Genomic DNA, 144179 nt, shown 5'->3' on the forward strand with positions numbered 1-144179 from the left:
TTTCGAAGGTTTTCTTACTGACGTATTTCACACTACGAAGAAAATTCTTATTCATTCCGATTCCTGCTGTAAAATTAGCGTAGGTGTTGTAATTGAAGATGTCTAAAACCGTTGAAAAATGGAATTTTCTCGTTTTCAGCACCAAACGGATGTGGTAACCAACAATACTGTTAATAAAAGTAATGGGTTATTTCAAATAGTCCTCCATGTCCACATTGTCACTCTTATGTTGTTGAGGTTCAAGATTCAAGCTTGATGTTGTAAAATCTGTTCTTGATGCTGAAGAGCTGAAGACCTCAATGTCCACAACACCACCAACAGGGTTGACGAGGCAAGGTTTCCAACCCACACAGAAGCCACCAAAACATTCGTCCCTGGATACAAAAGCACAGTCAGTTACAGTGTGCAGTCTCTAGCTGCCATTCCAGTCTGTGCCGTTTGAGGAATGAGAGGTAAACAGCTGTTATATTCGACTCTATGAGCACTCTTGTTCAGAGACTGAAAATCCGATTTGACTTGTGAGATTTTGCGGGTTATGTTAAACCTGTTATGTTAAGGTAAGTGTCATATCAAAGTGTCTGATGTGTTTCAAAGATAGATGCAGAGTGAGTGAGTGAGTGAGTGGCTATATGGCGGTCTGTGATGAATCGAGTCTGGACAAGACAAACCCGTGATCAACAGCATGAACATCGATCTACGCAAATGAAGTACGATGACATGTGTCAACCATGTCAAGCCTGACCACCCGATCCTGTTAAGCGCCTATTAAGACAAGCATCACAGGTTAGATCAATTCGGCCCTGGATCTTCTTTCTATTATTTCAATTTCTCCATAGCAAAATATACATACAGACAGGCTAATGGTTTCGAGGCCTCTGTCTGCAAAGTATGGTATCTTCTTTCTAGAGTAAAGAAACAGCAAATTCCAAATACCTGAAGGTAAGAACAGACTGAAGAGTTCTTACAAGGCTGAAAGGTTCAGACATGCATAACTCACTCCTAGGGCTGTTCAGTAGCAAACAGTATCTCGCGATACCACTGTCGCTATATGGTTCAGATCTTGCAATATATTGGGTCATCCACAGTTAGCTCCCTTTGAATTTTCTGTCCTTGATTTTCATACCAGCAAAATGTGCTGTAAAGTGCTTTTAAATATTCTTTTATTTCTTTGCTTTCATGTTGCATTTTAAAAGTGGAAGTTTAACAGTGGAAGTGGCTCCGAAAGTGTCAGCCACTCTACCATTCGTTTTGGCTTTGTGGGTTTGAATGGTTTCATATGTTTGGGAGGAGTTAAGTGGCTTCAGTTGGACCAGTCTTTTAAGAAATGCAAGATTAATTGATATCAACCTTTTTCTTGTGAATATCACGAAGTATGGGAGTGTATGATTGTACTTTCATTAGGTCATGAAATATATGTAGTGGGTCACTGTACACGCAAGTCTTTGATTGTCAAGTTTGTCTCAAATAAAGTTCTGTTTGGTCCGGTTTTTGTCTCTCTGTTCATAGATGGATTCGCTGTTATGATATTACCAGGGTGTAGGGGTGGAATGCAGCTGTACCCAGATATATACGATCAGTTGTTGTTTGCTGACGAAGTGATCCTAATGTTAGACAGGGTCAACGATCTCCAGCAAAAGCTCAATGTTCTGTCTACACTGTAAAACATAGGGCTATCGGTTAAAGAACTCATAAACTCACATTTTCGGTACAGTAACTCTTTTTACCACTGCATACGAAAGACTTCTGGTTAGTCATAAACTGAATACCACTTTTTTTAAAAAAAAAAAACAACAACTTGTGGTTAATTAATTCCAAGCGCTTAAAAATTGCTAATAAGCCGTCTGCTTCTTTCTCGCCCGCAAACGAAACCACAGACAGGTTACGTAACTCTGTCGCCAGAGCCCTACAGTGACGTCATAGAAGGAACGATTTTCATATTTTCAGTTAGTTGTACAGAAAATGTGTGGAAACCTCATTTTGCTGATTTCTCGACGTAACCAAAGACATGCCGAATTGTTGTGTTGCCGTCAATTGCTCCTTGGGATCGGGTGATGATGTCACTATGCACATATGGATTGTTTGAGTGTGCGAAGCGAGCGTTGTGGAAGCCTGTGGTATATACTAAATCGGATGGTTCGTCCCCCTACCGCGCTTCCAGGATAGAAAATGGAGTTCAAGTTTCATCGAGTTTATAAAATCAAGACTGCTTACTACACACTGCTGACCAAAAGGATTTTGCATGAATATATCGCCCTCTTCCTCGGACGCGAGGTTGTGGTCGAAGTGACAATATTATCGTAAGTAATATTATATTGACCCCCGCCTCGCGTCCAAGAGTGAAATTGTTATGTTATAAGCAATGTTATGTAAAATCCTAATGTCCATCAATAAAATACATATTTACTACCAGTGGAAAGTAATTTTGATTTTGTAAATAGCATTCATCCTCAGGCAGGGCACCGCCATTTTTGAAAATCGTGAAGTCACGGACTAATGTCCATTTGAATTAATGAGATTATGGTTTGTTTTCATCAAGTTAGAAAAAAAACTACTTTCTGCTAGTAGTTACGTGTGTATTTGAATCATGACCAAAAGGAGTTTGCATGACATTGCTTGTAACATAACGACTTCTTCCACTGAAGCAAGGTGGGGTCTAAGTGACATTTATATTGCCAGTAATATTATAGTGACCTCCACCTCGCGTCCAAGAGTGAAATTGTTATATTACAAGCAATGTCATGCAAACTCCTGTTGTCCATCAATAAAATACATATTTCACTATCAGTAGAAAGTAATTTTGATTTTGTAAGTCGGTGAAAACAAACTTAAATATCATTCATCCTCAGACAGGGCGCCGTCATTTTTGAAAATCGTGAAGTCCATTTGAATTAATGAAATTATGGTTTACTTTCATCAACTTAGAAAATCAAAACTACTTTCTATCGGTAGTTACATATGTATTTGAATCATGACCAAAAGGTGTTTGCATGGCACGACCTGTAACATAACATAAGCGAGGTCGAGGTCGAAGTGAAAAAAACTGCGCGGTAAATTTCTTCACTTGCTAAATTTACTTGGTTTGTAAACGTTCACTCACCAGTATGTAGACAATTCTCAATATACGCCTTTAAACTTGGTCTCATAATCTTAATTACTTTATAATCATACTTGTATGCATTTTGAAACGCAATATAAAGAAGCGATCTGCGAATGTATAACAGGAATGTAATATCTAGACATATTATAGTTTGCCTATGTGAATCATAATTCGCACGCTCGCCCTTGTGTATGTCGTCTGTATCATTACACTCCACGACGAAAACAATGGTTCTGTTGAAAGCTACGAGAAGTTAATAAAAGCCAATTGCAAATATTGGAATTAAAACAAAGTAAAGTTATAGGAGCAATGCCAGACTATTACCTTGTTCCAGGAATGTATCCATCAATATCCATTAAAACGAGTGATACATAATTTATCTGCAGATTTCCCAAGTGATGTGTCTTTTAACAGTCTAATATACGAAAAAGTGATGCATCGTTTCATGTTTTTCATAGAGTTGTATAGACACATTGGTCACCTGGCAACTAATTGCATGATGTCCGTCATTTTCTAAAAAAAAGTAATTTAGTTAGACAACAATGAGCAATCAGTCAATGTATTGGCGGTTAATCCTTTCAAAGAAGGGTGTTGTTCTTACACAGGCACGACAGAGTGAAATCAGTTTAGAATAGTAAATGCACATACATAAACACTGACATTGGACAATCCGCATTTATATCCGCAGTTAATCAATCAGCGTGTTATCGGTTAATCCCAGACAAAGAAATGCCAAATGGGGGCCTTTGTCGGGTAATCCAAGTGGTGTTACCACTAATTATACCTGTTATACATTGATTAACTGGGCATCAAGTGAATGATGACAAATAACGTGTAGGTTTATACCACCTTACACGGATTACAACCTAGCGACACCAAGTGATTTTGACAGAATCGTCTATAAAAGCAAGGGTTGTAACTAGGAAACTAGGCAAAGCAGGAGACAAAACTAAATGATAGTAGATTGTGAGAACATATAGCTTTCATTTTTCACAATAGCTGTCGCGATTTTAGGTTTGTACAAACTTGTAACCGAAATAGTTTACCCCTGAAATGTAGATGAATAATTATACGTAGGCCATCATATCTTACCTCGTATTACGTCACGGAGACGCGCCCCTCTGATTGGTTGAAATTTCGTTCGCGACTGAGAATTGTTCACTGTTGTCAAAAAGGTCGATTTAAAGTAGTTAAAGATCGAAATGAGTAGTTTAAATGACGAACTTATGACGATGCTAATGAGTGGTTTATATATTTGCACCCCCTTGAGTATACGTGATCTTTAACGTACAGAAGACAACGATATTCGCCGTTAGAAAAGCGGCGATCCTTAGACGTTGCAACTATGAAAAATGGTTTTGCAAAAGTAAAGAGGTCGAATCTGTGTCAAGCTTTAAATGCCTTTCGGCATTACTAACGACAAACGCTCCTTCGGGGCTACCGTACGTATAATGTGGATAGATGGAAAGTTACCATTCAAGACCTATTTCAAAACATTCGGCACCATGATAAAACGTATTCTGTTATACGGAAGTGAAACATGGTATACAAATAGTTGGGAATATTCCTCTGACGTCTCTTACAGAAAGAATAGGGACGGTACAACTAGCCCAGTGGTTCAGGTGTTGTCTCGTCACGACGTAGGGTTTGATTCCCCGCATGGGTCCAGTGTGTGACGTTCTTTTCTGCCGTCCTCGCGGTGATACTACTGGAATGTTGCTAAACGCGGCGTACTCGCTCATTCATAACAACTAGTACAGGATGCAGTGAGCTTGTTCTACCCCGGAATCCCCACTGGATGACGCTGCACAGTACAGAAGTATGCTCATAACCTTGACCTTTGTGTATAATGTAGGCTGTAGGTTCTGACAGGCATTTCCGGACACAGAGTCATCACAGGTAACCCTCCACGGAGCAAATAATATTTTTGGATGCGGTCATCAAGAAACGTTTTGACACGTTGTTTTTTTAAGTTGTTTTTGTTGTTGTTGTTTGTAAATATAACCTAACGTCAGAAAACTACCACATCAGTCATACAGCTGTTGGGTCGTTTTTGAACCTGGTCCATTGTTTCGACCGTAATGGACAGGTGCACATACCCACAGGTATGTAGTGTACTTCGTCACACTGCTTGAAACTTGCGGCAATGGAACATTGCGTCAAGAGAAAGGCTAGTGTCAGTTATACCAATTGCGTACATGCAGATAACAGCTGATATGTATAATAACGTCCTACTTCAGACTGTACATAGCGTTGCGTCATCCTGTTCAAACGGGTACAGCGCTACAACGTGAACCTTCACGCTCCATTGGCGAAGACGTACCCTTCTTGTATACGTGGATTTAAAGTCAGTCACATTGAGGTTTTTGCACTTGAATTGAAACAGGCGAACATGCATGCGTAGGTAAGTGAGTGCTTGTGCTGAGGTTGGGTGGGGTAGGGGTTATGTTTGGTCATATCTCCGGAGAGTGGGTGAGTTAAGTTTACAGCCGCTATTGAGCAGTAAGTTAGTTTGCTTAGTATTTTGACCGGATGTCAGAATATATAATAATTCACAGCTAGGGTCTGCTCATATGGTGATTAACTAAATGCCATTTGTTGCAGCATAAAAACTATTCTTAATGACCTGAAAACACAACGTATGGTCGGAGTTCCGAACTCTGTGAGTACATGAACGAGCTCTCACGGGTTATCTTATATGCCCTTGTTGACGTAAGATGATGCAGACATTTTGCACCCGAATACCGTAAGTTTCATTCAACGCTATATACTATCCCAACAAAACACACCGCATGGGCGATTTGTATTATCTAATCATTGCTTATTGTGTTCAAACAATCGTCAAACTATATAACAAAGGCGTTGATAACACGATTTTACACAACTGCACAGGTAAACTTTTACCTGAAAATGTGATCTTGATGCGAGTTCTTACAAGACTAAAGAAGGCATCGCCAAAACGCAACAGAAACCACCCTCCACTTGAAGTTGTGCGGCAAAGTGTATGCACTTCGTTTTGCAGGAGTTTCAAGGTCAAATCACTACGTCACGTCTTGACTCTACAACATAGAACCTCGCCATTGAAAGGATGCATGCTTAACATTACCATCTTCTGCTGCCAGGTGTTGGAATGATAGTCTGAGCAAGATAACATTGCAACTCGTTGCAACCAAACAGGTATCAGAAATGACCGTCCGCGTACGGGCAGAACTTGAGTTACATCCGGGTACTATATTTCCATGATCGTACTGCCACGGGTGAGCACAGCAGGGAGGGTGTCTTGACTTAGGAGGATATCCGGTCAAACCGCACGGAGCAGGTTGAAAGAAATCGGTCTGAGAGCCGATGTCTGGCCCGTGCTACGTCGTCACCATCGCGCTCAACGCCTCCGTTATGAAACACCATCCACTTGGTTGTACAGACACAACCTTCTTCTAAACCGGTATAGAAATTCATGCACCAAAGCCTATAGTCAATCCACAATATCAAATTGCACATTTTGAAACTAGAGGTGTTGTCAATGACTCTTCCAGAGACCTCAAGCAAATACTCAATCTTTCAAGGGCATTTAGAAGTGATACACATAAAGACATGAGTTTTTTTATATGAAAGACAACTTCTTTGTTGTGAAGAGTCGCGACGTTTCGAAGTAGATTCTTACTTCTTCATCAGGTGAATGTTTGAACACACGTCTTGTCATGCTCCCACGGGTCATTAGACTTATTCGCGATCGCTCCTCAGTTCCCTAGATATCTGCTTGTGTTCAAAAGTTGCGTCGGCGTCGCAGACGGAATGAAGAGAAGTGTAGAAAGAGTCATCTTCCAGACATTTTTATCAACGAAAGGCGAACTACTAAAATTTCTAATTGCAAGGTAGTACGACATCAGCAACAAAATCACAGTGTGTCACCAAAGCAGTTCCTCTCAGTCAAGAACGAATAACTCTCCAACATCTGATCTTCGATAGTCATTCTGTGATTATTTTTTCGGATAAAGAATGTCGGATACGGGAAGACCTTGACTCATTTTCATCCAACGAACCAACGTTGTCAAGACATGTGTTCAAACTTCGAACTATGTAGTTTCGGAGAGAACAGTTCGCGAAATTATTTTGCAGTCGCCTAACAAAGGTTGAAGTCTAGGCCGAATTCCAACCTCTATCACCAAGCAATATTGCTGAATTTGGCTCATGTGATAACTGCTTGCTTGTTTGACATCGTAACGGTATTCGAATATGACAACGTGGTGATTATTACCTATTAGTTTCAAGAAGAAGAAGAAAACAAGACGTATTCAAGTGTCTAGCGATACATGGTTGACATGCATACATGCACATCGCCCGACCAATTTGGGTCTGTTAGACACCACTGCCATGAAATTCAACATATGGTAAAAGCATTTAGAGTGCTAAAATGAAATGTAAAAAAATCCACTAGACATACATTCTTGAAATATCAAATGAAAACGGGTTCGATCCCACTCGGTATTCCCCTCCAGTACACAAGGCCCAGAGCATCCTGATGCAGTTTGGCATGCGTTAGTGGAACCATACGTGGGTAGTAGTCGGTGACTTGTGATGCTTTCACCTCGGGTATTGTGCATCATCTCCAGATTGTCTCCCCTCAGATGTATTTTGAAACACGTCATCTCAATCAATAACAATGTGATTATGTGTTGTTGCTTGACTAGGTTCAGTGTACTTTTGTCCCGCCGATTTAAGCAACCTATTTCTAAAACTTACACTTAGAAAGGTGCTAGGTCCTTCGTTGTGTTGGCAGTAGTTACCCAAGGCCCCGATCATCACAGCAAACGTAAAGCCACGACTGCCGTAAGTCTTTGTAAAAGTATGGGGGGAGATACGATCACCTCAGCATTACGACTGTCGCAAGTCTATGTAAAAGTTTGGGAGGAGATACGATCACCTCAGCGATACGACTGTCGCAAGTCTATGTAAAAGTATGGGGGGAGATGTGGTCACCTCAGCGTTACGACTGTCGCAAGTCTATGTAAAAGTTTGGGAGGAGATACGATCACCTCAGTAATACGACTGGGTTCGATTCCCACATGGTACAATGTGTGAAAAGAGTTTCTGGTGTCCGTGATATTGCTGAAACTTTGCTAAAGGTAGCGTAAAACTAAATTCACTCACTTTTTCCTGAAGAACAGCTGACAACAATATTTACAGCAGGTGCGTCCGTTTGGTCAGGAAGTATTTTTAAACAAGTTACTGTAGTAAACGTATGGTGTCTGCATACAACATCCTCACATGTTAGCACAACATACTCCATCACTTCATAGTAAACCTCGAGAATAGCTTTCAGCCAGAAAGAATCTCAGGGTCAAGTACAAGAATGATCAATACCTTTATCCAGTGGTCGGGCCATTGGAAGTGGATGACCATTTAGATGTCAGCATCTACTGTTCCTTCGTCAAATTTCCAGTGAAAATTGTTACGAGTGTGTATTTTCTGTATATTTTGTTATCACTTCACTAACTATTATTATTTGGCCACAACATTTAGTGTTTTGAATATTAAATATGATGTGTCACCTTTCGTTTTAATAGCTGGTCAACACTTTTAGGATTCTGGTTTTCCGGAATTTATCTGCTCCTGGTTTTCTATGTGTGTACTTCCGGGAGACTTATTCGAGGGCATTCTACAGCGTTGACGATAGTCGTGTATGCCCGAACTTTCGGGAAATCACTTAGAATATATAAAAAGGCTGGTTGCCGTGTTGGGGGCGACACTCATTCATATTTGCTGGTGTTACATCACTGCCAACGCTTGATCATCAAAACCCGTCAACGCCTGAATTTACACTGATCTGCTGTCACACTGATCGCTGTGTTTACATTCTGCATAGCTGTTCTCTCTCACACCAAGACTTTGGTGAGTTTGCTATATTGTATGTTGTGACCCATTGACTTAGATTTTGTGTCTCTTGAATTGTACTAGAAATCAGCATTGTGAAATTGACTTGTGACTTTGTATCACGTTGCATAATAATACAATTTGAACGTTTATGACTTGTCTTTGTTCTGTTTTGCTGGTTCACTGGGGATTTCTTACATCGTTTGTCACGGTAAATTCTTAACCGTAACAAAATACACAACGGTGTCACACCACGTCTCACTCAACACGTGAAATTTGGGGTTATGCTTTACACGTTAGTAGATAGATTTCACGGTATCTTTTGTCCCCTTTTTCGCACATTTCGGAGAAAGCTGGACTGACGTTTCATCAGAAAAAAACAGTATCCTATTCTTGATTTTTGTGAACCCAACTCCAGTTAAAGGTATTTTTGAGCACCTTTCATCAATAGTGAGGTAATTCGGTGATTTTCACCCGATTACGTCTATGTAATTGTTGTCTAAGGGTTTCATTACGTTCCTTGGGACACCCTCTATTAGTCATCGTATTTTTCATATTCTCATTGCTTTTTAAAATTCCCCCTACTCACAGTCTCACCATGCTGCCGGCGACCATTTGTATTGAGTTTCTAATGGCTCCCTGCCCGTCTTGTGCTCAATGCCTCCATCCCAACTCCTGACTGAATATCCTTCAAAGTGCTGCACAGTGTACACAGGGGAACGTCATATCTAATGGCTAAGTCAGTTGCATTAGTCAAATCCCTTTCAAACACATCTAGAAACAGCTTCATCTTCAACATGTCAACAGAAAAAAAGGAAACTGTCCGCTACGCTAGGGGAAATAACTCCTGATGTAGTAAGTTCTAAATGTAGTTCTAAAGCTACACGACTTGCCTCCCATATTGAGCACTATACTACACAGTGTAACGCCTGTTTTAAAATTTTATCATCAGTATTGGGGAACATTGACTTTCTCAATAATTTCTGGGGATTGTGCACCAAGATTTATCCAATAGTTGTGATTGCATGTTTGTGCATTTGTAGCAGACATGAAATAGTGGTGATATTCTTTACCATCAGCCACAGACTTTGGGTCGTGAGGTCAGTACCGTTTATTCTACGTAGTAGCTGTAGCGAACACTCTGTAAATACAATAATTATACAATGTATATGTATGTGTACGTTAACACATATGTGATGTACACATGACTTCATGCATCTGATTATGGTTTCATATATGTATAACAGAATAAAACATGTCTTCATAAAGGCTCAGATAAACAATTTACATTGCAAATAGTGTATAATCGCCCGCAGGTAATGAGCAAAATAACATACACACACACACACACAGACACACACACACACACACACACACACACACACACATATACATATGCATATATATATATATATATATGTGTGTGTGTGTGTGTGTGTGTGTGTGTGTATATATATATATATATATACACACACACATACATACATACATACATACACACACACACACACACACACACACACACACACACACACACACACACACACACACACACACACACACACACACATATATATATATATATATATATATATATATATATATATATATATATATATATATATATATATATATATATATATATATTATTACTACAAGTGACATTTCATTCGACATATCAGACTATTTATCAAGAAACCTACCATGTCTGTGACACGAGGGCGTGTTAAAGCACCTAGCAGTCCAGCAGCAGCAGGTGAACTGACAACTAATTGTAAAAATGTAATGTATAAAAAAGTCATATGTTGGGCCAATCAGATGAAATATTTTAAAACTAATTAGTTATTTATTCATGTACACAGTATACAATTCCCAGAATTCATCCTGGGACACATTTGTCCCGGATATGGCCGCAATACTCAGGTAATTTTTTATGCATTGGGTCTACGGTTCTTTGATCTTTAAAACTACGAATTCATTTGGCTAATCTCAGGAGCGATATCGGCCATATGATCGCAGAAAGAGCACTCACTTTGTAGACAAACCTCAAATGTTTGTGGTGAATGGCTCTTTAACTAGTAAAAGCAACGAGTCTATCATTGGTGCACCCATGCAGAATACCTTCTTTGTGTATTGGCCCATTAAAGACCGACCAGTGCTACAGTAGCCGTCAGAATTTCCGTCATCAAACTTGAAGGTTGAACCTGCATTCTCTGCATCGGTAAACTCTTATTATCAGTCACGTTGCCTACTAACCACTTCAAGCTTGATAGACCGTATATTACGCCTACCTAATGATGGAGTGTATCATTTGTGGATTAAGAACGTGGGTGTTTTAAAGCTGCTTTATTTACGCTGTACACTCGGGTTCATACTCATCTACTTTGATGACCTTATGGTTAATTCTTTCATAACCGAAGGATGTTGGTGTTCTGCGCTTTCATATTTGATTCTTGCATACGGTACGACAGTTTTCTTCTTAATTCCTTTAATATACACGACATGACATTAATTTTCTTTGCTCGCTATATCCATCCATCCATCCATCTATCCATCCATCCACCCATCTATAGATATAGATACAACATAATTCTGGACCAATCATACTTATACTGAACTGCAAATGTTTCGATGAAATGAAATCTCATGAAAGTAGGCATCCGCGTTTATGTCGTCTATTTAACAAACAAAAAATGAAAACAGAGATGCTTTTCTTTTTCTGTTGGGTGTATATAAACAACACATTGGTGACTGATGAGCCATATTTGAATAATACACAACTACATCCAGCATTGGTACAGATTTTTTATACAACTATGGACTGAAATGTCTAAAACAAATGAAGGAGTATATATAATGAGATGGTTATGCATAATGGTTTTTGTTTGTTCAACAACACTTATAAATTCTTTGAATGTCATTTAGAAGATGAAGGAGTAAGCATTAACTCCGAAACGTTGTGTTCTCACATAAAGAAGTTGATATCCATAAAAATCTTCATTCTTAACACTTATAAACATATTATCGTTTCTTAAGTTTTCTGGAAGGATTCAAAAGAAAAAAATGAAACTTTGGTCTTATTACTATTGCACACTGTATGTATATAACTTAAAATTTGGTAAAGAGATCTGGTGTCTGGGCAGAGTCACATAGAGTGAGAATACAGACGACTCTTATGTTGATTACGTTTAATAATGGTAGACGGCATGGCATTCTCCGTTGTAATAGAATATGTATATGCTGTGCGTTATGTTGTGTAGCAGATGAATGTCTCCATTTCACATACATTTTCATCTGTCGTCATAATGATAGTTTGTATTATTTTGTAAATGGGCCGTTGGCCGTACTCTGAATAATAATATTTAATTAAAATAGCTTCTGAAGATGCTGTTGTCTTTCAAACAAAGCAGTTTAACTCCATGATGCAATAATGTCACAGCATTAGAGCTGTTCTAATAACAAAACAGTTTAACTCCATGATGCAATAACGTCACAGCATTAGAGCTGTCCTAATAACAAAACAGTTTAACTCCATGATGCAATAACGTCTCATCAGCATTAGGACTGTCCTAATAACAAAACAGTTTAACTCCATGATGCAATAACGTCACAGCATTAGAACTGTCCTAATAACAAAACAGTTTAACTCCATGATGCAATAACGTCACAGCATTAGAACTGTCCTAATAACAAAACAGTTTAACTCCATGATGCAATAACGTCACAGCATTAGAGCTGTCCTAATAACAAAACAGTTTAACTCCATGATGCAATAACGTCTCAGCATTAGAACTGTCCTAATACCAAAACAGTTTAACTTCAAAATGCAATAACGTCACAGCATTAGAGTAAATAACAAAACAGTCTTGATTAGACCATGGCATGCTGCTTGTAAAAGCACAACATCACTAGTTCTGAGAGAAAACACTCGTTGTGTGAGAAACAAACCTCACATGCCGAATAAAAAGCATCTAGTCTCGATCAAATAACTCGATAATAGCATAAAGTCTTAAGAAAGCAGTTTCAATTAGACTGTTACAATATGCTTGTACGAGAAAGACATCTCTAATCCACCTTCAGTATATTGCAAGACAAATATCTCTTCTGAACACAAGACTGTGCCAAATTAGTTAAATCCAGGTGTCAGGGAAAGCTGTTAGATATAACTCCGACATCGCCTGTGGGCCTGGATATAATGCGCCCGGACATTCCTTTGTAATCGACAGGACTGTCTTTCTATTCATTCATGGTTCGGTGATCTGCGCTAACCGGTTCTCGACTTCTGAGGTGAAGGGGTAACAAACTGGGTGATCACACGGTTGTGACATCTACATGCAGCATACAGCGCCGTGGGGCGGGTGTGTGGTGGACGGGTGTCGGCAAGTGGAGTACTGGGCACGGAGTATTACTTTTAGTACTTTGACGTGAACAAGATGTATCCAGGCCTTTTTCCAGGTAAGATGCTGTGTCATGTTGTATGGTTTTTGTATGGCTGTGTGGAGAATCATTTTGCATGGTGAAAAATTCGCTAGTGAAAATCTAGGCCACGTCGAAAATGCTGCACCCTGCCGTTTATTTCGGACATTCAGTTTGTAAAGAATCACTACTGTTCAAATTATACATCCCATGAGGTTTAATATTATGCTGAACATATCACTGGCCTTATCTGGATGTAAGTATTGACTATTCCACGTTTTACGTGAACGATTGCTTAGAGATACATTCACACACGTTCACAAATGAGTCCAAATGTGTTTTAATGTAGGCAAAGTGACTAAAGTCAACACACAAATTAACACGATAGTATCATGTGCAAATCATTGCCCCTACTGTTAACGTAATCTTCTGGCTGGTTTCTAACTTATTCTGATAGAAACAAATAAGGGGAAACATGAAAGTACAAGTGTTGTTTTCTATATGTCCAGAATTTCACTCACAGTGCAATACATATCTTGTAAAGAAAACTAGAAAACGATAAAGCAGCCCGTGGACTTTCATGTGTTCACTTATTCGTTTCCATGCGGATGTTTCTCATCTGACGATATTCCCTCATAATCCCCTTCGCCTGAACGCTCAGTTCTATTGGACGGTTGGGAATAGCTTTGTGTCTGTCTAAAGAAAACCCGTGTAGCGTAAAGGACATGGCTGACCAGGAGAGAAACATTTTCACTGGCTAACAGAGCGTTTGCACACATCGGTTTAGGCGTCCTGCTACTTTGAGAGTTTGACGACCCGACTTGGCACAACAAAGGGTCATACATACAATTACACATCATCACAATCACACAAGTAGGACCTGTATGTCTGTGTCCAATACGTGAACAATGTCCGACCAATGCCCGGAGACACGATGTTGATGTCTGATCACTGTATGATGGTGAACCACATCACTCACCATGACACATTCGAGTGAGTGAGTCTGGTTTTACTTCGCTTTTAGCAATATTCCAGCGACACCAGAAATGGGTTTCACACATTGTACTCATGTGAGGAAGACACATTCGATCACCAGATGCTTCATTGCAATTTATTTCAACCCAAAAATAAATGATAAAAAAACACTTCACGCCACATATATCCGTAAAGGGAGACATTTCTTTTAAAGTAAATTCATGTTAACCTTCTATCATTGAACATTACAAATTTATTATTGACTAAATGCTCATAATGTATGAAAGCCGTGATGTATAACGTGATTATTCATTTCCAAGAATCATCATTTGTGATGATAACGAAAATATTTTTTTACTTTTTATCGTGGTTTTAAGACCTAATGAGAGGTCCTTTCCTAGGTCCCAGCATTGTGAGTCTGCAGTTTGGTTTAGCTCTAACCAGAGCATGACGTACTTTTCTTGCATCCGATGTTTATGAATATTTAGTGTCGAACTCACAAAAGAGCTACTTGCGTTAATAACAGATAAATATGAGTTTGTTTACCTGTCGTATGCTCTACTGCAAAATAACACAAGCCTGTTGTCACCAAATGCCGTATCCATCTCTCTTGGTTACGAGGCAAACAATCTATCAATGTAATAAGTAGACCACAAACACACACGCACGCACGCACGCACGCACACACACATACATACATACATACATAAATACATACACACACATATATATATGTATGTATATATGTATATAGTTCCTAGTACGACTACACATTAGTATTTTGCACACTGCGATGTACATCGACAGCATGGCGCACAGTTGTTCTTAGGATGACATACAGCTCAACGTCGGGCATAATCTAACAAATATCTGACACTAAGTGTTACACATTTTAGAATATATAAGAACATAGCCAGTCATACACCATAAAATGTAGCAAATATAGCCAGCCATACACCATATAGTATAACACATATTCCCAGTCATACACTATATAGTATAACACATATTGTCAGTCATACACTATATAGTACAACACATATTGTCAGTCATACACTATATAGTACAACACATATTGTCAGTCATACACTATATAGTACAACACATATTGTCAGTCATACACTATATAGTACAACACATATTGTCAGTCATACACTATATAGTACAACACATATTGTCAGTCATACACTATATAGTACAACACATATTGTCAGTCATACATGATTTGTATAGCACATATAGCCAGTCATACATCGTATAGCAATAATAACTCCTGTATACGTCAGTTTAGGCAAGTACAAAAACGATATTATGAGACAATATTGACGTATGAACAGCCATGACCTAGCATGTTTATTTCAAGTGAATTACAGCTCGTATGACAATCCCCTGACACACAAACAAAAGTGCCCGTCATCCACAACGTTGTCGTCAATCCATCATCACAGCTTGTCCCGTGGCCTATGTTTACACCCCTACAGTGTTCCCGCCTGTATGTCCCTTTGCTTCCGTACATGTCAATCAGCCATTGTGCATATTTGCAGGGAAATATATCGTAGCATATGTACAGACAATCAGACGGAAACAGTATTAGGTTATAATCCAACGGACAGAAATAGAGTACATGAGTTTAGTTTTACGACGCACACAACAACAATCATGTTGTATGGCGGCAGTCTGTAAATAATCGAGTCTGCACCAGACACTCGAGTGATCAACAACATAAACATCGATCTACACAACTGGGATACGATGGCATGTGTCAACCAAGTCAGCGAGCCTGACCAGCCGATCCCGTTAGTTGCCTTTTACGACAACCATGGGTTAGTTAAGATCAGGTCTTACCCAAATCTTTCCGGGTTATAGAAATAGAAGTATTTACTATCGTCCTGATAATTTGGTTTGGGAGTTGATCAATATTTGAGATACCCCGTGCGTATTGAGGTGGTAGGTTAATAGCGGTGGTGAATTCAACATGGTCACTTCGCAATGTTAACTGGTTCGTATCCCGGATTCATCTAGCGGATTCTATCACGATTAAGGGGCGTAACTATGCAGGGCGAGATGTTGCGCCAAGGAACACTCTGTCATATGATGACGTTATTACCCAATGATTCCGTCGCGATCCATTCAAAGTTTTCGAACACGTAGTAGTCATAACTTAACACCTCCGTCACGACCCGTGAAGGTTCTGGGGTAGAATAGGCCCTCAGCAAACCATCCTTGCCATAAAAGGCGACTAACGGGATCGGGTGGTCAGGCTTGCTGACTTGGTTGACTCATGTCATCGGTTCCCAATTGCGCAGATCGATGCTCATGTTGTTGGTCACTGGATTGTCTGGTCCAGACTCGATAATTTACAGACCTCCGCCATATAGCTGGAACATTGCTGAGTGGGGCGTAAAACGAAACTCACTCACACACCCAACCATTACAATACTGAGGTCCTAAGGCCTATCGTCATGTCCGGGAAAATTCAGTCTTTATTTGTTGAACAATATCTTTCATTCATCATTATTATAGCAAATTTTAGGTTTGGTACATGTCCACACAGCATCTTGTCACAAATTGAAACAGATCCGACATGTTAGCAGATGACCGATATGGACGTTTCTGAAATCGAAGTCACCAAGTACGATGTCTTAACTGTAAACCAGTCAATAGTGGAGTGTTGCGCTCCCCATAACAACAGGTCCACATAGACAGGACAGATCATCTGCTGTAATGTAAAATAATTGTGTGTACTTTAACCTATTGTGAGATTCTCGGGAGGCATTTAGAAGTTGGTGAATGCATAAGACGATAATATGGGTGGCAACTTCTTTATTGTACAAGACGAGAGGACGTTCAGTGCTACTTCTTGCCCCTTCTTCAGGTGATGAAGAAGGGACAAGTAGTACCCCAGAAACGTGTTATACAGACATTGCCATCCATATCCTCGTCTTATATTTAACTTATTGTGATCAGCACACGTTAACAGTATTTTACACAGGTCATGGTACAAAATATTGCAAAACTGAACTCATAACATTTTGTAATATATCAAGTACAGTGATAAAACCTGACCTCAACGAAACACGTCAGTGTCGCTGTTGGTGGTGCACTGTAAACACCTTTGATGATGTGGCCGCTACATTGCAGCCTCCCTGGGGGACTGACGTCTGAGTCCCACTGCTCCCTCCCTCGGGATCAGCGTCACGTGATGTGTGCTGACGGCCAGTTTCCGTTGCATTGTCTGGTGTCCGCCTTCACGTGTTTTTGTAATCAGTTTTTTGCAATGTTTTCAGTCAGATGTCGATATGTTAATCCATGTTTTGAAATATTTGTTGGTTAGGAAATTTGCAGGTTACACTAGTTTGATCATAAAGTATGATGACACAAGACGACTGGGACAGAGTCAGGGAAATCTGAATTGAAATTGCGGATGATTGAGGAAAATATACAGTGGGAATGGGGTGTAACGAGGTCCGTTTCAGGGCTAATTCAACAACGTTCACTGTATCTAGCCCATTAAAGGTATGCACATATTTCAAGCCAATAGCTTTACCTACAAATATGAGGCATGCCGCCCAAAGACGAAGTAGTACTTTGGGAGCTAGGGTCTTCGGAAGATCGAAAATAACGGCAACTCACCTATTGTCTTGTTTATTTCACAGTATACACAAACACCATGGTCCAAAATATGTTGTATTTGATGGCAACTGTCAGCGCGCTAATCGACATTCTTTCGGGTACACTTACACCTTAGTGTCCTTAAGAGTTTACGTACATTTATTAATCGCAAAACGGATTGTGCCGTGCCCGGTCGCCATTGACGACCTTAGTCTTGAGTGAGTGAGTTAACATTTAACGTCACCTCGCCAATACGTTGGTCGTCACCTGCCTCGCACAGAAAACAGTCAGCGATGTGATGGGGCATATTTTACTTATAGCCAATGAGCTCCCTGGTTCCTTTTACTGCGGGGCAGGTCAAGGTTAAGGTCGTTCATTGCTCTTTTTTCGGGGGAGGGAGTGGGGAGCTTTTCGTTAACCGTTAGATGTGGGGGCAGGGTGATGCATTGTATGGATGGCTGATGATGTGGGGGCAGGGTGATGCATTGTATGGATGACTGATGATGTGGGGGCAGGGTGATGCATTGTATGGATGACTGATGATGTGGGGGCAGGGTGATGCATTGTATGTGTGTATGGCTGATGATGTGGGGGAAGGGCGTTGCATTGTATGGATGGCTGATGATGTGGGCGCAGGGTGATGCATTGTATGCATGGCTGATGATGTGGGGGCAGGGTGATGCATTGTATGCATGGCTGATGATGTGGGGACAGGGTGATGCATTGTATGCATGGCTGATGATGTGGGGGCAGGGTGATGCATTGTATGCATGGCTGATGATGTGGGGACAGGGTGATGCATTGTAAGCATGGCTGATGATGTGGGGACAGGGTGATGCATTGTATGGATGGCTGATGATGTGGGCGCAGGGTGATGCATTGTATGTGTGTATGGCTGATGATGTGGGGGAAGGGTGATGCATTGTATGGATGGCTGATGATGTGGGGACAGGGTGATGCGTTGTATGGGAGGCTGATGATGTAGGGGCAGGATAATGCATTGTGTGGATGACTGATGATGTCAGAAGATGGAGTGTAGTTGGCTAGGGTGCACTTGGCGGGTGGATCTTTCCTGATGTCGGAATATGCGGCAGGGGATTTTGGGAGAGTGATTTTGTTATGTTGATAATGTTGGGAGATAGGGGTATAGAGGCACGAATAAACAAGGCACATGTTTGGTGAGTGTTGAAAATGGTCTGAATGGATGGCTACGTTTGACGATTGTTTATGACGTCAGAGTACGGATGGTTGATATGCATGTTACTCACATCACCGGATTATCATGACACCGGATGTATGATATGTTTGCTAGGACGCATGAGTTGGAGCTTTAACTGACTTATGTTGGGTACCAAGGACGAGCCACCGGTCATGTTATACATAATTCAAGCACATACATGTACAAGGTTATGCAACATTTGAACTCTATAGCGTAGACATGATCGAAGGTTTTAGTGCCCAGCGGGTACACTCCGCCATTACCCGTGACCGCTACTGGTATCTGTGCACTTAGGGTTGGTTTGTGGGGGCATCAGAGCGTTGACTACCGCGGGTATAAGTGTCAGGATATTATCTGAAGCAGTCAACCGTTGGCTGTCATTATCTGGCTACAGAGGACGACAGGACTGAAAGCAATTACTGCATCTCAAATATGCGCATTTGATTACTATAGTGTGGGCACACACGAGGATTCAAATACTCCCAAACATCACGTTCATCGTGATAATGGATTAGAAGTCAAGGAAAGTTCAGGGATTCTATATAGTAGTTATACAGACCACATTAACCTCATGCTAACCATGAGCTGATTGGTGTTTTCTACTGTCCACTTGTGTATTTAGTCCAAACCATACTCAGTTTACTTCATCTGTCCCAAGTCTCTTCCTTTCGCAGTTTGGTATGTCGGTTGCGGTTTGGTATGTCACGGGTTTTTTGTCTGAGAAGTCTAGATCGGAGAATGCAATTATATTATTCATTATTGCAATCTCTTGTATACAGTCTATTGTGCTTCTGTGTCCTCGCTTGAGATCATTTTTGTCGTGTTGTCGTGTTGTGTTGTCAGCGAAGTCAAGGAGGATGCACAATAATATCACGCCTGTATACTTGCCCTCTGTATTACAGACATGACAACAGGTGTTGTAGCCTAGTGGTTAAAGTGTTCGCTCGTCAAGCCGAAGACCCAGGTTCGATTCCCTACTTGGGTAAATATGTGAAGCTCACTTCTGGTGTCCCCTGTAGTGATATCGCGGGAATATTGCTAAAAGTGGCGTAAACTCTCTCACCCATTAACTCCATATTTGACATGAAAATGCCAACTGTAAAACAATGATTCAATACTTTTATAACAAATGTTGAGGTGACAAGAAGTGGACATCGTATTTAGTACTGAATTTAAGCGTTCAAGCTTGTAGTTATTAAACACACACAAACCCATAAATAAGAATACAGACATGTGTTCTATATCACCAAGGGCATATATCCACTGAGTATCGGCTGTAACTTCCAGGTATATGATTCATACTAATATAATGACACGAGGAATGCTCTCCAGTACTCATGTATAAATCATAGAACAAGTCGTATAAAACGTGAGAAAGTAGTACTTAGTCTGAACAAGCAACATTCTATGACTACTGAATATTAGTATTACATATAAAATGTCCGACTGAGGAAAACGTGATGAATAGTTAGCGACAGCCTATTTTCAATACGCCATAATCTTGCCATCTCTTGAATTTAGGCTTCCGTTATTTTTACACATGGTCTACTATTTTCAACACGTGCCGACAATATATATGTAACCTATGTTTCTAGAATTAATGAAGCAAGATCCAATCCTTCAGATATGTACGATTTTGAATAATGGAAAGGATTTAAATCTGGGATGATCGGATTACCGCATGTTGTTTCCAAGTGACTCCATCTTTCACTCTTTTGCCTCGACGCTGTTATTAAATATATATATTAGCAGTAACATGAATAAGCGCAGCTTGATCCGGGGAAGAATTCATTGTCCATCTTGTATTACATGGGTTGTAGTCACCCTCGATGTTAATGTAAGTACCGTCAGTCTTCCAGGACCTCTGGGCTCCATGTACCCTCTATGCTAGCATAACAATAAAGTGTCGCTTCTGGCATGTCATAAGATGCCACATAGAACAATGAACGGATTTATGGATAACACCTTTCATTGGGTCAGTGAGACGTTTCGATCCAGACTCTTGTACCATTGTCTGTCAGGAATGGTAACATGGAGAAGAGAGGATGTATATGTACAGAATGCAGCAAACATAACGACATAATTAACATAGCTGGCTCGGCAGTAAGTTCAGCAAAGGGTAACAACTGGAAGCCAGAGGTGTACAAATAAAGGGGTAGTTACTCTGCTGGTACCTGTGCACTTAGGCATTGTAGTCTGTGGATATCAGAGCGATGTATACGACAGGCATAAGTACCGGGGTATTACCTCAGTCAGTCAACGTTGACTGACGTTACTGAAGTTCACTGTTTCGGTTCACGTTACCCCCAGGATAAAATAGTCTTCATGGATATCTAGGCTCAATGTGCCCTCAGTGGTAAAATAGTATTCTGTTTTAATGTATCTTCTATGTTCATCAGTGTTCTCGGACCTCTAGTGTTGATGTACCCTCTTTGTTAAAATAATGTCCCCGGATTTCTGTACTTAATGTTCTCTCTGTGATGATAATGATGGTTCTCGGATATACAGACTTGTTGTATTCTGCCATGCAGACCCTGAAACTAACCTGTCCAAGAAAGCCATGCGACTCTACAATAGACAACTTCAGTTCTACTTTGGAAGCTGTTAAGATTGTCTGTTAATCAGTGTGCCATGGTTGAAGTAGCGTCCGCGTCAGTGTATGCTCTCCGATCTCCAGCGCGGAGGAGACCAGAAAATAACATACAATGCTCATCAACCCTCGTTCTCCTCAAGGCCCACGGGCATCTTGCCACACCCCCTGTGAATGAGAGAAAGACTCGTGACGTGTGTATAAGTAATGGCGCACATGGTTATTCATCGTGCCTCTTGTATGCACGTCACGTTTTCCTTATATGAAAAATCAACGAGGAAATGGGCAAACAAATCCGAACACTCGCTACCACACTCTTACCCAAACTGCATTACTTCGTGATGTTTTCATGACCTGCACATAGGTGTACATCACACTCTGAATACTGAGTGTCCCTGACGCTGTAGGCGACAGTTTGTTTCGCTTCCACACAACATGGCTGTTGCGTAAAGAAGTGTACGGTGACTGGATGTTAGGTAGAGCTACTGACACACCAACGTTGAATTAACGTCAGACTTATGCTCGGTACGCCAGTGGTATAACATGAAGTCAGCAACAAGAATTGTGCAGTTATCTACTGTAACATAGTTCTAAAGTATAGAGTGTTGATTGTCAATATCAAGTGTGGTGTCAGAGAACAAGGAGACGTTATCCTTCGAAATGCATTGCATGAGATGTGAAGGAACATTTATGATCAACGTTATATACATGTTGTATAACAAGTGTCGCAACATTCCATATTTTCTTCATAGTTTCATTATGTTACCAGAGCTCCAGCTACTTTTTCAAGGAATTGAGTATTTACTCCCATGTCTGTTCGTCTATTGGTAATTGCATTTCTTGGGGAGTAACTAGCAGTTTATATTCCCACTTGTTTAAAGAATTGAGTACTTTTACATAGAGCGTCTGTTCCTAATTGGGTAATAAACATATCTAAACCTAAGTTTTTAGTAATTCTTATATTCCCAAGTAGCATTTTTTGAAGAGGCATCATGGAAGTCAAGTGACTACTACAGTCAACTCCAGATAGTGGCTACGGATATAATTATAGTATTCATGTATGTATAATATGTGGTAGGTGATAATCTAAAAGACAGTTATAATATAAGACAATATATTATATATGTATAATATACTTAACATTTCCTAACGCTGTTGTAGAGTTTGGCTCCACGATTACGTATCGTAGCAAGCCAATTTAGTTCATTGAGGAAAGTACGAGGAGCATTATAGACCTATTGGATTTTTGGTAATTTTTATGCGATTTCTTTTTGTACTCCTAGATTTGTAATTGAGTAAATGTTATTTTTATTGAGTAAACTACGCAAATACGCGCCTCACATGGAGCTCAGTGTTACCAGTAACCGGAGCCAAGGAATTATCCAAGTTCCTATCTAACTTACTACCTGGATAAAGTGATATTCATGGGATAATTAAATAACAAATTAAAGACAACGCGAACGAAAGAATGAGGGTTTGTCAATAGAGCAGCCATGGTTAATAAATGCACGTTTTATAAGACCGATGCCTACGACCGTATGACTATAACAACCCGGTCATTTTCAAGACTTAGAGAAATTAAGTAAGAATCAGTAAAAGAACACGTTGCCAATATCAGGTGTGACTTCTACTAACTGCTATATCATGCCTGACCCTCCCAGTCATTGACTGTGTATGAATCTGACGTTGAGGTATTATTTTTGATTGAGGGCGTGTTCCAGTTCATGAGAGGGTTGTACTAGATGATCCCTCTGGCCTATTTTGCCGACCATACTGCTCTAGACAAGCTAAATGAGACTGAGATCTGGATTGATGTGGATGTAAGTTAGAGTTGCTGATGAGTTTCATGGAGAAACGTGCTCTCTGCATTGGTTTGCTGGCTGATGGCTGATTTGTGACAGCCAACATCTCTTGTAATAGTCATCAATGACAGCATTTCCGCATACACAATTCCTTTGGCACATGTCGGTTGAGGAGGCCCATATTTGCTTTTTAAAAACGAAACCAACTACTGTTTTCCTAGTTGTCGATCCTCAGGATCCGATTACTTAAACTTTATGTTTGCTTTGTGACGGGTATACGTATTCGAATTGATGCTTGACATGCGCATATCAACCATCTAAAGTGCATGGAGCGCCCGAAGAGTCAGAACAAATGACTACCCGGCGATTGAAAATCATGGTTGACACAATACCCTTTTGAATATGTTTATACATTAACTGGTCTAAGAGGATACGTATTCATTCATTGTTGCATGTTCCGTGTTTCAGGGCAGTTGCTGGCGACGTCGTTGATGCTGCTGGTGGCAGAGGGTGTTCCCACTGTTCGCATCACCAACGGAAACGGAACGCGTTTTGTAGCTGCCGTGGGAAAATCCGTGGAGCTGGAATGTACAGTAACCGGAATATCTGACAGCAAAGATGTACAGGTAATATCACACGTTACATGTACACAAAGTTACAGGCAGAGAAAGTGAGTGAGTTGAGCTTCATGCTGCTTGTGGCAATGTACCAGCAACGTTACTAAGAATATGTGTTGTTTTAAAGTATAACTTCTTTTGACTCCAGTCGCCAATGACTCAAGGGATGATGTAAATCCAGTTAGCGCCCATGCAGGTAGCAAAGGTACTGATCCCTAGTATGAGGATCTAGCTTCAGTTGTTGGTGATCTCTTGCCATTTATATTTTGTGTTGTCTATATCGATTAAATTACCAGTTCTGAATTTATATATCTGTGACACTGTAGAATGTTTAGTGTCCTTCGATGACAGGTTTGTATTCATGGTGGCTAATGCATTTTAGAAATTTGGAAACGCCGGCTTTCGGCGTGACGACAGAAACGCTTTAATCATAATGCTACCGAACCGCCCCAGCAACAGACTGAAATGTGTGCTTCATGAACGTCTTTGGTAGTTTCACAACCGTTCCCATTTTCTGTTACAGTTGAACACTATTATGTCGAACCAGTGTTGCAAACTCCCGCTTACCCTACTATCCGAGACGGTCTGTTTGGCGATCGGATGGTCAGTTTTAAAAAGTTGCACAGCCAATGGTGTTGGACGAATCTGACCCTGAGTGTAATGACACAAAGTTTGATTGAAACAGAATCGAAAACATAACTCTATTTCCCTACTCGTGTTTACCTTCTTATTATTTTTCTTAATCCGGAAAATTCTGGACTTTCCATCCGGTCTGGTGACTTTTGAGAGTTACCAGACAAGTTGTCGGGCTGAAATTTTCGGGAGTTTACAACACTGGTCGAATATACGGTTGTCTCGCAGAAGGTATTCCTTTTTTATCCATTTTCGGTTGTATCGAACCTCACGAAAGGCGAACGCTTTCCTTGCTTATGAGATGGTGAGACCATTCCGGCTGATTGCTCTTGAGTTAGGCTATAAGGTCCGTCCACTGTTGAGAATGGACACAACGATGCTAACCTCGACGGTTTGTTTGTGCAGTTGCGCTGGCAGTATGTGGGTGACTTCAGCATCGACCCCGTCATCCTCGGCTCCACCGGTTACTACTCCGTCACCCAGGTGGTGCAGAGCCGAAACATGAGAGTGATCACGCTACAGACGGCAGACGTGAGATATGAATACGAAGGATACTACTACTGCCATCTACAGACGGCCGAGGGGAACTATACCGACTATGTGGAACTACGAGTGGAAGGTACAGAAGAGTCTGTGGTTGGTTGGGTGGGTGGGGATGTGGGTGTAGGAGAGAGGGTGAGGGAGAAACGGAGGAGATTGGGGCGTCTGGGGTTTTGGTATGTTGGTAGCGGTATAAACGAATGCATAACCATTGTTGAAACATAGAAGCCCCACCATAAATTTTGGTACGAAATGTAACTGATAATACGAAAGGGCACAGATATGCCAACCGTACGCACTGCTGGGATAGACTGGAGACCCGCTGATTATAGTTTCGAGTTTCGAATCTTCGGAATTTTCGTTATGTAGTAGTACATATAGAAGCATTCACACATTCAAGTGTACAGAACTACAGATGCAGGTCGCGTACAGACTGTCATTTAGAACTTATCTTGTAACAGGTGTGCCGGTGTTTGATTTGAATCAGACGACACCCCCAGGGGAACTAGCGTCCACCCTACAAGACACCCTGGACATCGTGTGTACCGTCAATGCAAGGCCAGGTGCTGCAATGCAGTGGTTCATGAACGGGACGCTGCTGTACAGTTCAGCTCGGGGGTACGTTTACGACTGGAGACACCAACATAAACAAAGATATGTTACCTGTTGTTACCCTGCCTGGTGTTTGGAATTAGATAGATACCGAAACAAGGACTGGTCAGGGCCGATCCGGAGTAGGCATCCTTGTCGAAAGTCGCAGGCGAGGACGGATAATTGAGTGCATGAAGCCATACACATGCGTACATGCATGTCGCTGTATTAGATGCATAGGTGTTAACTCTGTCCTCAGTTCATCTGATGCCACACTGGACTGGCAGATATTAGGAGCGTAAAGTAGAGGGACTCGCATTTTCACTTTGCACCCGAGGAACAGAACCCGCACCTATGACGAGGGATACACTACAACAGGGATAGGTCACTCGCTTGATTTCTTTACCATTTGTACTAATTAACGTGTGCCTCGTCATGCTCCAACGCACACAATGATTTGGCTCGTTCCCATCGCAACTTCAGTTGTGTTTAACAGAACGTCAGCCAGTTTATTGTATAAGTCGGAATATTACAATGAATGAGGTAATAAATTATAGTAAGAATTAAGAGCAGGAATTATGTGACTGAATGAACGAAATAAAAGGACTAAAAGAAGAAATACATGTGATTGAATGAAAGAATAAATGATACACCGCGGCCATCCCTCCCAAAGAAAGAACACAAAAGTTTCACGCGAACACGTGTTAACATCAGCTGTCTTTTTAAAAAATCTACTTTGAGACATTTTTGTTTACATCAATAATTAATTGAGATATCCTACTGCATGTGGGGAATGGCATGGACATTAACAAAATGTTAACTGACACTGTCACACACTCCTCAAAAACAGACAGTGTAAAACTATCACACAGCGTTGTAAGCACCTTTGCAGTTTTGTCAAATAATAAGATCAACAAGAAAGAAAGAAGTTATGGAACTATAACCCTCAAGCATCAATGGCGAATCAGATCAGATCGGCAATATGTCATATTTTCAACACACCTCAAATACACCCTAACATTTTGTTTTAAATTATGAAACTATCACTATTACTTGCAAACTTATTGATAGTATGTTCCCCTCTTAAGAATTAAAGGTGTATGTGAAAGATGCTTTTGAAATAATAACTAGAAACACTCACACAAAGGCGTGTAGTATTTCAGTGACGGATCAGAGCAGTTCGGCGATATGTTACATTTTTCACACACCTTAAATACACCCTAACATTCCTTTTTAGATTATGAAACTATCACTATTACTTGCAAACACATTTCATCTGATAGTATATTCCCCTCATATGAATTAAGGGTGTGTGTGAAAGATGTTTTTGAGGACGTAATTAGGAATACTCAAACAATGATGTGTAGCACTTCAATGGCGGATCAGAACAGATGGGTGAAATGTCATATTTTCCACACACCTCAATTACACCCTAACAGTTAACAAAAAATCATAAAACCGTCACTGTTACTTGCAAATACCTTTCAACTACAGGTACTTTTTCCTTCTAAAAATTAAACGAGTGTGTGAAAGGAGTTTTTATCGGCACAATTTAGTCTGTCTTCGCGGTGAATCGAGAACAGAAGCCAGTGAGCTATAACATATCGACTTGAAACTGTACTACAAATCTACTGTTCTAATACGGACACTAACACCAGTTATTTGACTTCAACTGAAGTGACAAAATAGTTAACCTATCTTGTACATGTAGGATTTCAGTTGTTACAACACTCAGCGAACTTAATCAACTGTTGAAGATAAAGCAGGCTCAATCTTAAATACTACTCTGCCACCATATTGGCTACACTGGTTACGTAACGACCTGAGACATACGTTCAGGAGCTTTTCGAGGAGTTTCTTCTCCCCCTCTATATAGGCTCCCTGCGACGACGTAACATGCTAAACCTTTCATCACAAGAATACGATGCCACCCCATTACGTCATAAGTGTACAGTACGATCCACGTTTTATTCTTTTAGTTTTAGGTACTGTAACACGCTCTACTCGGGATAGTCCAGCACATTTCTCCATGCACATTTACACTTCACAGGTACACTTGAGAATGTCAAGCTGCCAGGGTACACTAATCATGTCAATCTGCGCAGGTACAACAGTCCATGAAAATCTGCACTTGTACACTAATCCAGATCATGTCAATCCGTCCAGGTACACCATCAGCACCACGGAGCCTTTACTTGGTACTGTTACCAGCAGTACATTATCCGTATTCCCTCTGACTCGGGAACAGCTGGGGAACTACTCATGTGTTGCCAAAAACATCAGGGGCCAGGCCAGGACGGAGTGGTGGGTGACAGGTTGGTGGTACCTTCCCTTCTTTCTTTGTGAACGGGTTCGACAAGTGTCCTGACAAACCTGAATCAATAATATGATAATTATTTTCATTTTTCTCTAATTTTGTGCATCACACTTTTTGATGTACTGCCATAGTTATGTTCACCCTCAGTTGGTGTCCTAATTGCTCTGATACATGCCAGCCGTTGGGATGCAGACCAGATACGTGGTCCCGATCAACAAAGCGTTCGTAATGTTAGGACCTATCGTAACCCGATACTATATCACAGGCCGACGAATGACCTAGTGCTGAGCTCGTTTTGTGGACTGAGTCCCAGGTACTTAATAAACAATGCTTGTCGTAAGGGGTGACTAAACGGTTGAAATGATCAAACTTCGTTGACTCATTTCTTCGTATCATACTTGCGTAGATCGGTGCGTAAACGATTGGTTTGCCTAAGCTGGACTCGAATATTTACAGACACCGTATAGATGGAACAAACAAAACAGGAATCGGGTCATTGTGTTTGTTTGGCGGTAGATCGGATGGCGGTAGATCGTCCCGTGTGCAGTGTGTCGTTGCCCATGACATAAAACACTCGTTTGTCTGGCCCAAAGGTACTGTCGTATAGATTTAACAGTCGCACTGACAGCATGTTCTCACTCCCTCACTTGCCCATTTTATGCAAGTTCCCGAGAGACTAAATAATCAAGAAATGCATTCATGGACATATGAGGCCGAATGGTTAAATGGCCACTTCCAGTCATGAACCAATTGGTACACTATTTGAAATACGACTAACAGTGTATGTATTATGCTGACTGTTTCCAGCCGTTCCCCGCCTGACTGTAGTAAGTCCAGAGACTAATGGGTCACGTGTTAACTTGGGTGATGAGCTGACTGTTCAGTGTAAGGGCGTCAACTTGGGAAATGGCGGCAAGGTAAGAAAACCACCACCGATTGACCAGCTACCCGTCTCATGTTTAAATATATGTATTCGTCGTTTGTGTTTTATCATCCGTTCAGACTAAAGAAACGCAATCCCAAGACATCTTTGCAAGTAACCACAATAATCTGGTTCTGCACAAGTACCTATGCGGTGGGAATCGAACACGGGTCTTCGGCGTGACGATCGAATGCTTTAACCACTAGGCTACCCCAGCACCCCACACTAGTCTAAGCATAACCTAAACATTTTTAATGAAGTAACTTGTTGTAAGTATGTTAAACCACTGTCCCTCAAGGTCTGAAAACATACTATCTGAAATTTGTAAGGCATCTCCGTAGTAGCCCTACACCAAATATCTTGGTTCGAATACCAAAACACAGGTGTTCAACTTCTTGAATATCCTCTGGGTCTGTACCCCAAAACCTAGGGTACAATAACTTTTCTCCATCAACAGCAGGCTGGTCTAATGTTCTTGGCTCCGAGACACATGTTTTCTTCATAACCTAGGTGATATGATGTATCCGAAAATATTGTGTTTTGTTAGATCACGTGGTCCTTTAGCTCCAACGGGGCAGCGTGGACGACACTGACTGGTGGCAACATCGTCGCATGGACGGATACAATGGGAGCCATCAACTCCCAACTCTCAGTGACCTACAGTCACTACAGCAGTCAAGGCATCTACCGGTGTTCCTGGAACACGATGTTCCAGTCTGTGTTCATCCGTATTGTAGGTGAGTTAGTGTTGTTATACGCCAGTGTCCATCAAGGCATCTACCGGTGCTTGTGGTACACGCGTGGTACACGATCTCTCAGTCTGTGTTCATCCGTCTTGTAGGTGAGTTAGTGTTGTTATGGTCCGTTGTTATACGCCAGTTTCCATCAAAGTATCAACTGGTGTTGTTGGCAGGTAAGTTGTGTCAGAGATTCCCCTGTTTCCACATCAGGACAATGTGCTATGTAGAACGAACCGTCCCAACCTGTGGGCATTTGTGATGTAGGTAGACGAACGTTATTAGCCAGTTTCAAGCGACTCAGTCATGTCGAATGTGTTTAAGTGAACAGTGAGCATTCTTCACGTTACTGCATCTCACACTTGCATGTAGCGGTAGGTTGGACGGATTGCCCCTTGGTTGCACTATTTAATTCCGAAGATTATGCAGTTCCATCGTCAAATCGAAAAGGGGAACCAGACTCACAATTCCTATCGCTTTTATAGCCTGATTTCGGAAACGTAAACCCTCAACATTCCGTGTGGTTCTTTTTCAAAATCTAGGACCGCCGGTCGTGACGTTAAGTACGACGACTGTAACTGCACTCCCAGGAGACGCCGTGACTTTGACTTGTCGGGTCAATGCCAATCCACGACCCACGACACTGGGCTGGTTTTACAGAAATCAGGAACTGGGAAACTCAACGTAAGTGAACAGAGATCTCTTTGTATGAAAATTAGATCACTGCATTGTTGCTTGAATATAGTTAGAGGACATGAATTGTTGGTCAACTGAAGGGATAATCATATATTGTTATTAAATGTGCACGTGGCGCTTTATGAGAAACGGTACTGTGTCATGTTAGTATGAGTGAGTGAATGAGTGTGGTTTTATACCTCTCTTAGTTATACTCCAGCAATATCACAGAGGGGGCAACAGATATGAGCTTCGCAAATTGTACACGTATGGGGAACCGAAACGGTTTTGGTGTTGCGAGCGAACGCTACCCTGCCAACACATTACGACAGATATGACTGGAGTAGACAAGTACTATATTACTCAGATGTATAATTAACATCATTATAGAGGAGGTTATATTTGATTTGTTCTGCGGGGAAAGTGATTGGCCAATCTATATTAGTCGCAGCTATATGCAACACACCGTATATTTACTGAGCACTGTCCACTTAGCACAATATTTTGGCGAGTAATCAAACTATTCATTTTCACCTCACCGAGCACAAATACAATACACACTATCACCACATACAAAGGAAATAAAGTGGATGATGAGTTGCTCCTGAATTTGTGCTATCCAATGTGCACATAGCAAACGCCATGTAACCCATTCTTAATGTTTGTTTTGTTCGCAGGAAGTACACTGTTTACCGCACTTACATCACCGGCGACCTCTACAGTCAGACAACGTTGACTATCGACCCAATGGAGGAAACTGACTACGGCAACAAATACAAATGTGTTGCCAACAACGTTCAGGGTCGCGACACCGAAAACGTCACACTGAGAGGTGAGCCTCAGACATCTTAATATGTCATAAATCTCTGTTTTTCTTTGTCTCTGTGTCTCCCTTTGTCTGTGCGCGGGTGCTGTATGTTCTGGTGTGTCGGCGTTGTGTTGTTTCTATTTATTAAGGGGTGTGTGGGTTTAAGGGAGGATGTTGTTTTTGTCGTTGTGTCTTTCTATTGTAAGACTGGGGTCCCAGTTAAGGAGACATAAGATTCCATGTAATTTTGTTCTTTTGTGACATGGATACCCACAATGTGATTTCTACGAATGGCCACAATGTACCGACAGCTTGTTGTGCCGAATGGCTGTCCTCACACGTGTTCATGGCGTGTTTCTTCGTTGCAGATGTGAACGAGTGTGTGACGGGCGAGGCCACGTGCGAGTGGGACCAGCACGAGATCTGTGTGGATACCCTAGGGTCCTATGAGTGTCACTGTGGCACTGGTTTTGACAGGAGGGACGGGATATGTACGGGTAAGTTCAACAATGACTCTCATCTTCAAGAAACCTATAACTTGTTCTTTGGAACTGAAGAAAATTATTCTCCCTTTTCAAGCAAATTCTGAAATCTTAATTGCTCCGATCGCATGGAAACACGAAAAATTCCATATATAATCGATCGCCCCTAGACTTCTAGTTACCAAGGGCTTATTACATATAACTGTTGTACAATGTTATCATTTACTTTGTGACATTGTTAAAATGTAACGGTACTTGTTGAGACAGGGCCTCGTTTCACGCTATGGCCGTGAGGTATGACTGCCAGTTGTAATATATGATAGCCGGACAATAACCTCAGGTCATTGAGCAGCCTCGGGGAACTGTGATATCAACCAAACAACCCTTCTTTTGCCTGTCAGCTCTAATGTACCGTATGTACCAGATTGTGTAACTGATCCTGGTGGTTCCAGGGTGTAGAGCCCGGGTACCATGACAACACCGTTCCATCGCCATTTGCTTGTGGAACTGGGCCCTATCTACTATAGATCAGCTCCATCCAAAATTGGTCACTTTAAAGTGATGGGATTGCAACATAATGTTATACAGTAATTCTTTCTTTCGAAAATATACCAGCACATATAACATTTGGTGTCGTGCGCTTTAACAGCCTTACTCTAGACTAGTCTGACAAGCTGTCACCGTAATTCTAATCCACCGTAATTCTAAACCTACTCCACTCATTCATTATATAGAAGATTGGCGGGATAGCCAAATGGTGAAAGTGTCCACTCGTCACTCCGATGACACGAGTTCAATTTCTAGCTTTGGTACGCTCTGTGAAGTCCATTCCTGGTTTCATTGATTAGAATACTCTAACACAGAGCAGTCGCTATAGATTAAAGGTGGCAAGGTACTATAATTAACCATGTATAGTTATTTGCATGACACGTTAACACTGCACGTTGGAATATACCTAGCACTTTCTAGACTATGACAAGTCGTTAGGACCGTACTTTCTCGAAATATTATGGATTAACAGAATGTCAGGATTAAAAGTTGAGTCTTGGACACTTGTGTAGATTTTTGTAGACCATGAATATATGACATCTCCGTTCTTTATCTCTCTGTTCAGACCTACTTCTTGTGCCTCCTTCACCTGACCTTTCAGACGTAGTTCTTACTAGTTCCTGCATCTGACGTTTCAGAGATAATTCTTGTCCCTTCCTTCACGTTGTGGCCTTCTCATTCACTTCATGTTGATTCATTAAAGCGCTTTGAAGACATCTGTCAAATTTATGTCCACCCAACGGATTTTTTCACGATACTCTATACAACATGCATCACTTTTCATCCCATATAAAGCAGAAGCGAAATTATGCAGCTGTACCAGTGACGAAAGCATCTTCAAACTCGTGATCACACATTCAGTCCCGCACATGTATGACAGGCGATAACTGCATACTGGTGTACTTCTGTAACTGTACACCATATAACTTGCGACTATTGCACGAAGCTCAGCCGTAACAAGAGCAACAGGTGACACTCGTGGACTCCTACACTGACCCTGACCCCTGACAGTTGAGCCTGACCCCTGACATACATCTTCCCAACCTGACCACGTTGTACCACAGTGTAACCATCAAGATTAGGTCCAGTGTCGTAGTTTTACAGTAGATGCAGGCACAGACAACTGACAGATGAGAGGATACTATATCACTAATTGTTGTCACCACCAGATAGATTGGTCGTTCTGAGATGTTCATATGTCAATCAGAAATCATTCAAAAGGGGCACGGCTTGCTTTATTGCAAGATCAAAATGCAACGGTAGTTTTGCAGTCCTATGCCAACAGCATGCTAATAAGACGTTCAGAGAGACGGAAGGGCATTAAAAGAACATGAACGAATTCAGACATAACGCCGGGCACGTAAACCAATCTTGCAGAAAAGTTGAACAGTTACGAAATTGCTTTGTTAGGGTGTGGTTAGGGCGTGGTTGGGGTGTATTAAGGCCGTCACAGTTTGGTTAGGGCGAGGTTTGAGGTGTGTTAAGGCCGTTAGAGTCTGGTTAGGGCGTGGTTAAGACGTGGTTAGGGTGCGGTTAGGGTCCTCGAGTGACGCCAAGACACCTGTTTACTCTAGCGACCACTGCCGCCCCAGTAGATGTCAACCAGTGCAAAGTTGACCACCAGTGTGATCAGACATGCGTCAACTATTTTGGCTCCTTCCGGTGCGAATGCATGGCGGACTTTCTCCTGCAGGCAGACATGGTCACGTGTCTTCCGGTTTCAAGCTTTATGGGTAAGAAATCGATCCCACGTGGATTAAGAAAAATGTCCACTGCAACACACATATAAGTTTATTTGTTACGTTTACAATCATTACAAACTGCACACATGTCACATAATACTGTCGATGAATCAACAACATCATAACATCACATTTTCAGGCTTAAGTAGGGGATCAAGAAGTATTACTGGCGTAACAAAAAGAACGACCACATTTTACGAAAGACCAAATCAGAATTTAAAAGATCATTTCCGAAAAATCGTGTATGTTAGATACATCTAGCTCTGTGATTTGCAGACTTCAGGAGAGTTTTATGCAGAAACAAAATGCTAATGGTCGACTCGCACAGGAAGCCGTGGATCAACAACGTCCATGGTCGAAATTCCGTCGAGCCCAAACAGCCAATCAAATTTAATGTCCACTTGCCAGGACGCTGTCCAGAAAACCAGAAATCAAAATCAGAAAATCAGAACCATGAAGATAATGTGATTGTTCGGCAACCACGTGTTGCGGGTCTAACTCCAAATGTTGCATGACATGGGACCGATTCCCGCCATTTGCACTCTAGGCGTGTTCATGTTTGTCGTACAAGCCGACAACGTTCACGCCCTTGGTGCATGTGTCGCAACCACCTTTAGCCTATCATCAGAATGCATCTGACAGCTTACCTCACCTTTACCTCCAAAGTGAATATGACACATGGTCAGGAGACAACATCCGTTAACTGGGGTAGGCGCTGCAGGAGGAGTGAAGAAAACTCGCTCAATTTGATATTGGGATGTCGACTCAGATGCCAGACTGACTATCATGACAAGGAGGTCGTTTTATTTCACTTCATGACTTTTGTTTTGCGCACTCCCTTTGTCTGGCTCTCTTGCATACACACAGTATACCACCAGCAAGTTTGTTGGTTGTCAAGTTACTCTCACTTCGTTTCTCTTGTCCACCAGTTCCCATCACACGCCTTTTTATTTCTTGATTCCCGTCTTTGTTTGAGTTTGACTGTGTGATACAGTCAAATGGCCTTTTCCACAATGCTTGTAATACTTGACGGAAAAAAATGTTACTAAGCTTGGTAAATACGATATGAGTCCATAATGTGACAACAGCAGATCTTATAGCGCACAACTCTTTGTGGTACCGTCCTTATCCTGCACTTACTGTCTTAGTACTTCACTCTTTACATGTGTGGGAGATACACGCTGTAGCAACAGATGCTGAGTGAGTATGGGTAGACAGTGCCACCTAGTTCAATATGTAGGTTGCGCCTTTACTGTAGCTTCAGCGCATTGTACCAAGTAAACCACGTTACGTTATGACATGTGAATAAGATCGGTTTACCGCCGCTTATGGCAGTTAAATCTCAGCTTGGGAGCTTGTGTAGACATACATTAGCTTCTAGTTGATAGCATTATTAAGGTATGGGACACACGATATGGACTTTACATAGAGCACCATCTGGAGAGTGGAACAGTTGCAATCGGTCTGACGAGTGAAGGCTTTGACAACTCGGCTACCTCACCGACCAATAACTGTCTTTCTAAAACCCACCAGTACATCTGGAATATAGTAAATGTGTGCTTATAATCAATAATAAGTAAATTAGTAATAGTAATAACAGTTACTCTCGGCATCATGTGTCTGTCATCTGCAGTTAGAGTAGTCTCCCCTGTTACAGGCTCATCAACCCAACCACCAGCCGGCGCTACCGCTGGAGGCAACAATGTACTTGCTATAGGCCTTGGTGTTGGTATCACCGTTGTCATCGTTGCTATCGTCGTTATCATTGTCGTCATCGTCTGCAGACGTCGGGGCAACAGAGAGAGGGTAAGACAACGCTATTATTACGTGAAATACATTATTATAGTATGATTTTGTCATCATTGCTACTTTTGTAATTGTTTGAAGTGACAGACTGGGTGACTCAAGGGGACATGATGTTTTGAAATAGCTAATGGTATCTGTCGATATAATGAAGTTTAAATTGTTATTAATTCTGGAGATATAAGTTTAAAATGTTAATAGTTTGGAGAAGTCATTGTCGAGTTAGTTGGGTTGCAGTACATCGTTTGTGTAAAGTGAGTTTGGAGACATTTACAGTATATAGAGCTACAAATCCTAGGATCTTAAGTCTTTATGGATCTGAAAATGTATCCCTGTAGAAAAAAGGGACGGAACTCTCCTGACCTGTTTGCGTTCTACAATATCAAGCCACAGACTGGAGCAGGCATGTAAACATTCTTCGGAATATATGTAGCGGTGACATGTATTGCTTTAAATATTCAACCAAGTGCACATTGCTTTCATGAAGGAACTGATTGACATCCCCAAACCGAAACCATCACCCACACCAGGCCTCTACAACTCAGCATACAGCGTCAATGACGATGAGGTGAGTGGGATATATGTTTGAATGGGCTCAGTCTAGTGATGTTCTGAAAGTGTCGACATTGTTAAATCGCATGCCACTGCGCAGTACCGTTTTACTGTCACTTCAAAGATTTTCAAAGAAAACCTGGAATTATGAGTGAATCCATTCACTGATTACACCAATGTTTAATGGTCGCTAACATAAATGAACCAAAATCGATACTAGTGTTGTAGCTGTATTACATGTATGTAAACACAACACACGAGAAGAATATTTTGTATGTAACGACAGCCTCCTTCTCAACAGGCCCACATCTATTCGGAGTTGGCTCCCACGGGGAACGAGTTTCCTCGGGGCAGACTGAGGTTCCTCAACTCCTTGGGGGAGGGGAAGTTCGGGCGTGTGGTCATGGCAGAAGCTCTCAGCATCAACAAGACAGGCAAGTGGGAGGAGGTAGCGGTCAAGATGGTCAAAGGTGAGACGTTCATTCATATAAGTTCAATAAGTTTAATGCTTAAACTCTAATTCGAATGTAATTCATCAAATCTGAACAGTTACTTGAAGTGTATACGACGACTGTATCTACACCAGCTACATGTTGTTACAGAGACCGCCACTGACGCTGTGAAGGAAGACTTCTACCACGAGCTTACCATCGTGCGTAAACTGTCCACTCACCCAAACGTTGTTGCCTTCCTGGGCTGCGTCACTGCATCAGGTCAGTCGGTCGGTCAGATGCACCTGATGTGCTAGGTGTAAAGTAGTTAAGTCAACACAGAAGTCCAGCTGATGGACATTTTTTATACTGTTCGATGATGTGTATTCTCAATGAGAACTGACTATTAGTTATTCACCTTCTGACAGCTGGCGTTCTCTGATTATACGTCAGCTGTTGTACAGCAACAGGTGTTTCCTCACCCTACATGCATGATTCCTGATTTCTCAATCACCAAAATCCTCAGTCTCGGGTGACCTGTCCTCAGATGTATGTAGAGAGTGAAAACCCGAATATGACCCGCCGATCTCCCCAAACTATAAACCCTCCACTGGCCCATCTTCCGCGTTAACCCCACTGCTAACCTCCGATATCTTCCATGCCACACCCGACACCCACTCGTTAACCCCCAACGCGAACCTCCGATATCTTCCATGCCACACCCGACACCCACTCGTTAACCCCCAACGCGAACCTCCATGAAGTCAAATTTTGACATAGAGAAACCACATACACACTTAACCGCACGACTTGGAGTGGCCCATCTGTGGGGTTATTTCATAACCTCAGGTTAATTACCGTTATCGACTGACCAATGTCCATTAGTAACCTCCAGCCACCAAAACTCTTTCTTTCAGACCCAGTCCTTATGATCATGGAGTACGTCAATGGCGGCGACCTTCTCACCTTCTTAAGAAAACGACGACCTGAGAAAACTCCCGAGAAAACCTCAGAAGAGGAGGCCTTGACCCCCAAAGATATGTTATCCTTTGCCCTTCAGATAGCCCGGGGAATGGCGCATATAGCTGCACAGAAGGTAAACCTAATAGCTGTGAAGTCTAGGACATTGAGATAAACCATCCATGCCCCGATAATGTTGCCTCAGAATATCAAACATCCATGACTTGTTCAGCCACGTCATTCCAGGGGAATGGTGTGCCTGATCTATCTCTGACATCGTTCCTCTGACCCATTCGCTGACGAAGATTGTTTCTTCAATAGCATAATCCGTCCATTTATCATAACAATAACATAACAGAATTTCTGCACGTTGATTCATGCTACCATTTTTTTCTCAAACAATGTTATACCGGAATTAAACCAAACATTAATAGAATAGACATACAGATTTTGCGGGAACCTGACTAAATATATTTTCTCACACACAGCTCTTTGAGAAATCCACTTAGCATTTGTGAATCGTAAAAAGAACATGCGTTTCTATCTGAAAAGATATTATAAAGCAATATTAAGTAGATTCACCCACAGAAAGGTCTTTTCGATGTTTTCATCCTATTTAAATTAATTTACAATCAATATCAAATTAAAACGGTGTTATAAAGATACGAATTTAGTCTACGCTATTCCATTTAAATTCCTAGCGCGTTAAAGTTTGTTTTCCTCTCTGTTATTGACGTAACTTGTGTAGGAGCATGTCTTTATGTTCAAATTTCCGCACAGATAATTCACCGAGACGTGGCGGCGAGGAACGTTTTGATAGACCGGAAGCACGTGTGTAAAGTCTCGGACTTCGGTCTCGCCCGAGACGTTGAAGGTGCTGATGTCTACGAGAGAACAAACAAGGTTGGTTGTTATCCTGCCGAAGCAATGGATGTGGCGTTGGAAGACATAATTGTAGGCACTGTGAAACTACAATCAGATGATCGTGTACCATCGTGAATTGATCTTCAAAGATCAGATTTCGCTGAGCAGATATAGGTTTTCCTCCTGTCATTAACATTCAAATTAATCAACATTCACATTTGATTAAATCTCAAACATCGACATGCAATCGACTTTCTTGTCTGCAGTTTCTGTGTGATGTGTTGATAGCCTTTGCTATTTTCATTGGCAATGGACACTTACAGGTGGATGAATGTTTTTCTTGTTCCTGAAGCTGTCATGTATAATGCTTAGTATCCGATACTTTTATTCCACTGTGATCCGACAACGCATGCTGCTGAAAATGACCTGATAGCTCACTCGAGAAGTCACTCATGTACTGACCTCCATCTTTACTCCCAAAGGGTCCGCTTCCGATCCGCTGGATGGCCCCCGAGAGTCTGCGAGATTCTATTCACACGTCCAAGTCGGATGTATGGTCTTTCGGCGTTCTGCTATGGGAGATCGTGACGCTAGGTAGGTACTCCCTCATCATCATCATCATCAGCAGCAGCAGCAGCAGCAGCAACATCCTGGTCAAAGATATTTGCATAAGCATATCATGTGACACAGACGAGTATCGCGGGTAGATTATTACCTTAGGAACTGTTGCTCTTGTTATCGACAATCGATCGGCTCGTCGTGAAAAAGAATAACTGCGGCGTAACGCAGCATTCACTCACTACGTAAATGATAATCGTGCTGTATAGGTGTTGAAGGAAACTTGTTTATTGTCGTTGGTTGGCAGTATTACTACATAACTTCAGTATTAAAAGATCTAGTGTGGACCGACCTACTGTGATCATTAGTCTTCGCAGATCAAAGCATCGCAGTTGGTCTTCTTTCAATCTTAATATCCTTACATGTTTGCTCATACGACACATGAGATGTCAGGGAGAAGTTGCCTTAAGCAAACAAGCCTCAGAGGCGACTAATGGGATCGGATTGTCATGTTCGCTGATAGGTTAACACACATCCTGAGTCGACATTGCTTAGATCAGTGCTCATGCTGTTGATCACTGGATTGTCTTATCCAGACTCGATAGTTTACAGACCGCCACGATGTAGCTGCAATATTGCTGAGACTGAGAATGGCGTTAAACTAGCAGAAAGATAAATCAGCATGACGATATCTGGATAATGGAAGGGCCCTGTATGTATGTTTTCTTTGTCATGTTTCTGCAGGATCCAGCCCCTATCCGGGCATGTCAGGGCAACAGGTCATGACGTCTGTTCTAGAGGGCAAGAAGCTGGTGTGTCCGCCACAGTGTAACAAGGACCTGTGAGTATTAAACATGAAAAATATGTTGACAAGGCATCAGAGTGTAAGATACATAATGTCGTTAAACGGCATTGACCGGACATGTTCATTGGAACTAGTGTTGATAGTATTTGTGAGTATCAGCAGTTCAGAGTAGTTCTGCGGTCTGTATGGAAGCCAGCTTAACAGAGACATAGATTTGATTAGTGAGAAAATTGCTGGGTTGATCCGTAGTTGCCATTATTAGGAAAAAAACTATTAAGAAAGCTTTGAATAAGGGCGTGGTATTTGTGTGCAGTAATGATAATAGCAAAATTGTGTTATACTTTGTCATTCCTGACATTAGGTACAGCTAATCCCCAAGCGATCGTTATATTGTAATTACACATCTTGTAAACAATGATATTTTTTCCATCTTGCATATTTTCTTCTAGTTGCCTGTTTTCATTTATTAAATCATATTACTCTGATTTTACAAGTAGACTTCATTTATTGGAAGATTCGAAGTCTGTTTCTTTCGAAGCTTGTTTGTATTTCGTTTTACTTTGCATCCATATAGCTGTACTTTCGTTCTGTCAGATATGGAATCATGTCAAGATGTTGGAATGACTCGGACACATCTAGGCCGACCTTTGACATTCTATCGCGTGACTTTGAGAGGATACTGGAAGATGAAGGCGACTATATCCAGCTGAATCAGATGGAGGAGGGCATCTACCAGGTGCTGGAGGGAATGCGGCCGGAGGAGAAGTTGTAGGGGACACAGACATTGATGAGATTTAAGTGGGTGTCCCGGAAAGCGGTACTACTGGATGTGAAGTTGCAGGCGACACAGGCATATTCGGGAGACTGACATTTGTGTATTTGAGTCCTGGACAGTGGTACGACTCGAGATGAATCAGTAATCGACACACAGACATCTATAGGTATATTTAGGTCCTGGAAAGCTGTAGACCTGGTGGTGAACTTGCGGGGGGTGCATGTCCAACCAAAGCATGTGTCGAGCACATTCTAAATATTTCAGTGTTACCCTGTCATCTCAGACTGAATGCAGACATTATATTGTCATGGAATCGTTGATAGCCCATCTCAAAACAGTTGTTTTATGTTCCCGATGAATTTGTTGACAGTATAGAACTGCATTAGTGCATTGGGCCCACCCAAGTGTCAAGCCAATCACGTTTTGCTGGCTTGTGACAAACGTTTCTCTTCCAGTGAATCTCTTCTCTTCAATCTGGACGAATTTGATGAGAAATAATACATTGTGCCGATGCTAGAAAACAAGCATATAACTGATTTCTGTTTACTTCAGATCAAAGTGTGTTAATATTGTTGATTGTGTATGAAATTATTTGTACATATGACTTGTATTGAATTATTTTTTTATAAATTTTTGTTTGTGTTATCATTTGATGAAGCTGTGAAACAGGCAGGAAATGGCTCATAGGTTTCAATGCAGGCGTCCAAGCATAACCTTCCCTGCGACAACACAAACCGCTTTGGTGTCATCAATATTAAAAATACTTAAAATCTAAATACAGGTAATTCAGTCTTTGATGTCATCAATGTTAAGTACACATAAAAACTACATACAAGGAATTCAGTCTTGTGGACGGGGTCTAATGTGACCGGGTGGTCTGGTTCACTGACTAGGTCGACATGCCATCATACCTAATTGCGTAGATCAATACTCGTGATGTCAAGCTGTGGGTTGTCATGTCCAGATTCAGTTATTTACAGACAGCCATATAGCTGGAACATTGTTGAGTGTGGCAATAAAAAGCAAACCAACCTTCTGAGTCTCTAAATAATAGGTATCATTCTCACTGAGAGACATGACATACTAACTTGAAAGCCATCAACTCATGTCAGTCAAAAAATTGATAGGGTCCATTTTTTTAAAGTGTGTCATTTACTTGAATGTGAAGCAGAAAAGGGAAAACCATTTTAGGTCATAATAAATGCTTGAGATGAGCTTCTCAAACTTTTGGTACGTCTCTTACCAATCAGAAAAATGTTGTCCCTTGACCTGAAGCTATACAATAAGGCGATCAAGGCTGGACCTTCATCAAGTTGAAAACTGTTCTTTTCAGGAACATCAAGTCAGATGTTAAACTGCGTTCAGCGAAGGTGTATGGTACTAAAATGTTGAGAAAATAAGTTGAAACTGAACAAGATTTAATGATACAAAGTACAAACTATGACACCTCTTGTGTACATCTGGATGCAGATACAAACATTGGTGAAAACATGACAGACATTCAGAAGATGACATTGTTGGTCTCTGAAACTGTTATCTTTGAACCACCAAGCAGAGGTGTGAAGGATGTGGATTTGTTTCACTTGGTGTGGAATAAGAACAAATGCCTCTCACACAGCCAGGAGTCATGGGATAACCAATGGGAGCTGCCTGAGAGAAAGTTACCCGATAAAGCTGTCATGGAGTGATAAGCCATTTATCACTGGGATAAATGCAATCAATTCCTTGGAAAAAGAACTTACCTACCCTTTCACTTGTGATGATGTTTAGGGTAGTACAGGTCTGACAGGTGTGATATGAACAGGTGTACACATATTCAAACAATGACACAAGGGTCTGTGACGGCGTTTGTTGACATCTAGCGTTATGGTCTGGTGTGAAATTATGTTGAGGTTTTGTGTCGCACTTACCAGTAAAAGTATATTGACAAATGACAGATGTTGGCAGTATGAAGAAAACATGAAAAATGAACCAGTTCCATGTTTTATTGAGTAAAATCAATTACTTTGCTGTGAGTTTAAATTATTATGGCATTGGTCATTTCTTACTTGGAGGTAGGACATATGGCTGTTTAATGAAACATATTGACAAGACATCTTATAAAATTAGTATCAGATGGAAGTGTACGAAGTCTAGTAATAAACAAAAACGAGAAAAGGTAAATAACACACACATAAAAACACAAACAAACGGCTATTATCATATCAAAGAAAACCATGACATTTGCCTCAAAATGCCCATGATCGATTGGGGTAAAACCAAGGGCATTCTGAAAATGCTCCTCTGGGTAAGAACGTCAGTAACAACACATGCACGATGGGGCCTTGCATTGTCAGGAAGCATAGCAAATTGAGTTCAGTGAAGTAATGACAAGTTGTCCCCCCAATCACATGCCTGCACTTGATATCAGTGAAATGTCTGCCTAATTCTTTTTAAAGCCAACCATGGCGACAAAAATTCTGCATGCTACTCCGCACTGAAGATACGGACCTATTGTTTAATGTAGCTCTTGTGTTTGGAGAAAGTAATGTAAATGACAAATGAGTGTCTATGAATTTATCATGTAACCATGACCTGTGTACCTACAGGTTGCACATATATACATTGAATATTGTTAAGGATTCTTACAGATATACTATTGGCCTTAGGGCCACATATACAAATAAACAATCTGTCTGTCTGTCTGTCTGTCTGATATCAGTGAAATTCCCATGCATACACCCTGTTTGACAAAATAATGTTTTACAAACACCACTAGACATTAGATCACATTACCACTGTGCTGTCAGACTGACCAACACAGAAACATTTACAAAATATTGTGTGTTCCTGTACTTGTTTGTTGTGGTATACATTTGAATTCATTACTGAATTCAACGAAAACTTCAACAATTGGGTTACCACATCCTTCATCTTCAGTCTGCAAAAATCAATCAGCATAAACATTTAATGGAAAATGGTAATTTATTAACTTCAGAAGTGAAAACGTTCGGATAACTTTCAGTGTTTACAGTCAATAGCTGTTTTAATGTGGCAGTCTCACAGCGGCACTGATGCTCTGAAACAAGTTCATCCCATTCCCCTGAGATGTACTTGGTGCTGAGGAACCAGCAGGAGTAGGAGGCTGCACAGGCAGTCTGGCAGACATAAAACTGTGGTGAGGCCTGGTATGGGAGGAATGAGACAATACACTGTTATGTTGAAGCAGTGGTTGCACTAGGGGAATGTTTGTATGGGAGTGGCCTCCCCTGCCAGCCCAATGTCTGTATGAGTAACCACTGTTCACACTGTGGCCAGGATAAGTCTGGATGTTGGTTCCACCATAGGGAGTTATATAGTGTCTGTGAGTGGATGGAGTCATGAATTGTGCAGAAGGTGGAGGTAGATTTGTGTTCATGTAGCCTGGGTAGCCTTGCTCACTTCTTTCTGGTGTCTGCTGGGTGAAGGCGTGATCACAGGCCTGGGTGAACATGTGGCCGACATCACTTGACTCACTATACATAGTTTTGCTTGGTTCCGTCTCTTTCACTGGCCCCTTCTTACGTTTGTATGGAACGACATTAGCAGGAGATGGACATCTCTTTATTGAAGGCTTGTCATATGAAGCCTCTCCTATAGACTGATTCTTCACTTGGAACAACGACACTGAGGATGAATCAACCGACGGTTGTGAACTGGTCTGATTACTGACCAAAGTTCTTTGTAATCTATCATGTGCTATGTTTGAAGTCTGCACATGCTTTCTCCCATGATAATGTCCCTCATCCTTGTTTCTGATTTTCACGCTACTGTTAATGTGATCAGAGGTTGATGTTCCTGTCTTGCTGATACCTGGTGTGACCCTCATAGTCTGCCCTTCCTGCTTCCATTGGTCAGCATTGCTTGTTCCACCACCATCTACAGCTGCAGGTACGGGGAAACTGACCCCTGGCAGCTGTACAGAGGAAGATGAGACAGGCGTCACCCTGGCAACACTGTCATGGAGCTGATGCCCAGTGTAGAGGGCAGCTGGTTCAACCAGAGGTGAGGATATAAGCTGTATTTCTGTGGAGGTGTTCATTTCCGATTCTTTCTTCCTGCGTTTGTAGGGTATCACTGTCTCTGGTTGCCGTGGCAACTGAGAGATGTCTGGTCTTGTCAGCATTGCCTTTCCACCGGTCCTTCTCTCGAACTGGATCCTGTCAGTTGAGAACATAATTGTTAGTCTGGGTAATGCAAGGGAATTCAGTATTACTGTCAGAAATATGTGGGCTTCACACATTGTACCCATGTGGGGGATCGAACCTGGGTCTTAGGCATGATGAGCAAATGCTTCAACCACTAGGCTACCCCATCGCCACCACCAGTATTGAGGTAAGACAGCATCATGCTATGGTGTGTGTGTTTGGGTATGCTACTACTGGTCCATGCTACATCCAGGTTTATAATACAGGCTTACAAAGGTACCATGTCACAGTTTAACATAGAAACCACATTCAGGTAAACTATCCAGACTCCTAGTCCACTTTCCTTGTTGGAAGTGCAGTCTCTTAAAATGTGTAGATATAAAAACACCTCCCACCCACAGCTATCCTGTTTAACTGTCTGTTATTTTCACAGCTGTCAGTAGTCAAAGAGCAGTTTGGAACTTGAGCAATATTGGGAAACACATGACACACCATCAGCTCAAAAGCTTAACATGATCGTCAAAATCCCCACTGTAACTGACTCTTACTACAAATACAGTGTGCTACAGACCTAATGTGACTATCTGCTATGATATTCTGGGTAAAACAACAGATACGAATAATATCGCTTTTATGCCTGCTGTCAGCAGTATTCCAGCTAAGTCACCAAGGTCACAGCAATTTGTACACAACAATCTGCAGGAGGCAATCAATGATTCATATTAACTGCCTGATATGACATGCCTAAGTGACTGAGAACTCATTCTACCCTAGAATCCACTCGAGGAATAAGATGAACAGAGTGGAAGAATGGCTAGTGTGATGGTGAATTACTTAGAGTTGAGTCGTCTCCCCTGATGCCAGACACCTCCAAATGATGGCAGCCATGATGCAGATGTCTGAGACTTGTGATCAAACTTGGCACCAACACGGTTAGCTGGCAACTTCTTCTTCTTTTCTCTCTCCACTGAGGAAGAAGACAACATAATTAACACACTACAAACAGGACACTTAGACACTTTGGCTTTGTCAGTTCAGGTACCACAACAATTGGGAGCATGATTCCATCCTATGATAGGTACACAATTACATTCCATGTGCAGAATCAAACACAGGTCTTTGATATGGTGATTAATTGCTATAAAACAGCATATCCAACACTAGCAAATAAATGATATATACTTCAGATGTCTGAATGAAGTCTGTCTTACAATCAGAGATGAGATTACCCAGACACATCCCTTTTCAGCCTTATCAACTACACAATAACTTACCCTCCCTTGAATCAGGTCACATCAAACAACTAACAACACAGGACCTAGTGCTGGTTCACCTCAGTTCCCAGCCTCCTACAGATCACCAAAGTAGCCCCTTTTGGAATGTTGTGGCCTTGCTATTAGAGTTCATCATACAAACAGGACTTGATACTTACAGTGTTTGTTGTACTCCGACAGTGACGGCCCTATCTCCCCAGACCCAGTATCCTCATCTTCCTCCATCATCCAGGGGGGTGTGGCACCAGTGAACACATTGCCCTCCCCAACCTTTCCATCCTCCATCTTGGAGAGCTGATGAAAACACAGTCTCAGTTTTCAAATGTAAAACATATTGCTCAATTCACTTTTACAACAGAATAAGGGCAGCATTTGGGGTCACAAAGAACATTTGAACCATTTTATCTTGTCAGCAATCAATGTGTCCTTTCGTTCATCAGGAGAGATACTCGGCCAGATGACACTCCAATGTTGGTTGTCAGCAAAATGAAAGCAGTTGAAAAATAATCTCGACAAGAAGATTGAGTCATCAATACAGTGAACAAAGCTGACAGTTTATGATAATTTGCAATCAACCAATGTCGTCACCTAGGATGACCACTGAATGGCCACTGGTGCTACTCTACCACAGGAATCCCCCAATCATTTCTGATACACCCCTACCACCATGCAGTCAGGCCATGTATGACAATAGGCATGAATCAAAGTCACAGACAATTCCACCTGATTCCTTCTCCAGCTGCACTGTAAGCATGCAACATCACATATTTTTCATGGAGGATTGAAAACATCCTAAACGAACAGACGAAGCAGAGGTTGACAGTGTCAACAAAATAGTCATGCTGTTAGGTTACAATGACAGGCAGTGAGCTAAGTCAGGCAGTGAGCTAAGTCAGGCAGTGAGATAAGTCTTAAGTGAGACCACCCTATCCATCACATCACCTCATACAAAAAACAGGCTACAGTGGGCAAAATCTAACCTAGATTCAATACGAACATGAGGCACTGAGCACCCAGGCTCACCCGGAATTTCCACAACACTTCCTGCAGGCATACCTTATCACTCTCAGCAATGATGGATGTGAGGCCAATTACTTCAGCTGAAACTGTCTTCTTTCCTGACATGCCAACAGCATGGCTGTTGCCATGACTACTGGACATTCTGGGAGTCACATGACCAGGCACTGAATGCTGCGATATCTGCTTTGTAGACGTCTAAAGAATTCAGGAAACTTCTAACAAAATGGTCAATTGCAATACATGGGAATATGAAACAGCCTTCAAAATTCACACTTCTCTAGTCAGAGAGACTACAATATGTCATGATAAGCTTACTACAAAATATTTATCACTAAACTTCAAAAACATTAGAGAAGCCTCATATATCAAATTAAAAACATTTTGTCATGGTGATTTCATGCTCTTGTTCAAATTAATAATCTACTCATGAATTAATTTTTATTTAAACTCAAGCAATCCTGAGGACATAAAGTTGTTAAACAGTACATATCACAGCCTCTGACACACAACCCCTCTGATGAGGACTTTAAATAACATGGATACATTCAGGTTATCTCCCTTGATTAGGAGATGTACCGGCAGAGTAATCTCCCTTGTTCACACACCTGGGTCCATGACGCCTGCATCACAAGACTTGGTTTCTTGGTCACCTGGTTTCTCTGGGCAGCCTGACTCCGTATCTTGCTTGCAATCTGGAACAAACAGATCACATGCAGCCTGAATACACGTGTCTAACACAAAATCAAACACCTGTAAAGGTTTTTGTCTGGCTGCAAAAAATGAATTGAATTGGGAAACCTCATTTCATTGTCATCGCAATCACTCTACTGAAATCGAGTCCTGGGTAGTTTTAATAACAGTACAGAGACCTAAGGTGCTGCAGATTTGTTAGACAAATACCAAAGAACCTGAATCAGAAAACTTGGATAAGTGCAACTAATGTTCGTAAGCCATGGCTCAGGGCACACTATGACTTCAGCCCAAGTTGAGAACACAGTATAACATAAGCCGAGGTCGAGTACACATTATGACGTGAGTCCCAGTTCAACACACATTATGACGTAAGCCCAGGTTGAGTACAAAGTATGATGTAAGTCAAGGTTGAGTACACAATACGACAAAGTCGAAGTCGAACACAGTATGACATGAGTGCAGGCTAAGTACAAAGTATGACGCAAGTCAAAGTCCAAGAGTCCACAGTATGATGTAAGTCAAGGTTGAGTCCACAGTATGATGTAAGTCAAGGTTGAGTACACAGTATGATGTAAGTCAAGGTTGAGTCCACAGTATGATGTAAGTCAAGGTTGAGTACACAGTATGATGTAAGTCAAGGTTGAGTACACAGTATGATGTAAGTCATGGTTCAGTACATAGTACGACATAAGCCTAGGTCGAGTACTCAGTATGATGTAAGTCAAGGTTGAGTACACAGTATGATGTAAGTCATGGTTCAGTACATAGTACGACATAAGCCCAGGTCGAGTACACAGTATGATGTAAGTCAAGGTTGAGTACACAGTATGATGTAAGTCACGGTTCAGTACATAGTACGACATAAGCCTAGGTCGAGTACACAGTATGATGTAAGTCAAGGTTGAGTACACAGTATGATGTAAGTCATGGTTCAGTACATAGTACGACATAAGCCTAGGTCGAGTACACAGTATGATGTAAGTCAAGGTTGAGTACACAGTATGATGTAAGTCATGGTTCAGTACATAGTACGACATAAGCCTAGGTCGAGTACACAGTATGATGTAAGTCAAGGTTGAGTACACAGTATGATGTAAGTCATGGTTCAGTACATAGTACGACATAAGCCTAGGTCGAGTACACAGTATGATGTAAGTCAAGGTTGAGTACACAGTATGATGTAAGTCATGGTTCAGTACATAGTACGACATAAGCCTAGGTCGAGTACACAGTATGATGTAAGTCATGGTTGAGTACACAGTATGATGTAAGTCATGGTTCAGTACATAGTACGACATAAGCCTAGGTCGAGTACACAGTATGATGTAAGTCAAGGTTGAGTACACAGTATGATGTAAGTCATGGTTCAGTACATAGTACGACATAAGCCTAGGTCGAGTACACAGTATGATGTAAGTCAAGGTTGAGTACACAGTATGATGTAAGTCATGGTTCAGTACATAGTACGACATAAACCTAGGTCGAGTACACAGTATGATGTAAGTCAAGGTTGAGTACACAGTATGATGTAAGTCATGGTTCAGTACGTAGTACGACATAAGTCCAGGTCGAGTACACAGTATGATGTAAGTCATGATTCAGTACATAGTACGACATAAGCCCAGGTCGAGTACACAGTATGATGCAAGTCAAGGTTGAGTACACAGTACGACATAAGCCTAGTTCGAGTACACAGTATGATGCAAGTCAAGGTTGAGTACACAGTACGACATAAGCCCAGGTTGAGTACACAGTATGATGTAAGTCAAGGTTGAGTACACTGTACGACATAAGCCCAGGTCGAGTACACAGTATGATGCAAGTCAAGGTTGAGTACACAGTACGACATAAGCCTATGTCGAGTACACAGTATGATGCAAGTCCAGATGCAGTACACATTATGAGGTAAGCCCAGGTCGAGTACACAGTATGATGCAAGTCCAGATGCAGTACACATTATGGCATAAGCCCAGGTCCTGTGTACAATGTGTTTCACCTCTGTCTGTCCCATACCTGTGTCAGCTGTGTCTTCACTCTCTGTCTGTACACAGTCACAGCTGTGTCGGCCTTGTTGTTGAATCTGCAACATGAGGGTTCATTACTACCTCATCCATTAACACGTGTAAAAGCATTTAGAGATATTAGCAATAACTGAAGCTTTAAAGTCATCATGATGTCTTAATATGTAAGTTGAAAACATTCCACACATTCATAAATTTCATGCTGTAACTCAAAGTGTTTCGCAGAAAGACAGTGTGGTGTTTTGAGATATACATATTTGTGGGAAATCACTAAAGTTTGATCAATAAAATGAAACGATTTTGCCACAGAAGACCTAATCAGAGACCTGAAATAACAGTGTAATCCCATATGTTAGCAGTAACACAAGCTTGCTTCACAATACTTCATTGAACAGGTGCATAAACAATTTGCTGTATATTTGATTTTGGTGGAAAACAAGAGCAATAGTGTTATTCAAGGCTTCAGAATCAGAATGGCTGGTATCTGTGCATGCAGTGGCTGCAAAATAATCAGTATAATCAGTATATAATCACCTACATTTTCCTTATGTGTTCTGAACGTTCTTCTAATTGCCTAATGACTGAAATATTTGCACAGCCCAAGACTTTGTTTTGTCACCTTTCCTTGCTTAACACTGAATTAACATAAAAACATAGAACCAATGGAAAAGTAAAGCTGTTTGCGACCACATCAAACTTCATAAACTTTTACATAGAACTTACCTCTCTGCATCCTCTTTACTGAGAATATATTTAGCTTTCTTTTTCTTGTCAATGATATTCTTCCAGAAAAATTCACCAGTCTTCTTGGCATGATCATCACTGTAGCAAAAACACAACAATGTAACCATGATGACATATCTCCACTGTAACAAGGCCACTTAGGACTGTAACCACCTGGAACAGTGAAAGAAAATATCACACAACTGAAGGTACTGATTTATATCTGACTGAACCAGTAACAGGCTCACCTTGATATGTGCAGTATAAGTCCTCCATGTTTGACCGTACAGTCAGCCTCGGCCCTGTGTTTGCTGATCTCCAACTCACAAAAGTAACACCAGAACATTGCTCCATTTTCCCATCCCAGTGCCTCAACACCTGGGTTGTCGATGAACATACATCCATCCTGTATCTGGAACATCAGATGAAGTCGCTGGACATATACACAGTGTGACATCCTTAAGGATGAGTCAACAGCTACAAGGTCAGAAGGAAACAGAAAACGTAAGTAGCTGGACAAACATGACATGGTCAAATGTGGGAAGGACCATCAAAGGGAAGAATTCCTTGTTACATCACTATACTGAGAAAGTTTTGCTTCGGAGAATCATTAATTCATTGCAAAGCAGTTTTTATGTATTAGTTTCCTTTACAACCATCACATGCTGACAAGTTTTTCAGAAAGTGGGGCCTTGTTTTAGGCAATCATGGTACTAGGGGACTGTTCATGGCAAACTAGTGACAGACTACTATGGAGCTTTTTATAGGTTTATTGTTTGCTGGATGTTATCATAAAATGTCATTATTACATGATCCTCCATACACAAGCATGAGCAATGTTCCCCAATCAATGGCCATCTGGACAGTCTGTCTGAAACATTATTTGAATCTTAAGTACAATCAATTCTAACATGAACAAAACGGTGTTTTGACTGAGTTTGATTCCCACATTAAACAGGATTAAACAGCAGGCTAGAATGCAGTTTACAACTCGCATCACCCCTTACGATCCTCAGGGTTAGGGCTTTGGGTTAGGGCTCCCGTGATTACCTTCTTCTCAAACTTCTTGAGTATGTTTTGCAATACTTCTTGATGCCTTTTGGAGTAGATGTGTTTTTTCCGTTTCTTGTGGCTTATTTTACAGAGGTTGCAGTAATCAAACTGCATAAACGACGTCGTTTCAGCTGCCATTTCAGAGACAACATTACTTTCTTATAGAGTTACTTCCCTTAATCTATCACATTCTAACTAGACATCACACAGCGTGACTTCTTCAAGCCAATATTTGATAAACCGGTTTCAGATCTGACCAATGAAATATTGCGGAATGTGAACCGGTTCCTACTTCTTCCACTTCCTGTCTGAAGAGTTCACCGGAAATGTAAAATGTGTTTGGATTTGTGGTTTGGTTTCGACGTCAAGTATAGAAATCTGCATATATATCGTGAATTCAGACTGTTTGGGCCTTCATATATGTGACGCATTTAACGATACCGCAAACAAAGTTACGGAAACCGTTAACACTTTAAGGTAGGTCTGTTCTGTGTGCCTGTTCTAGAACCATTTTCATTCACTCTCAAAATGTTTCAACCGCGAAGATTGGGAAAAATATTAGTGGATCTTTACACTGATTTCAAAATATCAAGACTCCCCATCACTATCTCTGCCTAACACCAATATTCGATAGGAATTCCATCCACCTCCTTGCATCCCAAATCCTAACCACTTCAGCATGTTCAGTGCTTAGAAACAATATCAACCGAACTCCGGAAAGGTAACATTACTAACAAACAATGGCTGGATCATGTCCACGCCCTCAAACGTGTTGATCATGTAACAGTAATCTTCTCATCTACACAGATCATATCATGTTATATCATTATTTTGACGAGAGGTCTGGGGAGTCTTGCTCTTTATTGGGCGCGCTAACCCTATACGGTATACCCCACCCCTAAGGATCGTAAAGGGGGGTGCCCAAGTGCTAAGGACTGCTGATTAATGAGCGTTCAGCGCTAGCCGGACTGTGACCGTTAAACTGCAATCTAGCCGAGGCCTGGATGTTGCAAGTGATCACTTGCATCAAGACACCTGTTGAAATCAGCCCCAGATTGTTGTAGACACAAAGAGAATTTTGCATTCAGTATGTTCAGATCATGTAGGTAGATTATTCACAAAAACCTTTCTGTACTGGCTAGTGACCAGTTAATAGTTATTGCTGTGTAGTGTTAATATCACTGTAAGTGTGTCTGACCCTCTGACAAATCCAGCAGATTTGCCAACGGTCAGACAGAAGGCACCAGCCTGTCAGTCCCAGTGTCTGACAGCACATTTCATAATGACTTTGAGTTGTTACTTGTGGCATGTGACACTTGTTTGCTGTTTAAAAATCTAATGTTCTTTAATAATTTCACTGCCAGTTATAAGAAATGTTAAATCTGATATGTGTGTTTAATTTGATTTTCTGGGTCCTGTGAATGTTCACTGGGTGAGACATCTGGAATTTACAGGACCCAATGTCCTGTTAGTAGTGTTACTTTGAAACACCATTTGTGAGCACTGACATTTTACATTGTAAACCAAAAGTTACTGTGTTCTGTAATCTGATTGGTTGAAAAACATGATTAAATGGTATTAGATTCCCGGAAACTGAAAGACTATTCACCGCGTATTGACACGTAAACAATTGTTTTGTTGTGTCATCAACAGTGGTGACGTCATTCAAATCATATTGTGGCATAAAGTTAGAATGACGTCACAAATGAGCAACTCCAGATGCTACCATGAGAACCAGCTGAAACGGCCAGTTGATGACACTTCACTGCTGTGTCCGTATTCGATGTGAATGAGTGCAGACACTAAAACCCCTTTGGTTTACTTTTGTGTTTACAATGTCGATAAACATCATGTGTTGGCCAATTTCCAGGTGTTATTGAGTATTTGAAGCATGGGAATATTTCATTTGAAACCTCCGGCTGACGCCGTCGGTTCCAAATGCATTCCCGTGCTTCAAATACACAATAACACCCGGAAATTAGCCAACACATGATGTTTATCTCCTAATTGTAGATGTTAGAAATATAGGGGAATGTTACATCAACATTCACAACAAGACTGAGTGTTGTATGTCAAGGTTTCAAACACAACTGTTTAATTCCCAACATTATGTCACATTTGGCGAATAACACGAAAAATACAGAAATATTGGTAACTGGTCTAGTTAAAATGCTTGGAAAGCACAAGTTACACTACTGCACTTCCTATTGTCCGTATGTTTGAGAAAGACAATCGGTAACTGTAAACAAGAAGAAAACATCAGTGAATAGGTCATCTTTTATGAAGGTAAATTTTGCTTCATAATGTTAAGAACCAAAGGAGGAAATTGTTAAAAAACGCGAATAAATGGTGATAACATGTTGCTAGCCAGTAGCCATTGTGAATGATAAAATGGGAGCGAATGCTCAAAGGCTGAAAATGTTTTCTCATGCTGTGAATGCAGTTGAAGTATTATGTTGTATTGAATTCCAGGTATATTGTTGCTGTTGTAAGAGTTCCAGTCAATATCTGCATTGGAGAAGCGCCGCGGTCTCCAGTTTCCTCGCACCAACATGCCTGCACTGCTTGAACGCCCCAAGATGACCCGTACCATGTACCATGCCCTGAAACGCCACATCCTCAAAGAGAGGGAGAGGAAAAAGCAAGGTTCAAAATGTTATTGGCACTGGCATGAAAACGTAAATTGTTGTATGTGATCTTTCTTTTCATGCCAGCATGTAAAATGTAATGTCATTTTTATTTCTCCCATTTTCCATGGAAATGTTTTTTGACTTAGTCAGTGAGAGAGAGTGGAGAGTGAGTACTGATAGTTAGTGATTTGGAAATGTAAGGGGTTATTCCTATAGGTTATTCCAAGGGATTGATTGAGTGTTGCAAAGGTAATACCCATAGGAAAATAGTCAGAGAAATACTAGTGACTTCTACACCAATGATGTTTTTTCTTAATATTTAACATGAATTTGAACATTTGTAATTGTGAGGTTGGGGTTATTGCTGACATTTGGTTGGAAAATCACATGGACAGAAAGGGGAAGATAAGAATCTATGAATGATATGTATATATACAGTAGGGGCAACATTTTGGTGTTGTTATAAAAAAATTATCCAGCAAGTGCTTTACCATGTAGGGATTGAAAAGCATATGTGCCAGTGTGTGGAAGTTTGTTTACAGTTGATAGGCTTAGGGTTTCAGCATCATGGAGAAGCAAGCTGACTATTCAGTGGGTAAGATCAGAGTAAGAATGCTGAGAAGTGATTTTGAGTAAGGTTTAGTAACTGAGGTCTTATGCTCTCTAGGGGGCTGGATGTTTTACCATCATTAGCCTTGAACCCGGTATGCTTTCAGCATTTTGTCCAAATCTTCAGTCCAGTTGACTGTCCATTTGTTATGTTAGACTAGCTTATGACAAACTGTTGTTGCTCTCTGTCCCTCAGAGCAAGAGCAGGATGCCATGATGGAGAGACTGAGAAAGGAGAGAGAATTGAAGAAGAAGAAAGAAGAGGAAGACAGTCTGACCCTGGAGCAGACAAAAGAACAGGTAGGTGTCCTCAAATAGTATGACATGCGAATGGTATTGAGGAAACTTTCTGTGGACAGTTTTACAAAGGCAGGTTACTGCTTTTGATTCATTTTGAACGACTTCTTGTGACAAATAATGTGTGTGGATTGAGTGTCTTCATATAAATATAACAACAATTTATCACATTGTGATACTAGATACAATAACACCTGTCGTTGCGATGCAGGTGTCGGCATTGGAGGTGAAGCTGGAGACACTGAAGACGGAGAAGCATGACCTGTTTTCTCGCCTTAAGAAGGTTCTACACCAGGAGGATGAGACACGGAGACGGACACAGATCAAGGAACAACAGAGGTCAGTATAATTAACACGTCTCATTGCACAGTAGACACGGTGGGACCAGTCAACTAAATTGTAACAGAGTTGTCTCCCTTTGAAGCCCACATGACTTCTACAAGGAGTTTGAATCCTGGTTTTCCTGGTTATGTTCAAGGTTAGACAGCACCATGCCCTTCCTGGAAGGTTTACACTCAAATTACAGAGGCCCGCGTCACTTTGGGATTTGCTCGACTATCCTGTTGACATGCCATCATACAACTGAACTACCATTTGAAGTGTGAAAACAGGACTTACTCCCTCTGTCACTAGGGTTTTAAACACATGTTGGAATTCTCAGTTTCAGCTTGCATAAAACCAGTACCAACAACAACCTAAAAGCAAAGAGTCTGAGGCATCTTGTGTAACTAATGCCCAGTTAAGCCAGTAAGATTTCAGAAGGTTCAAGGTTCAAGGTGACTGTTCTTCCTACTGGTCTTGAGAAAGTCAGCTTCTCTTCAAAGTTCTGTCAAACTCTGTTGACCCCGAAATTCTCCATTATTGTTGCAGCGAGATGTTGCTGCATGCCCAGCAGGGATTCCCGTCTCACGGCATCCCTGTGTCCGGCCACCCAGTCATGATACAACAGATCTCGGGCAGACCTGCGCTCTATAAACCTCCTTCATCTATCATTGTGAGTCTCCACTAAGTCTGTCTGCTACAGACTCCATCACAGTGACTGGCATGTTTACAGTCTTAGTTGCTATGTGGAATTCCGTTTGAAGGGCCCAGTTATGCACAGTTCATGGCCGAGTGATATGGCATTAACTTCTTTACTGGCATTTGTGATATGACATTGATTGTCTACAATACATGTTTCAGTGATAAGGATTTGTTCCACAAGTATTATGTTGACTGACTAATAATTTTTTTGTTTTATCATTGCTGCCTTTGACACTGATTGGCTGCCATCTTTGTTCACACCACTGCATTACTCACTCCAGATCATTCATTTCTATTATTCTTGGAACATTCCTGTTCCATTTGGTCTCAGTGGTTTACTGATACATGAGGCCCTAATATGATATTGTTTAAAGTTTGAAATTTAGTTGGAATAGCTTTATCCAACAGTAGTCATTCATACGTTATGTTGAATATATGTTTTTTTTTCAAAATACATACAGGAAAAATGTCTGTGAAGAAATGTCCAGTCACTGAAATACTTCTCGGTTATTATCATCAACAATTACTGAAGATGAAAACTTGAAATGTCTGATTTCTGGCTTAGTTCCTCATGTAAGTGAACTGTTGCTAGTGTGTAATGGTGGCTCTTTCTGTTGTAGGGTGTGAAGCGCACCAGAAGTCCCTCACCTCCACCGTCCACCTCGTACCAGGGCTACTCTTACACCCCTGCCAAACAAGCCACCCACATCTACCAGCACCAGCAGGCAGATTTCAGTACGTCCTACCTATATATGGTTGGCAGGCTGCCTGTACATGCATTTGTTTTCATGTATATGTTGGTTTTATGGTGGGTCTGAATATTGCGAGAGAAACAGCTATTGCAGTGCGGTACTTTTGCATCAGCTCTTTCCCCTTGAATTCTCTCATTTGAGGTCACAATGTATGTGTAGTTTATATGAAATGTAAACAAACTGAAGTAGTCTCTTTGAATAGTTGACAAGAAACTTCAAACACACATCAGGAGGAAATAGGGACAGACGTCTTTAGTTTCAAGTGAGTGAATCCAGCAGAAGAACTTGCTTCCTGTGCTCCAGGGGCGGTGGGGTAGCCTAGTGGTTATGATGTTCGCTCATGATGCCGAATTTCCAGGTTTTTTATAAGCACAATGTGTGAAGCCCATTCCTGGCATTCATGGTATTGGTGGAATATTGCTGAAAGCATACTCACTCACTCACTCCAGTCATTTCTTGGAACTTTGTCCACAGAACAAGGCAACTACCCCCAAGGTCAGCCTGTCCATGTGACCTACGCCAGCCAACCAGGACACACCTACCAACAGCAGAGTGTGGTCTACTCAAGCAGTCAATCACCAGCCAGCAAGTACAACCCAGCCAGCCAATCAGCTTTCACCTCTTATCCCAGCCATTATGCTCAACATCAACAGAAGCAGCCAATAGAGAACTACCCGCCAGGCTATGTGATACAGAGAATGCAGCAACAAGGTAGGAACATGCATTGTCTCCTTCAGTTGTACATGCAGTGTTCCACTGGACCATTGGGGTAGTCAAGTGCTGTATGTGTGCTCTATTCACACCATAAGCCTCTGAATCTATACATTGGTCCATCTCTATTTTATTATTGGAATTATTTTAAGTTTTTCCCTATCCTGACTCATGCTTATTATGCTTATCTCCTTCCCCTATGTGAAGATAGTGAAGCACTTGAAATCCCTTGAAGTTCCCTTCTAATTGTTGCGGACATATAATAAATACACTCACCCATTTCCTGCCAATACGTTCACATGACAAGGCATACATGGGTCGGGATATGGTGATATGTTTTCGCTTTAATTTCGGTCCTATAATCTAAATTATGTTGTATTCATTTTTTTTATTGTAATTACCATGCTCTCTATGTAAAACTGATAAGTCTTCTTGTGTTTTGGACACGTTTTTCATCAACTTAGATTTTGTCTACTACTCTGCATCCTTCAGAGAGTCTGCTGTTTATGCAGACATCTACAACAACTACACTTAACATGTCAGTTGCTTCCGCAAACCTACAGCCGTTGCTTGAAGTGCAGTCACTGGACACTGGCCTCTTCATGCAGTGAAGACAAGGCATCATATGCATGCACCCATTCACGGAAGTCTCCGCCATCGACTGTATCCTCATGTCGCAGTGTGGGCAGTGTTCCTTCCATGGACTTGCCGAGTGCTCTCACTCATAGATCCCACTACAAACGCAAGCGTTCTCTGTCTACATCCTCCGTTCATCGGAGACGTCTTCTTTTCGTCGTCTTCATCAGATACAGACTCACATGGGAAAAGAGCAAAGGCACTCATGGAATGGTAGTTGCTCCAGGGATACATATAAGTCGGACAACGATGACACTCACTGTATGGACATCATTCCCCACTCACGCATGCACTCACTTGAGGAAGCCCTCTTCTCAGACTTTGAGATTACATCGTGGATGAAGAATAGTTTGGACTTACTCTCACCATCTAAGGACTCCAGTGAGGCTCACACCTATACGATGAGGAACGAGGACATTAATACTTTGACATTTCTGCCAATTGTGCTGATATCCACCATCCTGGAAACTTTGTCTACAGCCTTTCAGATGGCAACTAAGTATCAGCAACAACACATCCCGGCCTTCATCAGTTCCAACACTCGTGGATTCTGACTTCATGATATGAAGCTCTTCATGAAGTCGCCTGAAGTAGAACTATCATACAAGCCCATCAGCGAGATTCTCAATAGATTCTACTAAGTGGAGGATAAGCAACTGTCAACGAGACTCTCATCTCCAAATTTAACAACCCAGAGAATGAAGAGAGGATGATCCTATCTGCACTTATCATCCAGAAGAAATATCTACAATTGATTTCTAAGCATCTAGCCACAACATCTGCAGGATTGAATTTGCTACACCAAGTTGCACTATCAGCGTCTTCTTGGGGCGACAGCTTTACTAAGCCTTTATATAGAAATCCCTTGTCAGCATCCATGGTAGAATTGAGGATGTCACTAAATCTGTTACTCAGGACTCCGGGGAAGTAACGGGAATTACATTATCAGTATCCTACAAGGCAGCTACAAGATTCTACTACAGGCAACACCACCGCTCAGAAGAGACAAAGCATTTTTCGTGTAAGTCGAGGATCAACAAGACAAACTAGCCAACACCATATCATCTCTGCTAGAGAAAGGTGCATTCAAAAACCTACACCAGGATTCTTCTCCCCAGTTTTCTGGTACAAAAGAACAACCCAGGAAGATGTCATTTGCTTCGTGAAATGGATCGGTGGTCCTAAACATATTTGCTCAGTATATTGTGTTGATATAATTCGTTGGGATTGTACCTGTTCCCAAATCGAGTGTGCTATAACAATTCGTGCGTGAAACGCACAGGGAAAATGAACTTCTCGATAGTTATCAGACAACCCGTGTCCCTCTAGTTTCAAGTGGATCGTTCAGTGGGGCATTCCCAAGTATGCAGATTAGGGTCATTTGTCAGGTCAGGTCTTATGTGTGTTTACCAGTACCACAACTGCAGCACCTCATCCATCCAGTGTATTATCTTGCCAGCATCGATCTACAAGATGCGTAGCTGCACATTCTGATACAACTGTACTCCAGGAAATATCTGAGCTTCCTCTTCAATAGTTAGCACTACCAATGGAGGGTTCTACTGTATCTGTGGCCCTGTGGTCACCAAGCCAATAGTCACCTATCTACATCGGTGTTGACTTCACAGCGCATTTTACCTGGACAACAGCATTCAAGCGTGTCATGGGACAAGTCAACTAAGACTCAGTTAGCCGTCACCATCAGGCTACTAACTCAACTCTCCAACCATCTCCAACTGAATGGATTTTACACGAAGAGGAGTTTCGACTCATCAGTCAGACATTCGTATGCCCCCAAATAGACCCAAAGGTCCTACATTTCGACATACTTCGCAACAGTCAGCTCTGATATCACCATTAAAACGGTGATCAAGCTGACTAAAGTACCAGAATTACTCACCTTACTGTGCTTGTTCAGGTTGGAAAACCAACAATGCAGATTATTGCTCAAGCTTGGGACTTCAATGTCGTACTACAACACCTCACAAGTGATGTCTACAAATCACTAGACCGGACAACACAGCATTATTGACACAGACAGTGCTGTACCTACTTGTCCCAGCAACGGCAGTACAGATGACAGAAGTACATGCTCTGGACTTCAGTCCCACACGAATCGACTCCAGTCATTGTGAGATTGTACATCTAGGACAAAGATGGGATTTTATAGCCAGTAAGTCAACTGCCTGCACAAGAGGACAGACAAATCAATATCCTGGCATTATCTACAGTCCTCAGGCCTCATGATACACATGATTTATCATTATGCCCTGTCAGAGCATACTGAAAATATGCCTCCAACACACAAAGACAAGGAGACGTTTCAAGCGCCTATTTGTCCCAATAACTACTGAGTCACCTACGGAACTATGATGACACTATCTCAGTGTCATCATATTAAAAACATACAAAGCAGCAAGACTTGAACCTCCGCGAGCGTCCATTCCACACGAAATGAGAGCCTTGGCGTCAACACTTTCTTTACACGGGAACTGCTTGCTATCAACGAAAATGGCTGCTTTTGTAAATCAAATACGGTGTTTGCAGATCATTACCTACAGGACACTGCCACGGAGGACGTCACTGGTATTCGGCAACTTGGGCCACTCGTTGTTGCTCACCAACTAACGGTTTCGCAGAGGTGCTGAGTTTCACTCACCCATTTATCATGTGACTTGTTGAGACCAAGACGCTCTGTGGAGTGTAATGGTTGAGAGTCCATGCACACATCTTGAACAGGCTAACATGAGTGATCTGACTGATCTTGATTAAGAAATCTTGACATACAGTTACATTAGACCCTATCACAATGCTAGGTGATCTATATATCATCACGTTCCAGTCAACGAATGCTTCAAGGAAGACAAGTTTGACTGGATATGATTCCCCCCCATCTCACAGATGAATACAGGAAGAACAGGTCCATACTGTCACCGTTATAGTTCCCAAAAGGAGGGAAAGTACTGGACGTACCTATATGGCAGCCATCAGTTGCCAGCGTTGCCTGACCCACTGTTCTTTCCATCAGACTCTGTAAGCATAATAATCAGGAATCAGGAAAAGGAAAAATATGTAATTTTATTAAAATTGATATCTTATCCTGACTCATGATGTCAAACCCTTCCCAACTGCCCCCTTCTCAGACCCTCTGAAGTCCCAATAATTCTCGTGTTTGGCTCATGAGATTCGGAGAGAGTGACAAGCATGGCTGGTCATGTGAGCATATTGGCAGGAAAGGGAGGCTTCCTATGGGAGAGTGTATTGTGCGTCTGCTTCAATTAGAAGGGAACTTCAAGGGATTTCTAGTGTTTCACTATCTTGGCATGTGGGGAGGAGATAAGCATAATAAGCATGAATCAGGATAAGTATAAAATATAAATTTTAATTAATAATTTACATAATCAGCTTAACTGAAAGCTCTTAAAAATACCTACTGGGTTACATCCACTGTTCTTCTCATGATATCAGTTCATGATATCAGACTTTATGATATCAGCTTCATGGTGACTGCGACTGTTCCAGTGATCTTTGACTGTTATTTTCGGTGATTACATAATGCTGGTGTGCTGGTGATTAGGTGCGCGACTGAGGGTGCGGGTTGGAATCCTGGATGGGACTCAACCCCAAAAAGTACTAGAATTTGTACTTTACTAAGAAAGTAAAATCACAAATATGACATATGTTGTTATTTTCTGCATCTTTTCACAATCCTTCATGAAACCAATTCATTTTCTTCCAGCTTCTGTATAGTACAAATCACAACAAAATATCTACTTCCCTAATTGCTGACTTACATATGCCTTGCTGGTTCTGGAATTACCTGTTTCATTCTGGTCTACATGCACTTCTTCACGTACATAAGTCATACACATCTGGTTGCTGCAGACACATCAAAATAAACCTTACTTGACAGATAAAGGACATGACATATATTTTCATTGGAGTAAAAGCAACCATACTTTTCATTCAGCGGCGGGCTACATCGCATCGCCCCACAACCCCGGCATCCCCATACAGCAGCCCTTGGAGCATGCCAGCCAGAAATCCTCATTCAATGAAGAGAAGTACAAGATCCAGCAGGTGGGAGTCTGGAGATTCTGCTTTGATAAGTTCCCAGTGATCTGTGAAGTTTTTGTACCAATACCCACTTTCCTCAGATGCAGCCTAATATGAAAACCTAGTTGCAGAAGCCAAATGCCAGCTGCAATGAAAAGGAGAAAACGCGCTTCCAAGGTTTTGGTAGACACATATTTTGTCAATGAAAGATAATTACAATGCAGATGATCAGTTTAAGAAGCTGCATAACAACAACTGAAGCGCATGTAAAGTCAATTTAATGCTAGTACCTATAAATACATACTTCAACCCTACATCCTTCGTCGGCCCAATTGCCTTGTGGTAGAGTGTCTGCCTACAAATCTGAGCGTTGTAGTTCAAAATTTGCTAGGAAAAACATTTGCACTTTGAGTTTAATCTTGCATGATATTTTTCAGTTGATTTCGAACACTCAGATATCATTTGAATGTTGATGTTGAATGAAAGTTAGGAAAAGATGATTGCAGAAAGTAAAACTTGGGAAGAGGTCTTACTATCGAAAAGTGAAACCTGGGTAGAGGCCTTTCTAGCAAAAAGTAAAACCTGTCCCTACAAAACAAAAACCTCAAATGCACTTATTCTTGGAAAACAAGAGACGACCTAATATAAAGTGAGAAGCACACTTCAGGTGTATATAATGTGTTGAAATGCCAGACGTTTCGATGCACATATACATATTTCCGTGATATAGAACCCATGAAAGATTTAAACCACATGAAGCTCTGTATTCATGCTTGACAAAAACCCCCTTAAAAAGTCATTGTTTTAAGAGACCCACAGTATGACTGTCCACTTAGGTAGAAAATGGTGGTGTTATACGCTGTAAGTCTTTATGGGTATTTTATTTACAAGACTGATATATTGCTTTTCACAGTGGGTACTGTTGTGCATTGTGTCTATAATGACAGTTATGTCTGTGTGTATGTTCTATACATGCAGGAACTGCAGGAGACACATATATGTTCGTGGTGTATGTCCCTGTGTACAGTGTTTCATCATTGTTCACGGGAGTAGTGGAATGTTGCTGTGTGTCAAGCTGGGTCAACTCCTGATTTCAGGTTCGTGAACAGCAACGGAATTACCAGTCTGAGGCATGGCCAGCAGGGGCATATCCCTTCCCAAGGGTGAGTACATTATCACTAGGTACACACTACACTGTCAGTATACTGCTGGGTCAGCCACACCCTTGGGAGACTAACAGAACACAACACTGTCGGTGCACTTCACACCCACAGGGGACTAGAGTGACACTATACTAACAATATTCTCCAGTGTCAGCCACACCCCTGGGGGACATTACACTGTCAGTTTTATTTTGGCCAAGGTGTCTCTAAACTGTGATTCCTCTCAGATTTTCAACATGGCTGTTCTGGACGCCATTTTGAAAATGTGTGTACTTAGTACTGAGAAAACGTACCTTTTTCCTCAATATTTTTACTTCTTTTTCTTTATCTGTGACATTTAATGCTCAGGTACATTCTACAGGGATCGCAGTTTCTGCGGAAATCTGTGGATTTCAATGCAAATCATTCGATCTTAATTTTCGTCTAAATCCGGGGAGAAAATGTTTATGGGGTGAGGTCCCATATCAGTGTCAAGTACCCACATCTGTGTCTCTTTGGCCATCAAATTTCCGAATGTGCCACAACTTCTTTTCATACATTGTTGCAGCCCCCAGACTCCCAGCTGATCTTCAACTGAAATCACTTTCACCTATTGACATCTCTGATTGTAGCCCAGACATTTTCTGTGTTCTATGCATTCAAAGTCTCTGAGCCTGCAAGACCTGACCTGAAACTTTTTTATCAGTGATGCCAGCTGCAGTGAAAGGGGCTGAATATTTCAACCTGATTATAAACATGGCTCTGTAGGGTGTCTGATACTTTTTGGCATTCTAACGCTAAGGTTATTATATTGTTAGATGGGCTATTGTACTGTTAGATGGTACAACCATTAGATAACAAGTACTCCCATTCAGCTGCTACGATTCAGTTCAATTCATCGAATGTGACTCATTACTTTAAATTGTTGATAACCATAATCACCATTTAGATTTAATATTTAGATATCTATTAGAATTATTTCTACACAGCAAGAACCTAATTTTGACTCTAACCCAAGCAGTTTCTAGCCCAGAAATAAGGTGCAATACGACTGGTTTGATGCCTGGCTAATCATTCAGTGAGAACTGTTGATGGTAGACTTTGCCAGATTGATGAATGGATATCACGCTGAAAGGCCTTCTGAACCCTGATGGTTAACTAATTTGCGGTTTTTACTTGAATGAAAATTCAATCAAATTGAAGGTTGAACATTGAAAATTGAATTGAGTTGATGTCTGGGTGAATTATTACAGCCCTAAAGCAGATTTGTTCATTATACATTGGTATCATAATGACTGGGATACTTGGTGTAAACTATTGTCATATGTTGCTCACATGCTGAAGCTTGCTAAAACACTGAGTGTATGTTATATATGTAATGAGTTTTGGTTTGGCTTCTGTTGCTGATGGTTTGTCCTCACACTGTTTAAGAAGACTTAGGCTTGCTTACTGATCATGCTGATAGTTGAAGGTGATGGTGTTACTTGCACCTGTTCAACTCCACACTACCACTAAAGGGGCAGATGTTCCCATGGCTACTAGAGATGTGTATTACAGGTACATTTCCTTGTACAGAAACATACCTACACAAAAAGGCATCCCTATGTTTCTGTGTACCCAACATACCAAAGACAAAATCAGAATACAGAAACGTACACAAGGATGAGTCCATTCCGCTTGGTGCCGTTTTCTTGTTTGGAACTGTGTCAATGTTGTATTTGATTGTATTACATAAGAAACAAGCATACACAGTAACAAACATTTCACAATGCACAATACCACTTGCAATCTACATATTGTTTCATTTTTGGTTTGGGGAATATTTATTCATGCCCTGTTTAGGGTAATGAGTACATTTCTGTATTTTGACTTTGTTCAGGGTACATATCTGTAAGCAGTAAGCTGCTTGGGGGTATATATCTGTAGTACTCGTGCTGACAATGACCCTCCACTACACTAACTCTGCTTTAGAAGTAGCCTCATCTGTCAGTGTTTCCGTTCTCAGGTATAAACCTGAAAATCGATAGTATAATTCGTTGGGGACCAGTAAATTGAAGACCAGCCAGACACTGTGTCTGGTGAAAAAACATGCATTAAGTAAAAATATCATGGGTAAGTGAAATGACAGCCTTGTTTCATGGTCGCAAGAATTGTTATGTTTCAAGTTAAGAAAAACTTTAATATGACAATTGATTTGGCAGTTTGTGATTCGTCAGTGTAATCAGTCATTCAGAAATTTCAGTTCAATTATTATCACCTCAAATTATAGCTTATAAAGTAATGATCCAGAGAAAGCCAGTGTTTTTCCGATTGTCCAACCACATATCAGAATGTTTATATTGTTTTTTATTAATTTGTTAGCAAGTTAATATGCTATATGATAACAGGATATGACCGACAAATTTCATTCATGACAGGTAAAGTTTTAGGTGGCCAGATACAGAGTCCGATATGTATTTAAGTCAGCGGAAACACTGTCGTGGATGGGTGCTACCTTTCTGCGATATGCACACTGGATCTGTTCATCTGTTGGAATAATATGAGGAAGCAAATAGTTGTCTGTTCATGATAGAAACAAGCTTTGATACAACCATCCACCTCATGCCATTACAGTCTTTCTGGGTTCAAGTGAGAATGATGAATGAGTCACAACTCGAACTAGGAATAAATGCACAAAACATGGTCCAGTAACCTCTGTACCCAACAGGATCTGCAATCTGATGTTCTATGATGGCTTACAGAAAAAAACATCCTGTAACATTGTTTTCTTTTCATGCTTCACACGGAGGGATAACAAATGGCAGGCGTATAGCGCAGGCAAGGGGGTCTGTGTTCAGTCGCACCGGAAGTGAATGCCAGTGCTGTACCTCCAGCCATTTGTCCACCCACCGTGTGTATTCCGAGTTATTTTATAATTTGTTGTTTGCATTTGAACCCAGTGGATTTTACAAGTTATGTCAGATACTGTAAACCTAAGAAAATATCTTAACAAATGTTTTTGACAACTGAACAGAACAACATTTGGGAATGTCCAACGTATGGGCGAGATTGTATGTCAGGAGAACTCAGTGCCTCTGAAATGTCTCTCATTTATTTCAAATGCTTTTTCAATACCAGTGAGATATAGAGAGCTATTTTGACACAAGTGGTTGGATAACCAGTAACTGTCACAGAATACCCCATATTAGCAAGAAAGGTTAGAAAGCACTTTTCCAATATTACATTGTGAAAAGGTAACTGCATCCGCAGATTCAGATAGCGCTGAGTAAGAGCTATCTGTATCTGGTGCTAAGTCCAGGGCGTCTATGTAGATGTAGTGCCCTGTATAAACAAAGATGTTGTACACTGACTGATCTGCCCAGCACTGCCTCTACCATCAGGTTTGAGCCGCCACAGCATCTGTCCACGCTGCAGTGTACATAGGAGACTATTGCACCACGACACGTGAAAATTCTGTTCCCAGACATTTCCTTAATTTCTCTAATGCCAAGTAGAAAAGCCTGCTTTAAAACTGTTTCTTTTCACTATTTCAAGGAGGCCAACTTGTTTGTTCTACAGATGATCTTGCCCAGTTTGTGAAAAGACAAGTGTCAGAGAAAACAAGACAAAATATTATGGATGTCAGCTTTTTTATTCTATATACATTGCTTCTGGGCTTTTCCTTGCCCCTTTGTCAGCAAGACCCCAAGACAGTTTAGCTGGTGTATTTGATGTTAATATTTACGAGAGTGAAGAAAATTAGTAGTATGCAATAGATGCATTTTCTTTAATGTAATTTTCCTAATTGTGTGCAAGCTCATCTGTATTATGTTACAATAAGCTGGTGTGCTCTGGAGTAACCTCTGATATCTCTCTGTCTATGTAGTTAGTGGAGTGTGCTTGCCTTGCAGGGCGGGCTGCGCAATAAGGCGCCTCAGATGACAGGCCAGCAGCCGGCAGCAGCAGCCATGTTGCAGCAACAGATACAAGTCCAGCAAGCCGCTTCCTCCAAAGTACATCAGTGACCTTCATTCCTCACCTAATGCCCTCCAGCATTCCTTGCACTCTGCTACGTTAACACTGAGTCTGCCAAAGTCACATGATACAGTGACCTTGACCTCTGAGCAGCACTAGGTGTCACCATTCAAATGCTTTTTCATAGATTCCAAACTCTTGTGCTAAGACTGCTTCCTGTAACTGGCTTCAGAGGTCAAGGTCATTGTCATGTTGCTGAAATGCTTACAAGGAATTCTGGGAGCATTTGTTCAAATGCTTGCACCCACATGCACGCACATTGCGTCAAAATGTTTGAGAGTACCCGCCCAAACATTTACAATGTTAGATCATTAGCTAAACATATTGTTAAACTGGAGGATGATGTTGCAGTCTGCACATAAATTATAGTTAAGTTACATGCTGGAGTTGGTCAGCAGTGCCGCCGTGGGTGACCAGCAGGCACTTGTTCTGTTGACAGATGCAATTGAAGCAGAACTATTTGAAAAAAAGTAGTTCCTAAAATAGTTCCCCAAAACACTTGATATTCCTCCCTGTTGGTGTGTCAGTGACATTGAAAGGGTGTATCACAAGGGGAAGGAGATTAAGGGATGTCTTAGGCAGGAAGGGGTAGTCTTGTAGTTAAAGCTTTGACTTGTCACACTGAAGATCCAGATTTGATTCCCCAGATTGGTACAGTGCATGAAGATCATTTCTAGTGTTCCCTGCTGTGACATTCCTGGAATATTGTTAAAAGTGGCATAAAACCATACACACTTAAGAAGGAATGTCCACGTAACGTTCTGACTATTCAGGAAGGGAACCTTATTAACTGTTTCAGGATAATTACACCATTAGGAAGTAGCAGATGAATAACATGTTATCCCTAGAGGACAGGTTGTGAGTCAGTATGCATACCTACTGATATTCAAGACTACTCCACTGCCCCATTGATGTGGAGAACAGACTTGTTTACATGTGATACTAACAGCAGTGAAAGTTTGTAATGCATTACATCTAAGGAAGAACAGGAGAGATGCACAGAGTCTGGGTTTTGTTTTTACATGTGTGATATGTATTACATCTATTGAATGGCTGTGATGATAATGTGTGTTATATCCTTGCAGGGTAGTATAGTAACAGGGTACCCTGCCCGCACACAGGCCCCGGCCTCCAGCACCTACCAGCCACCCACACAGGTACAGTCTAGGCAGAGATTGTCGTGCCATGCATTAACATTAACTTACGACTATCTTAGTGCTAAGAGTGCTTTGAAAATGTAGGTCCTGGTTATCTGTCTTTCACACCTCACAAACTCACCGTCAGATTCAGGCAAGAAATATATCAGTTATGGTGTTTTAAATTACTTTTGGCCAGGATCACATTAAGGTCAAGAAAAGGCAAATGTTGTGGAAACATAACAGGCATTGATACAGTATATTGAGAAAGATGTGTTTGCTCTCTATTTACGTAAGGTGATGAGGACAACAAACCATGATGGACCCAATGAAGCTGTCACCATGCATTAGCAAACATATCCTACAGATGGTTTAGTTTTAGGCCTAAAACAACATTCTGAAATGTGCACACAAAATTACACAGACATTCACAGGTTTTGTCCATGCATTGTCAGAAGACATGCACTTTTTACAACTTTGATCTCATTGAAATTTTGTGTGCATGTTTGTTATTATATGGACGATCAAGCTTGTCAAGTTATCAAGTTAGGGACTGTCTCACACCACACCAAGCAGACTCACTGCTAGACTTGTGAAATACTGTGCAATGTGGTGTAAACTCTGACTTTCTTTGTTTCAGAGCACCTATCACAGTCAGCAGTCTGGGAGGCCGAACTGACCAGGTAGACATGCTCAGCGTGGGAGTGAAAGCTGATGAAATACTAACAGGCTGACAGGATGTAGAGCTAAATGGGATGTTAGATTGAGGCTAGACATGAGAATAGACATGAGGATAGACTCAGCTTAGTGAACTCTTGTGACTGGTCAACATAAGAATGGTTCACAAACTGGGACATTAACTCCTGTGTGTTGTCACTGACTGACAGATGTATCACAATGGCCTTGAGGTAGAAGGTAAAGTTCATCAGAAATGTATATAAATGGTGTGTGTTCTCCATGGATATGTGCAACATGCAGCGTTACATCTCCACACAGATGATACAGTCCACAGTTCTCCATAGTTGTATAGACTATCGTGTCCAAAATACCTGCCTGCCCGATCACCTGGGACAGGCTATTTTCAACAATGACTGCCAGATTCTCAAATTCATCTGCCCGATGGTCAGTTAAAAATTTAGTCATGTATGTGAAGATATTTGTGGGCATTTAAGTTTTGGTCAGGCCTGGCAAGTTATACATATAGCCAGCCCTGTGATCTGGCTTAGGTTTTTAGGAGTTTCATACCCTATGACTATGCCTCTAATCTCACATGTTAAGATTCAACAGTGTCCTACCGATCAGGCCTTTTAAACTGATTGACCATTTCAGCTGGAAATTCTTTTACTGTTTCAAAATTAGATATTTGACATCTGAACAACAATAACTCGCTGTATTGGAAGGTAGGTTGAACATGGACTAGTAACTGGGCGCGTGTTTTGCACATTGGTGCTTAGAAAATGAGACTCTATCTTTGTGGTAGAAACACAAACTGCTGGAATTGTTTTTTTCTATGACTTGTATCAAGTCTGCAAGCACTGCCTTTTGGCGCTTCATCCCCTGAAAAACAAGCATGAAGCTTTGTTTGTTTGTTGTTTAAAATAACACTCATCAGTATTCCAGTTATATTCAAAACTGGATCAGACAATCCAATCATCAACATCATGAGCATTGTTCTGCACAACTGGAAATGGATGAAATATGCCAACCAAGATAACAAGCTTTACCAACTTATCCCTTTAGTCGCCTCTTGAGGCAAGTATGGGTTACTGAAGACCAGCATTATCCAGGTCTTCCTGAGTCCTTTGGATGTGTTCTGACTCATTATAGCTCACCATGACAGCATCATGATGTTTGTGTTGCTGCTTTATTTTTTGTGTTGTTGCTTGTTTTTTGTGACAAACTGTTCCGCCATTCTTGGTTCCGTCGCTCCTGGATCAGTCCGAGTGTGTAGCTGTGATGTCAGTTGATTTCAGTCTTACATGTGTTCATTGTGGCTTCAAATCCCAGTTTTGGTGTTTCTAGCTTTGCTTGCTTTGCCAACAAAAACCTGCATCACTTTGGATTTTCTCACCTGATGCTGACTTGTTTTGACATGGGTGAAATACCATTCTGAACGACATTAACTCTTTTAACTGACTCACTCACTTACAGTTGTTAGTATATTGTTATTGTTTATTGTTACACCATGTTTGTTCAGGATGAAGTGTCTTTAATGTTATATCCTCAACAGTACATGGATGGCTCTGCTGGTCCCTATGCCAGTGACAACCAGAATCTGCTCTGGGCAAGTGGGCCAGTATTTTCATCCATTCTGTGGAGAGGATGTTAAACAAAGTGATTTAAAACATATACCTTCTTTATATACCATTTTAAAAATGTAGGGGATATTCCATTGTGTGTGCATGCCACTAGTGCCAATGCATGTGGGTAATAACATATATCCATACAGATGAAATGTTTCCAAAGGAATGGAATGAATTGTCTCATTTTCCCTTAATTTCTCTTCATCATCTGTTTCCTTCTTGGCTGCATCATTTGCATTTTATCAATCTTGTAAATCCAATATCCCTACTTTTTGTAGAGTGTACAGTTTACAGATCAAGGGTCTTGGAAAGTGATAATTTTTGTGTCTGTAGTATTTTATTCTGTTTGTGTATTTCTATTTGACATTTTGGCCAGCATACGAAAGTAGAGAAGTTTACATTTGACAGTAAGTATCATATTTAAGTTTCATTAATACTCTGGCTGGTCATTGTTCACTTAGTGTCTGATCCTAGTATGGTTAACTCTTCACTAAACAAGCAGATGAATAATCACAATGTGTCCATGAAGAATAATTCACAAACCACAACTGACTTGGCGTCCTGTAGAGGCCATTTTATGACTTTTCCTGTTTAATAGGAATTTCAAGCAGTTATCATTTTCGGTAACGTACCCTCAGCAAGAAGTGTATGAAATGTCACACTGGATGTGTTCACTGCTGGCTTGTTGTGTCCATATTTCAGTATTTATGTGCAGTCAGGCTGATTCAGAGTTTGTCAGTCAAAGAATGAAATGGACAAGAAATACAGTGTCAGTTTTGTTTGTTGTTTATGCCTCACTCGGCAATATGCCAGCTGTATGTCAGCAGTCTGTTAATAACGGAGTCTGGACCAGACAATACAGTGATTGACAACACAATCTGCACAGTTGTGTCCGTTCTGTATTATATTATCAGCATGAAATGTTGTCTTGTATCTGTGTTCTAGAATCGCTTGCTGTTTCCAATAAACTCCTTCCACTCACATCTAAATGAAATAGTGATGGTGATAAGGTCAAGGGTGTTTATTACAAGGCTGTCCATATTTTTTTCTGTTTCCCATATTTTCATTCAAGTGAGAAATGATAAAAGATTTATCTCACTTGTCACTGAAGAGAATTATGCCATGGTGGGTTCAAAAAAGAAGGAAGCTAATCCTTAAAACTCTTAAGAAACAAGTTATCTTCATCTTTCTTCATCTGCATTTACATTAGCTTGTTTAAGAAGCAAAGCATCTTGATCGACTTCTTTATTATATTTAAGTACTTTTATCAAATGATTTTAACATGTCATAAATAATTTACATAATTGAAAACAATGCTTGTATTTAATTGCCCACCGAGAAAATCATTTATGTATATTTGCCCTCCCAGATACCAATCAGAATGGAGACAATGAAAGGTGCGTCCATTCCTCCTACACAATGGATTTGATAACCTGGTTGTATATATTTGTCATGTAATATTTGAGCTGTGTATCTCAATAAAATACATGTTTGTCATCATCAAGTTTGTCCATTCATGTTTAAAGGTTACTTTTGCAGCAGTCTCGGTTACTGCTACAAGCTTGGTGTGAGAGTCCATTGAGAGCGTGGAATGTGATAAGTTTAAATAAGGTAAATGATGTGTTTATTTGTTGTTTACCTCTGTACTAAGTATTCCAGCTATATGGTGGGGGTCTGTAATCACTGGACCAGACAATCCAGTGATCAGCATCATGAACATCGATCTATGCAATTGGGATATGATGCAGTGTTTGCAATACTTTAATTTACCAGCTGGCCATCAGGGCCTGCTATTATCCGCAGGCTTTAAAATCTGCAGGCCCTGAATGAAATCTGCAGGCCTATCAGGTTAAAGTCAAACCAATAAAAACAAAACAGACTACATTGTACACAGTTTCCCAGTGTTTCTACAAAATTACGCGAAGCCTATGGCACTCATAGGAGTTTTTATTTGTTAGACTGGTGTTGACATTCCTACACCAAAGTGTACGTTAGAGTAACATGATGGATCGTTGATGATTCCCGAACATTAGTAAAGAAAAAAGTGGAAACATTCCAATTGAAAAATAATTGACCAATAATTTACTGAAGACCATAAAGGCCTGCACATATCTGAAACTACCGGCCCCCATACATTAACAACTGGTGCTAGGCCTCTGGGTCAGCGGTTATTTCGAATGCTGATATCATGACATGTCAAAGAAATCTGACCACCTGATCCTGTAAGTATCCTCTGAGACAAGCATTGGTGGCTGAGGACCGATTCTAATCTTGACCTTCATGTGTTTAATGTAATAGACAGCATTTTGTGTTCTGACTCTGCCTGCCACAAATTTTTATATATTTGAAATTACTGATTTACCGCAGATGTAATAAAAATTTCTTGAATATTTTTATTTAAATAACTATACCATCTGGTGCATCATGTCATAAAAGTGGGAACAGCTAGGTGCTATCTTAGGTGCCACAAGTTGTGTAAGCAGAAACCCGTGATCGTAGGTTCGAATCCTGAATTACTTCCTGTTTCCTCCTACTGAAAGCTGACCAGCGATGATACAACTGGAAACAGTTCAACTTCTCAAGGAATGTATTTCGGATAGCCTGCACTGATGTTCAGGAGGAACATCACACCTGCTAAAGACAACCCTCATGTAAAAACCCGGACTGGGCTGTCCTGGTGATCCACTCCTCAATATAGCCATTACCCACCCAATTGAAGCGCATGCATCCTCGATATCTCCAGAGTATACCTTCCAACAAATCTCCACTAGACACTGGATGCATCTACGGCTCGGTCTGAAAATTTAATTACCTCCCTTTGTTGGCTCCGCATTCTCACAGTAGCCAATCAGCTAAGTTGCTGTTACAACTGAACTTGCCAGTGTCAATAAAAATAGAGGTTGTGACTGCGAAGGTTTGTTTGCAGTGCATCTCAGATTTAGGGGAAATCATACAGACACATTGATGGGTCCGAAAATTGAGAAAAAAAACACATAAGCAAGAACTCCTACTGTCTCTTTCAGAGAACTTGTGCATGGTTCGTGTTGCCAAGTTTAATCAGATATTTTTAAAAGCGAAAGTGAGTTGTAATTGGTTCGCTCAACTTCCCAGCGTATACATCTGATTGGATAAAAAGCCAACCAATTAAGGGAGGTAATAAATTTATTGGGTTTAGCTGTAGATGCATCCAGGGTATAGTGGAGACTTGTCGGAATGTATGCCCTGGAGATATTGAGGATGAAGAGGAAGTAGCATTAGCTTTTATTATGATGAGGACAGAACAAGGTCTGAAATGTATTCTAAGAGTGAAATGGGATGAAATCCAGAAAAATTCTCTATGTTTAGCATTAACCAGCTGTAACTGGTGGTTACACTGATTAGTACTGGTGTCATATCCACAAAAGAAACTGCACTGGTCAGGTACTAGTTCCAATTGTCCACCATTTTGGTATAGTCAATGGCATTGTTTAAAGTGACAAGTGGTTGTTGTAGTGAGAGAATGGTAGCAACGTAATTTTGTAGAAAACGTTTATTTACATATTTACAGAATGTACATGGCCCATGTAATGGTTCAGGAGCCGACAATGTTGAGATGCTGCTGCTGGCTAGGGAAACAGGAGAGGTGTGACTCTACAGGGATGAGGCGGATCAGGATTCTGTAACAGGAGGAAGTGAACATGTTAAAAACTGAACTGACTGATGCACCATTCGTCTATACTACTACAGAATAGAACCATAATCCTCTTTAGACTCCTAGCACTTACTAATATACTAGGCTGTCTATAGCAGGCTTACTGCATGAGGAAAATGAACACAATTATACCAGGTACTCTGCCACTGTATGTTTTACAACACTTTAAGCAATGTCTAGAACAATGGTGGAGGAGTTAACCAAAATAATACACCAAAGGTAGTGAGTGATATGTTGCATGTCCAGCCTTAGACAAAATAGTCATATTTCATTACTGTTCAACATCACACACGAGAGCTTGACAAAGTTGTGACTTTACATGCACAGTGACGCTTGTTTTGCTGTCCACAGTGTCATGGACCAGGTCAGTATCCAACCATTGTACAATAGTGTGTACCTTACCTGTTTGTGGGCACCTGGAGCTTAGTGTGGAGGAAATCCTCCAGCTGAGATAGCACCTCCCCACACATTGCTGTGGACAGCTTGGCTGATGTCTCCAATGTTGCGAAAACACATGGGTGGAAGTTACCGCCCATCGTCATGTTCTCGTCCGAACACACCCGTACCATGACGACCTGGACAATAATGAAAAAAGTCACAACTTTCACCCACTTGTACATTTGTATGGATCATCGAGGGGGTTCATGCCACTAGTCATTGTTACAGTTAAATCAGGTTATGTCAGCCTGATATTGAAACTCAAAGGTAACACAAATGATACTGAAAAATCTCAGCACACTTAAGGGACACAACTCTACACAGCTTATTGTGATAGTAGCTGGGAAACTATGAAAATAACATTTTGTCAAAGAGTGGCTTGTGTTTTTTGCAGCTTTCTTAACTACTAAAACTAAGCATATACACAAGATGTTTGATGGCAGCTAAACCATAACCAGCTGAACTAGTTAATCCATGGAGTTATAAGAGATACCGCAACGCTGTTGGTTACAAATTTTGGACCTAAACTTTGCACTGTTTTGGCGACTGATCTAGGCAAAAAACGCTTTTATTGTGCTCATTATATTCTTTTTTGTTATGTCCCAGTGTTAGAGTGTCAGTTTTCAATTGTCACCCATTTTTATATGAAATCAGACTCTTCAAGTCGGAGGAATGAAATTCATGTAATAATCGCTTTATTTTTATTAGGTGTATATTTCTTTTGTTATTACATGTTTCCGAAATGCGACTGCAATGTTTCACTAATGTTTACCCACAGTACACTTTGAAAAATACACTACCACAACATGTCATTGAGCATGTAACGCTTCTAGTATGGGCAAATAATTATGTCAGTGGTTGTTCATAAAACTGAATCAGGCTCTCTATTAATGTGAATGTACCTACAATTTTAATGTTTTGCTCTTGTTTTATCATCGGTGGAGTACTTAACTAAATAATTAGCAGTAAAACCAAGGAAAGAGTTTAAGTTATTAGTTCATACAGGAGACATATTCAGCTGTACATCTATTCCTATAAAAGTCTCACCTCTCTGCTCGCCTGTACGCCCTTCTGAACCAAGCTTGTCAGGGCTCCTTGGAACTCCCTAGGGACCTTCGCCAGCGGCTGGTTTGTGTAAACGGTGACGACAGACATGTCTTGAAGAACGATGTGCAAACTGAAACAATTCTAGCTAAAGGAGATAGACAATAACTTGATTATTCACGATGAAGTGTCTTTCTTATGTACAGACTGACTCGATCACGATGAAGCACTGAGAGAGCGACGCGAGTGTCCAGTTGTTTATACACTCTCAGCTAGCGCCGTGTCCGGTTGGGCTGTTGTTGTACCTATCGACGCGGATGTGTGACGTCACGTGGGTTTTCCAGGTATCCCGGACGTGGTTCCGAGGAGAGCTGTGCTGTGGGAAATACGTTCAGCGTTAACCCATCGCCACACCCCTTGCTGATATACAGTCACGTGACAAATGTTTACTAGCGTTCTATGTCAGCGGCGTTGTGTGGTGTTTCGGTACTTCGATCAATGTATGCACAGCACTCTGATTTTTCAGCGAACTGATGCAAATGTGACCATGGTTTTCTATGATAATGTTATGAGGCAAAGTGTACCCCATATATAGTGCACCCCATATATAACCTCCGAAAACTGCTACCAATTCGTTGTATAGAATCACGACTACTTACGTGGCATCTCGTGTCGGATACAGGTGCATACATCATTTTCACCCATTATCGAGTGTCATGTAATCCACTTTCACATTAACACTGAGGTGGTTGGGGCAGACGAAAATGTGGGTAAGATTAACTTGATCTTCTGTAGGCTTGCCTCAGAGGGCACTGACTTGGTTGACACATATCGTCGTATGTGTAGATCAGTGTTCATGATGCTGATCACTGGAATGTCTGGTCCAGACTCGATTATGACAGACCTTCACAGCCATAGATATATTTCATGTTTACCTTTTCTGCCACGCTACAAAACTTCCTAGCTTTACAGGACACGAGACCCGGCAGTACAGTGTAGCATATCGCCGTCAGCTCCACGTGCAGCATGATCCGGGGTGGAGGTAGATCCGGGTCTGCAGCCACAGCAGACTAAATATTGTATATTGCATGTTGTGAAATAGATATATGGTGTCAGCTACTACAGGTCGCCGTGATGCACCCGCAGGTAATATAATATTACAGACTACGGATTTCCGTGACATAGATGTAATCGTGCTCACAACCGGTCGCTGTGATTTGGTTGTACTATTCATTCACATTTCGACAGCCTCAAACCATGTAGTTAAGTGGTAGCTCAACTCCATCTGTAAGTAGGAGGTCGATGTCACAGTGTAGACAACACGCCACAGTAGGTGAACTCCTCCGTGTCATACACAATCCGTACAATCACATTCATTCGCTCTGCTGGGTGACCTCCACATATTACATACGTATGCTTGTTGTGAAAACAGTGAGACCAACTACGTGTTCACATACCTGTCACATCTTGGAATATTCCACACTGTGACTATTTCTGTGCTCAATATGACATCAGCTGATGAAATCAAAACCAATTTCAATACCAGTCTGGTGATTATTCAGTCTTAATAGAAGACCCCTGGCTGTGAAAAGTGTGTACCGGGAATTAATTCAATCTTGAGAAAGTACCGTTTCAACGCGAGTATGTTTTCCTTCACATGCCGCAGTGACGCCGAGAAAACAAACGCTTCATGGATGCTGAAGCACATAAGCCACACACATACACATATACACACGTTCCCACAACCCTGACACACTAAAATAATAAGACGATTCAGCACAAAATGTTAACACAAAATGCAATATTGGCAGATTCTTTTAATGAATGCTCTAGTGTACCGCAGTGATCCTGGCGTGACCATTGTTGAGGCCTGACCATCCTTTCAACGTTGTCGCCGTTCACCGCTGTGCTGTTTAGGCTGTCGTGGGGAATGCTGCATTTAAAGAAAATGGTTTGAAAATGATTGTTTGTGAAATGATAGAATGTTTCAGAGTAACGATGCGTATTAATTGTTGTGGTGTATGTGGTGAGGCATGGGTTATTGTGGCGCATGTGGTGAGACGAAAATTGTCGAGGCGTATGTGGTGAGAAATGGGTTATTGTGGCGCACCTGGTGAGACATGGGATATGGTGGCGCATGTGGTGAGACGTAATATGCTGAGGTGCATGTGGCGAGACAGGATTTTGTGGCTGATGTGGTGAGACGTAAATTGTTGTGGCGCATATGGTGAGACATGGGTTATTGTGGCGCATGTGGTGAGACGTAAATTGTTGAGGCGCAGGTGATGGGACATGGGTTATTGTGGCGTATGTGGTGAGGCGTAAATTGCTCTGGCAAGTGGAGGGAGATGTACATTGTGGTGAGCCACTGGCTGGTGTTGCATATGTGGTGAGTCATAGGTTGTTGTTGCATATGTGGTGGGACGTAGATTGTTGTTGCGTTTGTGATGAGACAAGGCCTATTGGCCTATAAGGTAAGACGTAAATTGCTGTGGCAAGTGGAGGGAGACGTAGATTGTGGTGAGTCATTGCATGATGTGTTTGTGATGTGACGTGAATTGTAGTGGCGCATGTGGTGAGACATGGACTGTGGTGTAAATGGTAGGACGTAAATTGTTGCTGCATATCTGTTGAGATGTACTCAGCTGGGACATTCTCAAGCCAAAATATCTCGTTGTTACAAACAAATAGCACATGCAATATAAGGCGTCAGCGCTACCGTGCATACAGGGTTCTCGATTCAAGATAACTAGGTGAGATTTGTTCAGTCAGTGTTCTGCTACACTGAAAGGCATTGATGCATTCCACAAATGGAACAATATCGTGATAATGGTGTGTTTACGCTTTCAGACATGAAACATGTCGAGTGAGCATGAAATGGTATTTACAAGATATTAGACACCACGCCACTCATTTGATAATAATTAGGTTTGCCTGGCATTTCTCTTTCCCGCTTGAGACTAATCCCTCTGGTGAACACCTCGCTCTGACTTACCCGAGTCACTATCGCGGTGGCGGAACAGTTTGAACTTCCGGTTCGATGTGTTGTCTCGCTTGATTCGATGACCTGATTGAGACTTCACAGTTGTGTATATCTTGTTAATACCTCGTTTCATTCGGTCCGTAAGTTTTTGTCTTGGACTAAACAAGGCCTGTTGCATTTTAAGACCTCTTCTAAATCGCGCTGCGTTTCCAGCTGGGGCTTCCCGCTCACCATCTGTATTGTAATATCTGGTTTCACTATTCAACTCCTCAGGCGCCTGGTTCTCGACCCTCCATGGCCGAAAGACGGGGATGCTGGCACGGTTTTGTTGTCTCTCTACGTTTGGATCCCCCTCTGAAATAGGACTTTTATCTTCTTGGCTTGAATCGACGTTTGTTGCCTCTGGTGACTGGTTCTCAGCCTTCCATGGTTGAAAGACGGGGATGCTGGCACGGTTTTGTTGTCTCTCCACGTTTGGATCCCTCTCTGAAATGGGACTTTTATCTTCTTGGCTTGAATCGACATTTGTTGCCTCTGGTGACTGGTTCTCAGCCTTCCATGGTTGAAAGACGGGGATGCTGGCACGGTTTTGTTGTCTCTCCACGTTTGGATCCCTCTCTGAAATGGGACTTTTATCTTCTTGGCTTGAATCGACATTTGTTGCCTCTGGTGACTGGTTCTCAACCTTCCATGGTTGAAAGACGGGGATGCTGGCACGGTTTTGTTGTCTCTCCACGTTTGGATCCCTCTCTGAAATGGGACTTTTATCTTCTTGGCTTGAATCGACATTTGTTGCCTCTGGTGACTGGTTCTCAACCTTCCATGGTTGAAAGACGGGGATGCTGGCACGGTTTTGTTGTCTTTCTACGTTTGGATCCCCCTCTGAAATGGGACTTTTATCTTCTTGACTTGAATCGACATTTGTTGCCTCACTACTCAGGTCTTCTGGTGCCTGGTTGTCAACCTTCCATGGTTGAAAGACGGGGATGCTGGCACGATTTTGTTGTCTCTCTACGTTCGGATCTCCCTCTAAATTGGGACTGTTATTTTCTTGGTTTGAATCCATATCTGTACCCTCACTCTTCTGTCGTTTCCTTCTCTTTCCCTTGATTCCAGCCTGCCTGTTTCGTTTTCGCTCTAGCCGTGCCATCCTCTTCAGCTCCCTCCGTTTCTGTTTTTCCTGACGTTTCAGTTCACGGTTCCTCCTTCTATCACCTTTTTGTAATGCCACAGTCGTCTTCTTCCTTTTCCTCTTGTTCCTTTTCCTCCGGACAGCGATGACTTCCTCGGGACCATTGGCGTTGCTGATTTCCGTGGACAGAGGTCCTGTTTCTCCATCGCTGGGTAGAGGATTCTGTACAAACTCCAACTCCATACGCTGTTGTCCTTCCTGCTCGATCTGCTGCAGCTCGTCCTTGAAGCTTTCCGCTCCCGGGCCCACTAGTTTCCCTGAATCAAGGAGACTTTTAATCATGACATCCCAGACAACGTCTCCATCTGGCATCAGCTCTGTGTCAGCATTAGGTGCATCAGGGCTGATCGTATTTCCTACGCGCTGAACAAATGTTGGATCCATCTTAGAGGGTTGCCGCACAGGATCTGGACGTTCAGCCAGATCTGCCAACTTGTCGTCGAGTGTTTTCCAGTCGGTGTTGCCTGAAACTGATGTAAAATGTCCGTCAAAGAAGTTAGTCAAGACTGCATCATACATTAGTGTCTATTTAGAAATGAATATGTCAACTCGTCTGTTGATAATGATGTCACATTGTAGAATTAATATTATGGTGATTTACATCAATGTGAGCATCCCAGTGGGAGGAGATTTAGGTGAAAGATATAAGTTACGCTATGTTCTACTGAAGTTTTAAGATGGTACAATTTTAAGCAAAGAGCAACAATATGCTGGGATCTTAATTTTACATCCGAAGGATATAACGAATTCTTACCATGAGAAAAAAGAGGAAGCACCATGACAACCACGAGTAATATCTGTATGTGTGGTACAATTTTAAGCAAAGAGCAACAATATGCTGGGATCTTAATTTTACATCCGAAGGATATAACGAATTCTTACCATGAGAAAAAAGAGGAAGCACCATGACAACCACGAGTAATATCTGTATGTGTGGTACAATTTTAAGCAAAGAGCAACAATATGCTGGCATCTTAATTTTACATCCGAAGGATATAACGAATTCTTACCATGAGAAAAAAGAGGAAGCACCATGACAACCACGAGTAATATCTGTATGTGTGGTACAATTTTAAGCAAAGAGCAACAATATGCTGGGATCTTAATTTTACATCCGAAGGATATAACGAATTCTTACCATGAGAAAAAAGAGGAAGCACCATGACAACCACGAGTAATATCTGTATGTGTGGTACAATTTTAAGCAAAGAGCAACAATATGCTGGGATCTTAATTTTACATCCGAAGGATATAACGAATTCTTACCATGAGAAAAAAGAGGAAGCACCATGACAACCACGAGTAATATCTGTACGTGTGTCATGATGACGTGCAGCAACAGGGAACATGCATAAACAACCCTTGCTTTATATACTGGTTCCTTATGTGTCATATTTAGCGCCCTCTGGTGACCACAGTGAATACGTCGTGTCAGCGCCATCTGGTGGGCACTGACTACGTTGGAGTAAGGATGCTTGAGAACTCTTGATTTCGATTTCAGATAGACCGGGGAGTGACAACGTATGTGTCAATGAGATGCAAAGTCAATATGATGTCACAAAAGTGTTCTGTTTATACACAGATGATTTTTTAATTGCTGTCACAAACGAAAACCATGCTGCTTGACACATGATCCTATACACCTAGACGTTCATCAATCGCTTCATGACTGAAAATCTAAACTTTATGGAAGCACACAACACTGATACGTATATCAAATACATCTCCATATATTAGTCATTTCTTATTTGTTTTATTCTTGCCTCCGCTAGATAAGGGTGTACCCAGTCTCTGGTACGGGTGTCAGAGAGCTGGGACTTTCCTGGGTACAGTTTATCAGCAGACAAACACAACAAAGCTTCTGCACAAAACACGCATAAACTAAACATGTGCATTTTTTGTGGTGTAGTCTTTTACGCGGAGGATAGTATATATACCACAATCTTTTTACTTGAATCTTGGCCCTGCTGTATTTGGTATGAACATCGTGTGCATCCAGTTTGGAAGTGCCATCAATATGTCACCGTCGCCACAGCTGATGGTGACGTCACAGCACGACTGTTAGCGTTACAGCAACGCCATCAAACACTGTTACTGACAACGAGTCGATATAATACACCATTCTCTCCAGTAGTCAGCAGGCGGTAAACAATCAGTAACATACTTAAATAGGATAAATAATGTGCCTTACATTGGTCCCTTAGTGCTATGTGACCAACAGTATTTTGTTATGTATTATTTTGATGTTCTTTTAAATGATTTACTCTATTTTCTGCAAACATTTTCTACGGACAGACAGTTGTCCAGCCTTAATGAACAGAAAGAGTTCGCTTAGACTTCAAGGATCGATTTCCAAACAGTATTTGGATTATTTTGCACATAAGCAAAGCAGGGGTCTTAGAGAACCTAAGGCGAGAACGTCTTCCTTTATTGGAGAGACATTAAGTTGATGATATATGACTACACCAGCTATTCAGACTGTACACAACTGGATGGTTATGAGTATAGATAGCTTTAACAAGCTCCAACACAGATCAAGTGTATATGGACAACAATTTCTTTAATTCTAAACTTTCTAATTCTGCTTGAAAACGATAAAAGAACCTGTATCGAAACGTCGTGCTCCAGAAATAAAGAGGTTATCATCCATATTTACTTGTTCTCTCACTTCCAACTTCAAAAAATACCACGCAAAGAAGAAACCTCACACGCAACCATGTGGGGATTCGACCCCGGATCGAACTTTTTAACCTCTACACCGCCCATTATTGTCTTCATAAATGTAAATCTTTAAGATCTTATAGAAAGGACCAGTTAGTGGTATCTTTACGTGTGTCATGGTATCATCGGCAAGAGCAATACCGGAACGGTGGGGTAGCCTTGTGGGTAAAGCATTCGCTCGTCACGCTGAAGACCCGGATTCGATGCCCGACATGGGTTGAATGTGTGAAGTTCATTTGTGGTGTCCCCGTCGTAATGTAGCTAAAAGCATGCAATGCCCATCATCATCATCATCATCATCATCATCAGGGAGATGACTAGTCTGTGCTGAGTACCAATCTCAGATTTTGTAATAATGATAATGTTCACCACTCCAATACCCCTTCTTGTAGTTTCACCTGCGTGACTGCGTCTTGTTTCACAAAAGGTAATTTCAAACCTTAATTCCACTGAAACTGACGTAATACAGACGTATTTACAACAAGCCACGGTTTCGTGCAACATAATTATGATTTATTGAGGCAAGTACATTGTATTTGGTATATTGTGTCAAGTATATTGTATGTCTGGTGATGGAAGGTGGTTGGTGGATGGTTGAACAGGGTGACATCTCAAGCTTCTGGCTGGCATCTGAAACAAAGGAAGTGCATATATCAAACGGTAATATCTTGGGAGAAATATAACGGCGGCTATGAGAACGATAGATGTCCTTTTCATTTCGTGTTTCATACTATTCCAGGTGTATGTTAGCTGTACGTTTATGATTCAGCATGGAATGCACAAGCTAGTGGTTCGAAATGAACATCGAATTTCTCAGCTGGAATGTGCTGACCCGCATCACCCGAGCACGCGAACATCACCACCCGATGCCGTTAGACGCTTTTTACGACAAGCACTGTTTGTAGAAGACCTGTTATAATCAGAATCTCTATGGGAGTTGAAGGATGGAAGTGAGGTCTCCATGGTAAGGGAGATTTGTGTCCTTCATGGGTATACTGGCGCCATATATACAATCGTTTTCAATGTCATCTTGGCACCACTGCAGGCTGGTTTGACCATGTGCCTCTTAGGCTAACGTCATAGCTCAGAATCCTTGGAGATCACACACATTGCATCCAATCTTAACTGCGTGGAACGATCTTAATGATGTTGATAACTGGATCAACAGCAGGAGCATCGATCTGCGCAATGGTGAAACGATGACATGTGCCAACCAAGTCAGCAAGCCTGACCACCCGATCCCGTTAGTCGCCTCTTACGACAAGCATAGTCGCCTTTTATGGCAAGCATGGGTTGCTGAAGGCCTGTTCTACCCCGGGACTTTCACGGGTCTTTTAAGAGTGTGCCTTTCCAAAACTATTCTGCAAACTACTAACACAGGGTTTGTGCTGGGCTTGTCTGAGTCGTCCTTGACGATGAACTGACTGACGAGAGCGAGAAGTCCTTCCTTCCTGTTGGTGTAGCTGTTGATGTCGCGACCGTTGACGGTGAGGTCGTCCGCTTCACTGCCGTCACAGTTGCCACAGAGACCGCTGAGTTTTGTTTTGAAAGTGGCAGGGACAGTGACCCTGGCTATGTAGTCGCCATCAAACTTGACGACGATGTTGCAAGACGTCGTAACAACGTTGTAGAATCCGTCCTTAGTGATGTTGAAGCCGTTGCGGCTCAGTCCAACATCAACACGTTTTCCGTTCACCTGAAAATATATCAGGAATAAATATTCACACTGTCTAGGATGCGACCGGATAACGTCAGAAAGACGTGGACAAATGCTGCCAATACCTGAGGTGGCTGGGAAGGTTCAAGGTGTGTGAACCATACAGACACGACGATGAATCTGACAAGGATCAGTGCTTATCTGTAAATGATATACAACCAGTTTGGGCATACAGTTTGAGCACACGGTCCTCCCAAGTCAAGACATTGATTATAGAAAAGTCTCGTTTTCTGTTGATTGGGTTCCGTCCTTTTGCGCAACTTAGTACGATAACCAGTCCCGGATGTTTAGACTAATTTCATTCGATACGTAAATATTAATCAGCATGATTGAGAAGTTTAAGCGCTTGCATATTGCAAAACAACGCTCCTTCTAAAACCCTTGCAAACACGGCGTGCTCTGTAGTACAGGGCCTAGATTTTCGAAGCTCTCTTGGTGCTAACTTAGTCGTACATTAATGTATGGCACTTACGAAGATCTTAGCGTTAAGAGAACTTCGAAAACCTAGGCCCAGGGTGCTCTAACAAACGGAAACCTAGAAATCGTGGAAATATCAAAGCGAGACTTTGCCATTAGAAAACGTTCGCGGTCTGGTATGGAACTGATATTATATCAATCTCGTTGTGCGTTACAGAGCGACACTGCATAGGCGCCAAACACAGATAACAGGTGTAACCAGTGAACCAGATGCATTGTGAATCATTTTACGACCTCATCAAACACGGGCAGTCAGTGGCTACTTAGTTACGGTATGCTGCCTAAATCTCGACATAAACTATCTAAATGTGGTGTTGTTAAAGTTTAAAATTAAAATTCATTTGTAAATACTATTTTCTTTCGAAACAAGGAATTCAGTGTGTAACCATAGTTGTTTGTGGTGTCTATTTTCACTTTCACACGAGAAAATTCGCATCGGCTGAAAAGTCTGAACCAGCTAATGAGACTCATGCGTTCACGTGGGTGCAGGAACTTCTCTCAGAGATGTGTTAAGATGGTGATGGTGTTGAGACCAGAGTCATGACGCCTAATTACTCCTCAAACAACGTTATATATTGTCAGATTGTAAGGCTCTGTAAGCTAACTGTTCTGACCACCTGTTAGAAAAGGTTATTTCAAATCTATTTTCGACTGTGGTCTGTAATTCACTATAACGGATATTTCGCGTTCCTCCTCAGGAGTTTCAGGAAAAAAGAAGTGGATAACTCATGGCTAATCAGGGATGAATGATCACTGATCACCTACTGATCTCTGATCGGATGCTATTGGGGACGTCTGGTAATGTGCATGACGTTCGTCACTGCTTCAGTCAGCATGGAACACAGAAAATAGAGCATTCAGCACAGAAAATGTGATCCTGTTACTCACCAGAATGCGCTTCCCGTTCCCCAGCCGAATCCTGTCTTCACCCAGTTTCACATCAATGAGTCTCGTGAAAGCACGTCCAGGGAACTTTGACTTTGGCCTTCTCTCGTTCTTCACCTCAATTCTCACGTTACATCCGGGCGCGCCCTTGACCTCCGCCATGATATACTTGCAGTCCTCGGACAGTGATAAGTGTGCACCGTCAAACGTTGTGTAGTGGGGGTCTCCCTTGGCCATGCACGAGCAAAGGGCTGAGGACAAGACAGATTCGGACGTGACAAGCATAATACTCACTAGAAGTATGATAAGCAAGAATGTTCTGATGTCGAATCGTCAAGGTATATCTTCCTAGCTTCTTTTCTGATGACTGTCATGAACAATGAATGTCTGCGAATGCCAGTAATATTATGCACTGTATGACTAAGGTATGATAAGCTACAACATGCTAAAGACGGAACTCTTTTTTGTCCAGAATAGCCGATTTAGTCAAGGCACCATATTTTCAAATTTTTCTTCCGGTCCTGATAAAACGTCAGTGGAATAACTGTGGTTCGAGACTGTATTTGAGCGAAAACGTGTTCTGGCCAACATTTTAAGCCCTTATGTTCCCGCTTATTGATTTCTCTGTGGGAACATGCAAGACATACCAATGAGATCTACGTTGCTGGTATTTTTTATTCGGTTTAGTTATTTTCGTCTGAACATCAAACATACGATGAAAATTGACGAACGGTATACTTTCAATCCCCCAAATGCCCGTACATACACCATTTTCAGTCTGATGACAGTCTATTTTATACATCATAAGCCATGATCAGGCATTAACAACATACCTTCAACTTGAACTGGTTCCGGCTCAGATGCTGGGACCTCCTCGGTCGTTGTCTCTTCTGGAAGAGCGGGCACCTCAGAGACGACAGCTACTGGGACTTCCTCTGGACTGGTCTCTTCTGGAAGAGCGGGGACCTCAGAGACGACAGCTATTGGGGCATCCTCGGTCGTGGCCTCTTCTGGAAGAGCGGGGACCCCAGAGACGACAGCTGTTGGAGCATCCTCGGAGGTGGTCTCTTCTGGAAGAGCGGGGACCTCGGATACGACAGCTATTGGGGCATCCTCGGAGGTGGTCTCCTCTGGAAGAGCGGGGACCTCAGAGACGACAGCTACTGGGACCTCCTCTGGACTGGTCTCTTCTGGAAGAGCGGGGACCTCAGAGACGACAGCCACTGGAGCCTCTGTCTCCTGCACTGGTATTTCTATACGTTTTGGTGGTTCAGGAGCCTCTGGAACCCCCTCCTCATCGGGGATCTGCTCTTCAGACTCGACGGTTGGAACATCAACAACCTTCTCCACCTCTTCCACGACAGGCACCTCCTCCACGATAGGTTCTTGGGGTACCTCAAAGGGAACTTCTTGTACAACAGGCACCTCTTCAACATCACCTTCTATAGTGAGTGGAACCTCCTTGACGACAGGTTTTTCTTCCACAAGGGGTGGCTGTGGAACTTTAACTGGAACCTCTTTTATCACAGGCACTTCTTCAACAGCCTGTTCTTCAACCTGAGTCTCGGTAGGAAGAACTGGCACTTGAGACTCCAAGGCTACCTCCTGGACAGTAACAGGCACATCGGCCACGTTCTCCTCTGTCTCAAATATAGGTTTGGCAGGCTTGGTTTCAACGGGCCCGGGGTTTACTTGTATTTCTGGTTCTGCGGGCACACCTGCAGGTTCCACTTCAACCTCCTGCACTGGAACGTCTGGCTCTACCTGAAGTTCTGGTCCCGCGGCCTCTTCTGCTGCTTCTACTGGTTCTATTGGCACTTCCGGTTCTGCTGATTCTATTGGCACTTCCGATTCTGCTGGCTCTTCAGGGACAAGCTCCACAACATTTTCAGGGATGATTTCTTCTTCAACGTCAACCTCCGGGGGATCAAACTCTGCTGGCTTAAGTTCAGGGGGTACCTCGGGGACTGCGGAAATGATCAGATTAAAATATCATGTATGTGGTTGCCAAATAATGTAGAAGCAGGTATAAGATTCGGTTGGGTACTTGGTTTCATATCTGCCACTCAATGGTGACACTGTCAAGGCAGACACGTACAGGTGTACGCCTTCGCACTGTCCTGTTAATGTCTATAAATAAATGATTTTATGAACATACATGACTATTTACGCAATGACTTACACTGCAGTGAAACACAGGAAGTGACGCCATCGCCGCTGAAGCCATCGGGGCATGCGCACTTCCTTTCTCCTTCAAACAGACCACACATAGCGTTAGCTGCACACTTCTGTCCTACCACCACGTCGACAAAGACGGGAACTCCGTCGATCTTCTTGCACTCACTCACCGTGCTGCAGTTGTTGGAAGACAACGTGGTACCAATCTACAGGACAATGTGATAGAGAAAGTGATGTATATAAGTGAGTGTGTGTCTAACCTTTAGACCCTTTCAAAGAGACGTTTCGATTTAGATGATACAGTACAAGTGATACAATACAGGTGTTACGGTATAGACTATACAGTATAGCCCATTCGTGTAAGTGACAGCATTAAAAACGTACTTCACTTGGTTAAGAGAGCAACCATTTCAAATCCATTTTGCACTCATTGATGTGCCCACGTAAAAACCTGAAGTCAAACGCTTGTCATGCTGTATGCATATCTCCTGAAGGATGCGCAAGACTTGGAACTCGCTTCCACTCATATAGATACAGCGAAATATCTCTCTCTATGGTTCGCGGAAACACATTCCACTGTACAAATGCCAAAAGATAATTCAATAAATAACGGAATTTGTTTATGTAACTGGTAGATATTCAAAATACATTCTAAGTACGGCAAAATATGAAAACGTGGCCTTGTCGAATCCATCGTAATGTCGTTCATAAATAACATGGTTAACCATAAACTGAGACAAATCGTGTTATGTAAAGACTACGTACGGGGAAGTAGTAGCCAGATTCGACACAGCCACAGTCGTCCTGCTTGACGCACTCTTCTCCGCTCAATATGTATCCTGCTGAACATTCACAACCTTCCCTTGGGTCAAGGTCACATAGTGTAGACGAAAGCGAGGCTCCACATTGTGGGCGACATCCACTCATTTCCGGGTTATAGAAGCTGTTGGCGCCACAGTCCATAGCTGCAGGAAATAATCAATTTGTGGTATAAATAAATACAAAACGTAACGTGGATAGTGTGCCATAAAAATAGTTTAAAAAGTCAAACATAAAAAGTCAGGACCGGGGTTGGTCACTCGTGAAGTTCTTAGTGATATTAGTTTGTATAATATAGGAAAGATGTATCTAAACAACATAAGAAGGGTGTTTGGATTTGTTCTCTGATCTTGTGACATGTTTATGGCAAATAGTTGAGTGACATGGTATCCATACATTGTAAGCCTTAGGTCAGCGTCTTGACATTTCGTGTCATATGACGTTAGTTTTGAGCGATGTGAATAGCCAAATCCCTCAAATAAAATAATCACCGACATTGTGCATAGAATCAAACGCCATTAGAAATAGCAATGTCTTTAGTTCCCCTTGTCATGAATGAACCCCAAGCAAAAACACTTCGATAAAGCAATGTCACAGGACTATACTCTTCTTCCCTGCATGAGTAAAATACACAGTATCACTATGCGATACAACTTACGACATATACTGGCCGATCTCCATTTGACCTTGAAACCATTCTCCTCACACTCGGAAGCGAATGCCTCGAGACTCTTACAAAGGGCACCTTGCATCTCGACCTCATTGTCCTTGTGTAGACAGGCGTCGAATGTACATGCCTCGTAGTATTCCTTGACTTCCTTGATGAGGGCGTTGACACACGCCCCAAAAGGACCACTGCTGTCTTTGATCATCCCACACTTTTCCGGGGCGTCCAACTTGTTAATGACGTGAGCGCCACAGTTGATGTCTGGTTCCACCACGCGACAGCTGCAGGAACGTCAACAACTACATACCACACAACTGCAGAAACGACATCAACTTCACGTGGTCAAACAGCAGGTGCGTATACATCACTATACTGCAGGTACGCTATCAACTACAATTACGTCATTGCAGGTGGGTCATCGGATACACGTCATAACACTGTATGAACTACATGTTATCAACTGCCGCCACTTCAGTACATACAACACAGATCAAGTAGACCTTACTGCGGCATCGTCTTACACTTTAATAGACCTTACTGCACCATATCGTCATCAACGATACTTTGCAACACGACAGGAACGTGCCTTGCTGTAGTACAATTACAGTGCTATCATACAGGCAGAGCAAGAGTTAAAATTGCTATACCACAAGGTGGATGTTTTTTTTTTCTTCTTCACTCGAGTTCGACTACACTGCAGGAATGTTATCAATGTCATACTTCTGTACTGAACTTCAAGTAAATGGTATCTATGTATATCATCCTTATTCACTTCCCAGATTTCCAAAACACTGACTTACTTGTCCGTGTTGTCTGGCTTGTCGGAGTTGTCGAACACCAGGTAGCTGTTGCCGATCTGGGAGAACTTGGTGTCGAGCATGCTGACGTCAGTACCATTGCTCAACCGGAAGTCGTCCTCGATTCCGTTACAGTCTCCACAGAGACCGGTCATGCTCGTTGCGTATCTTTTTGGGACCTTGACCTTTACAAGGTGAAGGCCGTCAAAAGCGACCTCTATCCCACACATCGTGGTAATTTGAACGAACTGGCCGTTTATGGTGACTGAAAGCTTGCCGTTTGCACCCATGAATGGCGGGTACTTTCGAAGGCCGTTAACCTGTGGAAATTCGATGTTACAGAAACTCTTATATCCAGATTTGTGATGATGAAGCTCATTGGAAAGGTTTCTATGTGTCTTGTGTGACCATAATATTGGTTTTAGCTCGAAAGATGTTTTCGATAACATCGCAGACAAGGGTCAAGGGATCAATGAGTCACCAATTTCAAACCAAATCAAAATGTAGTGATTCACTTACATAAACCTTCCTCCTGAGAGCCAGTCTGATGGTAAGGCCGTAGATGCTGAAGTCGATCAGTCTCGCCCAGGAAACCATTGTTTTACCATCTCTGACCTCGTTCTTAATTTCGACGTTGAAAGCGCAAGGGTCAGTCTGGTCAGTCAACTTGGACAGCGTGTACATGCACTCTCCCATGAAGTTTATCATCTGACCGTCGAATGTTCGGAAGTGGGGGTCCCCATTCACCTTACACCGACAGAAGTCTGTGGCAGACAGTTGATATTAGACAGTTTAACGACATTATGACACTGAGGTTTATATCGGACAGCGAACGTTAACTCTAAATTCTCAATGTATCCTCGTGGGAATCGAACTCGGATCTTCCAGGCCCATGTCCTGCAAAAAGAGGTATAACTGATAGAGTTCTTGTAGTTTCTTTTGGACACTGTGTTCCCACTTTATCACGACAGTTGCAGAATGGCCACAGTGCTTCCTGTCTAGGTGCATAATTGAATAATCGATGTTGTGGCCTCTAACCTGACGATTTGTCAACCATATATTTCTGGTGCCATGAAGCACATGGTATTCATTGCTGAACCTTGCGAATTGGAGATACATCACAGAAAGACCAGACATGATCATTGCTTAATTCCTGGATTCGAGCCCCACGGGGCAATGGTCACTGATAATGACGTACCCCTTTGCAGATAGTTTTAGTGCTCGTGGTGAGCAGTCCCTTCATGAAGAAGGTTCAATATAACTTTATCTCATAGTTCCCCTCATATTCACACATGCATGCATCGATACAAGAAGTTCATTCATGGCTCCCTCCCGAGTGTTACTTTTGTGAAAGTGTTTTTTAACTCGCTCGATTAGCTTCCCTAGAGAAGACACACGCACACACATCAACTACACCATCCTTCCATCCACCCATCCGCTCACAGTAATTGTGTAACGTGTGAAGCTCACCTTCCTCTGCAGCGACCTCTGGCGTTTGAGGGACTTCTGGAACAAGAAGCGCAGCCGCATGGTCACGCTAACACTAGTAGAAGAATGCGTAAGCGTAAAATATTGAAAACCTTATGTCTATCATTTACCTCGTTATCCTCGACAAGGGTCATCGGGTTTTGATACAACGGTGACATTGCTTCACGTGGGTATGGGTTCCCCTTATACAGGTATTGACCGTTAACACTCGCTGGCACACTCCATGACACACCGTAAAACAATATTCACACGTGTATGTATTGGGCAGTTTGGGGAAGAGAATCAGCATGTTTACACTTTACCTTGCACAGGGACATTTCCTTTAGCTTCGACGTTGCCTCTTGGTATGTTCAGACTGCCCTCAGCTCCGATGTTGCCTGTTGGTATGTTCAGACTGCCCTCAGCTCCGATGTTGCCTGTTGGTATGTTCAGACTGCCCTCAGCTCCGATGTTGCCTGTTGGTATGTTCAGACTGCCCTCAGCTCCGATGTTGCCTGTTGGTATGTTCAGACTGCCCTCAGCTCCGATGTTGCCTGTTGGTATGTTCAGACTTCCCTCAGCTCCGATGTTGCCTGTTGGTATGTTCAGACTTCCCTCAGCTCCGATGTTGCCTGATGGAACCGTCAAACTTCCTTTACCCTCAGCACCTGGGACGATCAATCCGACACCACCGTTGGTTATCGTTGCCGTCTTAGGGGACTTGCCGTGAGACTTCTTATGAGATTTGCCACGAGACTTTCCATGAGACTTCTTACGAGATTTTCCGTGACTGTGTTTCAGGAGGCTGATGACCTTCGATGCACCCTTCACGGCCACAGCACCAACATTTTTAACCACACTGTGCGTCTTGGACAAAGCTTTGCGCACAATGGAGGCTGCTCCCTTGACCTCGCCTATTTTCGTGGACAATACTTTCTTAACTACTGATCCAGCTCCGTGAACCACCTTCTTAATACCTGTCCTGACACTGCCAGCTTTCAGGACACTGTGAGCTTTAGACTTGATCTTCTTGCCGATACCGTGGACGCCTCTCCCCGCGCTCTTCACCTTAGACACCACCTGCGGAACAGAAGAAACACAGCTACGTGTCCAGTTTGGGCGCATTGTGCAGGACACATTTGTTTACCCATATTCCAAGAGATGCCATTCCAAATACTGTAGGCTGAATGATAATACGTGGACGTTGATGGTGTACCCATGAAGGTCCGGATTTTAATTTGCCTTGAAAGGTGACTCTGCTAGTCGTAAGAGGCGACTAACGGAATCGGATGGTCAGGCTCGATGACTTGGTTGGTACGTCATCGGTTCCCAATTGCACATATCGATGCTCATGTTTTTGATCCCAGGATCGTCTGGTCCACACTCGATTAATTACAGACCGCCGTCATGTGGCGGGAATAATGCTGAGTGCGGCGTTAAACTAATCTCACTCACTCACGTTGATGGTGTAAGCATCCTAACTATTGGGTGTGAAAAATCTCAAGTGTTTACACATGTAGCAGAAATGTGCTATTAATGATCGGACGGACGGACTCTACGGCTGTACTTCATAAGCTGAAACAACAAGTAACTTTTTCTCCTGCCTGTTGACCCGTGCTAAATATATACTGTGTCAACGCTTCATATTTTCCTCTTGCCGAAGACGGTGGAGTTGAATACCTTACCCCCACCCCCACCCCACCCCACCCCCAACCGATGGTGTTCGATCTGAGGCTGTGAAAATATTATCGGTCTTGGCAGATAGGCACTATCATCTGGAGATGGGCGTGGAATTACTACAGCGTCATTTCATTCTTACCTTCCTCGCGAGTGACCCTACGTTGTGTCCAGTACTCTTGATCTTTGAGCCGACTTTCCTAACAAACGACTTGGCTCCACTGACAACACTTCGAACTCCTGACCTAATCTTGTGGAGCTTGTTGGAGCTTCTGAAGAAACTGGCGACCTTGGAATGAGCGCTCTTAGCCACGGAGCCGACCTTCCTGGCGGCGTGCTTCACACCGGCGCCGACCTTCTGAGCAGCCTTCTTTATTCCTTTGCCTATCTTCTTCAAGAGTCCCCCTGGCAACGTTTAGTTCATAATTGAGACTTAAAGCGAAACGGAGTTAACTACACGTACAGACGTACAGACATATGGTTGAATGAGGGCTTCAAAATTCACGACAGTTTCATGACCGGACCAAGCACAGTGGCAACAAGTACCAGCGCTTTATGTACTTTGGTATTCATTCATTCATATATTTCAGTGATGAGGCCTCAGGCCCACGTACATATTACATGCACATATTTACAATTGGTGCTGCATTTAAAGATATGATGATCGTAGACCGACGTTACCGGTACCGATCAAACCACGGACTAGACACTCCAGAGTCACATGGTAAAACTAGACTCTAATACTGCCATGTGGAAAGACATGACGCGTCCCCGATAATACTGAGTAACACATACTGAGAGTATCAAAAATCATAGGCCAAGGAGAATCTGGGATTCGAGCTCATTACCAGCGGATCAGGACAGGAATTAGAGAATCACTAACAATTTCTGCATCCTGCATCCTTCGACTCCGAGGTTACATCATATGACAAACAAAACATGATTCCAGAAATGGCATGATAAGTCAAGCCTCGCTCTGGGATTATGCAAATTTTTGAATGAGCAGTCAATGTTCAGCATTTCGAAAGAAGGTTGACAAAGTTGTGAACATGCACTTTTTAGTATTGTTGTGTGTAATATACCTGTGTCTAGACTTAATGATGGATGTATTTAAGTATGGAAACAGGTAACTGTATGACTTACATCTCTTCCGTCGATGCAGCTGTTCTAACGGTTTCCTGTCTGTAAGGATGAACAATTAAATCAACATGTCAAAAACACAACTATGTTTGGGCGGCCAGTTAAGAAACAGCAAATTTCAGCAAAATCGAACCATGGTATCGAAATTTGATTATTCGAACGTACGGTTGTCACAAAGTATAGGCGTGGTTCCTGCATGTCTTTATCAAGTTATAATTTTGAGGTGTTCGAACATCGGTTAGGTTGAAGTGTTTCCGAAGGTGCATTCAACTTGGATACAAGGATGTTGGATTGTAATTCGTCCAACGTGAACAGTATTGGGTGTTCATCACTCTGTTTTCTCTGGACATGTGGATGTGAACTACAGTGACTTCATTGTATTAAGTGCCATTATAATCGTCAGCCTTTGTGAGTGTCCACATGTAAACAAGTGTGTAACTGATGGTATTCAAACTTTGTACTGTGGGAAGGTTTGGATGTCTCACCTTCAAGGTTTGCCTGGTCGTAGACAGCTGCAAATATAGAAAGGATATACTTTACTTGACCGATTAGTCGCATGGTTTGTTACATATCAAAGCACTAGAAGACCATCATTTGGTGTGTTCACTTGAAACTCTAGCTACTCGCCTGTGTCCAGCCAACAACTGTTCGCTGACAGGTGAGCGTCACCATCACTGTATGCAGTACTGTAATCACAGAATTTATAGCGAAGTACGTCTGACTTTGTACTGCCATGCATGTTTGTACCCTCATTGTTATCCCCATGTAGATATTTGTATTGGATCGTGTTAACTGTAGGATACAATTCTAATATACATGACATTTCTTTGGTGTTCGTTGGTTATACACCTGGGCCCTATTCCATAAAGCGATGATAGCGCTATCATGATCGCAGCGCCCATATTTTAACATAGACGTTCGGCAGCCGTGGCGCTGCGGTTGCTTTGTGAAACGGGTTTTGTGAAAGAGGTATGGCTCTCGTATCTCCTATCCTGTAACACGAACTTACGACTACCGTAGCGCTGCGATGACTTTGCGAAGCGAAGCACTGGTTGTTATCTCCCTGTCTCCGGGTAAAGGCTTCATACCAAATATCAGCTGGGACGGTTATTTTGCTGCACCTTTAAGAGCGCAGTTATCAATATCACTGAGAGTGATCTGTTCTTAACATGGTTACCTTTGACATTCATTTGTCATCTAGGGTACGCTGAACATTTTGACGAAAATATGAATTAATGTTGTTAATGGCTGCAATCAGAGGGCTGATCTACTCACCTCTCTTTGTCCGCACGGCTTCAGATGGATTGAGGCCTACGTCGTTCACTGTAACAGGAAGGGATGAGGACGATGTCAGTACATTGGACGTTTAGTAGCATCAGCTATTGACACTGCTGTCATTTGTTTGATCTCTATATTTTCTAAACATCAGCTGTGATCATACGGACGATCAGGTCAACATACATCTACCATCTGTTCAAGACCGTACGGTGTATACTGACACACCAACGTATAGTCAACAGACGCGCACGCGCGCGCGCACACACACACACTCATTTTACTGCTCGCTCATATACATACACAAGAGCGCGAGACACGCGCAAGCCTACGCCCACATCAGCCCATATACATTATTGTTATAGCTTGCACACCCCTCATCCCTCACACACACACACACACACACGGTGAGAGAGAGAGAGAGAGAGAGAGAGAGAGAGAGAGAGAGGAGAGAGAGGAGAGAGAGGAGTGAGAGAGAAACTAGCTAAGGGATGGGACAATACAAGCTACCTTTGAGAACAGCTCGGAGACGTACATCCACGTCAGCTCTTCTCTTGTTCCGTCCTACGGCTGGAAGATAATCGGAAATTAACAATTTTATGAACTGCACCTTGCCTACGGCCAGCTCAGATTTTTATGGGGAAATTCTAACACATAGAGATGTTTTATAAACTTGTCTTGATATACTTTTGTTTCTATGGTATCAACATGATATATAATCACACTGGATGTTAATACAGATTACCCACATTCAACACAGTACGTCATCCTTATATTAAGTAGGCACTATGATAAAAATGATCACGCATAGGATTACGGGGAGATAACTCCACCTTCTGAGTTTTAAAACGTTCTCTTCGGACATATCTCTGTTTCCTTTCTTCTGGTGTACCACTATTATTCTTTGCTTTGGGATTTACAATTTTCAGACTTATTCATCTGAAAGAAATATGTTTGCCCCTGAATAGCATTCCTCACTAATGCAACAAAAGCTTTTCAGAAGTACATTTCGATATCGACCAACTTGATTTCATATTGTTCAACGCTATGTTGTGCCATTAACATTGAAATCAAGATAACATATATCAGTGTTAGTGCAACACTTTTCAGCATGAGAAATTCTAATATAGACTCACCAGCTCCGGCAGCAAGGCCTAGCGCCAAGGCAACAATAAGCAGCACCGCAGTCCTCATGGTGGTCGCAAACGTTGTTCCCGCAACCCATCATCTACGACCTTTATACCCCATCTATGATCTTCCATCGGGGGATTCCGCTCCAGATCGTTACGGTCCGGAAATTACGAGTCACATCTGTCGGAAACATCAGCACACAGTGTGGGATTTGCGCGCGCGCGTGTGTGTGAATGATTTTCATGAAATCGTTAACACTTGTTGGCACCTCCTGTTTGTTATGTACGTAGTCGATTGTCAGTTATTAGAATATGTCAAAAACAATCAGAAAATGTCCGGAGTTATTATTCGATGATAATTTTAATGTTCGACATGTGTTTGTCAAAGCTCGACCCGCTACATTTCAACATCCATCGGCTGGTCAATACATTTCACGTTGGTACAGACACCCGCACCGCACGACTTTCATCCTTGGTGTGCTCCACATGCTATATCCTTTGTAACTTCAAACTTACAACGACGTCGGTGTATGCCAGATTTAAACATTGAACTAATAAACAGCTTCTTTTTGTTGTTGTGAGCGAGTGAGTTTAGTTTTATGTGTCTTTTAGCATTATTCCAGCAATATCACGGCGGGGGACACAAGAAATATGCTTCACTCATTGGAGAATCGAACCCTGGTCTTTAGCGCGAAGAGCGAACTCTAGGTTACCCCATCGCCCATTTTGTTGTAAAACAGTCTTAAATGAACATGGTTGGAACAGGGTAGCAGGATTGGCTGATTGTCACCGTGCAGTGTATGTGCAGGCTGCTCACACTATCAAACGCTGCTTTAATTGCTCCGTACTCATGTGAACCTTTGTAATACCGTGCGCTCGTGCCCTACTATCAGCTAATCAGAAAGCAATAGATCGTTAATGGGTGTGGTCTTTAGGTTTATACGAAAACGCATACAAAAAAGAAATAACGTGCTATCCATTTCTTTGTGCTGGACCGGGCGTGTCTGTTTCAGATTTGAAACTGAAAACGTCAGATCCTTACTTAGAACACTGTTCTGTGAGCGTATTCTTGGGATGCTATGATCCTTTGAACAACGCTTTCAAACAAAAAAAAATATTGCAGCACACTAGCTCATATCAAAACAAGTGAACCCACTCAAAACCTTCCCGTTCAGCCTAGCCTTGTCTGTGCAACTTCTGTCATCTGACGTGCGCTTAGAGCATACATGTACTGTGATAGATTCAGTGCCTTTCGAGTGGACTGTTATTATTATGATCATGACTGTTATCTAAACTATATTCCAGCAGCATTACAGCGTGGAAACCAGAAATCCACGTTTCACACATCGTGACCATGTAGGAATCGAAACCGGACATTCGGGGTGACGAGCGAACGTCTTACCACAAGACTACCCCACCACCGATAATGCTCAAAGTAATTTATACGGACCACTATAATGGTAGCTATTTTATATCATCAACCTGTTGATGTGATTGAGTATATGGAATATATCCTGCATTTAACAAATACTAGTAAATTTAACAACATCACGGCGGGTGACACAGGAAATGGGCTTCAGACATGGTACTTATGTTGGAATAGAACCCCTGTCTTCCGTTTGACGACAGTATGCTTTAGTTTACTGAACTATCCCCAAACTGAAGATGTAGTGGCGGTCGGATTATCTCGTGTAGGCATCTGTCTTCAGTAATTACGAAAAACACTAGTTGTGACGAGAACACTTATATGGTGCACATGCACTGATATTTTCTTGGAGTGGCATTTTAGTAGTTCTAACGTTTAATATCATGTCAGTCACTCACGACAAAATTCAAAGTGTGTTGAATAGTTTGTTGCTTTTAACCAGTGATCTAAATATAGTGCCGTACCATGTTTTCGTGGCATTTCTGTTCCATATAATTTCTAGCCTATATAGTGAGATAACAGCGCCACACCGTCTCGAGTGCAGAAGCTTCCGCCGCAACCGGGAGACAAAGGGTTTGAAATATCCAGCTTTCACGGAAGTTGTGGACTAAATTTCTGTCAAAGTACCAAAATTCTACCCTAGATCGAACATAGTGCACTTTCAGAACCTTAATAAATGTGATCATGTTTTTTTTAAAATAAAGCTCGCAACTTGCCCAGCGGCCCACCGTCTGCTCTTGTGAAAAGCGAAACATAGACATCACTTGACGTGGAATGTTGAACACCGAACTGGTCATGTGTAAAATGCTCTTTTTCGTGTTGCAGAACTCGTATCCGGGTTAATTGTGACCACTGGGTTTATTTAAAATAATGCTGTGATGTCACTGTACTGCGCAGACATGACGTGTTTCATTGTACCTGCCACGGCGTGTCATGTAGACAAGAAGAATGAATGTTTATGCACATGATTGAACTTACCTGCAAATGTGTTTAGTTTTAACAGTTTTCGCAAAAAAACAAAACAAATAATAAACATTCAAATAACCAAGAAAAAATTGCCAGTTTGCTTGACGTTTTAACAAAATTACACGTTGTATGTGTTGATTTCTATGTGAAAGAGTTAGCTGCCCTTCCGTACTTGTAAGGGCGTGACCCCGGGTTATAACGAGTAACCCGAAAACATGGTACATCATTTCTTCCGCTCCTGCTAGCGGACAGACACGACATGTTCTCTACACTGGAAACAAGCAGACGACAGAACATCCAGACAATAAATTTATGAAAGGTGAGATGATCTTTAATAACAGAATTACACTTTTAATGGTCTACTGATACGCAATTCTGTACACGATCCTATTTTGCGTTATTAACCCGAAAACGTTACGCCATGGTAAGCTGGCGTTTCCTATTCTCAGGTACTTATAGGCTAAAAATAATGCAGACAGTTCTTTTAGTATGCTTGTTGATTTTAAATGAAGAGACTCGATCTCCGTCTAACATGTGCATCTATCAACTGCTTGATCAATCAGGTGGACTACCACTCTTGAGCTTGGGAAAAAAGGCTGATCGAGGTGTCTGATTTGTCGAGGCGCCTCCCATGCATTTTTGCGGCATAACGAGAAAGTAACGTTAATGATTAGGTGCATATATTGAAATGGAGAAAGACATATTTCTATGTTAGGTTAACAGGAATCCTATGGAAAATTTTTTAAGGCGGAAAAAAGTTCCAAGTTTGTCCAAGTTGGTAAAAACTCACGAATATTCGTTACATTGCTAAATCACTCACAGACTTGGGCCGCTTCCCAGTTACGGGTCAGCAATGCAAACAATCACTATAGAAGTAGCACGCATCGGCGATCTCGGCACAAAACGTGTTTACCGCGAGAATAGGAGATCGAAAATGATATCACCAATACGTTGTGTTTTTAACACTGCAACATAATTATATGATTTTACGATTGACCTTTCGCCATCACCTCCGTGACCCTGGACCGAGTGTGGGGTACGGCTCAATACGCGACCAGGCAAACATGTTTAGAAAAGGACACAACTGTGCGAAAACAACAATAAAGATTTTATGGCGTTTCATGTGTAAAAGTCATCGGCATTTCCAAACAGTGGGCCTATCGAATCATTGTTTAAGAAGTTCTTCAGGTTCTGTTTGTTTTATGATACATGCATCAGTCTTTGCGTCACAAGAGCGGTTAATCTGGTTGCAGCGTTTGTTATGGTTAACCAATGTATAAGTGCATAATCGAACACTGCGCATGGTGACAGGTTGTGAACGGTTTGTGCAATGTATTTAAGTGACAGTCACAGTTTGTTTTCAGCGGTGTAGACAGTGTGCTTAGATACGAGAGCGTATTTTACCAGATACCTAGGTACGTGTTACCCGCTTCTGACATGTCGAAATTAGGCAAAACCGTATTGTGAACGACATGCAAAGGGAGGTAAGCACGAAATGTAGGTCAGGCAAGACGAAGGCTATTTTAAGAAAGCTGGGCATGCAGTTCTGGGGTCAAGAAAATGAACAGCTTTGCGAGGCTTGTTATCTCATACATCAATATGGCATAAATAAAATTACTGTAAGGAAGATATTTGTGATGCGCTTTGTTTTAAATATCTTTAACAACACTTTGCGAGTATAGGTGGTTCGGTAGTGTAGTGGTTATCACGCTCGCCTCACACGCGAGAGGTCCTGGGTTCGACCCCCAGCCGAACCAGTGACTATTTTTCAAAAAAAAATTATTCTACTCGTTTTAGTTTTTAACTCGAGACTGATTTATGTTATGTGCTCATGTTCATTTTCCATTTTATCAATTGGATCGAAAATATGGTTAATTCTTGCAGTGATCTTCAAAATCCGGTAGCTGAACAATCTTCATGAACAATCTGATAATCATAAAACCCTTAATTTTACTTCTGTTTGCAGTTACGATTATCAGAGTAAGTATATCGGCAATTGACAAAAAGGTCAATTGTGCTATGATATTTTATCTCAAGTTTGTATCTCGATCAAATGGTTTGGACTAAGTTCACCTTTTAAAAAGTGAGTAAATATACTTAGAAATAAAATTTATTTTCACGTTGGTCGGATATGAGTACATTTTCTGGGTACGGCACAGCAGAAAGCGATGAATATTCTTTTCACGTTTGTCCTCCATTTGTATCTTTCTCCTGGTCAGTCAGTACCATTCACTCGCTCGTCGGTCTCGGCAAGGATGAGCAAGATCATAGATGCGCATCAGTGTGGAATTTCGTTCAACAGAGAGCTGATGTGTCGTGACATAACTAAAATGCTCACTTCAGTTGTGTGACATCCACCCTGACACACCTGCTGTCTCAACTTTTCGTAGACTCTATACCCGACATCCACCCTGACCCACCTGCTACCCCAACTGTTTCATTAACACTATACCGACAACCACCCTGGCCCACCTGCTTCATCAATACTGTGCCCGGCATCCACCCTGACCCACCTGCGGCCCCATCTGTGTCATCAACATTGTACACGACATCCACCCTTATCCACCTGCTGCAACAACTGTTTCATCAACACTGTACCCGACATCCACCATGACGCTGTTGGTGTAGTCGATACAGTTAATTCCAGTGTACTGATCACGGATACAATCAACTAAATAGCCGCCAACGATTGAGAGGGTCACGTGGACACTTGTGTCAGTACGAACTGTGAAGGACACTAACATATAGAGTTACACATACGTTTCATCCTATAATCACCAAAGTGTGTACGGTGGTTAATATATGCATGAAATGACTGGTTGGTTGGTAGATTAACACCGTACTCACCAACATTACATCTCTATATGGCGGCGGTCTGTAAGTGATCGAGTCTCGCCCCGATAATCAAGTGATCATGCGCATTGATTTATGCAATGTATTATACGATGACATGTATCAATCAGGTCAGCGAACACTATCACCATGAAACGCTAGTCGCAAACATGGGTTAATGAAGATCAATTCTAACCTGCTATTCTCATGTATACAGAACATGAATAGATGACACCACGCTTGCAAGTAAGAACTTCCGTTTCCTGTATATGCGGTTATTAATGTTGAGTGGTGGTAAACGTTTACAGTTAGTAGAACAGCTACTCTGTAAAGATTGAGTTGCAAATTACAAGCCAGTAAATATGCATATGAAAATAAACGTGAATAAATGGCATCACGACTTTATGAATTGCTTTAAATAACACATATTCACGTTTACTCTATATTAGTGGATTAATGTGGAGTGGTGTTCAATAATTGAACAGTAAATCTGTGTTTGCATTGTAAACATTGAGTTGCCAGCCAACGCGTGTTAGCAAAATGTAACTAAAGTCACCAATCGTTGGTTCTGTGTGATCAGTAGCCTTGGCTCCAGATTGCCTCGTTGTTTGTCGTCGTATTGCCTGTATCTGTTAACTCAACTCCCACTTTCTAATGCTTATCATCCTCATATATTTATACAGGTGTATAAAATCGTAGGTGATCTTTCTCAAAATAGCTTCTCAAGCGTGTATGTGCTACTTTTGCTTATCTCAATGTGTTTGATAAATGCGTCGTGGTTGAAGTTCACATTTTGTTTAACTAGCATATCAAGGGTTATCTTTAGATCTCTTATCTGAAAAGGAACTTTAGCATTCTTGCTTGCACATATTAAGTACGTTTTTCGGGGTTTTTTTTCTCATACTTTTGATCAAAATGCTCATCGTCCGTTAGTCACGAAAGCACCAAAAATATCTGTGGTGCATCTGATCATACGTAGGTACTGGAGAAGATACGACTAACCCCAGAATTCTATATGGTCTGCATCACTGTGTTGACAAGGGCGATGTTTCATGTGGGCTCAGTGTCAGTGATGAAGATACAGGCATGTGCCTTCATCTTGGTAACAACTATATATGAAGGTAGGTGCTGCTTCTGTCACACTACCGTTACACTCTGTTTGACGTCACTTCACCTACTATTCATTCAAATACACTGCATACGAGGGGATGTCAATAAGTTTTGAGCCTTGCATAGAAAAACACAAAATACTGGCATGAACCACATTTAGTTTTCAACATAGTCCCTTTGTGAGTCAAGACACTTGTTCCATCTTGTCTGCCAGGCGCTGATGCCATCTCTGTAGGAATCGCCATTCTGGTCCTCAAACCAAGCCTCAGTAGCAGCAATAAGCTCATTATCATCCTGAAATCTACGACCACGAAAGTGTTTTCTTGAGATTTTGGAACAGATGGTAATCGCTTGGTGCCAGATCTGGAGAGTAGCGGGGATGCGGCAAGATTTCGTACCCGCATTCCTGGACAACAGCGGCTGCAACGCGAGAGGTGTGTACTAGAGCATTGTCTTGATGTAGAAGAATACCACGTCTGCTCTTGCCCCGGTGCTTCTCCTTGATTGACTGTCGCACTTGCCTCAACAAGTTAGCGTAATATTCCCCATCCATTGCTCTTCCTTTTGGTAAGTAATATATGTGGATGACGCCTTTGCTATCCAAGAAGACAGTCGCCATTACCTTGTGCACTGATCTGGAGCCTTTGAACTTTTTGGTCCAGGGAGAAGTCACATGTTTCCATTCCATGGATTCTTGTTTGCTCTCAGGATCATAGTGGTTGATCAAGGTTTCATCACAGGTTACTAGCCTAAAGTGAAAATCTTCTGGATTCTTGTTGTATCGGGGTAAGCATGGAGTTGCTTATGGTGACCCGTGTTTGCTTCATTTCATCTGTAAGCATTCTTGGCACCCATCTTGCGCACACCTTAGACATGACGAGATGTTCATGAAGAATTGTCTCGATGGATCCGTGTGAAATGCCTGTGGTCTCCTCTAACTCGTGGAGCGTGATTCGACGTTTTTCCAGCACAAGTCTATGCACTCTGTCGATGTTTTCCTGACCAGTGCTTGTTGTTGGGCGACCTGGGCGGGGGTCATCTTCAAGACTCTCTCTACCATCATTTGATGGTTGCAGATGAAGGGGAAGACTTCCCATAAACTGCTGAAAGCCTTTCTTCAATGTTCTTCGCCGAGTTTCCTTCAAGAACTAAATTACTGCTCTATGCTCAATTTTCACTGCCGTGAGTGGGGCCTCTTTCTGTCGATGTGAGCTGTTCAATAACTTCTGAGAGTAGGATACCAAAACTTATATATCACATCAGCTACACCCCAAGGTTCATTGTCGTACCACAGGCTATGACACCTGGGTATGAAAAATGCTCAAGGCTCAAAACGTATTGACATCCCCTCGTACTTGTGCTTCCACCGTAATCCCAGCACAGTTACATACTTCATATTTCCGTCACCCTACATTTAGAGGATTCAGACAACAGTTATCCCAATACATTTACTTACTAATGAATCCTTGTTCCATCAGTTGACACTGGAAGAAACCTGGCTTTGAGGAAACCAGCTAATGCCAGCTCAACCTACAAAGGTTCGTTTCAAATATGGGCCTCAAATGTTGTGGACGGGTCACCTTCAGGAAATTTTTTCGACCTCACATGTCATAGTGTGGAAAGTGGTGATCTGAATCCTTGGTGGCAGGTGGACCTACAGACCGTCTACAGGATAACAAGGGTTCAGATCATTGGTCGTTCAGATTGCTGTGGTAAGCGCCCAAATTATTTCCTGTGATGTTTAGGTTTTGTAACCTGGCTATGTCATTCCCTGTGTAGGGACGTGTGTGTTTGGATTGTTCCCTCTGTGGATGATTGTGTTATTTGATGATTGAGCTTTTGTACGTTTTGTTGTAACACTTGTGCTGATGACTGTGTTCTCTCCAAGGGATTATGTCCTTACATTTGATATTGAGACTCATTTGATGACCCTTGTGGCAATAGAAACTCACAACAAGGCGGTGCACCAAAAGGTGATGGTTTTAACTTTCCATGAGCGATCTGTCCTTTCATGTAGAGCAACAACTCCAGCCTTTGGCATTTACATTTCATGACTTTTACCAGATTTAAAAAATTACCACATTCAAGACCTTAGTGTGTGAGAGAGAGAGTTCAGTTTTATGCCGGACGCAATAATCCATCTGCATGGCGGCGGTTTGTAAATATTCGAGTCTAGAAAAGACAGTCCAGTGATCAACAGCATGATCATCAATCTGCGCAACTGGGATCCAATGGCATGTGTCAACCAAGTCAGAGAGCCTGTCCGTCCGACCCCGTTAGTCGCCTCTTACGACAAGCATGGGTTACTGAACAGTCTAACCCAGACCTTCACGGGTCTCAAGGCCTCAGTATAGCTTCCAAAACCTTTCATGGTAGACGTGTAGAGGGCATTTCCAATTTATTCGTCAGTGACAAATAAATGTGTTGTGTCTGTTGCGTGGTTTGTTGAGTCTCTCAGTACCGGCGTGTGCCAATCTCTGTGTTCTTACAAGTGTCCTTGGATTGATGTGTGCTGTGATGACTGTGTCTCCATGGTGATGTGTGTAAAACAGTGTTTTGTGGTTGCATCCCTCCTTTCGCGTTGTTTTAGTCTGTTCACGCTAGAGGTGTGTCTTTGCCCCCAAACACTCCCATATCAAACACGACCTGTACAGGATGAAAGTGCGATTTCCGGGACTACTTAAATACCAGCCTCAAATAATCGACTGGGGAACAGACAAGCTATATTAGGACCGCCTTGTCACGATATATAGCTTGAAATAGAGCGTATAAGATCTGATATCTCCTTAATGTACAATAACCACGTGCCTGATAATTCCAGCTAAAAGACTGTACAACTTCTCCATCGAGATGTACTTGGAGGAGCCTTCTCTCAGTGTGAGCGTCCAGCCCAGGTTGTGTCACTACAACAAGGGCGTCTTCAGACCAACAACTCAAGACATCAAGTGTGACTCTGTGGTTGCAGGGAGGTTTGTGAGGCTGTCAAGGAAGGTGACTCAACATCCTGAACCGCCCCTTGCATTGTGCGAGGTGTCAGTGTTCGGACCAGACACGTATGGTAAGTGGGATCCGCTTAGGACACAATATATAGCTGTGTCTGCGTGTGATATTGTGTATATGTCTTGGAACATTCGAACGTACTACAGTATCTGTATTCCTGTTTTGGAATAATCATTGAGTAATGCACAGAAATGCTGGCATGTAAATTTGAAATGCAGAAAAGTCCTTCCAGAAAATATATAGAGAGAATGCTTCTTCTAAAATTATTTTCATTCTCTGAGTTGTTTTGCGAAGGGAATGTATCTCTTTATAATTATTCGATCTAAGATTGAAAATTAACTATTGCCAAAGTAGTGACAGGAAATAAAAGCGATATTCCTCGAACAGATTCCATAATATTGTCATATTGCGACAACATTTGATCGGAGCACTCCTTGGTTTCTGCCCCACCCGACGCTCTCTTGGTTGTTAGGTTGCAAAGAAGTAGAAGACGCTGCTACGTATTCACGGGCGATGACGATACAGCAACGTAGTGTATACAAACCGTAAAGTACTCAGTGCCTAACAAGATATTTGTAACTGTTTTATCAACAGTTACTGACGTCAATGAGGCATCATCATATTTTGAAATCTGTTGATCCTAGTGAGTCCACCAGACGGACCTATGTATTCACGGGTGCTGAATATGTAAGGAGCTGTTGTGCACAAGCCATAAAGTACTCATAGTGCTTATTGTCTAACAAGATGTTTGTAACTTTTTTTACCAACAGCTGCTGACTTCCGTGTGACAAATCTGTCACTGACTGACACCATCGTGTTGACGTTGCCCCTCGGGATCCTGCATTGTGGCGTCATCTGTACAACCAACCCTCTCTGCATGGCAGTCAAGGTGGTCAACGTTGGGACACCCGTATGTCAGCTTGTCTACAAGAGTGTTCACCGTTCCAGGGGGACTACACTAACACTTTTGAATTTCTTTGTCCCAACGTCAGCCGGAAACCCAGATGTGTAACTGCCTTACTTCATATTTGGCCTTGACAGTATGTGGCAGTGTTATTCATTGTGTAACAATGTTCCAAGTGCAATACACTGTCCCTGTTGTGATCTACTGGTATATCTAGACTCAGTTTTGGAATGCACTACACGGTTCATTGACCCCCCAGTGGCGACAAAAACTTCATGTGAAGATCTGTTTGCTATTCTCTGGTTTGTAAGGGGCTAAGTCTTGATAAATAAAGAATACGAGAAAACCAACATTCTCACCTTGGATACCAAGCCTGCTTAATAAATACTGATCATTACTCCAGTCAGGTGAAAGTAACAATATCTGTCTTTATTGCTGCAATCAGCGCTCGGGTGTGTACTGCCTTACGATGTATGCTGCCACATTTATAGCATCTGAGTAAACTTTAGATAACAATTGTTGATGACATCCCATCTCTTCAACGGTTGCTGGTCTCGCACCTAGTTCTTTGACGAAGTAAATATCAGTTAACGTAAGTTTCAACTTTGGAACTGACATGCTACAATATGGCTGTCTGTTTCAACTTGGGAATTGGCATGCAATATTATGGCTGTATATAGTGGGAAAGGTATCCCCTAGGTAGCTGTTTGACCCCCCTGAGGACATGACTGTGATTCTTTGTTCACATATATTTATATATACATGAATAATCATTGTATTTATTACTAGCACCAATTACATTCCCACAGTTCGGCATTTCCAGCGCGTAACAGAGAGAATGTTACTCGCTTGTAAGCGGAGTACACGGATTGGCTCAGCTAGTCCAAAAACGACATTTATGTGTGAGGTAAGATACATGTACATGCTCCATGATACACGACAGAGCCATAATCAAGTCGTGACCGGGTCAGTGACCTGTACAAGTGAAGGAGGATCTCTGTAGCTGTCTCTCAATACTTCTCGTATTTTGTACCACGACAAAGACAATTATAATCATTTGCGAAAAGGCAACCATCGACTAAATCATTTAAGAGCTTTGAAAATTATTATTTAGATACTAAGAAAAGTAACTGACAACATACTGCCATATCGAACACCCTCATTGTGATTGTAATGCTCAAATCAGGTTGGACCACTCGGACTTTACCTGCTAAAAACTGTGACCTAAACTGAGGTAAACGACCTCTCGAACAAACATTATGTAAATCCTTTAAAATGCCATGCTTCCAAGTAGTAGCTTAGGCTTTCTCAAGATCAAGGACAAATCTACTGCATGTTGTTTAGGTATTATTGCATCTTTAAGAAAGAATTTCAGTCTCGCTGAATTATCAGTAGCACGTCCATGTTTTCGGAAAACACAAAAAATATCTACACTGTTTATTGGTTTCCAAACACCAAACTAACTATCATTTTCCCTTCGTTTCATGACGCTACAAACGAAACTGGTCAACGATAAAGGGCGGTAATATGAGGGATCCGACTGATCGGCGCCAGGATTTGGTATATGGATTACAAGATATCACTTCTACAAAGATGATCATGAACAGACCTTTCAAATTCGTTGTAGACATTTGAACCAGCAAGAGGCAGATCCAGTGTAGAATACGTTCCAATCGCAGAGTGAAAATATCCCCTTGAGTCAAAAGACACGCATTATTGTCAGAAATGAAATCTTCAATAACCTTGCCCTTATTATTTGCACTTTTTCTTCCCCAAAGAGGACCATACCATTTCCAGTCACCCACAGTGATGTAGGGCTTTGGTAGCTGATCATACATCAGCAAGACCCAATTTAGACTTTGTCTTGGATCTTTTAGAAAATCTCCTGTTGACAGTTTCCATGTCTACGTAAATGAGCCACCTCTTACACAACATTATCATTAGAATATTACTTCAGTTAGACTCACTAGCGTAATTATAGCCAGTTACGTCAGGCAACTGTCCTGAACTAATTTTAGCAAACTATTCCAATTTGTTTAGAGATATTGTGTACGCATGAATCGATGTGTGTACGCATGAATCCCGTGTTCTTTCATCTACCCCTTGGTAATGGGTTAAGCCACAAGTAGGCCAAACATTAATTGACGTTAAAAAATCAGATTCTTACATTACGAAAAGGACTGCTCGAAGACTTAATCAATCAAAATGTATATACAATCAAAACAAAAATTATTAGCAGATGGATCCAAGGATGGTAGCGCAGTGGCCTGTGGTTCTCTCATTGGACTCAGAGTGAGTGAGTGAATTTTTATTTTACCCCGCACTCTGCAATATTCCAGCTATATGGCGGCGATCTGTAAATAAGCTAATCTGGACTAGACAGTCCAATGATCAACAGCTTGAACATCGGTCTGCGCAGTTGGTAACCGATGACATATGTCAAGTCAGCGAGCCTGACCATCCGATTCCATCAGTCGGCTCTTACGACAAGCATAGTCGCTTTTTATTGCAAGGATGGGTTGGTGAAGGCATATTTTACCCTGGACCTTCACGGGTCCCATGGCAGCTCCATTTTTACATCAGACTGCCACGCTATATTTACGGCTCATAAATAGATCATAAAAGACCCAAAATATACACAATGTAACTTTTTTCTGACTTTCTTTGTGCCTTTTAGATGTTAAAACATATCTTGTAAAGATGCACATTTAACGGATATTATTGAATTATATGATCTTGCTACTGGTCTGCTGGTTCCCATGTAGACATTTCTGGTAACACAATGTAAGTCAACATAACAATCGTATCGCCCTTGTATTTATTCGTGTTAAAGACACCCGTTTTAACACTATTCCAGAAATATCACGGCCAGGCACGTTGTACTTATGTGGGGAATCGTACCCGCGTTTTCGTGAACAGCGACGCTTTAACAAGCAGGCAACCCCGCCGCCCCCAGAGACCTATGGGTGTCCACCTCGTTAATGTCTTAAGATTTGAACCACAATGGTAAACCTTTTAGACTTGCCTAGGTTGAGCAGTGGTTCGATGTTAAGCTTACACGAATGCACATGACTATCCAAAGCGGCACGAACTACAGCTCTAATGATGCATTTCAGATGCGCATCCACCATGACTCACCTGCTGCCCCACCTTAAATAATCACTGTACCCGGCATCCGCCCTGAACTACCTCCTACCCCAATGTTTCTCTTTAACACTGTACCCGACATCCGCCTTGACTCACCCACTGTCCTAACTATTTATGAACAGCTGGTGGTACCGGTCCCTCTCATATCAGTCGTTAATGTTGGTGCAGACAATGCAGGCTGAGGTATTTTCAGTGTATGGATGACGGACTGAGGGTTACGTGGAGTTCTGTCAGAGTAGAGCTGAGAAGGACACTAACATGTAACATTGCACAATATGTTTCATCCAGTAACCATCAAAATGTGTGCATGTTACAGCATTAAATAAGCATATGAAAATAAACGTGAATAAATGGCATCACGACTTTATGAATTACTTTAAATAACACCTATTCACGCTTACACCATATTAGTGGATTAATGTGGAGTGGTGTTCAATAATTGAACAGTAAATCTGTGTTTGTATTGTAAACATTGAGTTGCCAGCCAACGTGCATTAGCAAAATATAACTAAAGTCACCAATCGTTGGTTCTGTGTGATCTTTAGCCTTCGTTTCCGATTGGATCGTTGTTTGTCGGTTATTGACTGTTTCTTTTGGCCCAAGCCTCTCTTTCTAATGCTTATCATCCTCATATATTTATTCATCTATACAATAATCTTGGGTTTTCCGTCACGAAATAACTTCACAAACGTTTATGCACTTACTTGGCTTACCTCGATGTTTTAAAAGTGCGTCATGGTTACAGTTCATGGGAAAACTTTATGAATTAATAACATGAAAGCCTAAGTCAGTCTTTATAAAGATCCCCTGTCTGATAAAGACCTTTAGCTTTCTTTTAACGCGTGTTAAATGTGTTTATATTCGTCTTTTGTGTTTCTCATACTTTTGTTTAATCGTCTACCGTTCATTAACCACGAAAGCGCCCAAACATCCATGATGTATCAGGTCTTCAGTAGATACCGGAGAAGAAGTCACTATTCCCAGACCCCTATGTGGTCTGCATCGCTGTGTTTACAAGGAGGACGTTTCATATGCTCCCGATTTCAGTGATGAAGATAGAGGCATTAACCATCATCTTGGCAACAACCATCTATGAAGGTTGGTATTGCTGCTTTCACACTACCGTCACACTGTGACGTCACATCAGCTACTATTCATTCAAATACTTCTGATTCCATAGCGCGAGAGTGTGTTTTGTTATTTGGCATGGCATCCACTGTGTAACATACTTACCAGTCCCACAATGTTGTGGGCTGTTTTGACCCAGGGATTTCAGAACTGATATATATTCCCAGTTAAGGGAACGAATACGTGATATGTTTGATGGATAACATCTTCTTTTCATTCTTTCTGTGCCTAAAGATTCAGAGAGACTAAGTGATCTGTACCAGCAGGTGTGACAAAAGCGGTGTTTCAGCTTTTCAGTCGATTTCCTTTCTCTGACCACCTGGTATCAGATAATCACTGGATTGTCTGGTAGGGACGATTTGCTTACTATCAGCATCATACAGCTGTAACACTGACGCAGATATAGCCACAATTGTACAATCGACTCTGCTTTTTGTAGCGAAATCTTATGAATGCGGAAAGGCTTTTGTCATTCTATTTATAGATACAAATGTGCGTGGTTAATTTTAGTTGACATGATTACATGCATTCCTGCATTATACATTATCTTTGATAAATTCATACATGAACCATGAACTGTTTCAAAGACCTGCACAATTTGCAAAAACACAGAAGAAACTGCTGTCCCGAAAAGTATTCAGTGGGTCCTTCAGGTCCCCAGGTGTGTTCCAAAAGGAAATGAAACAAATCGCTTAAACCACAGTCACGTTTATGTACAAGAACTGCATATGCTTGATAGGTGTATCTTCTGTATAGGGACGTCCTAACTGATGTGAAACGTTCAAAATATATATAATATACTCGTTGAAAAAATTAAGGGAACGCGTGTTCCTTAGGGCAAATTAAAATTTCTGTTTACTAACTTCAGCGCCGTGTATTATCGTTTTCGTGAAGAACGGTTCACTCAAACTCACCATAATGCTTTCCATGCACGTGCACTATATGATACTAAAGTTACATGCACTTAGATTTACACGTTACACGTATGTACACTGTCAAACACAACGGTTAAAAACATTGTTAACATGGCGAGACAGTACATAACTTTGGCACAGAAATGGGGGGCAATTGGCATGGCTAATGTTGGAAGCTCATTACGACAGGTTGCAACAACTTTTCACAAGTCTGTTAGCGTGATATCCAGACTTTGGAATCTCTACAGAGCGGCTGGTGACGTCAAAATGAGGCGTGGTCGGGGACGGAAAAAGAAAACCACCCCACAGGATGATCGGACCCTACGCCTTATTGCTCTGCGAGACAGGTTCAAATCCTCCTCCAAAATCAATACTGAATTCAGGCGAAGAACAAACGTCAGAATTTGTTCACGTACAGTGCGTAATTTCTTAAATCGGCTGGTCTAAAAAGCCGCCGTCCATTGGTTGGAATCAACATGACTGAGCAACACAAGCGCTTGAGGCTGCAGTGGGCACGGAACCATGGAGGAAGAACCGTACGTCAATGGAGAAACACCATGTTTAGTGATGAGAGCAGGTACACACTAGACCATAATGACGGTTGAATTCGAGTTTGGAGACGCGTTGGGGAACGTCACAGTGCCTGCACCATCAAACAGCATGATCGTTATGGAGGGGTCTCTGTTATGGTGTGGGGCTGGTTTACCTTTAACCACAAACCAGGTGTTGTGCGTGTTGATGGCAGGATAACAGGTGTACGATATCATGACGAGATCTTGTGATCCCCCTTGGGCGTACAGCAGGTCGAATGTTCGAGTTCCAGCATGACAATGCGCGCCCTCACATCGCTCATGTTTGTCGGGACAGACTGAGGGATGCAGTTGTCCGAGTGTTGCAATGGCCGGCTAAAAGTGCTGACCTTAACCCCATCGAACATCTTTGAGATGTTCTTGGCCGCAGTGTTCGGGACAGACCTGTTCAACCCAACAATTTGGATGAACTTTTCGTGGCTCTCCAGGAAGAATGGCGTAGAATTCCGATTGGTACCATCCGTACACACACTCGCAGCATGCCACGACGATGCCAAGCAGTTATCCAGAGACATTGGGGACACACCCGATATTGATTTTCATCACTTGACATAAGCCGTTTCATCTGTATGAACTTTTCTTTTACTGATTCAAAGATTAAAAGTCACAGCTATTTCATGCGTTCCCTAAATTTTTCCATAAGTATAATTCAATCCCAAATACATAGGTTGTGTTACAAAACCACACTCTGAAAGAAAGTGATGCTGTTTCGACGCTTGGAATCTAAACAGTGTGTCGCCTACCCCAATACAGATAAAGTGTGTCATACTGTTAACCTCTCGAGGCGAATCTGCAGGAACCGCTGGTATATCCACATGGAAATTACATTATTCTCATGTTTTTGGTGGATGATTCATTCAATATAATGACAATAATATGGGATTTGGGTATAACATCTCAGTCGTACTGCCAGGTCCTGTATTGATCTCATTGTAAGGCAGGATACAATAATGCAGGTAATATGCGTTGCACGTCAGTGAATGGCATGTGACAATGGTATAGCGGTATGTTTGAAATACATTTAAAAACTCTGTTGAGTTGGGTTGTTTGGTGATGGTCTAGACAAACTCAACCAAATGCTAAACACAAACATAATTGATATTACCTTAGATTTTATGGGTTTTTTTCACTTGCATTGCTTACTAAACTAGGGCTTTGATGATATACCTATATGAAATACTGCCAAAAAGTGTTGGATTTTGTAATTCTCTCATACTCAAATCATTGAACTCGATATTTGCTATTCATTGATTGATTCGATTGGTATTGTATGATTCTTCTTAGGTCAGCCCAGCAGAAAAGCCACTAACCTCTGCTGAAATGAAGTCAGCCAGGGGTTTATTTAGGTGAACAAAAAGACCGACTTTGCCCCATAACCCCCCTGTAACAATGACTGAAGTATTTGCGACGTGATTGTAAGTTTTAACATAATTCGGACAGAAGTACTGTTACAGTTAGGAATTTGTCGTGACAAAAGGTGTAAGAAATCCCTGTGAACCAGCAACACAGAACTAACACTCCACACTTACACGCTTCAGACCAAGGTAAGCACAGCACAGCTACACACCACAGGCCACCGTAATCTCAACACAAGTCACACACTAGAGGCCACCATAAACCCAACACAAGTTACACACTACAGGCCACTGTAATCCCAACACATGTACACACTACAGGCCTACGTAATCCCAACACAAGTTACACACTTGCACGGTCATCCCAACACACACTACAACTCACCGTCACCCCAAGTCACTTGTTCACTACAGAACTCTTGTTTCAGCAGCTGACACTGGACGAAACTTGGCTTTGAGGAAACCCGCCAAAGCCAGTTCCACTTATACCGCTTCCCATCAAATATGGGCGTCAAATGTTGTGGACGGGTCAACTTCAGGAAATTTTAACGACCTCACATGTCACAGCGTGGAAAATGGTGATCGGAATCCTTGGTGGCAGGTGGACCTACAGGCCGTCTACAGGATTACAAGGGTTCAGATCGTTGGTCGTACTGATTGCTGTGGTAGGTGCCCAGTTATTTCCTGTGATGTTTGCGTTTTCAGCCCTATATTGTATAATACTGTGTATGGAATATAAAAACAACAACTGATGATTAGACAATTGTATATATTAAAAAACATTTTAACTGAACGAGGCCACATTGTTAAAGTTGCATGAAATGAAGCATCAAATAAGCATCGAATTCATGTTGTCTTCTAAACTGTTAATTGTAAAGTGTCGAATTGGTCAATGAATCGATGAAATGGTATGACAGAACGTCTTGGTGTAAAAGTGTTTCCAACATCCAGTGGAAATGTACAAACATACCATAGGGAAAATGTGCTTCATAAACACGTACTCTGTCATCGCATCGCATGGTGGCAATCGCTGGATTGTCTGATTGTACAGACTCGATTGTTTACGAGCAGCATCGTATAGCTGTAATATTGCTGAAACAAATACATACCCGTGATGTAGTCACAGCTGTAGAATTAAGCCACATTACGAGCTATATAATGTACATTACGTGCATCTATCCACGACATAAGGCGTAACCTACAATCGGTCCTTACAAACAATTTACTGCACAAGACTGTGTCTGCTTATTCCAGCAAGTGAATGGCTGCGCGACTTCTCCATCGAGATGTACGTTAAGGACCCTGGCGTCAGTCTGACCCGGCCCTGGTTATGTCACTACTACAAGGGCGTCTTCAAACCCTCAACCCAAGACATAAAGTGTGACTCTGTGGTTGCTGGGAGGTTTGTGAAGCTGTCAAGGAGCAACGTACGAGATCCTGAGAAAACCTTTCAACTTTGCGAGGTATCAGTGTTCGGAGCAGACACTTTCGGTAAGTAATATCCGTTTGGGACACCATATAAACATGTATGTGTGTTGGCTTGTGCTTTTGTGTGTGTGCTTTTGTGTGTGCGTGTGTGTTAAGGAGAAACAAGAATTAGCTCTGAAACCTGTAAAGAATACAAAAGGAAGCTGTTATCCATAAAACGTGTCATGCATGTAATAGTTCTCGTGTTGTACAAAGACCAGTTTCCTCCTTTGCTTCAGGCAGCATACTATAAATCAGCTGTGTGATATTGGCGTGTGTCTGTTTGTTGTCAGGTAATGACAAGAAACAATAGCAATATACATCGAGCATGCTGTGTCTGTTCATTGCCAAATAATGACAGGGAAGAATAATAATATACATCGAACATCTTGTGTCTGCTTGTTGCCAAGCAATGACAGGAAATAAAAGCAATTTATGGTGTTTGAGACATGGTCATATTTTGACGTCAGTTTTCTGTTCCACCTGGCGTTGCCCTGCTGCCTGGTTACAAAGACACACCAGCTGCAGGTTCTCATATGTGTTCAACGGTGATGAACAACCAAAATCTTGGTGTATATAAGTCATACAGTACTGGGGGTGTCAAGTGTCTAAGAAGATGTTTATGACTTTTTTCAACAGCATACTTCCATAAGACAAATCTGTCACTGACTGACGCCATCGTGATGACGTTGCCCCTCGGGATCCTGCATTGTAGCGTCATATGTACAACGAACCCTCTCTGCATGGCGGTCAAGGTGGTCAGCGATGAGACACCCGTATGTCAGCTTGTCTACAGGAGCGCCCACCGTGTCAAGGGAACTACACTAACACTTTCCAATTTCTTTGTCCTAACGTTCAGCCAACTGGATGTGTAGCTACCCTTCTGCTAATACGGTTAACAGAGACAAACTGCAACAGGTGACTTGAACACACAATCATACAGACACACAACAATAAAACAATGTAGAAGTGCATTCTGAGTAAATGTGCATTAAACTTCAATGCTTGGTGTATGTTATACCTATTCACATAATACCAAAAGTCGAAGTGACGTAAGTGCAGTAATCTACCTCTATAACGAACTCCAAAAGACCGCTGCCATTAGTTCTTTATATCTGCAGTTTGCTATTCATGAAATTGCTTTGAAAGAACAATAAACACATACGGTGCGATACATTCTATTTCAGTTTATGCATTCACACGACAGTTACAATCGTTAAATTACAATGTCTGTGATCTTACTTTGTCCACGCTTGGCCAACTGCATACGCGGTACAGCCTCATTCAAATCAGCAAGTGAATCAAGTGAAGGTTTATCAGTTGTCTTCTGCGAAATTATCAAGGTCTTCAATGTTGAAATAAAAGATGCCACTTGATCGTATTTTTCGAGGTAAGAAAAGTGAAGACGTCAAGGTCGACTGATGAACCTTCACAGAGTGACGATTAGTCAATGATACCTCGCCGCTGCTCAGGTCTGTTTATCCAGGCTGTATTGCACGAGAAATCTTATGATTTAACTTTGCACCAAGTGAGCACCGCTAACTGGCAGTGGCAGTAATGAGTTACCTCACTACATTATTCACACCGTTGATTAGTGTTAACTGGGACTCCCGTGGATTATAGATCAGTTCACTAGTAGTATAGGGAATGACAGTTCTGGACCACTTTCAAGAAATGTCTCTACAAAGCCTTATTTACTAAATAAGGCTTTGGTTGGGACCTTAGATCTTGCTACTATTACCCCTACTACAAAAAGGTTGGGTGCCTATGTCACGTTTATATCGATGAAACAGTTTAACGTGAACCGCCTACGATCTCTTTGGTGTTCATAATAAAGGCTTGCTGGGCTTTTTGTATCCCCTGTGCTATGTACTTTTTTTTCTCGTCCTCGCTGATAGCAGACTTACGAGACTTGGATCGAATATCTTGTTTCATTCCGTTATATTTTTTGAGTTCAGAGAGGATTGAACGAAACTCCTCTTCTGAGATCTTACTATCAGAGAGTGCCGTGGAAATACGCTCACTCACTGTGTTCAGCTTTGCTTCGGCCAGAACCCTGATCTCGTCGTGTTTCAATGCCTTACGATGCAGTCTGCGTGATACCAACTTAAACGCCAACCCTAACACCCCCGCTATCCCAGCTGTTATTTCAAAACCTAGCACTAAAGGTGCAGCCACGATGGTGGTTAACAACCCAACACCTGCAGCCCCTAGTCCCATGCTGGTTGCCATAAGGGTAGTGTCAGCCCCGTCTACGATATTGAAAGCTCTATTGTACTTCTTACATAGTGCTTTCCGCGTGTCACGGTCTTGTTCTAGTTGACGTTTCACATCACATAACTGCCTCAAGCGGAACCCATCTACGGTTTCCAACGTCTTCGCTACTTCCTCTACGACTGGGTACAGACCCATCCTATAATATATATTTTGAAAGATATTTTAATTGGGTTTCAGTTAATACTCTATCAATGTATTTGAAACCTACAAGTTCTAGACTACTACTCAGGGTAATAGGTGAGAGGCTAATAGACTTTCCTGTTGAAATAAAAGCCCCACTGAGGCTTATTAAGCTGGTTATAGGACCCGTGGGGGTATCCTGTTGTATAACAATACGGCAATATTGATCTAAGTGATCGATAAACCAGTGTATAAACACCCCGGGTAATAATTGGTGTAAGCTTGAGAGTTTTAACTGATCAGCATACGTAAAGATAACTTCTATGATGAGTGTGTAGGGGGAGGATATTTTATAATCATAATCCGGGATTAAATAATTACTGATAAATGTTAATTTATTGTTTGGCACAGCACTTAACCCATTTGTTTCGGGATCCAAACCTATCGGAGATTCTAAGTAATTCTCCGGGGGGATGAAATCCCCGGCCCAGATGCCATTATTACTAATCTTAGTGACAACCCCATTTTTGTCCATTGTGACATAAGGTGAGGCGAGTGTTAAGTTGATCAACCATTTGGGCTCTTTTAAATCTGATAACGACACCAGTCTGTACACGTTGTCTTTGAAGTGTAGGATATATAAGGCGTCTTCCTCACCAGGCTGATCGAATCCCTCTGTATCTCCTAGGTCGTTAAGCGTAGTGTTGGGATGATGACTGGTCATTATTATACTATTACGATATAATTTCCAACTGGTTTTTTGATAATAGTTCAGGGGTGAACTTCATACCCATGAAGTGTATGTTGGCAGGCAGGAAGATATTGGTTAGTGATATCTTGTTTTCCACGATCACGTTGACCCCCCACGATCACGTTGACTGGTGTTGGAGTCGGCACCCACCCGCACGTAAACGTGCACACTTGATACTGGTGTCGTTTCACCCACCCGAGTTTGATCCCCTTCACTATCTCGACATCATTCCCCGATGGTTCCCCAGGTAGACTTTGATGATCAGTGTTGAGTTTGCCGGTAGATCCTCTAGTATAGTGACCACGCCTTCGAATTCAGACACCAACTGCAATTTCACGTTTTGTATGGTCGGTTTACTCGATAGCATGTGGGCTGCCATAGTGTTGAGTGGGCTGACGACTATGCTACGTCTCTGAGTTGGGACGTAAGCCACGAGCAGGGTTCCATTGTTCACGACTTTGTTTAGGTGGTTGTCTTTGTTATCCGTGAACACGTAGGGAGAGACGAGTCTAATATTGAGAAACCAGTCGTCGTTATCGGGTAACAACACCCACTTGTCATCTTCGGTGAAGACGAGCATATATGGTTTGTTTTGGACGACGGTAGTGCTCTCAACATCGTCTAAGTCGAACAGTTTACCCCCGAACGATGGGTATATTATCCAATTATTATCACCGGTGTTGACAAGGGCGTACTTAGTGTTGACTTTTGCTCTTGTGGTATCTACTATATCACTTAGGGCTCCACCGGAGGGGATTTCAATGCGTTTGTAAATGTTGTTTTTCAGTTGCAAGGCGTACGATGTACCATCTACTCCGGGAGCGTCGAAACCGCGCGTGTCTCCGAGGTCGGAGATCCCGATATTGACGCATTTTTTAACTCCGGGCCCTTGTGCGCTGGTCATTTTACATGAAGCGTTAAGCTGAGGTATCCTATATTTACAGGATTATGATTTATATCTAACACCGATATTGTCAGCTCAGGTATGTTGCCCTGGATTAATCTCTTATACTGCCGTGGTGAAAACGACTCGGTTCTACCATCGTTGTATTTCTCAGTTTTCACCGGCACTGCTCTCAGTATAGTAGAAGGGTGACCTCCTTGAATGTTGTACGTTGTGCTCACCTGACCGAGATGAATGTACAGCTCTCGGTACGGTACTAGGTCGGGTAACTTCGTGCCTGTGACGGTTGTTGTTGGTTTTATCTCGTCAGGAGACATACCGAGTATCCTCGCTAATGGTCGGCCGAGCCTCAAGGGGTTTCTTCCGTTGTTGATTAACACAACTGTACCGTTTGAGTCGTTCATCTTGAGTTCGGCTCCCAGGGGTTTGAAGACCTCGTTGTTTAGAGAGCACACGCTGTAGTAGCCATCAGTTATCTGGCTGCGAGTTCCACTGACGAACAGCTTATTGTTGCTGATATTGATGTTAGTCCATTGCGGTAGGTAGGTGATATCGCAGAGTGCGACTTCGAGTTGACCTGACGTGTTATCGATCGCGTGCGTCAGCTGAACGGCCTCACCGCTCGTTATTCCTGGAAGTGTTATGTACATATTATAATATATAATTTATATATTATAATATGGACTTAGCACACTTGAAAATCGTGGTGGTAGGTAGGACGGGGTTTAAAACAACCTTTATTAATATCTTTGAAAACTATGTCGTGTCCGTTAATAACGCGCAGGCGGTGGTAAACTGGAATCAAAACCCAATGCAGTTTTGGCAGAACCAACTCAACTTTGCTGTGTGGTGTGCGACGACAGGGTCGGGTGTGACACTAGACTACGGTATAGACGAACTGAGTAAGGCAGTCATTTTGTTTCATATTTATTATCAAACGAGACGAATATTGAAGGAAATAAGTGCTCCTCTTCCCCAAGATAAAGCGTGGAGTATGACGAATAACCCCTATGATAAACGCGCTTATGAACGTATTTGTGGGGAGTTTGAGATTCCAACGAATAAAGACTTTCGCCTTCCTGGTGTGAACCATGGTCTCGGTATAGTTCTCGTGTACGTCTACAGGTCCGGAACATATCAGGCCGGTTCTAAAGATGGTTCATACAACCCACACCGTCATACATTTACAGGTCCCACAACGAATGAACAGATCCATGTCAGCTGTATAAAGCAAACCAATCCTGATGCAGCCACAGCCTGGACTAAAATGATCTCAAAAACATCGAAAGAATTCACTCGTGCTGGTACAATACACTTGAACGACTCGATTCGAACGTACGTGTGGGCGCTGTTGGGTGCGCAGTCTATGACGCGTTCCAACATCCTCGGTAAGGGAACTGCTTACGACGCTCAGAAACAGTTCGTTTCTAACGTTGAGGATGCTATCAATTCTCCAGTTGATCTCCCGCGGGCCATCGAACGCTACCAAAACGTGTTAGAATACGCCAGATCGAAAGTCAATTACGTGTTCGGCGTGGGGTTGTACATGGCTCCGAGTGATATGCAACTTAGAATAAAAAAAGTGGTGGGTTATAACAACAAAATAGTCATAGCCACGAAGGATCAAAAGTTGGGTATCAACCCCGATATTAACACCACCTATATCCCACATATCCCACCACGTGAAAAGGGTATAGTGGCGCCACCCCCGGAGCCTAAAGTTCATGTGCCCCCCACACACACCCATATTCAGGCCCCTCATGTGCAGGCCTCCTATCAGCAGCATATTGATAGTAAAACGGCCCTGGTGGTTGGTGGGGTAGCTTTGGGACTTATTTGGTTAAAGATTTTTTAGCCGCTACGTACACCAGACCCGCCACGGCGACGATGGCTGCCCACAGGTTTTGACTGAGCCACATGGCAGTTTTAGACAGAGCGCTCAACAACCACGAGACGATGCTACCCAGGATGCCGGGAAGGGCTTCGGCGGCTTTACCAGCCAGTTTAGCTAGGCCTTCCCCGAGTTTTTTTATCCAGTCTTTAACACCACCGCCTGTGGGAGTGGGAGTTCCCCCGCCGGCAGGTGTGGGGGTTCCCCCTGTCAGTGACACCACCAAGGTTGATATGATGAAACCCAATGCAGTCAGAATGCTGGTGATGGTGATCCCTTGCTCCCGGAACAATATCCTAATCCTATCTGCTAACGTGGTGTCTCGGTAGAGGACTTGATTGATGGTTTCCCGCACACGGTTGACCTGGGATCGAAGCTTTTCTTTGTAGCCGGACGCTGTCTCCAACCAGACCTGCCTTTCATCTTCCAAATTACGTATTCGTTCCTCGATGGTGGCTTTCAGAGACTCATCCTCAGTTTCACCGAGTTTGGTCTTTTCACGGGCGATGTGGTCGTCTATCTCACTCACTTTGGCCGTGCTTTTCCAGAGCTGACCACGAATGGTTTGCATCAACAGGTCCAACCGCTTCAGTTCCCGAAAGGTAGTTTCGAGACCCGGGAAGGGCTTGTTCTCGTAATCAGCCAACACCTTTTCAATATCATAAGTCATGTTTTGAACCGATGTGGCGTCCCTGATGACTTCCAGATCTTGACTAACATTCGGGGGAATCTTCTTAAGTCGCGCGCCACTGTAATCTTCGAAGCCTAGTTTATCTTTGACCAAGTTAATATCATATTTACTGACCAATGTTGATAAAGCAAGCGGTTTTCTCGTTTTTTGATTAAAGAGATCGATCCCCGGGTGATCCTTCAAACGCAGCTTACCCTTGTCGAGGGTAAACTTGTCATAGTCTCGCCACAACGGTTTGATTTTGTCTCTCTTTTTAACTGCGTTGTAATAAGCGTCGACGGCTTCCCTCACGAGTGTGGTCCTTGGTGAGAGCTCGACAGCCGGATTACTGAATGAGGTCTCCTGATCGGCCCCTGTATCATCCATAGTATCATCCCACATCTCCCTCATAGGTATGTCTTCATCCATTATTTAGTATTAAAAATATATTTCATATATATATAACAACGTACGGCAGAAAATTAGATCCTTTCAGAAGATTGAGAGAGCCATTAGGAGCCAGAGCCGTGCGTCAGTCGGTGACCATCACCAACAATCCCAGCAAGATAGACCAGAATCAAACTCTGCTGGTTAGATTTCCAAACCTTGGTGAGAATGACCTCATTGTACCAGGCACTGTTCGACTGCCGTTCAATATCACGTTGACCTCCGACAACGATAAACGCGAGCTAGTGCGGAACGTGGGTCGAGCTATCATCAAGAAAACGACCGTCAAGATCAGCGGTAACGAGGTGCTGAGCATCGACGACAGCGACGTGTTTCACTGCTACAGGGATCTCTGGAAAAGCGAGAGAGAACGAGTCAATGATGTGTACCAGGGCATCAGCAAATCAACCCGGGCGCGCATAGGGTATGTCTTCACGCAAGACCAGCAAGACAAGCTATCGGACGGTTAAAAGGCCATCGCTCGAGCATACGGGAATCGATTCTGCGTGCCGCTAGACTTCGAGTTGCTCACGGGACACGCGCCGTTTTACCAGGCCGCGCTGGGTGATAGGCTCGAATACGAGCTCACGTTTAATGACTATAGCAAAGCAGTGCGTACGCCGAACGGTGATGAGGCTAGTTATGCCATAGACAACATCTCTCTGGAGTTCGACATGGTCACTAGCCAGGAGCTGGCCAGGCAGGTTCGAAGCCAGTACTCTGGGAAGATGGCCATCCTGTACGATCGCGTACTGAGGCATAGATCAGTCGTGTGAGATAAGAGCGACACTGTGTGGAATATAAACCTGAACGTGCCGGCGCGATCGATGAAAGGTATCCTGGTCGTCCCCGTGGAGGATTACGATCCATTCCGGAGGGACAGCGAGAAGTTTTTCAACCCCGAGATTGAAAAGGTGGAAGTGACCATCGAGGGCGTGCCCAACCAGCTGTTCAGTCATGGTATGAGACCACACCAGCAGTGGGATGAGATAAAAAAGCTACCAGTGGGGGATTATATAACAAAGGACCTGGACCTCGGCTCCGTGCAGATCGGTGAATACCTGACCACCAAGTACGCCCTATGGTTGGACATGCGATCCACGGATGATGATAAACTGCACGGTAGCGGGCGTCGTATAGATAACGGCAGCGAAGGGATAACCATCCAGATTACTAAGAAGGCTCAAACCGCTGGTAAGTTGAAATTATATCTGTACGTTATTATGGACGCGCAACTTAATATAGACAATGGGAGATTCGTGCAAGCCATCTACTAGTGGGGGAGACCCCCACACCCCCCGGGGGTACCCACAACTACCCACTGACCCACACTGCGCCATAGTGTGCGGGCAGACTGGCTGTGGGAAGACCGTTTTCGTGTTGGATATGTTGGAGGGTTACTACAAGGATGTGTTTGATAACATCGTTATCATGTGCCCTACTCTGAGCATGAATAAAACGTACGCGCGACCTTGGGTGATGACGGACCCGGACGTACACAAAATCGACCCTGGAACACGCCTGCAGGACTGGTTGAAAGCTCTTCACGAGAAATTTAAAGGGGAACCGACGCTGTTTATACTGGACGACTGCAGCGCTAATCGCGAGATAACAAAAAAGAGAGACATGCTATCGTACCTGGCCTTCTCCGGCCGGCATGCAAATCACAGCGTCTGGGTGCTAACGCAGAAGTTCAACTCGGTGTTGAAAGACCTCAGGGAGCAGACGCGATGGGTGGCCTTATTTCACTGCAAGGACAGGGATTCGTTCGAGGAGTGTTTGAGAGAGAACGATGTGATGAGTAAGTTAGAACGGGAACGGGTGAAGAAACAGCTCGCTGAAACTAAACACGCTAAGCTCGTGCTAAAGACCGACCAACCCGTGGCTTATATAGTATGCTAAAGCTAAGCAAAGCTAAGCAAAGCTAAGCAAAGCTAAGCAAAGCTAAGCTAAAGCTAAGCAAATGCTAAGCATATATAGCTATGATATTTGAAGTGTTTGTTGTGTGCAACTTAACCTTCATTTCTCTGTGTTTTGTCTGCATCGGGTATTATATAGTTAAAACTAAATCTTACTTATTATATTATAAGATGGAGTGTGAGGAATTGCTCGAACAGTTGGGGGTCTCCCCCACGCCGCCGGCAGGCCCCACTGTGGGGTGCACCCCCACTGATGATAAGCGAGAGAAACTGGTGGCGTTGGCTGTTGGTGGCAAAGCCAAATATTACTTTGGAGACTACACTCCGGATAAAATTAACAAAATGTCAGCCGAAGAAATCGACAAGCTGTACGCTAGATACGAGTCCCGGCTCGGAGCAAAAATGACAAAGACAATAGGATCGGCTATGACCCAGATATACACCGGTATTGTGTCATACTTCCTTCCCATTCCACCAGAGCGCCGACTTTACCTGTGGGAGGACCTAGATAAAGACCCTTTTATCGAACACGCCGTGAGCTCTATCAGCTGCGAGCTGTACCACAAATATGGCATGTTGTTGGCTCCAGTGACGGCGGCGATTATCACAGCAAAGCATTGTCAATTTGAGAGAAAGAATAATAATAATAGTATAGATGGATGCTGCACAGGAAACCCCAGTGGAGGTACCCCCAACAGTGGAGGAGACCCCTTCACAGGAACCAGTGAGGGAAGTGACCCCAGTGGAGGTACCCCCAACAGTAACCAGGCAGAAGAATCCTAAGAGAGTAGCTGCCGGTAAAAAACGGTGGTGTAACCAACATAAAGTGACCAACCCAACCCGACTGTTGTTGGCTGTAGGCGTAACTGCTGCCTTGGCTATCTCGTGGTTATACGTGGGGGTACCCTCCCACAGTGAGCCACCACCCAACAGTGAGCCCCCCACCCCCACGGTAGACCCGCATATCATGTTATAATTTTAATATTTTATATCATATACATAATGTCTGAGGGGAAAACGTTCGTCAACGACGCATACCACGCCACAGTGGTCGCCAGTCTAGCCGTAGGGTACGCTCGGTTGACTAAAATGGTGCTTAAACAACCAACTATCAAGCTAGATTTCAACCTGCAGGATATGGGTATGCTCATAATGGACCTTGGTATGGCGATGGCTACAAAAGACATCCTAGTAAAACAAGGAATAATACCTGATAATATAATGAAATAAATATAGGAATGGCCACGATAGCTATGATGGTCGGTGGGGCGGTAGTGAATGCCCTGGCATTTTCCGGGAGTAATTTCCTCTTCTCGAAACTACGAGATGTTCACGCGGCTGAAATACAGGAAGAAAGGAAGCGGCACGATCTCGCTACTGAGAAATTACAAAGGGCACAGGCGGAGTACGCTAAAAAACGCCTCCAGAGGATCGATTTTATTAATGAACAACTCACGCGTGAAAACCATGCCGTTCAAACATTCAACGATGTCGATGAAGCAATGAAAGAATACTACCTACTAACTGGTAAACAATTGGAACCGCTCAATAAACCCACACTCGCTCAGTACTACACACCATCCAAGGGACAAATGAATCGTGAACTGGTCTTCATAGTGTTGGGTATAGCAGCTACTGCGTTGGTTGCGAAGCAATTAAATTAAAATACCTATATAAGTAAACATGAGACCCGCTCCATACCGATGCAAATACATACTTATGGGGAAGACCGAGGCCTGTGGTAGGAAATGCAGGAATCAGGGGTTCTGTTGTTTCCATATGGGAAGTCCTAACTACACGTGTTCTGTGTGTGGTATCGGGGTTAAAGGACACTACTGTCTATGTAAAGCTCACGGAGCGAACGTAGTCAGACATCAACTCATCTACGAGAATAAAAAAGGCTATATAAAAGAACGTAGGCGACTGCTCAAGATAGACTCCAATGACAGTGCGTGAAAGGGTTACCTCCCTTTACTGTGAAGCAATTAGACATTGGTTCTCTTAGGTGTAAACACTATGTCTACTGTACGCGAGCTGAAGCGGGTCGCAAAACAGAGAGGTGTGATCGGGTATTCTCGAATGCGGAAGTCAGCATTGTTGAGATTACTAGGTTTAGAAGCCCCTCCTACGGTAACACAATTAAAAGCTCAAGCAAAACAGCTTGGATACACGGGTTATTCAAACCTGGGGAGAGCCGGGTTAACCGCATTGTTATCACATGCCCCCGTAGCAAAACCTCCCACTGTAAAACAACTGAAAGCCGAGGCACACGATTTGGGTTTAGGCGGGTATTCCCGTATGAGAAAACCACAGCTTGTAGAATTATTACGACAGAATAGAGCTATTGACCTACAGTTCGTGCGCACTGAGCGCGCTGTAGGCAATTATTTGAGAGGTTGGCGCATACACGTTGATAGAAACATAGACATTACAGATATCAAGCCTCTGATAGCTGATAAGGTCAACCAGGAACTAAATAACCTAGGAAGTATCAAGTTTCAGATCACAGTGAAAATGTCGCTCGATAAGCAGGTTGGGAGTACCACTGAATATGTTCAGCCTTACTTCCGAGGTCAACAAGAGGTCGTCACACATACAGAGACCATTGACACATCAATCGATACCAGTTTTCAGCAGATACGAGAATACCTAGAACGCTACACACACTTGGGGTGCGGGTGGGCTGTAGATAAAATCGATAATGTCTATCTAGACATAGCTAACTACGTGCCGTTCAGAGGCGGGTCATACCTAGCCTTGCCTCCCTACTATAGGAACAAACATGCCATAGTAAACGTTAAGAATAGAGGAAACGATTGCCTGAGGTTAGCTATCAGGTCAGCCTTATTTCCAGCTGGCACTCATTCAGATAGGCTTTCTAGCTATCCCCAAGACGATGGGCTCAACTGGGATGGTATAGATGAACCCACCCCCATATCCCAGATCACTAAAGTAGAAAAACAGAATAATCTGGCTATAAATGTCTTTGGGCACGAAGGTAACAAAACAATAGTACACAGGGTCAGCCCGGTGAAGGATCGCCAAGTTATCAATATATTCATGATCCAACGAGGTGAAAAGTATCACTACACGTGGATAAAACATCTCAGCCGGTTGTTGCACGACCAGTCGAAACACGATGGGGAAAAACACTTTTGTGTACGATGCCTACACGGTTTCAGTCGAGCTGATTTATTAGAATCCCACCGGGATGATTGTCAAGGTGTGGGGCAGACGGCCATACGAGTCGACATGCCTAAGGAAGATAACAAAATCCTAAAATTCAGTAACCACAAGAACCAAATGTCTGTGCCTTATATCATATACGCCGACTTCGAAGCCTTAGTTGTGGGTGGGGATTCCCCCAGTGGTGCCGCCGGCGAGGCTCCCAGTGGTAGCTTCACCCACAAGACACAAGAGCATAAAGCCTGTTCGTTTGGATACATTGTCGTCCGTTGTGACGGGGAAACGAAAGCTCCGGTAGTGTATAGGGGCTCTGACGCGGCTGAAAGGTTTCTAAAGTGTTTGCAGGAGGAAAAAAAATTATTAGGAATGCATTGTATAGAATCGCTCCCATGCGTCTGACCCAAGACGACAAGCTAGCTCACGCTAGTAGCACTAACTGTCACGTGTGTGACTCACCACTTAACGGTGATTCGGTGAGAGATCACTGCCACATAACTGGTAAGTATAGAGGCGCCGCTCACAGCGCGTGCAACCTCAAGCTTAAAATCAACCCTAAGACAATAAACATCCCCGTTGTCTTTCACAACTTGAGAGGGTACGACTCACACTTGATCATGCAAGCCATCGCGAAAATCGATGGTAATATAACGTGCATCCCCAACAACATGGAGAGATACATCTCCTTCAGTTTAAACGGACTTAGGTTCATTGACTCGTTTCAGTTCCTCCTGTCGTCACTCGACAGTCTGGTCAAGGCCAACAATACCTTCCCTATCACCGATCGATACACAGACGCCGAGACTAGACCCCTGCTTATGAGGAAGGGTGTGTACCCCTATGAGTACATGGATAGTTGGGCCAAGTTCACCGAGACCAGACTACCCCCTATTGACTGCTTTTATAGCAAGCTGAATGAGGCGTCCGTCTCACGAGATGATTACTCGCACGCGACTAACGTATGGAATAAACTGGGTTGTAAGAACCTGGGTGATTATCACGACCTGTACTTGAGGACAGATGTACTGCTGTTAGCCGACGTGTTTGAGACGTTTAGGCGGACGTGTTTCAAGCAGTATAAACTCGACCCCGCATGGTATTACACCAGCCCAGGTCTGTCGTGTGACGCCTTGCTTAAAAAGACCGGAGTTAATTTGGAATTGCTCACAGATTACGACATGCACCTATTCATTGAGAAAGGCTTGCGAGGTGGGATTTCCATGGCATCCAAACGATACGCGAAAGCAAATAATCAATACATGAAAGGTTACGATCCTAACAAACCAACCAATCCCATTCTCTACCTCGACGCAAACAACCTGTACGGCTGGGCCATGAGCCAGTATCTACCTACAGGGGGATTCGAATGGGTACCCCACGTTGATGTTATGGGGGTTGCACCAGATTCGAACAAAGGTTATATCCTCGAGGTTGACTTAGAGTATACTAAGGAATTACACACATCACACAACAGCTACCCCCTGGCCCCCGAACATATGAGGGTTAACCCAGACTGGATGTCTGAGTACCAACATAACTTGTCAGGTGGGCGTGTGACAGACGTTGAAAAACTCGTGCCTAACTTAATGAATAAGACCAAGTACATCGTTCACTATCGCAACCTACAGCTGTACCTGTCGTTGGGTATGAGGCTGACCAAAATACACAGGGTGCTCATGTTCGACCAGAGTCCATGGATGGAGCCCTACATCAGAATGAACACAGACCTACGAAAAAAAGCCACCAGTGATTTTGAGAAAAATCTCTACAAGCTCATGAACAACTCGGTGTTTGGTAAGACTATGGAGAACCTGAGGAAACTCGTGACCGTGAAGCTGGTTCGGTCGAGTGAGGATGACAAGCTCAGGAGATTGATAGCCAGTCCGGCATTCAACCGTAGTAAGATATTCACAGACAACCTGGTTGCCCTACACATGAAGAAAAGCCACATAAAATTCAACCAGCCTGTTTACGTGGGGATGAGCATCCTCGATTTATCCAAACACCTGATGTACGACTTTTACTACAACGAGCTCAAGAAACAGTACGGTGACAGGTGTGAAGTGCTGTACACTGACACGGATTCCCTGCTGTTAGAAATTCGAACCGAGGACGTGTACGAGGACATGAAAAAACACCTCGATTTATACGACACCAGCGACTACCCTAAGACCCATGCCATACACAGTACGGTAAATAAAAAGGTCCTAGGTAAGATGAAGGACGAGTGTGCTGGCACGCCCATAGCCGAGTACATAGGTTTGAGACCTAAGATGTACTCCATACTGAAAGCCGACAATAGTGAGATCCGGAAGGCTAAGGGGGTGAAGAAGTATGTGGTGAAACAACACATCAAACACGCCAGATTCAAGGAAGCCCTGTTCAAGACCCGTACCTTTAGGCATAAAATGAACACACTTAGAAGTGATGGACATAAGATATACGGACTGACTATAAACAACACGTCCCTGTCGCCTATGGACACGAAACGTTGGATAGCTATTGATGGGATAAACACATACGCGTATGGACATGAAAAAAATTGAGGCTATTTACTACAGCCCGCGTGGGTACTGGAAAGGAGCTAGCGCAGTAGATAAGCTAGCTAAAATAGCGCGAGTACCCCCGGAGGAAGCCAAAGCGTGGCTTGAAAAACAAGCCCTGTGGCAGATCTATTTGCCGGCACCACGCTACGTGCCTAGAAGGAGGTTCGGTATTAACATACCTAATAGCGTTCACCAGGCAGACCTACTGTTCCTACCCCACGACAAGAGGTACAAGTATGCCTTAACCGTAGTGGACGTAGCCAGTCGTTACAAGGAAGCCGAACCCTTGACCACGAAAGATTCGGCCCAGGTAGCCAGAGGATTCGAACGCATATACAAACGCAGCCCGCTGACGTGGCCAACAGAGCTGCAAGTTGACCCCGGACGGGAGTTCATGGGTGCCGTGTCCCAACTTCTAGCCAAACACGATACAAAGGTCAGGCGTGGCACGGCCGGAGCCCATCGCAGTCAAGCCATAGTTGAGAGATTTAATAGGACTTTGGCTGAGCGCTTGTTCGGCCATCAGTATGCTAGGGAGATGGCCACCCCTGGAAAACGATCGACTGAATGGGTCACGAGGTTACCCAAGGTGGTGTCGGCAATCAACCATGAAGTCACCCATCTCACCGGTAAGAAACCGGCAGACGCTATCAAACTAAAATCAGTTGCAGAGTCAGCCGCTCCATTGCGTGGGAAGGAGAAACAGATACCAGATAGGGCCCTAGTGAGGTATCTATACCAGCCGGGGGAACACGAGGGTGATAGCCGTAAGCGGGCCACCGATCCTATATGGTCAGTCAAAACTTACAACATAGATAAAGTGGATATGAAAGCCGACGAACCTAACTTATACTACTTGAGGGATGGGCCGGGTAGGGGGTTTGTAAGAGAAGAATTATTGATCGTACCGTACGGCACAGTGTTACCTCCTACCAACACACGGTAAACGTGACATAGGCACCGAACCTTTTTGTAGTAGGGGTAATAGTAGCAAGATCTAAGGTCCCAACCAAAGCCTTATTTAGTAAATAAGGCTTTGTAGAGACATTTCTTGAAAGTGGTCCAGAACTGTCATTCCCTATACTACTTCACTACATCCATTCGTTGGTCATAGAGAATACTACATGCAGTAGTTTAAGTATCTATTTTGGTGAGTTGAATCATTACGGACTCATTTTGGATTGTGAATAAAATAATTTCTAATTACCCTCTAGTTTGTCTCGAGTTTTCATCACAGCAGGAAAAATCGTGAACCTTCTGCCATTGATATCTTCACTTGGGTACCATCCAAACTCTTTGAAGCAGGAAACGGTGCCAGAATTACATACGCTATCTCGGAGTTGTGGTGTAAATTTGTTTTCGTGATTCCCATATATAAATTGCCCTATTTATAGCTCAGAAGCTCACTGTATTTTCTGACAAGATAGAAGTGCAATTCATCATTTAGTATGTCTGCAATTCTTTGAAAGAAATGCTGGTGTAAATAGACAACAAGTTGTATGATTTTGTTGCTGTTTTGTCGACCTTGATAAAGCCTACGATACTACCCGGAAGCACAATATCTTGCATCATGTACACGATCTGGGTTTGTGTGAAGCCTTTCGTCTCGTTATACATGACGTTGTTTTTGCAGGACAGACATTTCAAATTGGAGAGTGTTTCACCTTGCCTGGTCGTTTCTTTCAGGATGACAGTGTTCCGTAGGGTAGTCTGTCAAACTCTTTAAACGACGCCATTAATTTGTTGATATATGTGGATGGAGTTAACATTTCTTGACGTGGTAAATCCATGCACACCATTGCATAACTGTGCCTCATTACACTTGCCTTCGTACACACATACCTTGTCGATAGGAGCACAAGGTGTGTATCAAACAAAATCATTTCCACTGACAGAGAATAGATTCTGAATGCTGTGACGTCATTCCTAACTGAACTGACATAGGTTCGAAATCATCTTCCATGTATATAAATAAATATCATAATTAGATTTCTAAACCGTGCGGCGTTGTTACCAGATCGGCCACAGCGGACCGGCATATTATGTGTGTGTTTCGAGCTGTCAGTATAATAATGTATATGAAATCAGTTCTGCTATGTCAACTTGTGCAGGAATTCAGGTATTAAGATACGTGTACTCCATATTCCCAACTTTCTCTTCGAGACATTGTGGGTAGAAAGGTGACTTCAACTTCACATACTAGTATTTCAACGTTCCCGCTATGTGAAAGGTGAAGCTATTCTGTTACGACTTGTTGCAGATATACTGTTTATCATCTAAACAGTTGCCGTGCCCTTGCATGTATTTCTGAATACAACGGGAGGGCACACTATGCTCACTTTTTCGCGAACACAGGGTACCATGATCATTGGGAAGTAATGAAATGAAAATATTATCACAGTCGGAAACGTGCAATGGAGTTGTACCAGACATTTCTCATGATTTGTATTATTTATGTAATGCAATAGTCATTAGTGAACCAGGTATCTGAATTACTTATGCAACCTTTAGAGTAAGAGTTATTCATTACACTCACACCTGTTTACAAATCGTGATACTATTTTCTCTTTACAGTTTATATTTCACATTATGTATATTTCTTTTGTGTTTTCCCGTCAACTATCAGTTTTGGTATCATGTTATGCTAAATGACGCAACATGACCATTCGATATGGTTTCGATATCGTGGAAGGATAGGATGAAGACATATTGAATCTACATCGTGTGCGGTGACATTTCTGAACGGAACGGTGTACAGATAATTCCCATCTAGGACAATTCCCCACACATATTGGTATGTCATTCAGTGAGGTTACTAGAATGTCTTTAAAATGATTTCAATGTGATTTTTCAAAATTGGACTCAAGATGAAGCAAAAATTGTCACAACGATTCATGACTTCTACTAGCCCATCTAGCACAGGCCACATCACTGCATAACTTTCCCCTTTGTCCAAGAAAAAATGAGATTTACAATAATGTAGAAATATTCTGATAAAATGCTGTCAGACCACAAATTCTGAGACGGAATCCATTCCAAATGACCGTGGAGGCCTTTAGCTCTGTTTCGACGGGTATGTGTATAACATGCGCTACACTAGAAACACTTCTTATGATGGGAAAGGACTGTTCCAGCAGGGTGGCCTTTAATTGTTAAAAAGGTCTGTAGCCATCGAAACAACCTGCAATGAAATCTGCTAAACAACGTTACTATATTAATAATATATATATAAACACAAGCTGAGATTGTGATCGTCCTGTATGTTCTTACTGCTTACCTACTCAGATGTCCACATGATAAGATTTCCCATTGTGTTAAAATGAAATATTGTAGCAATGACACTGTAAGTCCCCATGGTTCCTAATCTGCTGACCTACAATCTTCAGTTGTTGGCGATCAACAACTATATCTATATGTTATTTTCTATTGTATTCTTTAATAACAATGTTTTAGTCTTACATATTTGTTATGCATTCAAATCTTTGATATTCAGTGCTGTGAGGAACAGTATGTTTTCTGTCCGTTGTCGACAGATTTTACTCTTCAGAATATTTTTGTAAAATAAAATTGTATTAATTGCTTTCGTCACATATGGCTGAGATATTGCTGATGTGATGTTTAAGCTTAACTCACTCTCATTTCTGTCTTTGCTCAGTTTGTATTTGTATAAAATTCCGGTATTCATAAATAGAACCAATAACAGACAAAACCTATGATCTGAACAGACTTCTCCGTCGCTCCAAAGACACTGCAGGTTCGCAGCGGAAAGCAATAGTGTAACTTATATAAAACATTGGAGCTCCTATTTTCCAAAAGCTCACACATCTTTGTTATAACAAAGTAATTACAGACAGCTCCAGTTTACCCGTCCCATATTACTGAGGATACGAAATGTCGTTTTAATGATCAGGCTATTTTTGCCGAACGGCAATATATATTTGATGATGTGATTCAGGTTTCGGTAACATTCTCACGGCGATCCCTGCAAGTCTACTGCTCCGGTTTACCTCTTAGTCCGAGGGCGTCCATCCCCATGATTAAGACAAAACTGCCAAACTACAAGTGACTTCTTAAAAGTTGCAAACGAATAAGGTGTCGATTGATCCAGTTGTGCAATAACATATCAAAATGAGGAAAGAAAACTTGAAGGAAATATATGAGCATACACAAATTCATGTTTCCATTACTCTATCTACAACTGTGCACTCTACTAGTAAGTGTTTCATTCACAGACAAAGGAGACATTGCGAAAGTATGGTCAAGATAAAATTTGTATTATTGTTTATAGCTTAGTAAAAAATACAAACGTACTGACACTGCACAAAATATATGTTCATCCACACCATGTATTAGTATTACTAGAAGGGAGGAATGGGAAATGACTGAAAAAAATATTTATATATATTTTTAAATAGTAAATTTTAGAAAATAAAAATATGTACATTTAGTCGCATGTAAGAAATGTACAAATGTTGGTCCTCACACACCAAATGTAATTGTTTAAGGTGAATACTGACGTTACCCACTGCATGCAATACTGACGTTACCCACTGCATGCTATACTGACGTTACCCACTCCATGTAATACTGACGTTACCCACTGCATGCAATACTGACGTTACCCACTCCATGTAATACTGACGTTACCCACTGCATGCAATACTGACGTAACCCACTGCATGTAATACTGACGTTACCCACTTCATGTAATACTGACGTTACCCACTGCATGTAATACTGACGTAACCCACTGCATGTAAGTACACAATGCCGTTTATAGTGTTTTAACTTCATTGTGATAATTGTGGTTATGAAAACTGTGTTTCGTCTGTGCGTAATGTATTGCTTTCATATGGGTTTGATTGTGTTAAGTTATTTCAATGTGTCGGCAATGAATTCGGTCTTCAGAGGTTTTAGAAGTTGCTGTTGTCGTGTATTTACACGAGTAGTATAAGTGAAGGATTTCAAGGTATATGTTGTAGTATATGTTGTACAGGCAATGATAAAGCCATTTGGTATCACAATCATGTTTAAGTCCCAAAACAGTTGAAGTCAGATTTTATCGTTCACTTTTTTAGTCGTAGAATATGTGCCATTTTAATGTGTGGCTAATCTTGCATACAGTCGCCAGCAGCTGAGGGGATGGTATAAATCCAACTTGGGACCATGCAGGTAGCAGAGGTACTGTAAGTCCCCATGGTCCCTAGTATGGTGATCTATAGCCTGTTTTTGTATTGTACTATCCAAACAGTGATATATTAGTTTTTAAGTTTCCACGCCGGTTTTAAATACTAACTGTGATAATCTAGTGGTTTTACTGTCCTTTGTCGACAAGTTCTTCATAATATGCATATGTATTCTTTTTTATGTCACGTATGTTCTCGTCACGATATGGCTGCAATATTGCCGACGTGACGTCACTCACTCATGTTTAAGTTTGTGAGGAAAACGACATAGAAATATTCTTGCGACAATCAGAGAGGGAATTCTATAGGTTAATGAGAGACAGTAGATGAGAGCTGAATTTTATCAACGTACTTGCCCCATACGTAATGAAGAACGATGAATTTGATTTTATACTCATAAATGAAAGTTATTCTTAATTTAAGAACTGATATTTACCACAAATATTCAACGACAACTCGTTCTATTATATCATGTGGTATCCGATGTGAGTAGGTTGGCGAGTTGTTGTGACGCTGAGTTCAACCATATTCCAGTTATGCCGAGGATGATGACCAAATCTGGTGCGGGTCTTATGTCTCTGACAGATTTGCTCAATAAACACCGTCAATAAAAGTAACCAACTACCACACCTTAATGACCTGCATACCTACCGTCAAATAACGGCATGACCAAACTGCGTTTGGTCTTCCGAAGACAAATAAAGTTTTCAAACATTTATTGATAAAAATCAACTTATGTCCGAAGGGAAGTTCGTTGTGCATTTAGAAAGTTTTGATAAGATAACGATATGTGGTATGGGGATTGGCGTGTCTCTCCACGTGCGGTGCAACATTTATTTGCTGGTGAATCAATACTTTTGGTGACAATTAGGTACACACTGCACTAGTTATACAGCAGATCGATCCAATGAAGGTTAGTATAATATGACTCCTTCCTTCATCCATGTAAACACATTTATTCAAATTACCAGTGTTGGGTACGCCAGACTTACATCGTAACGGCAATTACCTGTGAAGAAGTAACCGTCATATCTAATTTGCCAGCACAGTGAATTTTTAATCAGGACTCAGTCATGAAACATGAATATTTCAGTGATGTCAAATCAGTTGTTGTGGATGAGACGAGGATCGAAGAAAAAGAAGGTAAACCGGTTGCTTTAATCATAACACAACTCGCTTTGGTATCATAAGCTGGTTTGCGAGCAATATAGATTAAGAATTAGATTTGTTTACGAGCGATTGATCAATTAACTAACTAAATAACTAATTGTATTTGTAACCAATTGTTTATACTAAAAGTAATTAAATGGGAAGGGTTTGTAACTATTTTGGACACACATTCTGAAGGCAAGGAACGAATGATGAAAAAACATTAGCCAACAAAACAGTCACAAAATAGACGTGAGGCACCACTTCTAAGAACAAACCAGCCAGTCAAACAAAATGGTCTGAAAACAATAGTCTTCCATTCTCTTCGAACATTGAAGACACGGCTACTAAAGGCAGAAAGAACAAGGAAGTATATCTTCTACTGACGACGAGGGCCACGCATCCACTTGGAACAGCTGAGACACAGCAAGTAAAAACATACAGAACAACTTGGACATATCTCTCACCGCTACTGAAGACAGGGGTCACTGAAATCAAGGGTCACCCGTCCATTTGGAACAGTGGGGACACAGCTACAGAAGACATATAGGACAGGTCGCGCATATCTTCCATAGCTACTGAAGACAAGAGACACATATCGACGTGGAACAGTGGCGATACAGCTACAGAAGACATAGGACAGGCTGGACATATCTCCTATAGCTACTGAAGACAGGGGCCACATATCGACGTGGAACAGTGGCGACACAGCTACAGAAGACATAGGATAGGCCGGACATATCTCCTATAGCTACTGAAGACAGGGGTCACTTATCGACGTGGAACAGTGGCGACACAGCTACAGAAGGTATAGGACAGGCCGGACATATCTTCCCCAGTGACGAAAATCACATGTCCACATCGCATAACGGAGACACTGCTGGTACCGACACGTAGAACAAACCGGACATATCTTCCCTAGTTGCTGATGGCAAAGGCCACAAATGCACATAGGATATAGTGGAGACAGAGACACATAGAACAAGCAGGACATGTCTTCCAGAGCTCCTGATAACAAAAGGTCACACCTCCACAGCTACATGGTGGACAGTTGAGGCCGCCTTCCACATACAAGACATCCAGAACATATCTTTCTCAACTACTTCTTGGGGCTGTATGTAGAGGAGACAGACTTACAGAGAAATATTGAATAACACCGTCACGAGAGATAAAACTTATATTACGTATGAAGGCATTATCAACAGTTCACCAGCAGCTACAACAAGACAACATGCGTAGACAGTGCGACTGTATCTGTCTAGACACGTCTTAGTCCCAGCTACGTCAGTGGCCAGGAAATACACCACAGGTCACAAAAACACAAGATGGCAACTTTGACACTTTCATACGACTCTCTCGTCTTCATGGTGATGATTTTGTTTTCATACAATGCATTATGTGACGGCCAATGTAAATGTTACAACTGTGTGGTGAAATATTCACCTGGTTTCGACAACTTTGCTGTAAGTGACCATCGCCTGTGGACCAGATCTGCACCGCACCAACAGTTATGTTTTCGTTTATGCCGACTAGACACCAACTGCCTTAGTTTTGAATTCAACCCGAACACCAACAGCTGCCGAGGACATGCCTTCATATTCACGTCTCCTCACCTCGTTTCCACATTGGCAGACAATGGCAACAAACGATACTCAATGTGCCCAGGTAGGTTATTATTAAGATCGTATCCAAAATGTATATAAAGTGCGTTCTTTCTTGGTCGTCCTTAGGTAATAGCTAATCGCGAACTCAAATCACTTAAGAGACGGCGTGGGCCGCACAAATGTCGGAAGGTGTTATAGTTTACATGCAGGAACATCACTTACCTTCGATCACTCATAAATGTTGCTTTCCGATTGACTGAACGCTCTTCTACTATTGGCAACGTAAACTGCTTACAAGTGAGTAGCATTATCTGAACCAGCGAGTAAGAGAAAGTGAACACCCTAATTAATGATTGATAAAACCAAAGCAAAACACACAATGTTTTTAAGTTATAGTACATTTAATGAAACCAGCATTTGGGACAATGCACCAACAGTATCTATGAGAAAATCATCACAGATGAAGAAAACGTGTCATGAAATGCGCAGAGAGGTAGGAATAGCATCGTCCACCTGTCTTAGTCGTTTCAAATTTCTGGTCACGCATAGCAGTAAGACTCGTCGTCTCACCGATGTCATCAGGAGACGGAAGACGTCCTTTGGAACCCCATTACACTCGTCCCTGAGAACGTCTGCAAGTTCTTGTCGGTTCGCGGTCGTCTTGTTACCTGGCGATCCAGGTGATCCCAAAAGTGCTCTAAGTCCGGTGAGCGTGGTGGCCATGAATGAACTTGAATATATTGGTCGTTCAAGATGCTCTGGACAATTGTCGTTGTGTGGGGCCTTCTGTTGTCGTACTGTAGACGTGTTCCCGTTGTTGCTGGCGAAGAAATGGTATCGGCACGTGTTGACGAATGCCATCTCTCCATCACTGAGCGGTCCAGTTTCTACGTATTACGTGTAGTCGTGTACGGTGGTTCCCACGGTTGCCTCCCTACACTATCACACCGCCTCTTCCAAAAGGATACACTTCTTGGACGCAAGTCGGCGCTATTCTGTTCACCTGTGACATCATACTCGCACCCCGCCGTCATTACGGAACATGGTGAATCGACTTTCGTCTGTAAAAAACACCTGCTGCCAATTTCATACCAACCAGCGACGTACAATTCTTGCCCCCTTTAATCTACGACGTCGATGTTGCAAGGTCAATGTCATTCCACGCAGAGGACGTCAAGATGTTATAGACGCCGTAGCCAGTACGTCGACTGATCACGTGCCCTAGAACCGTTGCCGGCGTTTCCGTTACCGTGATGACCCGGTTGCGCAGACGAAGAGTAAGCACTATCGCACAAATCTGTTTTTCTTGGCAAAATCTCGCGATGGCGACAAAAAGAATTGTACCCAATGCTTAAAGAAATTTAAATAAATACCATTCAGATGTACGGTAAGATGCATCGGGTACATCGGGGCCCATGACTTGAGGTACCATGGGTGTTTGTTTGTGTTAAGCATTTAACATGAACAAAAATTGAGGGTACTTGATAAGTTGTTGACTGGTCATGGTACTGATGCACCATCGATGTTTTGTCAAAACATTCAAAGTATATTTAAACCTACAATTATTGTGAATCGTAGTTTATATGTTGTTCTAATTTATGGGTAAATTGTCTAAACTTGCTGACAGTAAAAAGGACGATGTAAATCCAGCTAGGGTTCATGCAGACAGCAAATGCACTGGAAGTCCCCATTGTGATCTGCTTCAGTTGTTATAACCTGTTTTTATATTGCATTGTCTTCTGTAGCTAAAGTTATTTTAAATTTACATACCAATTTTACATTCTATTTGTTCCCTTTGTCCTTTAAGCATTTTAATGCTTGACATGTATTTATGGTGAATTAAAAACTTGTAGTCACGATATGACTGTAAATCATAACCCACTCACTCGACAACTTCTTCGATTACAGATTATCTTGGTTGTTTTGAAGACAACAGGATTCGTGTTTTGCCTGATTCCAGAATTAGAAGTTTTGCAATGAACATCCAAATGTGCAGAGACCATTGTAGAACTCAGGGCTACGGACTTGCTGGTACTGAGGTATGTCTTGTACTCAATACTGGGGAATATATGATACTAGTGTATATATCTACAATACTGCAGAACACAGGGTACGGACTTGCTGGCACTGAGGTATGTCTTGTACTCTATGCTTGGGAATCTAGCAATTCCAGCAGTGTAGATATATAGGGTGCTACGATGTAAAGGAATATGGACTTGTACATGTCTTTGGACTCAGGGGTTTACATATTCGTCTTACCTTGATTCGTGATCATATTGTTGTACTTGGGTAATGCATTTCATCATGTCAGTTTTTGTTATTGTTTTTATCAGCTGAAGGTTTCAACAAATGGTCACTATGCAGCAGTTACCAGAAATACACATCCTTTGTTTTCAGAACAGTGATGAGTGCCACTGTGGCAATTGTGTTCCTGCTGAGAGAAGAGAAGACAACAAATGTAACCGGCAGTGTTCAGGGAACACAACAGAAATGTGTGGAGGTGTTTGGTTGTTGTCGGTGTATAATACGCGTCACCCATAGCGCCACTACTACATGGATACAGTGCACTCACTCATTTCCTTAGCCCTATTCGTTTTGGGATCTTGCTAAAAACAACACTAAAACGATAATCTCTGTAACGATAACGAGCTGTATCATTGACCGTTTTGGAATAACTGTTCAGATGCTCTGCAAATCGAATATCCGTACTAGCTGTTTTAGGAAATCCTACATTTAAGAGAAATCAGTGGTATAGTGTGTTCACACACCTCGTAGTAACCACTTGTGTGTTTGTGGTTAAAAGCCGCCAGGCGGTCTGTAAGTAATCGACACTGGACTAGACAGTCCAAGGATCAACAGCTAGAGCCGGACCACCCGCTCCCATATGTCGCCTCTAACGACGTGCATGCGTTACTGAAGATGAATTCTAACCCTGATCGTCACGGGTCAAGTGAAAACCCAGATCTCGTACAGTTCCGTTAATATCGGTTAGAACTAGTGACGCTAGAGACATGATATATGCCATTAAACCATCCTCATTCCTGTTGCATGCTAATCGATAATTAAATTACTGATATCAATACCTGATTACCATCACAATGCTGAAACGTGTTCCAGCTATCACTGTAAAACAATATGAAACCACGATGCATAGTGTAGCTGTTTACAAGAACAAATTATATTTCATATTGATGTAAAAATTATGTTATTACTATTCTTTATAGTATTTTTGTATTGGTTTCCAAGAACAAATGTCACGTTTGTAGCACATTAACCGTTAAATTGTATGTTGTTATGTTGTAAGAATTTGCCAACAACAATACTAGGAACACGCAGGTAATTAGACGGTAATTCTGGTAATTCCTACACCAAAAGAAACCTAAATTTATGAAATATTTAAAAAATCAAAGATATGTTATAAGGTATTCGTTTGCAAGAAGGTATTACACTGCATATATTTCTTCGTACATGTTTATATTTTTCACAAATTATTCTCAATAATAAGGGAAATCCAGATACGTGCAAGTCGGCGTGCACAGTGCATCTTGTTTTTGCGAGAACCTGTCAAGCAAAGCGGCAGTCAATTAACAAACGCGTTCACGCGAACCTTAAACGAATCAATCAAAGATGAAGTTAGTGAGCTGTGTCGGCGCCGGCCTTTCTTCTCGGGTACATCCCTTGGCCAATTACAGATAGGTAGTCCCATCGAAGCAGGAGCATGATTACCACTAACTAGGCTGTGACAGAAAATCAACTTCCTATGTCTTGTTCTACCAAATACCCTTTGCCTCGCTAACATGCCCAGGTCATCGTCATGTGGTACCTGGCAGCACCTGGCAGCACCTGGCACAACCTTGCTCTTCTTCAGTATTTCTGTGCTCCGTCAACCCTTGTGAATACAAGAAAAGGATAAACACACACACACACGCACACACACACACGCGCGCGCGCACAGCAACATTACAATTTAAGATAAATTATTATACAAATCATTAATGGTAACTAGACTCTCTGACTGTGGAAGTCGCGGTGGCTGAGCGGGCCAGGCGGCTGACGTTGTGTGCTGGCGATTAGGTGCCTGACACTGAGGGTGCGGGTTCAAATCCCGGATGGGACTCAACCCAGAAAAGAAGTAGAATTTGTACATTACTAAGAAAGTGAAATCCCAAATATGACATATGTTGCATTAGACTCTCCCTGCCTTCTCACTTTGTACTCCGAAGTTACCAACTACTACTCCCAGCAGCTGATTAACTCTATGACGACGTTCACACCAGCATCAGCTGCCACATTGGTTTGACGACGTTCTCAGAAGCAATTCAATTCAATTTATTCTCATATAAACACGTTTGGTGGTACAAGAGAAAAACATGCAATTCATTTAAGTACAAGGTAACAAACATGACAAAATGACAGGTAGAGCAGTCTAAAATGAGACACAATAATGTCATAACTTAAAAACCTGCTAAATGATTTTCTGTCTATAGAATGAGTAAAATGAGATTTAACTATTTTGCCTAAAGGTGTATCTAATAGTTGAAGATATTTGGAAAAGTTTCTTATTTTTTTTTAAATTTTTACTCTTGAATAATTTCTTCAATGTTGATAAACTGGGGAAGAACATATGTCGAGTTGGTAGATATTTCAATCTAATATTTGTAAAGACTTCACATTTAAATAAGTAATGAAATTCATCGCCTATTGCCGGTGAATTGCGAAGTCTACATGTTCTATTTTCTAAAGCAATACCATGCCAACCAGTTTCTACTGGAAGACTGTGATTACATGTTCTGTATTTCAGAATAGGATAGTAATTATAAGCTGGGAAGTGAAGATAGTTTTCAAAGTTGGAGTGTTTGAGATTGTTTACAGAAAGATTTCTTGGAGCTATTTTCAACATCAGCCTCCCAGCTTTGTTGGATGTGGTCTTTTAATACAATCTGCACTTGTGAAACTAGCCATTGGCATGGTAAGCTTATAGGGCAAGTAATCTGGCCGAATACACTTGGTTGCTACAGGTAGACTGGCGATTAAGCACGTGAAATACATGCTGTCAGTGGCATGAAATCAATGCCGCTACTGCTTAACACGTGTCTCGTAGAGGGATTAAGTTGAGCAAACACCATCACGGCACGATTCGCACGAGGAAATTGGCCTTTTCAATATTTAGACGACATCATGTTTCCCTTTTGT

General features: G+C 42.1%; 8 protein-coding genes and 1 non-coding gene across 13 annotated transcripts; 5 read left to right on the forward strand and 4 right to left on the reverse strand.

Annotated features, from left to right (window-relative positions):
- The first annotated feature begins 13265 nt into the window (after window positions 1–13265).
- On the forward strand, window positions 13266–41573 carry LOC137286672 (fibroblast growth factor receptor 3-like). Of its 4 annotated transcripts, none has more exons than XM_067818659.1 (20): window positions 13310–13423; window positions 24051–24208; window positions 25238–25451; window positions 25834–25990; window positions 28130–28278; window positions 29088–29197; window positions 29750–29939; window positions 30482–30623; window positions 31292–31446; window positions 31791–31919; window positions 34028–34186; window positions 35853–36001; window positions 36486–36566; window positions 36852–37020; window positions 37153–37263; window positions 37899–38077; window positions 38722–38844; window positions 39288–39399; window positions 40108–40204; window positions 40763–41573. In XM_067818659.1, the coding sequence occupies exons 1-20, from the start codon at window positions 13402–13404 to the stop codon at window positions 40938–40940; spliced, it is 2784 nt and encodes a 927-aa protein (XP_067674760.1). In that variant the 5' UTR covers window positions 13310–13401; the 3' UTR covers window positions 40941–41573. The 4 variants fall into 4 exon arrangements, with proteins under 4 accessions (XP_067674773.1, XP_067674765.1, XP_067674760.1 ...); XM_067818652.1 differs by having other exon boundaries at window positions 35838–36001; window positions 40763–41031; XM_067818672.1 differs by lacking the exon at window positions 34028–34186 and having other exon boundaries at window positions 13266–13423.
- Window positions 41574–42910: 1337 nt separating this feature from the next.
- On the reverse strand, window positions 42911–52076 carry LOC137281575 (uncharacterized). Its single transcript, XM_067812933.1, has 9 exons — window positions 51891–52076; window positions 51089–51252; window positions 50841–50939; window positions 50110–50176; window positions 48009–48095; window positions 47440–47598; window positions 46542–46677; window positions 45944–46076; window positions 42911–45121 (listed from the first exon to the last, which is right to left on the reverse strand). Exons 1-9 carry the CDS (start codon window positions 52029–52031, stop codon window positions 43969–43971), a joined length of 2139 nt encoding a protein of 712 aa, XP_067669034.1. The 5' UTR covers window positions 52032–52076; the 3' UTR covers window positions 42911–43968.
- Window positions 52077–52192: 116 nt separating this feature from the next.
- LOC137286701 (G protein pathway suppressor 2-like) lies at window positions 52193–72702 on the forward strand. Of its 2 annotated transcripts, XM_067818684.1 has the most exons (12): window positions 52193–52370; window positions 54366–54539; window positions 55329–55432; window positions 55641–55768; window positions 56300–56423; window positions 57073–57187; window positions 57679–57915; window positions 62522–62631; window positions 63705–63770; window positions 67640–67741; window positions 68849–68920; window positions 69540–72702. In XM_067818684.1, the coding sequence occupies exons 2-12, from the start codon at window positions 54446–54448 to the stop codon at window positions 69576–69578; spliced, it is 1191 nt and encodes a 396-aa protein (XP_067674785.1). In that variant the 5' UTR covers window positions 52193–52370; window positions 54366–54445; the 3' UTR covers window positions 69579–72702. The 2 variants fall into 2 exon arrangements, with proteins under 2 accessions (XP_067674785.1, XP_067674792.1); XM_067818691.1 differs by lacking the exon at window positions 67640–67741 and having other exon boundaries at window positions 52213–52370.
- A 390-nt stretch (window positions 72703–73092) lies between these two features.
- Window positions 73093–77708, reverse strand: LOC137281644 (macrophage migration inhibitory factor homolog). Its single transcript, XM_067813058.1, has 3 exons — window positions 76379–77708; window positions 75296–75468; window positions 73093–74858 (listed from the first exon to the last, which is right to left on the reverse strand). Exons 1-3 carry the CDS (start codon window positions 76484–76486, stop codon window positions 74774–74776), a joined length of 366 nt encoding a protein of 121 aa, XP_067669159.1. The 5' UTR covers window positions 76487–77708; the 3' UTR covers window positions 73093–74773.
- A 1627-nt stretch (window positions 77709–79335) lies between these two features.
- LOC137286073 (GRB10-interacting GYF protein 2-like) lies at window positions 79336–81943 on the reverse strand. Its single transcript, XM_067817783.1, has 3 exons — window positions 81817–81943; window positions 80155–81014; window positions 79336–79773 (listed from the first exon to the last, which is right to left on the reverse strand). Exons 1-3 carry the CDS (start codon window positions 81941–81943, stop codon window positions 79336–79338), a joined length of 1425 nt encoding a protein of 474 aa, XP_067673884.1.
- Window positions 81944–83762: 1819 nt separating this feature from the next.
- LOC137281713 (mucin-2-like) lies at window positions 83763–97564 on the reverse strand. Its single transcript, XM_067813197.1, has 17 exons — window positions 97507–97564; window positions 96881–96940; window positions 96371–96418; window positions 95581–95607; window positions 95099–95137; window positions 94098–94360; window positions 92851–93358; window positions 92282–92314; window positions 91331–91575; window positions 90815–91131; window positions 90006–90295; window positions 89294–89493; window positions 88533–88734; window positions 87184–88317; window positions 86354–86601; window positions 84648–84967; window positions 83763–83901 (listed from the first exon to the last, which is right to left on the reverse strand). Exons 1-17 carry the CDS (start codon window positions 97562–97564, stop codon window positions 83883–83885), a joined length of 4011 nt encoding a protein of 1336 aa, XP_067669298.1. The 3' UTR covers window positions 83763–83882.
- Window positions 97565–101576: 4012 nt separating this feature from the next.
- Trnav-cac (transfer RNA valine (anticodon CAC)) lies at window positions 101577–101649 on the forward strand. The gene has a single exon. It is a non-coding gene; the product is annotated as a tRNA-Val (tRNA).
- Window positions 101650–104213: 2564 nt separating this feature from the next.
- On the forward strand, window positions 104214–107990 carry LOC137286176 (fucolectin-like). The gene is made up of 4 exons (XM_067817910.1): window positions 104214–104268; window positions 105313–105546; window positions 106656–106892; window positions 107605–107990. Exons 1-4 carry the CDS (start codon window positions 104214–104216, stop codon window positions 107844–107846), a joined length of 768 nt encoding a protein of 255 aa, XP_067674011.1. The 3' UTR covers window positions 107847–107990.
- A 4587-nt stretch (window positions 107991–112577) lies between these two features.
- Window positions 112578–117214, forward strand: LOC137286249 (fucolectin-like). Its single transcript, XM_067818035.1, has 4 exons — window positions 112578–112674; window positions 115301–115537; window positions 116127–116363; window positions 116979–117214. Exons 1-4 carry the CDS (start codon window positions 112578–112580, stop codon window positions 117212–117214), a joined length of 807 nt encoding a protein of 268 aa, XP_067674136.1.
- The last annotated feature ends 26965 nt before the right edge of the window (window positions 117215–144179 follow it).

Source organism: Haliotis asinina, chromosome 1 (assembly GCF_037392515.1).
Source record: "Haliotis asinina isolate JCU_RB_2024 chromosome 1, JCU_Hal_asi_v2, whole genome shotgun sequence".
Taxonomy (NCBI): domain Eukaryota; kingdom Metazoa; phylum Mollusca; class Gastropoda; order Lepetellida; family Haliotidae; genus Haliotis; species Haliotis asinina.

Bases quoted from the DNA above. Each gene is read 5' to 3' on its own strand.
- LOC137286672 (XM_067818652.1), top strand. From the start codon at position 13,402: ATGTATCCAGGCCTTTTTCCAG. The intron at 25,452-25,833 runs GTACAGAAGAGT...ATCTTGTAACAG, and splicing joins TGTGGAACTACGAGTGGAAG to GTGTGCCGGTGTTTGATTTG. The intron at 31,920-34,027 runs GTAAGTTCAACA...TGTTTACTCTAG, and splicing joins GAGGGACGGGATATGTACGG to CGACCACTGCCGCCCCAGTA.
- LOC137281575 (XM_067812933.1), bottom strand. From the start codon at position 52,031: ATGGCAGCTGAAACGACGTCGTTTATGCAGTTTGATTACTGCAACCTC. The intron at 50,940-51,088 runs GTGAGCCTGTTA...TTTTTGCTACAG, and splicing joins CTTATACTGCACATATCAAG to TGATGATCATGCCAAGAAGA. The intron at 50,177-50,840 runs GTAAGTTCTATG...CTCATGTTGCAG, and splicing joins AGTAAAGAGGATGCAGAGAG to ATTCAACAACAAGGCCGACA.
- LOC137286701 (XM_067818684.1), top strand. From the start codon at position 54,446: ATGCCTGCACTGCTTGAACGCCCCAAGATGACCCGTACCATGTACCAT. The intron at 55,433-55,640 runs GTAGGTGTCCTC...GTTGCGATGCAG, and splicing joins TGGAGCAGACAAAAGAACAG to GTGTCGGCATTGGAGGTGAA. The intron at 57,916-62,521 runs GTAGGAACATGC...CTTTTCATTCAG, and splicing joins ACAGAGAATGCAGCAACAAG to CGGCGGGCTACATCGCATCG.
- LOC137281644 (XM_067813058.1), bottom strand. From the start codon at position 76,486: ATGTCTGTCGTCACCGTTTACACAAACCAGCCGCTGGCGAAGGTCCCT. The intron at 75,469-76,378 runs GTGAGACTTTTA...ATTATTGTCCAG, and splicing joins GCGTACAGGCGAGCAGAGAG to GTCGTCATGGTACGGGTGTG. The intron at 74,859-75,295 runs GTAAGGTACACA...CTCCTGTTACAG, and splicing joins CTCCAGGTGCCCACAAACAG to AATCCTGATCCGCCTCATCC.
- LOC137286073 (XM_067817783.1), bottom strand. From the start codon at position 81,943: ATGACACATAAGGAACCAGTATATAAAGCAAGGGTTGTTTATGCATGT. The intron at 81,015-81,816 runs GTAAGAATTCGT...CATCAGTTTCAG, and splicing joins GCTTCCTCTTTTTTCTCATG to GCAACACCGACTGGAAAACA. The intron at 79,774-80,154 runs GCAACAAATGTC...TGGAAGGCTGAG, and splicing joins TTGAGAACCAGTCACCAGAG to AACCAGTCACCAGAGGCAAC.
- LOC137281713 (XM_067813197.1), bottom strand. From the start codon at position 97,564: ATGAGGACTGCGGTGCTGCTTATTGTTGCCTTGGCGCTAGGCCTTGCT. The intron at 88,735-89,293 runs GTACGTAGTCTT...ATTGTCCTGTAG, and splicing joins AATCTGGCTACTACTTCCCC to ATTGGTACCACGTTGTCTTC. The intron at 86,602-87,183 runs GTATGTTGTTAA...TCTTGTCCTCAG, and splicing joins GGAACCAGTTCAAGTTGAAG to CCCTTTGCTCGTGCATGGCC.
- LOC137286176 (XM_067817910.1), top strand. From the start codon at position 104,214: ATGCGGCAAGATTTCGTACCCGCATTCCTGGACAACAGCGGCTGCAAC. The intron at 104,269-105,312 runs GTGTGTACTAGA...TTGTTCCATCAG, and splicing joins CAGCGGCTGCAACGCGAGAG to TTGACACTGGAAGAAACCTG. The intron at 106,893-107,604 runs GTAAGTGGGATC...TTTTACCAACAG, and splicing joins GTTCGGACCAGACACGTATG to CTGCTGACTTCCGTGTGACA.
- LOC137286249 (XM_067818035.1), top strand. From the start codon at position 112,578: ATGAACCATGAACTGTTTCAAAGACCTGCACAATTTGCAAAAACACAG. The intron at 112,675-115,300 runs GTGTGTTCCAAA...CTCTTGTTTCAG, and splicing joins TGGGTCCTTCAGGTCCCCAG to CAGCTGACACTGGACGAAAC. The intron at 116,364-116,978 runs GTAAGTAATATC...TTTTTTCAACAG, and splicing joins GTTCGGAGCAGACACTTTCG to CATACTTCCATAAGACAAAT.